The 142,979-nt window shown below is 43.3% G+C and overlaps 7 protein-coding genes and 1 pseudogene across 10 annotated transcripts; 6 read left to right on the top strand and 2 right to left on the bottom strand.

The window, feature by feature from the left end:
* Positions 1–9,227: 9,227 nt before the first annotated feature.
* Positions 9,228–33,352, bottom strand: LOC148130298 (C-type lectin lectoxin-Thr1-like; annotated as a pseudogene). Its single transcript, XR_015750184.1, has 5 exons — positions 33,295–33,352; positions 32,763–32,854; positions 32,127–32,267; positions 10,803–10,917; positions 9,228–9,407 (listed from the first exon to the last, which is right to left on the bottom strand). The product of XR_015750184.1 is annotated as a C-type lectin lectoxin-Thr1-like (transcript).
* Positions 33,353–39,940: 6,588 nt separating this feature from the next.
* LOC148130297 (C-type lectin mannose-binding isoform-like) lies at positions 39,941–47,682 on the bottom strand. The gene is made up of 5 exons (XM_087969167.1): positions 47,625–47,682; positions 45,634–45,725; positions 44,910–45,050; positions 43,353–43,470; positions 39,941–40,038 (listed from the first exon to the last, which is right to left on the bottom strand). The coding sequence occupies exons 1-5, from the start codon at positions 47,680–47,682 to the stop codon at positions 39,941–39,943; spliced, it is 507 nt and encodes a 168-aa protein (XP_087825293.1).
* Positions 47,683–53,729: 6,047 nt separating this feature from the next.
* On the top strand, positions 53,730–54,665 carry LOC148130296 (olfactory receptor 5V1-like). Its single transcript, XM_087969166.1, has one exon. It carries the CDS (start codon positions 53,730–53,732, stop codon positions 54,663–54,665), a length of 936 nt encoding a protein of 311 aa, XP_087825292.1.
* A 14,908-nt stretch (positions 54,666–69,573) lies between these two features.
* Positions 69,574–70,510, top strand: LOC148130295 (olfactory receptor 5V1-like). Its single transcript, XM_087969083.1, is given in 2 exon segments — positions 69,574–69,621; positions 69,623–70,510. Coding segments are annotated over 2 exon segments (936 nt in total).
* Positions 70,511–80,653: 10,143 nt separating this feature from the next.
* Positions 80,654–90,393, top strand: LOC148130294 (C-type lectin mannose-binding isoform-like). Its single transcript, XM_087969151.1, has 6 exons — positions 80,654–80,755; positions 81,960–82,029; positions 83,293–83,387; positions 84,353–84,493; positions 88,937–89,054; positions 90,326–90,393. Exons 2-6 carry the CDS (start codon positions 81,972–81,974, stop codon positions 90,391–90,393), a joined length of 480 nt encoding a protein of 159 aa, XP_087825277.1. The 5' UTR covers positions 80,654–80,755; positions 81,960–81,971.
* Positions 90,394–93,054: 2,661 nt separating this feature from the next.
* Positions 93,055–101,437, top strand: LOC148130293 (C-type lectin mannose-binding isoform-like). The gene is made up of 6 exons (XM_087969012.1): positions 93,055–93,156; positions 94,360–94,429; positions 97,288–97,382; positions 98,350–98,490; positions 99,173–99,296; positions 101,168–101,437. The coding sequence occupies exons 2-6, from the start codon at positions 94,372–94,374 to the stop codon at positions 101,233–101,235; spliced, it is 486 nt and encodes a 161-aa protein (XP_087825138.1). The 5' UTR covers positions 93,055–93,156; positions 94,360–94,371; the 3' UTR covers positions 101,236–101,437.
* Positions 101,438–106,503: 5,066 nt separating this feature from the next.
* On the top strand, positions 106,504–111,429 carry LOC113429642 (C-type lectin mannose-binding isoform-like). Its single transcript, XM_087969165.1, has 6 exons — positions 106,504–106,510; positions 106,929–107,006; positions 107,663–107,757; positions 109,023–109,163; positions 110,557–110,671; positions 111,248–111,429. Exons 1-6 carry the CDS (start codon positions 106,504–106,506, stop codon positions 111,313–111,315), a joined length of 504 nt encoding a protein of 167 aa, XP_087825291.1. The 3' UTR covers positions 111,316–111,429.
* A 16,881-nt stretch (positions 111,430–128,310) lies between these two features.
* On the top strand, positions 128,311–137,411 carry LOC148130292 (C-type lectin mannose-binding isoform-like). 3 transcript variants are annotated; one of them, XM_087969016.1, is made up of 6 exons: positions 128,311–128,460; positions 128,867–128,940; positions 129,360–129,454; positions 134,833–134,973; positions 136,491–136,605; positions 137,173–137,411. In XM_087969016.1, the coding sequence occupies exons 2-6, from the start codon at positions 128,883–128,885 to the stop codon at positions 137,238–137,240; spliced, it is 477 nt and encodes a 158-aa protein (XP_087825142.1). In that variant the 5' UTR covers positions 128,311–128,460; positions 128,867–128,882; the 3' UTR covers positions 137,241–137,411. The 3 variants fall into 3 exon arrangements, with proteins under 3 accessions (XP_087825142.1, XP_087825144.1, XP_087825145.1); XM_087969018.1 differs by having other exon boundaries at positions 128,358–128,496; XM_087969019.1 differs by lacking the exon at positions 128,311–128,460 and adding an exon at positions 128,590–128,698.
* Positions 137,412–142,979: the final 5,568 nt, after the last annotated feature.

Raw genomic sequence — 142,979 nt, 5'->3', positions numbered from 1 at the left:
GCCGTCTTCCAGTATTTGAGGGGCTGCCCCAAAAGAAGAGGGGGTCAAATTATTCTCCAAAGCACCTGAAGGCAGGACAAGAAGCAAAGGATGGCAACTAACCAAAGAGAGAAGCAACCTGGAATTCAGGAGAAACTTCACAACAGTGAGGACAATTAACCAGTGGAACTGCTTGCCACCAGAAGTTGTGGGTGCTCCATCACTGGAGGTTTTGAAGAAGAGACTGGACAACCATCTATCTGAAATTGTATAGGCAGAGGTGGTGAATTCTGAAGAACCGGTAGCGGAGATGTTGAGTAGTTCGGAGAACCGGACCATCCCGCCTCTGACTGGCCTTGCCCCCTCTATCCTCTGCCTCCCATTGAGTCCCAGCTGATGGGCTGGGTCTCCTTTGGTTGCCTTGCACAGGACCTGGAAAGCAGGTCAGTGGGGTGGGGAGGGAAGGGGGATTTTGCAGTAGATCCTTCCCCTGCCACGCCCACCAAGCCACGCCCACCAGAACCGGTAGTAAGCAAAATTTGAAACCCACCCCTGGGTGTGGGGTCTCCTGTCCGAGCAGGGTGTTGGATTGCAAGGCTTCCCAGATCCCTACCAACTGTCTTATTGTAGGTTGTTCTGTTTTGCATTCGAATTAGCCCCTGGCTGGGATGAGTTAGGTTGGAGATGCAGAACCAGGGAAAGCAACTCCGTTCTCCCACGGCCTTCCTGGGGTTTACTGACAGGCTGAGAAACTCTGAGGAAAAAACCCCTTTCCAAGCTGGGTATCTAAATCATTTTCCAGGGCCGAGACAAATATTGAATACTCGGTTTTATTTGTTCCATTTGTAGAGTTGCCTGTTTCCCCTTTTGTGATTCTGGGCAAGTTATACCATTCAAAACCACCATCCAATATAACCAAGAAACAAACTCCAAAAGTCAGTCAAACAAGATAACCTCATTTGAGAAGTGAAAATTACACCTAAGAAAGAGAAAAATAGGAAATGGAAGTCATGAATATAGACATCTAGGAGAGACTGAACCGGAATCAGATTCCAAAGCATTTTGGCATAACCATCTTTATAGAGTCATCAGGGTCAGAGCCAATCTAACCACTTGGGGATGTGGCAGAGGGTTAATGTTATTGTAAAAAGTTACCCCTCTCCAAGAAGAATGAAATATTTTGAGACATATTTAAAAAGGCAGAATATTATATTTCCCCTAAAAGAGAAATAGAAATCTTAAAGGAGGCAGAAACTCAGGGCCACAGTTCCCTGCTCCCAAGCAGATACTAATTTATTTGTTTATTTATTTATTTAACTTTGTCAAGCGATTATAAGATTACAGGTATAAGTCTAAACATAGTTATGAATACATGAAATGGATACATATAAGAAAAATCAAAAGAAACAACAGGACAGGGACGGTAGGCACGTTTGTGCGCTTATGCACGCCCCTTACAGACCTCTTAGGAAAGGGGTGAGGTCAGCTGAGATCAGCTTTTAGAAATGCAGATTTGGTAACCCATTCAAGACAGGATATTTTGAACAAAGGCAGAATTAGGGAGAATGGTAGGATCGGCCCTCATTCAAGATCCAAACCAGGAAAGCCATTAAGACACAATAGGACACAAGCCTCCTCATTCCATCATCTCAGAGAGTCCAGACTTCTATCAAACTTCATTCAGACAACCTAAAAAGTTAGCTATGATCCCTGCATAGCCCCCTGGGAGTCTGACAACCAATAGAATACATGCTCTTGCCCAAGAACAGGAAGCTCAAGGGCCCCAGAGAGGGTATAAATACCCCCCCTCTCTCTCAACTCCATGTGGTCAGCTGCACCAGGACCTCAAACCCAGGTGGTCCTGTCGATCAATAAACCATCTTTCCAATCAGTCTCCATATTCCCAGCGTCCTTCACCCCTCTTGGAACTGAACCAGGTGGATTTTTCTTCCAACTTTTTTAAAGGGTGGGAGCTGAGGCAGGGAAGGGTTCCACCGGAGGACCCTCCCTAAGAGGTGAGAGAGCAAATGGGTTGGGAGACCCCAGAATTAGTGCCATGAATTCTGCAGAGGAAGCAGCAATGCTCCAGCTCTGCCTTCTCTCACCACTGGCATCCTCAGGGGCCACAATGTGATGATGGTCTCACCTGGAACAGCAGGTTTCGGATCACCGTCTTCCGAAGTCATCAGCCCGTTTTTCAACCTTCTACCTTCTAGGAGCCTCTACCCTCTGCTTTGGGAGAAGATCTTCTCTGAAATAACAGAACAAGAGAATAGCAGAGTTGGAAGGGATCTTGGAGGTCTTCTAGTCTGACCCCCTTGCTCAATCCCAGTTCCTCTCTGAGATTGGAGGAGCTGAGAAGGCACAGCCTGGAGGACAGAACGGCATGCTTGAAACTTAAACACCTTAATAAATATATTCAGGGTGTGAATAAGGTCCTAAAATATTAAGCAAAAGCTAAGGACCCGGGGGTGTCACCTCAAACAGACAGGAGGGAAGTTCAAAAGTGATGCTAGAAAGTTGGACATCACAGAAGGAGTAGCGGAAGCTTAGAACCAACTTCCAGGAGACAAGGTGGGTAAGTCCTAAAGAACCGAGTTTAAACATGCTTGGGATAAACATGAGTCCCTCATGCAACAAAAATTAATACAAATAAAATAAAATGAACATAATACATACATTAAAAAGAAAACAAACAACAACTCTCAAAGGACAGATTCGATGGATCGCTATATCTTTTTCTGCCACCTATTTTCTATGTTTCTCTAACCCCAAAGCATTGACGGGAGATGCTACTGAGAAGGTTGTGACTATGCTCCACATTAGATGTGCCTTTGTTTCCCCTTTGGCATATAATTCCTACCCTTGCTTTAGAATTGATGGCTGAAACCAAGGACAGCACGAACCAGGAGACTAAGTTACAACAGACAGCCATCACATTTCTTCAATGAACGAATGAATGAATGAATGAATGAATGAATGAATGAATGAATGAATTCTTTATTGGCCAAGTGTGATTAGACACACAAGGAATTTGTCTTGTGCAAATGCTCTTGGTGTACATAAAAGGAAAAGAGGCATTCATCAAGAATCATCAGGTACAACACTTAATAATAGTCATAGGGTACAAATAGGCAGTCAAATCATACTAGGAAACAGTTGATATAAATTGTAAGGATACAAGTGACAAAGTTACAGTCCAACAGACACAAGTGGGAGGGGATGAGTGATAAGGAGTGAGGAGAAGATTAATAGTAATAGTAGTGCAGACTTTGTAAATAGTTGGACAGTGTGGAGGGAATGATTTGTTTAGCAGAGGGATGGCATTGGGGAAAAAACTGTCCTTGTGTCTAGTTGTTCTGGTGTGCAACAATGCTCTGTATAATGTCATTTTGAGGGAAGGAGTTGAAACAGTTGGTGTCCAGGATGTGAAGGGTCTCTAGATATTTTCACAGCCCTCTTTTTCACTCGTGCCACTCCTCCCACTTCAGAGTTCCCACCTGAAGATGTCAGGGTTGACATTCTGGAAGGACACTCAATTTTCTCAATAATCACAGACCACAAACAAACTACATGATGCTTGGACATCCCTGTCAGTCGGATCTTCAGCATGGGATTTTCCTTTGGTGCATGCTTGCTCTCGGCTGCCATAGTAATGGGGAGTGTGGGGGGTGGCATGGCATTTAGGTTTTGGGAAGTGAGCTGGTGAGATGAAGATTTTGTTCTCAAGAATTACTGCGCTGCTGAGTGGAATTGTTTATGTCCAGTTAAGGCCAACCGTTCTACCACTACAGATGGGCGAGAATACCTGAAGAAAAGGTGCTTCACGGGACATTATGCAGCCCTGGATTGGACATTCAGCCCGGGACCCTGGTGTGGGTGGAGAGGGGAGGGATTTGGGGAAACTTTCAACCTGTAACTTTCGCCCCTTTTGAATCAGATCTTGCCTTGTTTTTGCTGCTACCATTTCAAACTCAGTAAAATTACCTTTTCTCTAATTCAATGGCATCCGGGAATTTTCCTTCTTGGATTTTGACAACTCCATAAATCTCCATAAATCTCCTTTGCTCTTGAGAGCCCTAAAGGTCTTGGAAGGATGCTATCCTAGCTCTGAAGGTAGGTCTATATCAATTTGGAATCAGGTCAATCAATCACTCAATCAGAATAGAGCTGGAAGGGACCTCGGAGGTCTTCTAGTCTAACCCTCTGCTCAAGCAGGTGACCCTATACAAGTGGTCTCCAGTCTCTTCTTGAAAGCCTCCAGTGATGGAGCACCCACAACTTCTGAAGGCAACCTGTTCAGGGGTGGGGTTCAAATTTTTTAACAACCGGTTCTGTGGGCATGGCTTAGTTGGTGAGTGTGGCTTGGTGGTCATGTTATTGGCTGGGCGTGGCCAACTCAATATCACTCACATCGAGACACGCATCTCCTCGCCTGGCCTCTCATGACTGTGGGGATGCTGCAACAGTCGTAAGTGTGAAAAAGGGTCATAACTCACTTTTTTCAGTGCCACTGTAACTTTGAATGGTCCCTCCACACAAGCAAAGTACCAGCAAAGGAGGGGAAAAAAACTCCAGAGAAGTTCCTGAGATAGGAAGTCTAGTCCTGCCAAGAATGTAATAAGGTTTAACGGAGAGGCAGTTTCTGTAAGCAACACCAGAATGTTTCCTTCCTGCCTTCCTTACAGGATTAGCCCTGTAATTTCTTCTGACAACCGGTTCTCCGAACTGCTTTGAATGTTAACAACCGGTTCTAGCGAATAGGTGCAAACTGGTAGAATCCCAGCCCTGAACCTGTTCCACTGGTTAATTGTCTTCCCTGTTAGGAAAGTTTCTCCTTAATCCCAGGTTGCTTCTCTCCTTGATGAGTTTCTCTCCATTGTTTCTTGCCTTGCCAAGACCCCTTTCCAGCTCTATTCTGATCGATTGAGTTGCTCAAGGAAATAAACATAGTCTAATTGAATTTTTGAAGAAGCACCTTTGAGACTTCTGAAAGGGCACCTTGGTCAAAGCTTTTTCCAATCAAAGCTCCAGGAAGGATAAAAAAGGCTGGATTGTTGGGGGCTCTACTTGCTGCCCCCTTAAAGAGAAGAAGGTCTTTGACATTTCTGAGACCCCCCCTAAGTGGAGATTCCTCGGTGGAATTAGATATCCAGGAATTCTTGGTTCCTCCCCTGTTCACTTGCCCTCCCAAGAACAGATCCCTCCAATGCCTCCCCACGATGCTTAGGAGAATCTTGGAAGAGCACAAACTGTCTCACCTTGGCTGGTTATCTCACCTGTTGAAGACCAGCTGTGGTTGAAGCAGAATCATGCCGTCCCAAAGTTCTTTCACAGGTGGGGTTTAGGTGCAACCAGACTGGGAGTGCCACATCCAAGCGTCTGCCCACGGAGCGAGGAGGGAGCTGTTTAGGAGCTCATTCTCACAACAGGTGCAATTCTCATAGTTTGTGCCTTATCCGTGACGGGTGATGGGCCCAGGGGGAAAAAGGTGCCTCGATTAGTTAGGAGGGCAGGGAGAAAAGTCCCTCTGGGGCAAAACTCCCACCTGGGACTTGTTAGCTGGCACAGGGTTCATTTAGTTGTATCAGGGTGGGGGACGCAGCGGAAGGGAGAGAGCAAAACTGACTAGCCTTGTTATGCCTTGAAACATAGCTAGTCAGCAAGAGAAATCAGAATTCAGTTCTCACTGTAGTTTGTAGCTGGTGTTCTAGAAATGAATCCAAGGGTGTTTTATATAATGCAAGATATTTAAATCCTCCCTCCCTCCCTCCCTCTCACCCTGCCACCTTCCTTCCTTTTTCTTCCTTCCTTCCTTCCTTCCCTCCCTACCTCCCTCTCTCCTTCCTTCCTTCCTCCCTCCCTTTCTCTCACCTACGTACCTACCTACCTTCCATTCTTTCCATCTTTCTTTCTTTCTTTCTCCTCTCTTCTTTCTTCCTTCCTTTCCTTTCTCTTTCCTTCTTTTCTTTCTTTCTTTCCTTTCTTTCTTTCTTTCCTTCTTCCTTCCTTCCTTCCTTCCTTCCTTCCTTCCTTCCTTCCTCCCTTCCTCCTTCCTTCCTTCCTTCCTTCCTTCCTTCCTTCCTTCCTTCCTTCCTTCCTTCCTTCCTTCCTTCCTTCCTCCCTCCCTCCTCCCTCCTTCCTTCCTCCCTTTCTCTCACCTACCTACCTACCTACCTACCTACCTACCTTCCTTCCTTCCTTCCTTCCTTCCTTCCTTCCTTCCTTCCTTCCTTCCTTCTTTCTCCCTCCCTCCCTCCCTCCCTCCCTCCCTCCCTCCCTCCCGAGGAAACAATACAATAAAAATTAAAAGCAAGAGATAAGGGGAGTTTATATTGAACTTATATTGAACTTGATGTGTGTCAGGTAGTGCTCCATTCAAAATTCAACAAAGAAATACTTAGACTCCTTAGATTAGAGAAAAGATATCTTTTACTGAAAATGAAGTGGTAGCAACAATAGAATTCTGAATCTAAGGAATTAGGCGCGCAAATCACATATACAAAGTGATGGAAATGTTCCCACCCCCAATAGTTCAAATGATTCTTCCAATTAAAAGTTGTGAATATGATCATGTGGACATCTTCAGGTGGTGATGAGGCCTCTGTCCGTTGACCTTGGCATATTTTGATAAAGGTTTGCAGCTGCGCAGAGAAAAGAAAGCTAAGCGAGAAATAGAAACCTAAGCAAGAATTTATACTCCCCCCTCCTCATTTTATACAACACTAGAATGTAACACCTCCAGCTCACTTCCCAGACTTTACCCCCTCCTCCCCCCGTTACTTATGGCAGCCAAAAGATGCAAAGCAATAGTAGAAGATCTTGAAGGCTGACAATGTGTTAATCTTGATTCTGTCTCTCTGTTAATGCAACCTACGATTGCATTGGCCTTTTTGGCTGCTGCCGCACACGGATGGCTCATATTTAAGGGATTGTCCACTAAGATTCCAAGGTCCCTCTCCCTGTTACTGCTATTAAACCTGGTTTCACCCAGTCAATATGTGTACTTTTGATTTTTCTTTCCTAAGTGCAAGATCTTACTTTCCTCTACACTGAATTTCACTTTGTTGGATAGGGCTCAATGTTCAAATCTGTCGAGATCCATTTGGATCTTGACCCTATCATCTATTCATGCCAGCTTAGTGTTGTCTGCAAAGGTTATGAGGTTTTAGCTAGGGCTAAAAAAAACACCTCATTTTTAAGCTAAAGGTAAGATTTGGGGGAGCTCAAAATTATGGGGTAGAGGTTCTCAAATTCTTCTTTTTCCCCCACTTGTACCCTGTAGACCTGGCAGAAAGAAATGCACACATTCACATATACACACATACCTGAGAACAGTGTGGTTCAGAAAGACAGAAAGACAAAACCCTCCTGCATGTACAGACATATTTGGATAAAGCTCACTCCCACCCAACCCCCTGAAAACCTTGTTGATTTCTTATCTCTTAGAGGGAGGAACAGAGGAAGAGAGTTTCTCCTCGCCCCGGCTTTGCTGGCCAGGCAAATCTAGTGGGATTACTCAACAGAGCTATTTCTGTAGATTTTTCAGAGTTTAAAGAGTTACCACCCTTCCCCACTACAGTGCGACCGGCTGAGAACATGCCTTATCGGTTGTTCGGCGTTTTGCAAAACTCTAAGTAACACGCCTCCCACTCTTCTCAGCCAGGAAAAACTTTGGGATGTCATTTCAGCTGGTCAGCAATCCGCATAGGAGATATCGAACGGATCGGGGTGGAAGAAAGGCACTCGGGGAGGGGGAAGGTGTTGTTTGGGGGTTTGGGTGATAGCACGCGAGATTGCTGTGACTGAATGTTGGGTGTTTTGCTAAGGGCGGATGTTAGTTAATTAATGGGGAGGGTCAACAGGAAATATAAACAGTGCTGAGAGGCAGACGCTCTCAGCGCTGGCTATATTCGGACTTTCTGTTTGTTGCTGCTGATGGAGGAAGCCAAAATAAACACATATTGCTACAGCAAGACTGTGAGTAAAGTGTTTTATTGAACCAGTTTTAGCGACCTCTTGTAGGAGCTGACAATCTTGTTCAGGCAGTTGTTTTGTCCAAATCCAGGAGTCTATTTACTACCTGTACTGAGGTGGGCAGATTCTAGACCTTTTGGACAAATGGCCCAATGCTGGCTTGGGTGAAGAAACCCGGGCAAGATCCGACAGTCAGATTAACCCCAGGGTCCCTTTGTGGTCGCCAATTGTTGACAACAAAATTCTGTTCCTTTCCGCAACTAGATAGACAAGCCCACGACACCTGAGGCAGAGTTTATTCAAAAGCAAAACAAAGACAGAGAAGCCAGATGAATTGGACATGTCTTGTTTAATGAAAAGAAGGACTGGGGGGACATGATAACAGCCTTCCCATATCTCAGGGGCTGCCCCAAAGAAGAGCGGGGTCAAGCTCTTCTCCAAAGCACTCAAAGGCAGGACAAGAAGCAATGACTCATTGAGGAGAGAAGCAACCTGGAACTAAGGAGAAATTTGCGAACAGTTAATTAACCAGTGGAACAGCTTGCCACCAGAAGTTGTGAATGCTCCATCACTGGAGGTTTTTAAGAAGAGACTGGACAATCGTTTGTCTGAAATTTCATAGGGTCTCCTGCCTAAGCAGTGGGTTGGACAAGAAGATCTCACAGGTCTCTTCCAACTCTTGGAAGAGGGTTGTTATTCTGTTAGGTGGAAAGAATCCCTCAGCAGTGGGGCTTCCTTTTACCCAGATAGGGAAGTAAGACAGGTAGAGAGCTGAGGGGATTCCTCCTAAGGCCTTGGACTTATTAGAAGGAGCTGAGGGCTAGAGCCTCTTTGGTGCTATCTGGTGGATGTTCAGAACTTTACAGCTCTGACACAGCAGCTAGTGAAGACAGAACCTTCAGGGATCCACCCCACCATCCCATTCCCATGCCCTTCCTAGCAGGATTCTCCGTACATATCCAGAGTGGGAATTGCAAACAAATCAGTATTGCGGGCAGGGAAAATGGTGCTGAGGCCAAGCAGATTCCCAACCTGCCAATTCAAATGAGACGGATAGGCAAGAAAGCATCGTAGCATCAGAAGACGGTCCTTCTCAAGAGACATCCTTTCCCCCCGCCCTTTCATGCCAAGCCTTGTCATATGCAGAAGATTTGGGGGTCCCGAGCTTTGGATTTCAACAGTCTCCTGGCTCTGCAAAATAAAGGAGACCAGCCATGCGAGAGAGAATTTATTTGACCTTCTGGCCACATCAGGAGGAGCAAGATCCAAGCTAGAGAAAGCATCCATGGAGTGAAGGAGTGCAAAGCAGAGACTTGGGGAGGCAGGAGGGGCTTCGTTACTTCACCAGGTGCTTCACTCCCTCTGGAGCAGAAGAAAGTTGCACTAGGATAAGCACTGGCAGAAGAATGGACGCAAGGATGCACAGTTCTCATTGTTCCACTTCTTGTAACCTGGGCAGCAAAAGAAAAAAATAACATTTGCAGTGACCCTTTCAGTGTCCCAGAAGATCTTCTCAGTGGCTCCTCCCTCAGTTGCAAAGGGACATGAAGATACCACAGGGGGAGAACCACATCTGCTAAAATGGGCTGGGGGTTCACCAGGTTGCTGTAACCGAGATAACTTACGGATCCAAAAATCAGGATACGGCAACCAGGCTTTGCCTGTCAAGCTCTGCTTAGCCACAAGAGGGCAGCAAAGGGCCTGAGATTTTAGTCCATCTCTTTGGCAGGTGAAAACTTGGGTGGAGCTTTGATTTCACTGTCATGATTGTTATATGGATCCCTTTTCTCCCCATGTGCTAAGGACATCCCTGGATGATGAGTGTGAGAACCAGTATACTGGCTTGCAAAGTGGCCCCTCAATTAGACATCGTAGCTTGCACAGAAGAGCATGGACATGCTGTGGTTGCTCTCGTGATACGCTGGCCAAAGTGAGCCATTTTACAAAGAGACATTATGGCCCTTATGTGAGAATAGCCACAACATGCCGCCTTGTGTGTCTAATTATAATTAGCCAATAAAATATTCTGTTCTGTTTTCTATTCTGTTTTCTATTCTATTGTATCCTACTAACTGGATACCCGTGCTTTGCTACAAAACTATGTGATCGGGCTTAGTTTTTTGGGAGGAAAATAAGGGGGAAAAATTCTGCCTCTGCCTACCAGCATCCATCAGTATTCATCTGGCTAGCGTCTTGTCAGTGTGTGAGAGAGTGGAGTGGCTGTTTGGAAACTGAAACAGTATTTGCTGTGTGAGCAAGAAGGGGACAACAAGGAGCCTGGGCGTGGCTTAGCTCAACTGTTCTGTACTAAAGCTGCTTGGGGGTCTGAAACTGAAACTGAAAGTGAAACTCCTCTACTTGTGTTTTGCCTTTGGAAGAGATTTCTTTTCAGGTGGGGAGAAGGAGTGGAACTCTTTAGCATCAGAGCATGTTAATAACAATAATGTATGAAATACTAATGCTCTGATGGTCATTTTGAAAAATCCTTTCTTAGCGAGCGCCTAGAAGCCAAGAGGAACATAGGTGCCAAATGTCAAGTTTGTAGGCTTTACGATTCTGGAGATTTTGTGATGATGCATGAGGGGTATTTTTATTCTGAATCCTATTCTATTCCATTCCATTCCTGTATTCTGTTCTGTTCCATCCCATCCCATTCCAGATTAAGATGTAGCTTTTTTATTGTAAGATGATGGTCCTATAATCTTTGGTACATAAATTTTGGGCTTTTGAAGGAATGATGGCTTTCATTTTTGTTTGCCAAAGGCCACCAGTTGCCAAGCGGCAAGCGTTCCAAGGTGCATCGAATGGGCCCTCAACTCCCCCTCCCTCCCCTCAACTTGGCTTACTTGACTCAGCCCAGAGCTCAACACAGTTCTCGTTCGTCAGCTTGTTGTTGGGTTTTCCTGGTTTCCAGGATGTGTAGCTGACTTTGGAGCCATCACTCCACTCCCAGTTTTCTTTCTGTAATGATAGAGAAGCCACATTAGCTAATTGAGGAGCCCAGGGGCAGATAGAGAAAAGTTGGCGGGTTTCAAGGGTCAGAGCAAAGAGACAACGAGGTCCTCTTTCTTCCCCCCGTCTAGTCAATTTCAGTTGAGCTAGAACAGTTAAAGGCAAAGGTTCCCCTCCTTGCACATCTGTGCTAGTCGTTTCCACCTCTAGGGGGCGCTGCTCATCTCCTTTCCAAAGCCAAAGAAGAGCCAGCGCTGTCCGAAGACGTCTCCGTGGTCATGTGGCCAGCAGGATTAAACGCTGTTCCCTTCCCACCAAAGGGGTCCCTGTTTTTCTACTTGCATATTTTTTTTGGTAAAAAGTTTTTAATTTTTTTTTTAATTTTTACACATCTCTTCACATGAACGACATGTTTCTGGATTATAACACTTGTACATAGTCATACTTTCATTTCCATTAATCTTATATAATATCTCATATCATTATCCATTTTACTCATCTTTAAATAAATTTGCATTTCATATTTCAGTTCATTAATTCGATATCAATATCATTTCATCCACACATAAGTTTTCAATTCTTTATCCCCTATTATTTTCATTTTCAGCTTACCACCGATTTTATTTTACATTACACATCATTATTATCCTTGATTTTCTCTAAGCCGATATATAATAAACAATCTAAAAAGAGTAAAAATAGAATAAAGCCAATATATTTAGGATCCACATGGTATTTTTCATTCCCCTACTTTAATCCTAATAAAATATTCTCATTATACACTTCTAATGTCCATTAAATAATCAACTGTATATTTTAAAATGTATATATATAAATATATATATGTTTTTTGAGGTTTTCGCGGGTATTTGTATGTGGATCTTTGGTTATTTTACGCGGGAGAAAACCCAAATAACCAAAGATCCACACACACACACACATATATATATGTGGTATTCAGCTTTGTTTGGGTATTTTCCCACGTCATTATAGTTGTGCTTTTAAAGTTGTAGCAACGTTTTGGCAGAATCTCATCTGCCACCATCAGGCTTCTGTATTGTGTTCGTCTGTATTGTGTTCTGTATTGTGTTCGTCCAGACGAACACAATACAGAAGCCCGATGATGGCAGATGAGATTCTGCCGAAACGTCGCTACAACTTTAAAAGCACAACTATAATGACGTGGGAAAATACCCGAACAGAGCTGAATACAATAACATACATACATACATACATACAGTTATACATTCCTAAAATATTTCCCAGCACTACTTGTATTTTTTACATGCTTTCGAACTGCTCAGTTGGCAGAAGCTGGGACAAGTAACAGGAGCTCACTCCGTTACACGGTGCTAGGGATTCGAACTGTCGAACTGCCGACCTCTCTGATCAACAAGCTCAGGGTCTTAGCCACTGAGCCACCGCGTCCCTTAACATGAACAATATATGCACAAAATAAAAGAAGAACAGCTCTCCCAGGCCGGGCTCTGCAGTCCCTAAATTAACGGCCCACTAGAGTTTAAACGAGGACACCCTGAAGGATGTTAGCAACAGAAAAGGACCTACATGCGATGGGCGACTCAGTCCGATCCAGATGTTGACCTTGAATTTCTGGGAGATGTGGATGGCCATGTCCTCTAACTCTTCCTTGCTATCGAGGGAGGCAAGATGGCAGCCATGCTGGTATTTCTTGCAGTACTTCTGCAAGAGAGTAGCCACAGAGAAAGGCACTTGAGCAGCAGAAAAGAAACGTGTGTTTGTGTTTGCGTGTGTGGGTTTTTTTATTGTGCATGTGAGGAAAAATAAAAAGAAACCTTTTCTCATGGTCCTAGACACCATCGTGACTTTGTTGAACATCGCAAATGCCCTTGCCGGAGTCTGCAGCTCTCCAACAATTCCCAACTTAGATTCACGAGTTAAACTCAATCAATCAATCAATCAAAACAGAGCTGGAAGGGACCTTGGAGGTCCTCTAGTCCAGCCCCCTGCTCAAGCAGGAGACCCTATACCATTTCAGACCAGTGGCTGTCCAGTTTCTTCTTGAAAACCTCCAGTGATGGAGCCCTCGCAACTTCTGGTGGCAAGTCGTTCCACTGGCTAATTGTTCTCACTGTAAGGAAGTTTCTCTTTAATTCCAGGTTGCTTCCTTGATTAGTTTCCATCTGTTGTTTCTTGTCTTGCCCTTGAGTGCTTGGAATAAGCACCATATAAACTGACCCCCTCCTCTTTGTGGCAGCTTCTCAAATACTGGAACACCGCTATCATGTGTGTCCCCCCCGCCCCACAGCCCTTCTTTTCCCTAGACTAGCCAGACCCAAATCCTCCAACCGTTCTTCAAATGTTTTAGTCTCCAGGCCTTTAATAATCTTAGTTGTTCTTCTCTGCACTTCTTTCCCATCACTTTAGAGGCAAGCTGATTTGAAAATGCCAGCGAAAGATCAAGAAACTTGTTGACTAGAACAGGGGTCTCCAACCTTGGCCACTTTATGACTTGTGGACTTCAACTCCCAGAATTCCCTAGCCAGTGCATGCTGGCTGAGGAATTCTGGGAGTTGAAGTCCACAAGTCATAAAGTGGCCAAGGTTGGAGATCCCTGGACTAGAAGATGGTCACTCAAGCCTGAAGCTCCACAATGACCAACCAACAGATACTGGCCATGAAAGCTTACAACAATATATAGTTTGCAGAATATTTGCCTTTCGGACTGTGTTAAAAATCACGAGCTTTGCTACCTATTCATGCACACAGCCTAGTGCCTCCCCAGTTCAACCCAACCAGAAGTAATGCCTGGATTTAAATGTAGGCTCTGCCTAGACTTCTCCTCTGCCTGGGCTGGGAGATTCACAGACTCACAAGCACTTCTAACCTCTGCCTCTTCCCAGGTCTTTGCTTCTTCGAAGACCTTGTAGCAAAAGGCACTTCTGGAGAACCATTCATGGGGACAACAGCCTTTGGCTCCTGCGTGGGAAGAGAGGAAGAGAAGGAAGAGAAGTCAGCTCGGCCTGCAGAGAATGCTGAATGAATGAATGAATGCACGAATGAATGCATGAATGAATGCATGAATGGATGGAATGAATTCTTTATTGGCCATGAATGAATGGAACAAATTCTTTATTGGCTTAGAAACACAGGGAATTTGTCTTGGTGCAAATGCTCTCAGTGGACATAAAAAGAAAATATGCATTCATCAAGAATCGTAAGGTACAACGCTTAATGATAGTCATAGGGTACAAATAAGCAATCAAATGATGCTAGGAAACAGTCAGCAGTCAATATAAATTGTTAACCTGATGAATTACAAACTTTTTGGATGTTAACTGAAAGTGATTTGGGTTATGGGCACACAGTCTACATTTTGGGTTAAAGGTAAAGGTTTTCCTCTCACAAACGTGTCAGTCATTTCCGGCTCTAGGGGGCGCTGCTCATCTCTGTTACAAAGCAAGCGCTGTCCGAAAACGTCTTCGTGGTCCTGTGGCCGGCATGACTAAACGCCAAAGGCCCACGGAACACTGTTCCCTTCCCACCAAAGGGGGTCCCTATTTTTCTACTTGCATTTTTTTACCTGCTTTCAAACTGCTAGGTTGGCAGAAGCTGGGACAAGGAATGGGAGCTCACTCCATGACGCAGCGCTAGGGATTCGAACTGCCGAACTGCTGACATTTTGGGTTAGCCTTGGTTAATTTCCTGGAAATTGCATGCCTTGTGTTTATTTATCACTTCTGTTGCTCTATCGTTTAGGGAGCCATGCCAAGCCAGAAAACAATGGATTCCCTTCAACAACCAGATTAAGTTTGGGCATCCTTAGAACCCCCACTGCCAACTCTGAACCTTCCTGAGCCAGTCAGACTGAGCTACAATGACCCCCTACTTTGTCTACAACCTAGCTAGACTACTGCCACATGGTTTATGTGGGGCTACCCTTGAAGGTCTCCTGAAATTGCAATTGCTGCAGAAGGCAACTGTCAAGCTATCAATCTGTGCAAAGTGTGGGGATCTCATGGGTCTGTCCAGAAGGATCTCCACTGGTCTCCTGGATGCCCCAAAGATCTGGACTGTAAATGGCTTAACAGCTAATTATTTGTGGGACTGTCGCCCCTGCCACCCACCGCCTAGGAGCTGCCTTTCTTCAGGTGCACCTCTAGGTGCTCTTAGTCCATGAGAGAAGGCCAACTTTTATGGGGCTCCCATAGGGCCTACTTCCCAGGGTAAACATGGAGAAGGCCCTGTATTTTTAATAATAAACGGATGTATCCTTTGCAGGCTTTTGATTTTTCATTAATTGTGTGTTTCAATTGTATTATTTTAGCTTTGTTTTTGCACTGTTGCAAACAGCCCTGAGTCTTGGAGCAGAGAGATAAGGCAGGATCTAAGTTGCACAATAAGCCAAACGGGAATAAAAGCAACTTCAGTGAGAGGACGTTGGGGGAGGAAATCTGGAAGGGGTTCATATGCAAGAGACTTTCCAAGCAGGAGACATCCTTCTGGAACTCACCATTTAGGGAGAGGACCACGACCAGCAAGGCCAGGCTCAGAAAGGAGAATCGCCCCATGGTCTTCCTTCCTTCCCTGCGGAGAGAAGCCAAGAGGGGAGAAGGGGAAAGGAGAGTGAGATGGGTGGGAAGGCCCTCAGAAATGGCCACCCCACATCCAACCTGGGACCAAGATGCCCCATCCCCGACCCCCAGTTTCTTTGGATCCTGTTTCTGGATCCTTGTCCATGCAACATCCTTGGTGGGTCACAGTGGAACCTGCATTGCTGTGTAATGGGGAGGCGGCTTCCCTTAGAAAGGCTCTCTCTTTCTATATCCCCAGTAGATCCCTCCCTCCCTCCTGCAAACCCCCGTGCTGAAACCTGGATGTCATCTCCAGCCATCTGCAAGAGGTCACTTCAGATGGAGAGAAAGAGAGAGAGACAGAGAGAGAGAGATGGAGAGATGGAGAGAGAGAAAGAAAGAGAGAGAAAGACACACACACAGAGAGACAGACAGACAGAGACAGGAAAACAGACAGAAATAGATAGATAGAGATAGACAGATAGACACCGAGAGAGAGAGACACACACACAGAGAGAGAGACAGAGAGAGACAGACAGACAGATAGAGATAGATAGAGAGAGAGACAGACAGACAGACAGAAAGACAGATAGAGATAGATAGATGGATAGATATAGATATATATGAGAGAGAGAGAGAAACAAACACACAGAGAGATGATAGAGACAGAGAGAGAGAATGAGAATGCAAGAGAAAATGAGAGAGATAGAGAATATATATAGATATAGATATATATAGACAGAGACAGAGACAAAGACAGAGACAGAGAGACAGAGAGACACAGAGATGATAGATATGATAGAGAGAGAATGAGAGAGAATGCAAGATAAAATGAGAGATGATAGAGAAGAATGATATATAGATAGATGATAGATAGATAGATAGATAGATAGATAGATAGACACATAGACAGATAGATAGATAGACAGAGATAGAGATAGACACAGGAGCAATCTGCTGCAGGAGACTTACCTGTCAGGTGCCTGTCAGGAGCCTCACCTGTCAGGTGGGAGAGCTGCACTCACCTGTCCCTTTGCCTCCCCAGGTAACAAGTCTGCTCAGTGGCAGCTCCGGGCTTCCCTCCAGCAAAGGGAAGGGAGGCATTTATAGGCGAGGCAGGAGGGTGGATTTCTTTTGGGGTGGTGGTGGAAATTTTTGCCTAACCACCAGGATGTAGCTTTTTTGTAACAACTTGCAGCCACAGGCTAAGCACACATTAGTTGTATCCCTGGGGGTTTAATCAGGTGTATATTATTTACCGTATTTATTTAAAACATTTACATAGCTGCCCATCTTGTACTTTCCTCTGGGTGTCTACCAATCAATGATTAAACTAATATCAATAATAAAGCAATGTCACACACAGGTATCTATTAGGAGCCAAAACCTGGCACCAACATGAAACTTTCTTCTGTTCTGCAGTCCCTCGTTCAGACTTCTTGCCCACCTCATCCTGTCCCAGTGCTAGTGGGAACATCTTACCTGAATTTGGGAAGGCCAGGGGAGCAGACACCTGCAGAAATCCAAGCGGGAAGGAAATTTCCACAGGGCTGCCACCAAAAACCCCAGACTTTCTACATCCCATAATATGTAATATTTAAGGGAAGAGACTAGGAATTTGCCATAGCAGAATGATAGGATGGGTAGAGATCTATAGGAAGACGTATACTAGAACCCTGGGCCTTCTCTAACAAAATGAAATTCAACGTAGAGAAAAGTAAAGCCCTACACTTAGGCAAGGAAAACCAACAGGACACATATAGACTGGGTGAATCCAGGCTCAATAGCAAGAACTGGGAGTGGGATCTTGGAGTCTTAGTGGACAACCAGCTAAATAGGAGCCAGCCGTGTGTAACAGCAGCCAAAAAAGATAATGCAATCCTAAATTGCATTAACAGAGGGATACAATCAAGATCAAGGGAGGGACTAATACCACTCTATAAAGCCTCAGTAAGACCACACCTAGAGTCCTACATCCAGTCTTGGTCACCACATTATAAAAAAGATGTTGAGACTCTAGAAAAAGTACAGAGAAGAGCAACCAGGATGATGAGGGGACTGGAGGCTAAAACATTTCAAGAACAGTTGCAGGAACTGGGCCTGGCTAGTCTAGGGAAGAGAAGGACCAGGGGAGACAGGAGAGCAGCCTTCCAATATTTGAGGGGCTGCCACAGAGAGGAGGAAGGGGGTCAAGCTATTCTTCAAGGCACTGAAAAGTCAGACAATGAATAATGGATGGAAGCTGAACCAGGAGAGATTCAACCTGGAAATAAGGAGAAACTTTCTGACAGTGAGAACAATCAACCCATGGAACAGGAATTGCCCTCGGAAGTTGTGGGATCACCATCACTTGAGACTTTCAAGAAGAGACTGGACTCCCATCTGTCAGAAATGGTGTAGGGTCTCCTGCTTGGGCAGGGGGTTGCACTAGATGACCTCCAAGGTCCCTTCCAACTCTATTAATCTGTTAATCCAGATAGCCTTGCTCAATGCTACAGAAGGCTTTAAAGGTAACAACCAGCACCTTGAGTTGCACCTGGAAGGAAACCAGGAGGCAGTACAACTCATGCCACTGTGGAGTTACCTGGCCCAACCTAGGACCATCCATCACTGTGCATGCTGCTGCATTCTGGACCAGTTGTACCTGCTGGGTGGTCTTCAAGGGCAGCCCCATGGATAGCACATTGCAGTCATCCAAGCAGGAGGTGACCAAGGCCTGAGTGACCGTGAGCAGAGCCTTCCATTCCAGGGATGGCAGCAATTGGTGCACCAGCCAAATGGGTGCAGAATTCCCTGTTATCCATGGTTGCCTCCCAGTCCCAACTCCAGAAGTTGGTCCCAGAAGGATGCTATGGTTGAATGTAGGAGAAGCCACTGAGAAGTCCTGGAGGCCGAGAACAGTTGTTGCACCTCCCATCCCAAGCTCTCCAAAGGCCACTGGCAAATTTGACCAATGCCATTGCGGTGCTGTGTCCAGGCCTGAACTCAAAGACCGAAAAGGTTCCTCAAGTTACAACCCACAGTTGTTATGTGGACCTTCACCTGAGGAATAGAACATAGAATAACAGAGTTGGAAGGGACCTTGGAGGTCTTTTAGCCCAACCCCACCCCATCCCATCCAACATCACTCAAAACTAGGCATTCACGCCCCTAACTACCTCTATTCTAACCACAACTGGCCTTAAATGCAAGCTACTCAATGTAAGAAGCCTTGTAAATAAAATACCTGAATTTCTCCTCTAACAGTTCAAACACAATTAACAAGTCAAAAATCAACAGGGATGGAAACCGTAGGGAAGCAATACAATCATGAGCCAAAATACACCTTACACAGGAACAATAAAACCTCATAAAGATCAACTGGTTACAGTCTTTACTCTTTGATAAGGGGTGTTTTGCTTCTGGGGCAATAAAAAATGTAATTATCAAACATTTTACAAGCCACAAAGTGTTGCCTCCACACACAATCAAAATCCTTGTGTCCCATGGAAAGTTGACTAATGTAAAATGATGGCAAACTTAAATCTAAGAGGAAAAGACTATAGATTCTGTGCACAAGAAATACGTACCAACCAACACACTGTATAATTGAAAGAAGATTTTATTTGTTGTTTTATGTTTATGTGTGTTGTTAAAAATAAAAAAAACTAAAAAAAAATCCTTGTGTCTCTGATTATTAGCATTGAATGGGGAAGAGCATTACATTGAGGCCTGAGGCCACACACACACACACACACACACCTGGTTTATTCCAAATTGAACTGAGAGCATGCTGCCATTGGTAGCTCAATTGCTCAAGAATATAAAACGACGAGGAACGTAAAATAATGAAATAGGGAAAGTCCCCTTTAAATCCTGGAGGAAGCCACAGCAAAGCGCCCTCTAGGAAATCCAGAAAGGGTCAGGTACAGTTCAGAGAGGGCGCCCCCTGCTGGTTTGCGGTTTTGTGGTTTTCCTCTTGGCTAGCTAAGAAAAAAGAAAAAAGGCGAGAAAGGAAAGGACTCGCTTCGGAAGGAAAGAGCTAAAAATATTCTCTACACCGAGTCAGCCAGGAAATAATCAAACCATGTAGAAAGAAGCCACCCAAAGCAAGAACTGTTTAAATTGTTGTGTAAACTTCCCTTTTCTTTGCCAGCTTCTTTGTGAAACTGACAAATGAGCCCCAGGGGCACGGCAAGAAACCTCCGACATGAGGAGTAATTTTGTTAGGAGTAATCTTGTACAACACATGTAATCGTGTGCCAAAAATGAAAAACATAATCCATCTAGTATGGACACGCCTGTTGTGGCCCGCCAGCAGTCAGCGGATCTGGCAGCAGATTCGGACAGTGAGGAGGTTGGGGAGGAACCTGGGCCAGTCCTGGAGTCTGGGGGAGGCTCTGACGAGGGCTCTGTGCTGGAGGCAGAGATGGGTGAACTTAACAAACAAGAGAATATTAGTTTTAGAAGGCCATGACTTACAGAGGGGATGGCATGTTTTTTTATGGGACATCGGGAAAACCACCCAGAAATACTTTCACAGACACCTAATTAGAGATGCATTATTGACCAACTGGAAGAAAATAAGGAAAAAACATTATTTAAAGATACCAATCTGGATTTCAACAATGGAAGCGATGATCCACCCAAATAATTTGGACATGACGAAGATGATTAAATACAAGGATTTATTGGATACGAAAGGAAATTTGAAATTGTGGCAAGATCTTCAGGACCAGGGAGTACAAATTGATAGATGGGCATATCTTCAAATTCAGAGTAGATACAAACAGGATAAGAAAGAATTTGGAATCAATAATAAACTTCAGCAACTAGACAAAATTCTATTAGGCCCAGATTAAAAAATATATAACAAAATTTTATAATTACTTACTAGAGGCAGAATTAGAGGAAGAAATTGTCAAAGGGAATATGATGGCTTGGAGTAGGAATATAGGACGTAGTATCACCTTAATAGAATGGGAGAAGGTCTGGAATAGAAATAATAAAATAACAAAATCAGCAGCCTACAAGGAAAATGCCTATAAAATGGTTTACAGATGGCACTTTCCCCCCTCAAGATTAGCGAAGATGCACCCCAACATGAGTCCGAATTGCTGGAAATGTAAAAAAAAGGAAGGAACATTCTTCCATATGTGGTGGTCTTGTATAGAGGCTCAAAAATATTGGCAGAAAATTAGAAAATGGTTGGAGGAAATGAAAATAGAACAGATCAAATTTAAACCAGAACTCTTTCTATTAGGAATCTTTAATAAACAATTCCCCCCAAAAGTGAAGTATACAATAGTACATATTTTGACAGTGGCCAGACTGGTTTTTGCACAATGTTGGAAACAACCTCATATTCTATCAGAGGAAATGATTATTCAAAAAATAGCAAATTGTGCAGAGATGGACAAATTAACTTTGGCATTAAAAGGAAAAGATACATCAATGTATTATGACAGCTGGAACTGCTGGTATGAATGGATAGATCAAAGATTTGTTAAACAATAAAGGGCAAAAGAAGATATGTTATAATTGTAGTAGTGAATATATATATATATATACCTCAGAAAACAAACAAACAAAATATATATATATATATATATATATATATATATATATATATATATATATATATATATATATATATATATATATATATATATATATATATATATATATATATATATATATATATATATATATATATATATATATATATATATATATATGGTGTTTGGCTTGGTTCGGGTATTTTCCCACGTCATTGTAGTTCTTTTAAAGTTGTAGCAACGTTTCAGCAGAATCTCATCTGCCATCATCAGGCTTCTGTAATGTGTCCGTCTGTGGGTCAGACTTTTACAGTGGTTTCAGATTTAAATTTGGGGCAGCCTATTGCTGTGCCAGAATGGTTTTTTCTTCATCCTGATTGGTTGGGAGTCTTGGTCTGTGTTTATTGGTCTCGGAGTTTGCTGTGTTCTGCTTGATTGGTGTCTCTAATATCTTCTGTCTGTTTTTTTGGCTCTTTTTGTATCTTGATTGGCTGGCAGCATTGTGTTACTTTATTGGAGGTCTTTAGTGCAGCTTGGCTTCGGGTAAATGGACGGCTATCATTAGTTAGGAAGCTGGGTTTCATCATCTCAGAGAAGCCATGGTTGAAAAAGACCAGAGCATGGAACAGAAGAGATGATTCCACCAGGCTGTCAATCATTTGGAATTTTTTTTGTTTGTGAGTGCAAACAAAAAAAAAATGACAGCCTGGCCAGGCAAACACTCTTCTGTTCACAAACAGATCCCCCTGATACCTCCAGCTCAAACACATGGCCAGGATGATGAAACCCAGCTTCCTAACTAATGATAGCCGTCCATTTACCCGAAGCCAAGCTGCACTAAAGGCCTCCAATAAAGTAACACAATGCTGCCAGCCAATCAAGATACAAAAAGAGCCAAAAAACAGACAGAAGATATTAGAAGCAGAACACAGCAAACTCCAAGACCAATAAACACAGACCAAGACTCTCAACCAATCAGGATGAAGAAAAAACCATTCTGGCACAGCAATAGGCTGCCCCAAATTTAAATCTGAAACAACTGTAAAGCCTGACTCACAGACGGACACAATACAGAAGCCTGATGATGGCAGATGAGATTCTGCTGAAACGTTGCTACAACTTTAAAAGCACCACTACAATGACGTGGGAAAATACCGAACAAAGCTGAATGCCATATATATAGAAAATACCGAACAAAGCTGAATGCCATACATGTAAGTACCATGAAAACTTAATAAAACATATATATATTAGATATTAGAGACACCAATCAAGCAGAACACAGCAAACTCCGAGACCAATAAACACAGACCAAGACTCCCAACCAATCAGGATGAAGAAAAAACCATTCTGGCACAGCAATAGGCTGCCCCAAATTTAAATCTGAAACCACTGTAAAAGTCTGACTCACAGACGGACACAATACAGAAGCCTGATGATGGCAGATGAGATTCTGCTGAAACGTTGCTACAACTTTAAAAGCACAACTATAATGACGTGGGAAAATACCCGAACAAAGCTGAAGGCCATATATATATATATTTGTTTTCTTAAGTTTTCGCGGGTACTTACATGTATGGTATTCAGCTTTGTTCGGGTATTTTCCCACATCATTGTAGTTGTGCTTTTAAAGTTGTAGCAACGTTTCAGCAGAATCTCATCTGCCATCATCAGGCTTCTGATGATATATATATATATATTCGCACAAGGATCAATTGTACAGATGGTATAAAATAAGGTTGAAAATAAGGTCCCACAAACTGTCGAGGATGAAACTGTTTTTAATTGTTTTCTGATTTTTCTTTCTACTTTTCTTTCTTTGTTTCCTTTTTCTTTATCACATTTATGTACATGTTATTTTGTCTATTTTAACTGTAAAATTAATAAAGTTTATTTTAAAAAAAGACAAGGGGGTCAAACTATTTTCCAAAGCACCAAAAGGCAAGACGAGAAACAATGTTTGGAAAGTAACCAAAGAGAAAAACAATCTAGAACTAAGGAGAAATTTCCTAATGGTGAAAGCAATCAACCAATGGAACAGGTCCCCTCCAGAAGTTGTGGGGGCTCCATCGCTGGAGGCTTTCCTGAAGAGACTGGCCTTCCATTGGTCTGGAATGATCCAGGGGCCGGACTAGAAGACCTCCAACTCTATTATTCTATGTTCTGTATTTTTTTGTCCTGTGGTATGCATTGATTTTAGATGTACAAATCTCTTCTTTGGTGTGAAATTTTAGAAGGTTCAGACATCAAGAATTATTATTGGAATTATTTTCCCCCTTTTTTAAAAAAAACCCCCTTCCGAAAAAAAATAATAATAAAAAACCCAACCCCAAAAAAACAACCAAAAAAAAAAAAAAAAAAAAAAACCCCCCCCCCCTCTCCTTTAAACAAAAACAGCCACAACCCCCCCCCCCATTGGTTGAATCCCACAGATGTCCTTGCTGGAGTCTGCAAGTTGTAACTTGGATAACTAATCTAGCCAAGTCAGGGCATGGTAACCAGACCTTGTCTGTCGAGTTCTGCTTAGCCACAAGAGGACAGCAGAGAACTTGAGTTCCTGACTTTGATCCAGGGTGGGATTCTACCGGTTTAGACTGGTTCTATAGAACCGGTTGTTATGATTCTGCGCAGTTCGGAGAACCAGCAAATCATACCCTTGCTGGCCCCACCTCTCCCTGCCCACCCCTCCCCTCCCTGCCCACCCTCCCCTCCTCCCAGTCAGTCCTTATCCTGCATGCCCGACATCGCTGACTGCGTTCTCCCCCGTCCAGTCACTCCTTAAGGTATTTCTTTTTTTCCCTCTGATGACCAGCTGTTCGATGACCAGCTGTGCCAGGATCCCCCTCCCTGTCTTACTGCTTTGCTCAGGAGGCTTCCTTTGCCCAGGTGGCAAAGGGGGCTTGCAGAAGCGGCACCCCCTGTGCACCATTCTTTGCCTTCCTTGACCCCAGGAAAGCTTCCTGAGAGCAAAAATGCCCCCCCCAGGAGGCTCCCCTGAGGCCCAGGAAGCAAAAAAATGGGGGGCGGGGGTTGTTATGCAAAAAAAAAAAAAGATAAGAAAAAGGAAGCCATGCCCACTCAGTCACATGGCCTTGCCCAACTAGCCACACCTACCTGGCCATGCCCACACAACCGGTTAAAATTTTTGAATCCCACCCTTGCTTTGATCCATCAGTTAAACTCAAAGGCAAGATGGTCTTAAGGTGCCTGAAGATGACAGCTGGGGGTTCCCAGTGTCAGATCAGGAAATCTGCTGTCTACAAGACAGTCCCTCAACCTTGAAGCTCAACCCTACCCAACTGATATTGGAAGCCTATAGCAGTACAAAGTGAGAACAATTAACCATTGGAACAGCTTGCCTTCAGAAGTTGTGGGTGCTCCATCACTGGAGATTTTTAAGAAGATTCTGGACAATCACTTGTCTAAAATGGTATAAAGTCTCCTGCTAGGGTAGGGGGTTGGACTAGAAGACCTCCAACGTCCCTCCCAGCTCTATTTTGAATCTGAATATGAATTTAATCCACATGATACTTGCATTTTGGATTATTGTAAAATTATGATCTTTGCTACATTTTTATTTCATTTATTTATTATTATTTTTGCTGCCCATCTTGCCACAAGGTGACTCTTCAAGCACCCATCCAGATCTCCCTTGATGGGTCTTCAACCCAGCCAGAGGGTAGTTGGCTTGGATGCTTCCAGGCTTTGCCTACTCTTCTCCACTTGGACTAGAATATTTATGGGCACACACCACTTTTAACCCCTGCTTCATTCCAAGTCTTGAGTTGATCGTTGAGCTTGTAGAAAAAGCCATTCCTGGAGAGCCAATCATGGGGACAACAACAACCTTTGGCACCTGTGTGGGAAGAGAGGAAGCCCAATGAGAAGATGGCCAGGAGAAAGGGGGGAGGAAGAGGAGGAGGAGACTGCTGGGTCTGCAGAACATTCTTAACCTGCTGAGTTGTAAACATCTTTGATGACAATAAATCAACACTCATTTGGGTTAGATACAGGAGCTGCATTTGCAGATTGTCCAAAGCTTGCTTATGGCAAGCCTTGGTTAATTTCCTTGAAACTGCATGTCTTGTGTGCACCTGTCCACTTTGGATGGTTTCTCATTTGGCTTACCATTCAGTTGGTTTATCTTTCATAAATAATTTAGACTAGAGGGTAGAAAGGGAACTCATCAAATTTGCAGATGACACCAAGCTGGCTAGAATAGCAAACACTCCAGAAGATAGGTTCAAGATACAGACTCCCAAAGGTGCATTTTTCAGGAGGCAACTGGACTTTATTGTTTTTTCTTGGAAGACATTTCACTTCTCATCCAAGATGCTTCTTCAGCTCTGACTGGATGGTGGGGAATGGAAGGATGAGTCAGTCAGAGCTGAAGAAGCATCTTGGATGAGAAGTGAAACGTCTTCAAAAGAAAAAACCAGAAAGTCCAGTTGCCTCCTGAAAAAAGCACCTTTGGGATAACCATGACCTGGAGGATGGAGAATCTCCATAGACTTCAAGATACAGAAGGATCTCGTCAGATTTGAACATTATCAGGGTCCTATCTAACAAAATGAAATTCGGTGGTGAGGAAAGTAAGTCTCTACATTTAAGACAGAAAAACCAAATGTACAGATATAGAATAGCTGGTATCCAGCTCAAAGGTGGTAACTACAAGAGGCTCTCGGACTCCTAGTGGACAGTCACTTAAGTATGAGCCTGCACAATAAGCAAAACAGAAATAAAAAGCAACTTCAGCGAGATGGTGCTAGGGGTCAAGTCAAAAGGGGCTTCAGATGCAAGAGACATGACTGTCAGGATTCTGGCAGGTACCCCAATTAAATCGTGAGTCTCGAGCCACACTCCCAAAACTTCAAAGGAATTACTGGAAGTCAACATGTCGGCATGACCTGGGCGTAGCCAACTGAGACACGTAATTCACTGTCACCCTTGACCCTGCTTTCCCCCCCACCCTCTGGGTGTATCATAATTCATATTCTCCAGTGAAACACGTCCATAGCCAAGAATCATAAATCATGCTCTCCAGTTAGATTTTTGCATGGCAGAAGCTTCAATCATCTAATCAGTCTCTGAAGAAAATATGAATGGAAGGTACTTTCGATTCCACACTGCTGCCTGCTCTTTGACACTCCCCCCCTTCTTTCTGTTGGCAACTATAAAACGTATATAGAAAATGTTTTATGAGTTGACACATGGCCTCTTCAGACATGAGAGACTCTGCTCAAACTTATCACTTAGGAAGGGGGCCTCCTGGAAGAGGTCCCCAAACCACAAAACCCACAAACGTGAACATCAGGGTGTGATGTGTTGCCCCCTTTTCCCGTTAACAGCTTAAACCCCCACAGCAGTTAGAAACACAGACACACGTGTACGTATAGGCCATCCAGAAGTGTTCACAATCTAGCTGTCATTTCAGGCAGTTGACATGTCCTACATGCTTTGTTTCGTAATATTTGAGCAATATTTGCGAGCCTGTGGTTTTGCTCCCTCCCGCATGCATTTGTGCCTAAGCGCGGTGGGAGTTACACATAATTCTCCTGCTCAGCCAAACTATCTCATCCATACATTCTCATGCAAAGCTATTTAGTTTGTATAAAATAGCTTTGCAGGGGACGATCAAGACGATTAAGGGCCTGGAGACAAAAAACATATGAAGAATGGTTGCTGGATTTGGGTTTGGGTAGTCTAGAGTAAAGAAGGACTAGGGGTGATGTGATAGGTTCCAGTACGTGAAGGGCTGCCCCAAAGAAGAGGGAGGGACAAATTATTCTCCAAAACATCTGAGGGCAGGACAAGAAGCAACGGATGGAAACTTATCAAGAAGGGAAGCGACCTAGAATTAAGGAGAAACTTCCTGACTATGAGGACAATTTACCAGTGGAACAGCTGGCCACCAGAAGTTGTGGGCACTCCAACACTGGAGGCTTTCAAGAAGAAACTGGACAGCCATTTGTCTGAAATGGTGTACGGTCTCCTGCTTGAACTCTGTTTATACAACAGTCATAAGTGTGGAAAAACAGTCATAAATCACTTTTCCCAATGCTGTTGTAACTTTGAACGGTCACTAAATCAACTGTGGTAAGGACACTCTCCCTCCCCCTTCCCTCCCTTCCTCCCTCCCTCCCTCTCTCTTAATACATGCTTGAAACTTGCTCTTTGATATGGCCTATAAGCTAATCAATAAAGCTAATTTTATCTAAACCTCCTCTTTCTCTCTCTCACACACACAGACAGACAGACAGAATTTGCTATAGATTTTAAAAATCTTCATTTCAATTTTTGAACACTAAAATACAAATGCTTCAGAGTTCTTTCCATGTGTAGTGAAACTGCACCAAGAAAGAGTTTTATCAGAGCACTGAACAATTGTGTTTCTTTGACTAATCTTAATTGTGGTAGAACTATGGGCTCAAGGGGAAGTGGACATGCGCCAGCTGAGGGTCCATTTGAGGGAGGAAGCATCTATGGTCAAACTCTTTGGTTTTTATCAGCAGAATTTTCTACAGATCCTGCAAGGACATCCCTTACCTCACGTTTGTTAAAGGAACTGATGGCCAAGTGGACACTGTCAGTCATAGAGGGCAATGACCCAGTTGTGGACTTCAGAACTTCAAGGGGAGATTCTGAGCATTTTTCAGAGACTCGATGCAAGCAATGACAGCAGTTACAAGATTTGGCAGCTTAAGCAGGGCAGCAAAAGAGTAAGGCTCTACCTAGTTGATTTTAAATGATTGGCGGCAGAGGTTGATTGGATTGACTCAGCTTTGATTGACCGGTTCAAACCAAGATTGCACAGTCACATTCTGAGTGAGCTGGAGAGGCCAACAAAACCTAGAAGAGTAACGGTATTGCAACTTTGCTTGCTCATTGATGCCCATCTGAAACATTTGCAGCAGGAACAGGTTCAATTGTGCAAGCCCAGTCGGAGATCACGGGACTTGCTCCCTTCACAGCTACCACAACTGACCTGGGGAAGGGGAGCTGATGCAACTGGGAGCAGCCAGAGGAGCAGCAGCTGCTGAGGAAAAGTAAAGATGATGGGATTCAGCACTTTGGTTTATCTGCAGCAAGCCGGGGCATATCATCTGAGTTTGCCCAGCCAGCTTCCCATGGAAGGAGAGCAGGATGACCATAAAAGGAGCATTTCCCCCCCTTACTATCCACAGGCTCAGGGAAATGACAACGGGCCCTTTCTCAAGTGCTCACAATGGGGAGGGGAGAATTCAGCTTGTAAGGAGGGCTGAAGTTCATATGGGTATGCCCTTAATTGCTTCAGTCAGCCTGGGACAGAAGGGAAAGATTCTGACCTGCAGAGTCGACGCTTACAAGGACCTCAAAACAAGGTTGCAATAAGGGATCATTACCCACCGCCTCTAAGATCAGATTTGATGGACCAATTACAGGTGGCTCACATATTTAGCAAGCTGGATCTCAGGAACGCTTATGACTTCATTAGAGTCAAAGAAAGACATGAGTGTTTAATATCAGGGATGGTGAGTTTATATATCCAATTATCCTTTTTGGATTGGCTAATTGTAATTAGGCAGCAGTATTTTCTTGATTTATGAATGACTGTTTTTCAGATATCATTGACAAATTTCTGATGATTTACCTAGATGACATCTTGATTTACTCTGAGGATGCAAAGGCTCAGGAGCTGCAAGAGGTGTTGCAAAGGAGACAGGACAATAAGCTGTTTGCCAACCTGGAGAAGTGTGACTTCAACACCTTTGACAATTGGACTATTTGGGCTACTTCCACAACTCCAAGTCCTTATTGCGGTGCTGGTGTTCCCAGACATGTGAGCTAAGGATGGTGAGAGTGAACCCATTCCTACAAGGGAAACAAGCCAAACAAACCAGGTTCCTTTTTGGGACAGCAGTGAGAGAAGGAAGGAGATGATCACTTTAGTGACAACAGGGAGGCAAGAATTCAAAGCTATGGGAGGAGGCAGTGCTAAGGGTAAGGTTTAGGGTTAGGAAAACCACATGGATACTCAATGTAAAATGTTTTAGCGGCAGGGAAGTGGGTTCCCAACCCTCCAATTAAAATGAGATGGACACGCAAGAGAGCAACATAGCATCATGGGTGGTCCTTCAGAAAAAGCACCCCTCCCCCTTAAGGCCAAGCCTTGCCATGCAGAAGATTGTGGGGTCCTGAGCTTTGGCCCTCAACAGTCTCCTGGATCTGCAGAATAAAGGAGACCAGTCATGCTAGACAGAGTTTATTTGATTTTCTGGTCCATCAGGATGAGCAAAATCAGATCCAAGCTACATAAAGCATCCATGAAGCGAAGGGGTACAGAGCAGAGATTTCCGCAGGCGGGGGTGGGCTTCCTTGTTTCTCCAGGTTTCATCACTGTGGAGCAGGAAAAGGAGCTATGGGCACTGGCAGAGAAACAGACTCAAATTCTCACAGTTTGAATCTTTCCATTTGAGATACTCTGGTCAGGAAAAAGAAAGTTTTGGTTCCCCCTTTGAAGTGACTCCCTCAGTCCCCAAATATTATTTCGACCTCACCTGTCAAATTATGAGCTTAGGACTCAGGAACCCAGCTAACGTAGCTAGCCATCAAGTTTATTTTGTCTGGGATTTTTAGGCTGTTCTTGTGTTGGGTTTGGAAGTGTAGGGGGCATGGGTCAACTTTTCTCTTCTCTAGACTTTTAGTGGCTGAGATTTGTCTGACTATGATGGGGGAGAGAGGGGTCCCCAGCACCCAGGCAGCAGCCATGAGAGGTTCAGAACTGGGCCGTGGAAGTGGCAGGCAAGCACAAGCACTCATCCACACTTGCACAAACAGCAGTCGAACCTGTTCTGCACACACTCCATTTGCTCGCCACTTGCACAGAACCATCTCCTCCCTCCCCACTTCCTGCCAGTCCACAAAGCCAGAAAGATTGGGGGACTCTGGGGCAGAAGATTGATGGACATTTAAGTAGGAAAGAGGATTAGGGGGTCAGCTACAGGTACGGGATCCTTTTTATCAAATCATTTAATGCACTAATTGCTTACTTGAGGCCCTGCTCACAGGGACTCATGCCTTGGTCGCCATCTATTTGGACTACTGCAATGTGCTATAGATGGGTCTGCCCTTGAGGTCCACCTGGAAATGTCCACTGGACCAGGATGAAGCAGCGTGCATGGCAACAGGGGCCTCTAGGTTTGCCCACGTAAGATCTCTGTTGTGCAAGCTGCAGCGGCTTCACGTTTCTTTCTGAGAGCAATTCAAAGTGCTGGCCCTTAGCCATAAAATCCTGAGTGGCAGAGGACTGGATTATATTGGAGGGCAGGGTTTTCCCTAAGTGAATCTACCTACGAGGTCAGGTAAGGTGGGTGTTCTCTTAGTACCTTCCTTTCAACATTACCACCTTATGGGAGCTAGGAAGTGGGCCTTCCCTGCGGCATCTCCCTTACCTTTCCCACTGAAGTTCAGCAAAACTCCACCCTTTCAGCCTTTGAGGATGTAGCTTTCCACCACCCCCGCCCAAAGCGATGGGAGAATATTGGCTGATTTCAAATCAGAAATCTGATTCGGTGCCAGTTTTTTGTTGGGTTAGAGTTATATTTTTACAACAGTTTCTAAACCATTTTAACTTTTGATTGGGAGTAGATTATAAGATAGCCCTTGACTTATGACCAAAATTGGGCCCAACATATCTGTTGCTACGTGAAACACTTGTTAAGTGAATTATGCCCCATCTTATGACCATTCTTGCCACAGTTGTTAAGTGAAACATTGCAGTTGTTAACTGGGCTGGTGAAGTGACTCTGGCTTCCCCAATTGTTTGTTAGAAGGTCGCAAAAGGGAATCATATGACCCCAAAAACACTACAACTGTCATATATATGAGTCAGTTGCCAAGCATTTGAAGTTTGATCATGTGACCACGGGGATGTGGCAAAGATTGTAAGTGTGAAAAATGGACATAAGTCACTGTGATGTTGTAACTTTTGAACAGTCATTAAGTGAACAGTTGTAAGTCGGGAACTACCAGTATAACAGTTTTAAATAAACAAATGAGGAGTGGTCCTCAGTTGCCAGGGCTCCAAGATGGATGCTCATTGCTGGAATTGCACCACAGTTGCCTCCCCAATATCTTGGCTTACTTGATGCATACTTGAGGTGAACACAGAACTCGTCATTGGACGCATGATCGGGCTCACTTTTCACCCAGGCTACATAGTTGGTTTTGGATTTGTCTGCCCACTCCCATTTGTCCTTCTGTAATGACAGGGAAGCCATGTTAGTCAGTTGAGGAAGAGCCAATTGAGGATCTTCAGAGTCCAGATCAGAATGGAAAGTTGACAGGTTTTCAGGGTCTCTCTCTCTCTTTCTCTCCACCTGCTCCCTCAATCTTGGTTGATCTGGGGCAGCTAAGGAGAGTTACACATGGTGACTGTTCATGTAGAGAGCTAACATGGATTAAACTTGTACTCGTTTGAGCAACCTTGGTTCCTGATGTATTGTTCTGATGACTTTGTTTTTGAGACACACACACACACACACACACACACACACACACACAAACACACAAACACACACACACACACAAAACACATGTATTCACAAAGTCAGCAGGAACTGAGCTCAATTAAAGGGAAACGTCCCTTCTTTCTCTACAATCAAGCATCTGTCTGGAATTGAAAGTGCAACAGAACACAAAATGTTCTGTTGGTAGCACAAATGAGCAATTTCCGTGCAAAATAAATAAAGGGGAAGAAAAAACAACCCTCCCAGGTTGGGACTTGCAGTCCCAAAATTAATGACCCATTAGAGTTTCAGGAAGCTTTAGAGGTCATTCAATGGGCCAAAAAGAGGAAGGCAGCCTGAAGGAGGAGCTCCGTGTGAGAGATGGCCTTGATCCTGAGATGGGGGTTGGAGTAGGATCGGACCCTTGGGGGGTTTAAAGACAGAAGTCAGTTCTTGGGCAGGAAAGGTTGTTGAGGGGCAGGAGAGACAGCATTGGGATCAATGGTATTTTTTCAGAGGTTTTGCCCAAGGCAAGAGCTTTTGGCAGAGAGATCCCTTCCTCCCATTGGACGATCCTTCAAAAAGCCCCTTAGAAATAGTAAATATAGATTTGTGAACATTAGCAACAGAAAGAGACCTACTTGCTTTGGATCATGCAGTCCAATCCAGACACCTAAATCATTTTTGAGATAGTCGGAGACGTATTTAGCCAAGTCAGTTGACTCTTCATCGCCATGGATGGAGGCGAGGTGGCAGCCTGCCTTGTATTTCCTGCAGAAGGTCTGGGATGGAACCACAAGGGAGAAAGGCTCTTATTAAGCAAATGTGCTTGCGTGATCTGATTGCATGGTCCTAGACACCATCTTGACTGCGTTGACTCCCCTCAGGTGCCCTTTCTAGATTCTGCAGCTCTTGAACAATTCTAGATCCAGGAGATAAACTCTCGGATTCCCATCACTTCAGAGACAAGGAGGCCTGAAGATGCCACCAGAACTGCCAGTGAAACATCAGGAAATCTGTTGTCTAGAACATGGTCACTCCACCCGGAGGCTCAGCACTGCCCAACAGATCCCGGCCATGAAAGCCCAAACCAGTATATAGTCCAGAGAATACTTGCATTTCCCAAAATAATGATCTTTGCTACTTTTTCATGCACACAGCCTAGTGGTTCTCCAGTACAGCCCAGCCAGAGGGGACTTGAGGCGCTGTGCATGGCTCTCCCTAGACTTCTCCCCTGCCTGAACTAGGAGATTCACAGACACACAAGCACTTCTAACCTCTGCATCTTCCCAGGTCTTTAGGTCATTGAAGACCTTGTATCAAACCCCTTTCTTGGAGAGACAATCACTTGGACAACTGCCTTCAGCTCCTGTGTGAAAAGAGGGGAAGCCCAATGAGAAGGTGCCCAAGAAAGGAGGAGGAGGAGGAGGAGGAGGAGGAGGAGGAGGAGGAGGAGGAGGAGGAGGAGGAGGAGGAGGAGGAGGAGGAGGAAGAAGAAGAAGAAGAAGAAGAAGAAGAAGAAGAAGAAGAAGAAGAAGAAGAAGAAGAAGAAGATTCTGCAGAACAACATACTTACAGTCCTTCATTGCAAACATCTTTGATGGCAATGAATTGAAACAGACTTGGGTTACAAACACAGTAGCTGCATTCGATTTAGCCCTGGTTAATTTCCCTGAAAGTAATAAGCCAAATGGGAATGAAAGCAACTTCAGGGAGGCCATTGGGGCAGTGGGGGAGGTCTAATCAGGGAGGGGGTCAAAGGCAAGAGCTTTGGCCTCTCTGGCCAGGAGAGACCCAGTTGGATCTCACCAGGTAGGGAGAAGGCCGTGACCAGCAAGCCCAGGCTCAGAAAGATGAATCTTCCCATGGTCTTCCTTTCCTCCAGAGAAGAGCAAAGAGTAGAGTAGAAGCAGGGGAAGCAAGGACCTTTCTCTTCCTCAGAGATCTCCCTACAGATCCCTTCCTCTCAGCCTCCCGCAGATCCTCTGCTGGAAACTTGAGATCACGCGCAGCCCCCTTCGAAGAGGTCCCTTCAGTTGGAGAGAGAGACACACAGAGTGATCTGGTGTACGGGACTCACCTGTCAGGTCCCCACAGGTGGGAGAGTTGCACTCACCTGTCTCTTTGCCTCCACAGGTAGCAAGTTTGCTCAGTGGCAACTCCAGCCTTTTTCTCCTATAAAGGGAATGGAGGCATTTATAGGCAAGGAAGGGGGTGGATTTCTGTTGGGTGGGGGAAGGGCAGAGGGAGAGAGAAATTGCTTTGCTTCAAGATTTCTGGTCCTGGTTAACAACCTGGAGGAAGGTTGTTTGCATCTTTAGATTGGGAACATGATAAGGGCACACAATGTTCACTCCTGGAGGATCGATCGATTGATAACAGCCTTCCCCAATCTTTCCAGCTTGGTGGACCACAGAGGCGGATGCACCTGCAGGGGTGGGGTGAGGGGGGATGGTTTTGTGCACACTCACCACTTTCAGAAATGCAGCTTTGCATGCGTGCACGTACACCCTCAGCCACCACTTTTGTGGCCCCGAATGGGTTGCGGCCCCACACTGGGCTGTGGACCGAGAGTTGGGATTCCTGATTTGTAACATGTACATTCTGCCCTTCAAGAAGCCAAAGATGTTGCTGTACCTGAAATTCTCACTGTTTTTTGGGGGCCAGGGAGACTGTGTGGTACCACTGTCCACTCTGAAGCCAAGGATGACCCTTAAGTGCTGGTGCCACCTTCCAGTCCCTGCACTCACTCTGGTCATCCATCGGAGCTTGGAGGCCCCAGATTTCATCTCTTTCTGCTGAATGCTAAGTGACTCCCTCATTCATGAGCAGGGAAAGAGCCATCTCATATTGAAAGAAGGGCTGGCTTCCTTGTTCGTTCTCCTCCTCTTCTTCTTCCTTGTTTTCCTTCCAAGGGGAAGAAGATAACTTTTGGCTTGTGGCACAGTGTGTCAATCCTTTGTGGTGCTCTCTCCATCAATTGTTAACCTGACAATGACTAGCTAAACTGCTGCTTTGGGGGATTATTATTACCTATATTGTCAGAGTGCAACCTGTGTACAATGAGGTTGACTGAGCCTCCCTTCGTGCACCTGCCCCCCAACACAACTCACAGGGAGGACAGAAGTCCCTAACCCAGTCCCAATCTTATTACACTAGGTGACCTTGTTGCACAATGCTCCAGCCCCGCAAGTCTATTGTACTATGTCGACATGAAGTGATTTGTCCGTTCAGGAGTCTCAGAGCCCACAGGGTGGAAACTGTTCTTCAGCCTGTTGGTGCAGCTGGCTCTGCTTCTCTATCTCCTTCCCGATGGAAGGAGAGTGAAGAAGGGCTGACTAGGGTGTGAGTCATCCCTGAGGATTTTCCTCGCTCTTCTAAGGCAGTGAGCCCTAGAGAGGTCATCTAGTGGAATCAGGGAACAGCCCATGATGTTTTGTGCTGTCCTCCCAGAATTTGGGGGATCCCTGTTAAGATCCCTGAGATCCTGTAGACGTGTCACCATGGTTGGACCTGATGATTCTTGACTCTTGACGAATGTCTCTTTTCTTTGATGTACACCAATTCCTTGTGTGTCCAATCACACTTGGCCAATAAAGAATATTCTATTCTATTCTATTCTATTCTATTCTATTCTATTCTATTCTATTCTATTCTATTCTATTCTATTCTATTCTATTCTATTCTATTCTATTCTATTCTATTCTATTCTACTTTACTCTACTTTACTCTACTCTATTCTATTCTTATTGTACCCTATGACTATTAGTAAGTGTTGTACCTGATGATTCTTGACTCTTGACGAATGTCTCTTTTGTTTTATGTACACCAAGAGCATTTGCACCAAGACAAATTCCTTGTGTGTCCAATCACACTTGGCCAATTAAGAATTCTAATTCTATGGTTGTCTCTATCCACTCCATGGAGTTTATTTGAGGCCCAGGATGGCCACATTAGGAAAACTGTCTAAGCAAACATGGTCTTCTGGCAACTAAATCCAGAAATCATGGATACAGCTACTTAAATTTAATTGAAATATGAGAAAACCTGCCCTGGGGGGTAAGACCTGTCCAACAGTAGAAGACTTTCCATCTGAAGGTGATGGTCTCTCCATCTTGGAGGCTTCCCAGAAGAGGCTTCCCAGATGGTGAAACTGATTTGCACTCTGCAGAGGATGGACTGCATAAGGTGATCAGCCTGTGATCCTGTGATCCAGGGAGAGGGATCGGGGGCAGCCAGCCCAAAGTCCCTCTGAAGGGAAGTGGTACACTATGCTGGGTTTTAATGCTCCTCTCCCTACATCTTTTCAACATTTCCGAACCAAGTTGATCCCAGTGGAGATAACCACATATGGGGCAAAGTAGCACCTGGCTGAGAGGTCTCCCTGGGCCAAAGACTTGACAGTCACAACATATGTGCCCATGTGAGAAATGTGACACCCGAGCAAGAAATACCTATTGCCTTTCAAAGTGGGTCCTTCTTGAGAGGAAGTGAGTATGCTCCCTCAGAACTTAACAAGATAAGCATTTGAAATGTTAGTCAAAGACGTGATTCTGTGGTTGAGTGGTTATAGCTGCCACATAGGTTGTTCTAACCTTGCTGGAGACAACGTGATGAAGACACAAATCAAATGAGCAAAAGAAGAAAGGCAGAAGAAGAGCGGAGATCTTGTGTGGTGGGTTGTGGTGGGATGTAGTCCAGAGTCAAAGGAGGGAGGGGCTCTTTCCCAGATGGCAAAGAGAAAGCAGGGCTTGGAATGTCTGGTGGGCACAAACAGCAAGTTGGACCCGCCCTTGCAACTCACAGAATATACGTATGATTAGAAAAATAGTTGCTTTAATCTGGCAAGATTCTGTCTGTAGGCAAACAGCAATAAGGGCCTATTCAGCCTTATCCGTCATTCTCAGTTCTTTAGGATGGCACGGGTTCAGGTCAAAGGAAGGAAACGGGTCAAGAAACAATCACTGGGTGGAACTTCAATGGGTCCCATCTCCTGTAGCCAGACAGTAAGTCTAGTTGCATATTCCCTGAAGTAGCTGAAGCTGAACTAACCCCACACATCTCACACTATACAAAGCCTCTTATGGCTGGAGAGGATGACCTGCTTCCCACCATACTTGGACGCTTTAGGAAAAAGCTGGTTCCCCACCACCTACCGGATTCAAATGACCCACCCATCCTAGACTAGGTTTCTATGTTGGGTGAAGGTGGTTACGCAACCTATCTGGCCAATATTTGACTGATTGCAGTCGTGGGAGTCCTGAGGGGGCATTTTCCTTGTTTAAACATTTATACGATGCTTCCCCAAGTGATGTTCAACCAACTCAGTGTCTAATCCAGTGGTGGGATTCATTTTTTTTTTACTACTGGTTCTGTGGGCGTGGATAGGTGGGCCTGGGCAGGTGGTCATGTGACTGGGTGGGCGTGGATATGTGGTCAGGGGACTGGAGGGGGGCAAAAGTCTTTTTTCCCCTTTCACAGTACCCCCATGCCCCGTTTTTGGCCTAGTGCAGGGGTCTCCAACCTTGGGCCCTTGAAGCCTGGTGGACTTCAAGGGCCCAAGGTTGGAGACCTCTGGCCTAGTGGACCTCAGGGAAGCCTCCTGAGTGCTGAAAGAAGAAGCATTTCGAAGCCTTCTGAGGTGAGTACAACAGCGAGGGACATAGATTAGCTAGAAAGCAAGAACAATTTCCTGCTTTCTAGCTAATCTAAACTGCGCAGCACAGCTGATCATCATCTAGCTGATTGTTGGAAATTCTACTTCAGCTGAACCAGTAGCATTTTTTAATACCGAACAGGCAGCATTTCACCTCTGGTCTAATCCATCCACGTCATAAACACCTACTGCAAAGATCGTCACCTCTTCCTCATTTGTTTATTCGTTACCATCTGGTCTGAGGGCCATGTCATCTGCTACCGCAACAGACATTTTGCACTGAGGTTTCTTTGATCAAATACCGGAGATGTTTCTCACTGCCTTCTCCCAAAGATGTAGATCCTTGCCTAGCTGTTGTCACTCAAGTATTCCTCTTCCTCTTGCATCTTCTTTTGCTGATACCCAACAAATGCTTCTGATTGCTTTAGCTGGGCAGCTGGGATGACCTGGGGGGACCCTGGGAAGGAATGTACTCCCAGCCTTCTTTGCTCTTCATTGCCAGGAAACCTGGCACCCCCCACCTCCCAAATGAGTCCACATAGCAGAACCTGGCAGGGAGGAAGTCAGAGTCAAGATGTTGTGGTTTGCCGGCAGCAGGTGCAGACGGCTGATGTCTCAGAGAGCGAGGACTCAGATGAGGGGCCTGTGTGTGATGCAGGGATGGTGCCAGGACCATCAGGGAGTGGAGTGCTGCCTTTGGAGGTTATGGAGGCTGGCAGCAGTGAGGAAGAGGCCCCTCGAGGAGCCTGTGCCCAATGTGCATGCATGCAGGGCTGCTTGAAGGAAAGAGCAGCTGCAGCAGCACGGGCAACTCGGGAGTAAGGCTGCAAGGTGATGGTCTCTCCCTTAAGGGATAAAAGCCAGCTGAGAGACCGGTGTTCTTTGCAGGAAGCAAAGAAGTTTTTGCACTGGAGCCTGGTGGACATTAGGAATATCTGAGTTGGTGTTTGAAGACTCTTTGATTTATGGTTTAGGAACTTTATCTGTTGTTCTTGGCAGCTTTGCAAAAACTTGGCAAGGCTCTGTCTTGTCAGAGCTAATTAGTTGGAAGCAGCCTTTTATCTGTGAAGAAACAGGATTCGTAAATGAAACAGTAAAGGGTTGTGCTGTTACCTTTGTCTCATGTTTGCTCTCTTGGAACCAGGTTTGGGTCAGAACACAAGACAAATTCAGTGGATAATCTTGTCTGTGTCACTTAGGGTGGAAGTTCATCTGGCAGTTAGTGAAAATCCCGTCTAATGGCTGGTGAATTCCAGGGTGATTAGGAGTGGAATCCTCAATGGCCATCTCAGAATTTACCCATAAAAAAAAGAGCTCTGCATTATGGGACCAGGGAGAATTAGAGAGAAGAAATGCATTGGGATGTGTGATCTTCATATGTTGAACCCAGCAGTGGGATCCCACCTGTTCCACTACCGCTTCGGTCGTGCATGCACATGTGCACCTAATGCACGTGTGCAGCTTTCCACACACCAGCTGAGGCTTACAGGGCCAATCAGCTGAGAGGATAAAGAAGAGAATAGTCAAGACCTTGTTGAGGATCCAAACTCTGTCAAGGACCTTGGAGGACTCATCTCAAATGATCTAAGTGCTAGAGCCCACTGTAACTATATAGCCAAAAAGGCATTAAGAGTTGTTAACCTAAACTTACGTAGCTTTTTCTCTGGTAATATCACACTACTTACTAGGCATACAAAACATTTGCTAGACCAATACTCGAATACAGCTCATCAGTCTGGAACCCACATTACGTACCTGATATTAACACAGTTGGGAAAGTCCAGAAATATTTCACAAGAAGAGTTCTCCACTCATTGTAGAATACCTTATGCCACCAGACTTGAAATTCTAGACCTAGAAAACCTAGAACTACACTGCCTTCGGTCCGATCTAAGTATAGTATATAAAATCATACATTGCAATGTCCTACCTGTCAATGAATACTTCAGGTTCAACCATAACAACACAAGAGCACACAATAGATACAAACTCAAGGTTAACCGCACCAAACTTGATTGCAGGAAATACGACTTCAGCAACAGAATGGTCAATGTCTGGAATCCTCTACCTGACTCTGTAGTTTCTTCCCCAAACCCCAAAAACTTTAACCTTAGACTGTCTACTATTGACCTCACCCCTTTCCTAAGAGGTCTTTCCTAAGTTGGTGCATAAGTGCACCAACGTGCCTACTGTCCCTGTCCTATTGTTTCTTTTTATTTTTCTTATATGTACCCATTTCATGTATTCATAACTATGTTTATACTTATACCTATTATCTTATAATCGCTTGAATAAATAAATAAATAAAATAAGAAAAGCACAGGTGTGGGTGTGAGGGCTGATCCTGTGCTTTTCTCTTCTTTCTTCTCTCAGCTGATCATAGGAGGCTTTTTTTACTACCAGTTTGTCTGAACCGGTCTGAACTGGTAGCATACCACCACTGGTTGAACCTATGCATAGAGGGCTTCAGAGTGGATGGTGGTATCAGGCAATCTCTCTGGCCTGAAGAAACTGTGAGAATTTCATGTCTAGCCAAATCTTTCTCTGGCTTCTTAGAGAGGCCAAAACATTATTCTTTTTTGTATGGAGTCAGAAAGTTCAGAATGTATGTTATCAATCAATCAATCAATCAATCAATCAATCAATCAATCAATCAATCAATCAATGTGATTAATTTCCAGGGAGTCAAATTGTGTGTCCTTATTGTGTTCCAAATCCAGTGACCCAAACAAGCTTCTTTCAGGTTGTCAATCACGACCAGAATTTATTTGACCTTTTGGCGCATCAGGATGAGCAAAATCAGATCCAAGCGACCGAATGCATCCATGAAGCGAAGGGGTACAGAGCAGCGATTTCGGCAGGCGGAGGGGCCTTCCTTGTTTCTCCAGGTTCCATCACTGTGGAGCAGGAAAAGGAGCTAATGGCACTGGCAGAGAAAGGGATTCAAGTCCTTGCAGCTCGAATCACTCCATTGGAAGTACTCTGGGTAGGAAAGAGAAAGTTTTGGTTCCCCCTTTGAAGTGACTCACCCAGAGTCCTCAAAGATCATGGCTTCCCCGTCATTCTCACAAGATCATGAGGACACCACAGGTGGAGAACCTCACCTATCAAATTGTGAGCTTGGGACTCGGGAACCCAGCTAACATAGCTAGCCATCAAGTTTGTTTTGTCTGGGGTTTTTAGGCTGTTCTTATGTTGGGTTTGGAAGTGTAGGGGGCATGGGTCAACTTTTCTCTTCTCTAGACTTTTAGTGGCTGAGATTTGTCTGACTATGATGGGGGAGACAGGGGCCCCCAGCACCCAGGCAGCAGCCCACTACTAGGCCATGAGAGGTTCAGAAATGGGCCATGGAAGTGGCAGGCAAGCACAGGCATTCATCCACACTTGCACAAACAGCAGTCAAACCTGTCTGCACACACTCCATTTGCTCACCACTCACACGGAACCATCTCCTCTCCCTGGCCCTCCTGCTAGTCCACAAAGCCAGAAAGATTGGGGGGACTCTGGGGCAGAAGATTGATGGATATTTAAGCAAGAAAAAAAAAACATAAACTGGGTTTCTTGTGAGAGTGACAGGCTTTCAGAAGCAGGTAAAGGTGGAGATGGTGTGTTTTATGATGAGCGGATAGTCCTGTAATTATTTTAATAAATGTCTGCAACAGTGGTGGGATTCAATATTTTTACGACCAGTTCTGTGGGTGTGGCTTGGTGAGTGTGGCAGGGGAAGGATACTGCAAAATCCCCCCTTTCCTCCCCACCCCGCTAACCTGCTTTCCAGCTCCGTTCTCCTGTGCAGGTCAACCAAAGGAGACCCAGTCGATCAGCTGGGACTCAATGGGAGGCAGAGGATAGATGGGGTTGGCGGGGCCTGTTAGAGGTGGGATTTGCCGGTTCTCTGAACTACTCAAAATTTCTGCTACCGGTTCTGCAGAACTGGTCAGAACCGGCTGAATACCCACCTCTGGTCTGCAATTCATGAAGGAATGATGGCTTTCATTTTTAATGGTGTGTCCCATGGACACTTTGTGTTCCTTTGACTGTACAGAATGTACACTGGGACAGCTCAGTGATCCAAGGGATAAACCATGGTTCTCCAAGCAGCTCAGAGGGATGAAACGACATAAGAGAGGGCTAGAACAGAACTGAAGGAAGACAAAGAGTGAGGCAAGCTGGATACAAGTGAGAGCCCATTTGTGGTTCTAATGTTGTGCTGACAAGAACAGCAGCACTAATTATTTATCTACCCTTACTGCATCTTCAGGTAGCACACCAGCAGTCCTCTTTCAGGTAACCAGGTTCTTCCCTGGTAAGCAGGAACCAGGGGAACCCTTGCAAAGTCACTATGAGGAGCATGCTTGACTTCTGTGAGGTAAAATCACATGACTTCAACGGTTGTATGCTACCGGTTTGGACTGGTTCAGCCGAACCGGTAGTAAAAAAAAAGCCTCCAATCAGCCGAGAGGATAAAAGACTGAAAAGCGCATGGGGGTGGATGGGAGGATTGCTCCTAGCTTTTCATTTCTTCATCCCCTCAAGCTGATTGGCTTGTTAGGCATGTGCGCATTAGGGACGCATGCGCACAATCACCCATTGAACCGGTAGTGACTAAGGTAGGATCCCACTACTGCATTACTTCCCTCGGAGTTGAACTCTGGCTGGCAGACCCTTTGGAGGTGAGGGAGACCTGTTTGAGTCACCTGGAAGGAGTTCAGGCTACCTGTGTTTCAGGACGTAGGCAGGATCCTTGTGGCTGTGAGCTCGGGAACCTCTGGGCTGGACTCTTGTCCCTCTTGGTCTCCTGGGAGGTGGCATCCGGTTGGGTCCAAGTTGTGATTAATGACTTTTTGTGAGAGTTGGTGGCACTGCCTTTGTGAGAGGGGTAGTTCCTCTTTTCTTAACTTTCATAACCGCTGTCTACAGTCCCGTTCTGGGCCTGCTTCAAGGATTGTGAACGGGAAGCAATTGTGTTCTCTCCTACCTCATGGTTGGTTCTAGACAGTTATGTAGGAGAGGGAGGTCAACGCTTCAGCCTCTGTTGTGTGGGATGGGAGTAGGAATTGAGTCTCTCACCACTCCTCCAACATCTACATGAAAGGGCTAGGAGAGGTTATTTGTAGGTTTGTGGTTTGATATCACCAGTATGCTGGTGATACCCAGTTATACATGTCCACCCCTAGCTAGACAGGTGGTGCAATGGAGGTGCTGGTTGAGTGTATGGAGGATATAAGGGTCTAGATGGGGAGGAACCAATTGAACCCTACAAAGACAAAATGGCTCTGGATTTCTGCCTCTTGCCCCAGACCTGGTTGATACTTCATCTTTGACATTGAGCACAGTGAACTAATCCACAATTTGGGGGTCATGGCTTCTTCTTGAGGATTAGGGGGTCAGCTAATCCTTTTTACCAAATCATTTAATGTACTAATTGCTCACTTGAGGCCTTGCTCACAGGGACTCATGCCTTGGTCGCCGTCTATTTGGACTACTGCAATGTGCTATAGATGGGGCTGCCCTTGAGGTCCACCTGGAAATGTCCACTGGACCAGGATGAAGCAGCGTGCATGGCAATGGGGGCCTGGAGGCTTGCCCATGTAAGATCTCTGTTGTTTAGTTTAGTTTAGTTTAGTTTATTGTCATTGCACCTCGTACAACGAAATCAAACAGGTGCAGTGGCTTCACATTTCTTTCCGAGTGCAATTCAAAGTGCTGGCCCTTAGCCATAAAATCCTGAGTGGCAGAGGACTGGATTATATTGGGGGGGCAGGGTTTTCCCTAAGCGAATCTACCTACGAGGTCAGGTAAGGTGGGTGTTCTCTTAGTACCTTCCTTTCAACATTACCATCTTATGGGAGCCAGGAAGTGCACCTTCCCTGCGGCATCTCCCTTACCTTTCCCACTGAAGTTCAGCAAAACTCCCTCCTTTCAGCCTTTGAGGATGTAGCTTTCCCCACCTCCCTCCCAAGCTCTGGGAGAATATTGGCTGATTTCAAATCAGAAATCTGATTTGGTGTCAGGTTTTGGTTTGTGTTCGATGTATACTATAGTTTCTGTACCATTTTAACTTTTGATTGGGAGTAGGCTATAAGATAGGTTTGCTATATAAGTGTTTTAAATAAATAAATAAAAGTGGCGGGCATCAGTTGCCAGGAGTGCAAGATCCTCATCCTTGCTGCAATTGCACCACAGCTGCTTTCCCAACACCTTGGCTTACTTGTTTCTTTCTCGAGCTTAGCACAGAACTTCTTCTCCTTCTTTGAGTGATCAGGGTAGCCATCTGCCCAGCGAATGTAGTTGGTTTCGTGTCCGTTTATCCATACCCATTCATCATTCTGTAATGACAGGGAAACCATGTGAGCCAACTGAGGAAGAGCCAATTGAAGCTCTTCAGGGTCCAGATCAGAATGGAAAGTTGTCAGGTTTTAAGGGTCTCTCTCTCTCCATCTGCTCCCTCAATCTCAGTTGATCTGGAGCAGCTAAGGAGAATTACACATGGTGACTGTTCAGATTCTTGTAGAGGGCTAGCATGGATTAAACTTGTACTCAATTGAGCAACCTTGGTTCCTGATTTCCTGTCCTGACAAATATGTTGTTGCCCCAAAAATAACACTTGTATTCACAAAGTCACCAGGAACTGAGGTCAATGAAAGGGAAATGTCCCTTCTTTCTCTACGATCAAGTGTCTTTCTGGAATTGAAAATGCAACAGAGCACAAGACTGTTGTGGTTTGCCGGCAGCCGGTGCTGACAGCAGCGGAGTCGGACAGTGAGGACAAAAGGGAAACAGTCAGGGAGTCTGGAGAGGACATGGACGAGGGTCATGCATACAATGCAGGGGTGGGGCCAGGACCATCTGGGAGTGGGATGCTGCCTTTGGAGCCTTCAGAGTCTGGCAGCAGCAAAGCAGAGGACCCAGGGGAACCTGTTCCCAGTGCCCGTGTGCACAGAGCTGCGAGAAGGCAAGAGCAGCTGAAGCAGAAGGGGCAACTCGGGAGTCAGGTTGGGAGGTGATTGCCCCTCCCATAAGGGATAAAAGTCAGACCTCAATGACGAAAGCTTTGCAGGAAGCAAAGTAGTTCGATAGATTCCAAGTCCTCTTTGAAGCTCCGGTTGGTTTTTTCTGCTACTTTGGTTGGTTTCTGTTATAAGTGGAGACTTCTGTTTTTTTGCAGCATTCCACAGCACTGAAAGGCATGTGCTTATCATGGGGAACTGTTTATAATTAGTTCTGGGTGGGAATGAAAGTAATTCCCAGCATTGCAATAAAATAGGTTTTGCTTTTAAAACAAGTTTGTGTTTAAGTACGTTTGATGAAGCCTGGGTCAGGGCACAAGACGTTCTGTTGGTAGCACAAATGAGCAATTTCCGTGCAAAATAAATAAAGGGGAAGAAAAAACAACCCTCCCAGGTTGGGACTCGCAGTCCCAAAATTAATGACCCATTAGAGTTTCAGGAAGCTTTAGAGGTCATTCAATGGGCCAAAAAGAGGAAGGCAGCCTGAAGGAGGAGCTCCGTGTGAGAGATGGCCTTGATCCTGAGATGGGGGTCGGAGTAGGATCGGACCCTTGGGGGGTTTAAAGACAGAAGTCAGTTCTTGGGCAGGAAAGGTTGTTGAGGGGCAGGAGAGACAGCATTGGGATAAATGGTATTTTTTCAGAGGTTTTGCCCAAGACAAAAGAGAGATCCCTCCCTCTCATTGGACGATCCTTCAAAAAGCCCCATAGAAATAGTAAATATAGATTTGTGAACATTAGCAACAGAAAGAGACCTACTTGTTTTGGATCATGCAGTCCAATCCAGACACATTGGCCACTTTTGAGATTCTCTGCAACATAGTCGGCCACGTCCGCTGTCTGTATTGTGGTATGGATGGAGGCGAGGTGGCAGCCCGCCTTCTGTTTCGCACAGAACGCCTAGGAGAGAGCGACAAGGGAGAAGGGCAAATGTGCTTGAGCGTGTTAGTTTGTGAAAGTGAGAAAAGAGCCAGGGAATCTGATTGCATGGTCCAAGTCTTGACTTCATTGACTCCCCTCAGATGCTCTTAATAAAATAACAGAGTTGGAAGAGACCTTGTAGGTCATCTAGTCCAACCCTGTGCCCAAGCAGGAGACTCTACACCATTACTGACAGAGGTCAGTCTAGTCTCTTCTTGAAGGCCTCCAATGATGAAGCTCCCACAACTTCTGAAGGCAACTTCTTTTTCGTAGGTTGATGGTTCTCCCCGTCAGAAAATTTCTCCTTATTTCCAGGTTGAATCTCTCCTAGATCCTGCTCAGCACTGCCCAACAGATACCAGCCATGGAAGCCCATACCAGAACAGTCCAGAGAATACTTGCATTTCCTAAAACAATGGTCTTTGCTACCTTTTCATGCGCACAGCCTACTGGTTCTCCAGTACAGCCCAGCCAGAGGGGGCTTGAGGGGCTGTGCATGGCTCTCCCTAGACTTCTCCTCCACCTGAGCTAGGAGATTCACAGACACACAAGCACTTCCAACCTCTGCATCATCCCAGGTCTTTTGTTCCTTGAAGACCTTGTAGCAACGTTGATTTCTGGAGTACCATTCTTTGAGACAAGGGTTTTTGGCTCCTGTGTGGGAAGAGAGGAACAATGAGAAGATGGCCAAGAGAGCAAGGGAGGAGGGGAGGAGGAGGTGGAAGAAGAGGAGGAGGAGGAGAAGCAGGTTCTGCAGAACAACATGCTTACAGTCCTTCATTGCAAGCATCTTTGATGGCAATGAATTGAAACTGATGGGTTACAAACAGAGTTCAACCCTGGTTAATTTCCCTGAAAGTACCTGGTTTCTGTTCATCCGTCCTTTTGGGTTGCTTTGTCATTCAGTGAACCATGCCAAGCCCAAAAAATGGATTCCAGGTTAGGCCTGTTTAACCTTTGCCCACTTGGAACTCTGGTGTGATGCTGCATCAGCCAGTCAGACTTAGCAACAAATATCCCCACTTTGGCAACAACCTAGCTAGACTACTGCAATCTGGTTTATGTGGAGCTACCCTTGAAGGTCTCCTGAAATTGCAATTGCTGCAGAAGGCATCAGCCGAGTAATCGACTAGTGCAAAGTGTGGGGATCCCCACTTTCCAGAAGGATCCCCACTGGCCTCCTGGATGCCTCCAAACAGGTGAATAGCACTAGCCCTTAGACTTATATACCGCTTCACAGTGCTTTACAACCCTCTCTAAGCAGAGAGTCAGCCTATTGCCCCCAACCATCTAGGTCCTCATTTTACTGACCTCGGAAGGACGGAAGGCTGAGTCAACCTTGAGCCTGGTGTGAGATTCGAACTGCCAAATTGCAGGCAGCCGGCAGGCAGCAGAAGGAGCCTGCAGTACTGCACTCTGACCACTGCACCACAGTGGTTATTATTTGTGGGACTGTCCCTCTGCCACAGTTCCCCAGAGGAAAGGCCCTTCTGAAGTTGCCCCATGCCAGAGGCTCACCTCTTAGATCCACAGGAAAGGGCCCAAGGTCTTGTGTGGATCCCCATGGAGAGAAATCCCTTGGATGGGGTGGGGCACTCTGCTCCTAATGATTAATGCAGGGGAATGGCCATGGTGGCGCAGTGGTCAGAGAGCAGTACTGCAGGCTCCTTCTGCTGACTGCCGGCTGCCTGCAATTTGGTAGTTCGACTCATATGAGGCTCAAGGTTGACTCAGCCTTCCATCCTTCCGAGATGGGTAAAATGAGGACCCAAATTGTTGGGGACAAAAGGCTGACTCTGTAAATCACTTAGAGAGGGCTGTAAAGCATTGTAAAGCGGTATATAAGTCTAAGTGCTATTGCTATTCTACCTTTATTTTTTTAAAAAATTTTTATTGATTTATTTAATAAATGCGTATGCCGCCCATCTCACGATTGAAACGACTTGTGAATGATAAAAGCCCCTTAAATGGACTCTAGAATGCCAAAAAGCTTTTGAATTGTTAAAAAGACATTTCGCACAGGAACCCATTCTAAAACACCCTGACCCAGCTTGGCCTTTTATTGTGCAAGCAGATGCTAGCGACGTAGCAGTGGCAGCTATTCTACTCCAGAAAAACGATAATGGAGACCTGCAACCCTGCGCGCATACGTCCAAAAAACTCACAGACACTGAAAGAAGGTGGGCTGTACGGGGAAAAGAAGCTTATGCGGTTCTGTTAATTAAGTTCAAGAGTCTGAATTTCGATCGATACAGATACAGATTAACAGAGTTGGAAGGGAACTTGTCGATCACCAACCCGCTGCCCAACCAGACCCTACAGTACGTTGTATTAATTTTGCTTTGCTTTTGCATTGTGGCCAACAGCCCTCGGTCTTGTAGCAAAGAAATAAGTTGGGGTCTATATTCCACAATAAGCCAAACAAGAATGAAAGCAACTTCAGCGACAGGATGCTGTGTGTGTGTGTGTGTGTGTGTGTGTGTCTGATCAGGAAGGGAATCAGAGGCAAGAGAATTGGCTTCTCTGGACAGGAGTGGCCCAGTTGGAACTCACCCCTTATGGAGAGGGCCATGACCAGCAAGCCCAGGCTCACAAGGATGAATCGCCCCATGGTCTTCCTTTCCTGCAGAGAAGAGCAAAGAGCAGGGTAGAAGCAGGGGGAAGCAAGGACCTTGGAAGGGAGATCCAACATCCAACCTGTGACCGAGCTGGGAGTCCCACACTTTGGTTTCCACTTTCTCACTTGCCCAGCTGGACATAATTTCTCCCTCCTTGGTCATCCAGCAGCCTTGGCGGGTCACAGTGGATCCTGCATTGCTCTGTAAAGGGCAGAAGGGGCTTCCCTGGAAATCTCTTTCTCCTGTACGTCTCTTTCTCTTCCCCAGAGATCTCTCTAGACCCTTTGCTTCCTGCCTCCCCCAGATCTCCTGCTGCAACTGGACATCATGCACAACCCCTGCAAGAATTCCCTTCTGTTGGAGAAAGAGACACAGAGTGATCTGATGTAGGGGGTCTCATCTGTCAGGTGCCCCCAAATGGGAGAGTCGCACTCACCTGTCCCTTTGCCTCCCCAGGTATCAAGTCTGCTCAGTGGCAACTCCAGGCTTCCCTCCTATAAAGGGAATGGAGGCATTTATAGGCAGGGCAGGGGGTGGATTTCTGTTGCTGGGGGAAGGGCAGAGGGAGAGAGAAATTGCTCTTTTTCAGGATTTCTGGTCCTGGTTAACAACCTGGAAGAAGGCTGTTTGCATCATTAGATTGGGAACACAACGAAGGCACACAACGTTCACTCCTGGAGGATAACCAGATCGACTGATTGATTGATAATCCAGATCTTTCTGGCTTGGTGAAGTAGAGGAGGTGGGGGTGGCTTCAGAGGTTGCGGGGGGGAGAGGGGATGATTTCACATGCACATCACTCTCATAAATGTAGCTTTGTGCACATGCACACTCCTCCATAGCCCGGTTCTGAATGGGTTGCGGCCCATTTCAAACTTTCTTGTAAAGTTCTTTAGAAGCACATTCCCTTCCTATCTGCTTTGAAAGCAGAAGGTGCTTCTTGCTTGGGTGACCATGTCCTATTTCTCACTTGGGTGCATATATTGTGACCGTTTAGCCCTCTCACCCACTCCTGAGCTTTTCTCTTCTTTCCCCTCTCAGCTGGTTGTCATGGCAGAGCCTCTGCTGGTCTTTGGAAAGCGGCACATGTGCACGCGTGAAGTGCACGATCACCGAACTGGTAGGGAAACTGGTAGAATCCCACCACTGGTTCAGTGTTAACAATGGATTGAGAGAGCCCCACAAAGGATTGACACACCTTGCCACAAGCCAAAAGTTGCCTTCTTCCATTTGGAAGGAAAACAAGGAAGAAGAAGAAGAAGAAGAAGAAGAAGAAGAAGAAGAAGAAGAAGAAGAAGAAGAAGAAGAAGAAGAAGAAGAAGAAGAAGAAGAAGAAGAAGAAGAAGAAGAAGAAGAAGAAGAAGAAGAAGAAGAAGAAGAAGAAGAAGAAGAAGAAGAAGAAGAAGAAGAGAAGGAACAAGGAAGCAAGCCCTTCTTACAACATGAGATATCTCTCTCTCCTCTCACGGATGAAGCAGTTTTATTGCAGAATCAATAAATCTGATTAACCCCCAGGGAGGAAAGTTGTGTGATCTTGTCGTGTTCCAAATCTAGTGATGCCAACAAGCTTCTTCCAGGTTGTCAATCAGGAGCAGAAATACTGTAGGAAAGCAAATTCTCTCTCCCCCTCCAAAAGAAATCCAACAGAAATCCATCCCCTTCCTTGCCTCTAAATGCCTCCATTCCCTTTGCTGGAGGGAACCCTGGTGTTGCCACTGAGCCAACTTGCTATCCCAGGAGGCACAGGGACAGGGGAGTGTGGCTCTCCCCCCCTTTGAGACCCTGACAATTTTAAGTAAGGAGATCGCTCCTGCCTGCCTCCCTCCACCTGAAGGGACCTCTTTCGGGTAGCTGGAGGGAATGCCCTAGTTCCAGTAGAGGTCTTTGGGAAGGCCCTTAAGGCAGGGATCTATTGGGGATCTCTGGGTGGGAGAGAAAGAGATCTATAGGACTTACCTTCGGATAGCTGTAGCCAGGCCTCACACACCCCGACGCCTGCCTCGTCGGCCCATTTCTCCTGCAGCCAGCAAGGCTGGCAAGGCTTTCCTGAAGGCCTCTGGAGCTGAGAACAAAGCTCAGGATTGATCCAGAGCTCTGTTATCCACTGCAGAGGCCTCCAGGAAAGCCTTGCCGGCCGCAGAAAAAGTTCCCGAAGGCCTCTGACAGCGAAAAGGGGGCTGGGGTGTGACATGCACAAGTGAGGTTAGTCAGGGGATGACATCCCCCCAAAATAAGACCTGGTACCTTTTTTGTGGCAAATATATATATGTTGTGCCTCCGAGGTTTGAACCAGGTCAGTCAGCAGGTGTAGGCTCGAGTGAGGAGGAAGATCTGGCATTGAGATTCGAGCCTGCATTGCTGAGCGACGTTGAGAGGAGTCTGGGGGAGAAGGAAGAGTTGAATCTGAGGGATGAGCCTGATTTATTAGAAGTTTCAGAGGCGTCTTCCTCTTCTGGAACTCCCTCCCTGATTGCACCTCAGGTGTTAACTGTTAATCAGGAAAGTGTGCCAGAGGCTTCAAGAGATGATGAAACTGCTGGATGCTGGCTTGATGCTAGGAGTAGGAGAAGATTGAGACGTCAATCTCAATTAGAAAAGAGATGTCCAGCCAAGGATTAATTAATGAGACTGACACACCCCTTCAGGGGATATATAAGGAACGTGCTAACGCCTCTCCCCCTCTCGAAGCAAAGTGGATTTTGCTTTGGAAAGAAGTGCGTCTGACTACAGCATTGTGATTTATGGACTATACAGAATTGCCAGACAGATTCTAGGAAGATTGCCAAAGGACTGTGCAAACAGAGAATTAACTCTTCTGTCTCTGGTTTTGTTTGCGTAAAGTATTTGAACTCTGGAACTTGAGATTCTCACCTGTGGATACAGGTGGGACATAACATATATATATATATATATAAGATAGGGTTTTATTTTCGGGGAAACATGGTATATATAGGAGCCTCCGTGGCGCAGTGGTTAGAGTGCAGTACTGCAAGCTACTTCTGCCGCCAGCTGCCTACAATTTGGCAGTTCAAATCCCACCAGGCTCAAGGTTGACTCAGCCTTCCATCCTTCTGAGGTGGGTAAAATGAGGACCCAAATTGTAGGGGGAAATATGCTGACTCTGTAAACCACTTAGAGAGGGCTGGAAAGCACTGGAAAGCGGTATATAAGTCTAAGTGCTATTGCTATTGCTATATAAAACAAATCAAAATTATACATTATACATTAGAGGCACTAAACTGTGTGCCTTAGCAAGAAGTCAATGGCCCTGACTAGTTTTTCTGGGGAGGGAAGGAGGGAGGATTTAAACCTTACATTTTATAACATGTGCTTGGATTCATTTCTGGAACACCAGCTACAAAGTACAGTGAGAAATGAATTCTAGAATGAAGCTAGTCAGGTTTACTCTCTTCCTTCCGCCATGTCCCCCAGCCCTCGTACAACTAAATGAACCCCGAGCCAGCTAACAAGTCCCAGTGGTGAGTTTTCCCCTGGAGTGTTGCTCTGCGTCTCCTCTCAGCTCTACTCCCAGCAGGAATATTCTCAAGGCCAGCACCCCAAGGCACATTCCCCCACAAGAGTTACCACCTGTCACACAGATTATGCAGAAACCAGGAGTGCGGCTTCTGTTGTGGGAATGAGATTCTAAACATCTCCCTGGCTGTGGGCAGAGCTTTGGCTGAGCCACCTCTCCCCTCTTGGTGTCCCAATCCAACTGCGGGAGAACTGGGGGAGAAGGTAGGTGACTCTTCTTCTACCCCAGCTGAGGTCTTCTGAGGGTGGGTTAACCAGCACAGGTTAATTTCAACTTGGAAGGGAACAGAGGTACCAAGAGGACGTCTAGGATTTTGAAGATCAAGAAGGGTAGGCGTCTTCTGTGCTAAAGCTGAGCGTAAGACAAGCATTCATCTCCCGTGGAGATTAGAATAAGTCCCAAGGTCATAATTTGGGCTAGGTTGAGCCCCACATTTATTGAGAGAATTTAAAGAACTTCCTGAGATTAGAAGGAACCCTAAAATGGAGAAAATGGGACCAAAGCCGAATGGGCCTTACCCTTCAATCAATCAGAATGAATCCGGAAGGGACCTTGGAGGTCTTCTAGTCCAACCCACTGCTCAAGTAGGAGGCTCTAGATCACCCCAGACAAATGGCTGTCCGGTCTCTTCTTAAAATCTCCAGGGCTGGAGCATCCACAGCTTCATTGTCCTCCCTGATAGGAAGTTTCTCTTAATTCCTGGTTGCTTCTCTCCTTGATTAGTTTCCTTCCATCGTTTCTCATCCTGCCCTCGGGTGCTTTGGAAAACAGGTTGACCTCCCTCTTCTTTGTAGCAGACTCTCAAATACTGGAATATTGGTATCCTGTCATCCCCCTCCCCAGTCCTTCTATTTATAAAATGAAGCATTGCAGTAGCTTTTTTGGCTGCTACCCTAGGCTGCTGCCTCATATTTAAGTGATCGTCCACTAGGACTACAAGGCGCATCTCACAGTTACTGTTCTTGAGCCAGGTTTTGCACTTGTACCTTTGGTTGTTCCTGCCTAAGTGCAAAACCTTGTTTTTCTCCACATTACATTTCATGTTGTTGGATAGGGCCCATCATTCAAGATTGTTTTGGATCTTGAGCGTGTCTTCTTGGGCGTTGGCTATTCCTGCCAACTTGGTGCCATCTGCAAACTTGATAAGTTCCCCTTCTATTCCCTCATCTATGTTATTTATTAAGATATTGGAGAATACTGGGTCTAAGACGGAACCCTGTGGTACCCCACTGCTTACTTCCCTCTATGTAGAGGTAGACCCATTAAGGACTACTCACTATGGTATGTCAGCCAGTTACAGTTCCATCTGGTGGAGATGCTGTCTATCCCACATTTTGATAGTTTACCGAGAAGAAGGTTGTGGTCTACTTTGTCCAATGCCTTGCTGAAGGCTAATTATACTATGTCCACAGCATTTTCCTGCTCTTCGAATTTATCACTCTGTATAAGAATGAAATAAGATTGGTCTGGCAATTTTAACAAACCCATGCTGGCTACTAGTTACGACTTCATTTGTTTCTAGATGTTCATAGATCTGTTTTTTGATTATTTTTTCAGTATCTTCCCAGGTATTAATGTCAGGCTGACTGGTCTCTAGTTTCCTGGTTCTGTTAACCCCCGCTCCTATTTTTTTGAAGACGGGAACCACATCATCTCTTTTCCAATCCTCTGATACTACCCCAGTGCTCCAAGTTTTTTTAATATATGATACAATGATATATTGATATAACATCTGCCAGCTCCTTCAGAACTCTGGGGTGTAATTGATCAGGACCCAGTGATTTATATTCATCAAGATCAGACAGGTGTTCTCTTACCCTTTTCTTGCTTTTTACATTTTTATTTCTAGTCTGCCTTTTACAGTTATGGCCTATAGTTTCTTTTTGTGTGAAGACTGATGCAAAGGATGAGTTGAGCAGCTCTGCTTTCTCTCTACTGCCTGTCACTTCCTCACCATCTTCTTTCTTTAGTGGACTGACTGTTTCCTTGACATCACCCTGCTGCTAATCTCACTCTGGTGCTAATTCTAATTCAAAATAACAGAATAATAGAGTTGGAAAGGACATTGGCTGTGCAAAATGGCTCTGATTCCAAGCTTGGAAAGGATGCTCCTTGGAATTTCTCAGCATAACAAAAATCCCAAGAATCAAGAGGGAAGGGAAGGGCAGGAAGGAAAGGGCAGGAAGGAAGGAAGGATGGATGGAAGGAAGGAAGGAAGGAAGGAAGGAAGGAAGGAAGGAAGGAAGGAAGGAAGGCAAGGAAGGAAGGAAGGAAGGAAGGAAGGAAGGAAGGAAGGAAGGAAGGGAAGGAAGGAAGGCAATGAAGGAAGGAAGGTAGGTCCCAAAATATCCACCTGTATATGTTTGACCTTTAATACAGACTATCTTCAGGTATAAGAGATCCCTCAAATTTCATTCTGCACAGATTGAAAGCTCAACTAATCACTTTCTCATTGTGCTTCTTCCATGCGTTTCTCTCTCTTCCCAGCTGTCCCCTTTCTTCCTCATGGATTCACAGAACAAAACCGAAGGGACAGAATTCATCCTCCTGGGCTTTTCCAGCCTTTTGAGCCACCAGGTTCACCTTTTCTTGGTGTTCCTGGCTGCCTATTTGGCCATGCTAATGGGCAACTTCATGATCATAACCCTGGTTCTCCTGGATTCCTGCCTTCACACCCCCATGTACTTCTTCCTCAGCCAGCTCTCCTGCTTGGATATTTGCCTTTCTTCTGTGGTTGTACCAAAGATCCTGGTGAACCTCCTACGCCAACATCACACCACTTCCTACAACCAATGCCTGGCACAAGCCTTCTTCCTGATCGGCTTTGCAGGATGTGAGCCAGCATTGCTGGCCGTCATGGCTTATGACCGTTATGCTGCCATCTGCCAACCTTTGCACTACGCCCACCTGATGAGGGGAGAGTTGTGCATCCAGCTATCTCTGGCCATCTGGCTCTGGGGCTTCCTGGACTCAACGATTTACATTGCTCTGGCCTCCAGGTTGGAGTTTTGTGGAAACCACCAGATTCCTCATATCTTTTGTGATGGTCCTCCATTACTGAAGATTGCTTGCAGTGATACGTCCATCAATGAGTTGGTCACTCACATCATTGGCACCTTTGTGGGTCTTGTCCCTCTTGTGCTCATTATCCTGTCCTATTTCTACATTTTGTCTTCCATTTTGCAGATCCGCTCCAAGATCGGCAGGCGCAAAGCCTTCTCCACCTGCGCTTCACACCTTGCCGTAGTAACACTCTTTGTTGGAAACGGCTTTGTGAACTACAACCAGCCCAGTGCTGGCTACTCTCTAGAAGTGGACACTTTGATCTCCACCATGTTTTGCATCGTCACCCCCATGCTGAACCCCTTGATCTACAGCCTTCGCAACAAGGAGGTGAAGGGGGCCCTGGGGAAAGTTCTCAGCTGCTGGAGAATAGCATAGTTTTCATTCATTTATTGACAATAAACATTTCTTGTGCTGTCTGGAATGAGCCCATGGGAAAAAGTTATCCTTTGCTGTTGGCATGTTCTGCTATGAGGATATGAAGAGGGTTTGTTAAGAAATGCTTATCTTCTCTGGAAATGTCTTTACTTTATCTTCTTTTCTGTTTTACCTCATCCAAAATAGCCTGCATTTTATCTTCTTTTTTTGAATTCACTATTATATTGTATAAAATAAGTTCCTACGTTGGTGAGATGCAATTGTGGGATTCAATTTTCTTTACTACCGGTTCTGTGGGCGTGGCTTGGTGAGCGTGGCTGGGGGAGGAGACTGTAAAATCTGTAGCCAGAGGTGGTATTTGCCGCTTCTCTGAACTACTCAACATTTCCGCTACCGGTTCTCCAGAACTGGTCAGAAGCTGCTGAATACCACCACTGGTGAGATGTTACTCCCACATTGACCCTGAATTCTTCATTGTTCCTTCCTTTTGGCAGTTCTGGGCATGCACAGGCTGGGAACCGGTTCCAGAAGCTCCCCCACCTCACTGCTGTCTGAGCCCAAAGGCAGCTGATGGCCCCATCCCTGCCTCTGATGCAGAGCCCTCCTCCGGGCCTTTCTCAGCCTCCAAGACTGGGCCAGGTTCCTCCCCAACCTTTTCACTACTGTCCAACTCTGCTGCCAGCTCCGTCAGCTGCTGGCAGGTCACAACAACAGCCTCCCCTTTTCTCAAAGACCCCTAGGTCTATTGATCTCCTCCCCCCACTCCTGGGCATCAGGCATGAGGCATAACCTGATGCCAAATAGCATTATATTTCACCAAGGTTTCAATTTTCATATCCTGCTACAGAAGCACTTTGACATGAGCATTTTGCCCTAGGACTCATCTTTTTGTTCTTGGTAGCCCTGAGCCGGGAGCTCCTGGCCCAACAGGGCCAAGCCACAGCCTCTTTCACTTGTTGGCAACCAAAAGGGAGAGCTGCTGTCACGACTCATCAATGTGCAGACTCAAAAGCAAGTTAATTACTGCCCTGTGCAAAGGATATCCTGATGCTGCATGAGGTGGTGGTAGATTTTTTCCATCTTATGACACACAAGGCCTGTTGAAGTCAGGGCTATCATCACAACTCAGCCAAGAAGCAACAGATTAAACAAATCGAGGAGAGAAGCGACCTAGAACTAAGGAGAAATTGCCTGACAGTGAGAACAATTAATCAGTAGAACAGCTAGCCTCCAGAAGTTGTGAATGCTCCAACACTGGAAGTTTTTTTTTTTACAAGTTTTATTGGTTTTTAAAGACAAACAAAAACAAACAAAACATAAAAACATTCAGCTTTCTTTCATAAGTGTACAAGCAGTGTGTCGGTTGGTTTAAAAAATTTTTGTGCATCCAATTCATAGTCTAAATTACAGTTACATTGCATAATAACTCATATTATCAATCAAAAATTGAATACCCTAGTATCACTATTAAACAACCTTGTGACTCTAATTTTGTTCATTCATACTTTGCGAGATAACTATAATTTACTTAGTTTATTTTATAACAATTTGCTAAAAATCTACAAATTCTATTATTGTATTTTATTATCTAACCATTGATAGAAATGGTCCCAAATTTTATAAAAAATTTTATCCTCTTATTCTCTAATTTCAAATGTCAATCTACTCATTTCAGCACATTCCAATATTTTCTTAATAGTTTCCTCCTGTGATGGCATTTTCTCATTTTTCCAATTTTTAGCAAATACAATCCTAGCCGCTGTTAATACATATACAATCAAATATTTTAAATCTTTACTGTATGTATCAGGTAAAATTCCCAATAAAAATATGTCTGGTTTCAAGTCTATGTGTTTCTTTATCATTTTTTCCAACCACGTGTGGATTTTAGTCCAGTATTTTCTAGCGTCGGCACAAGTCCACCACATATGGTAATATGAGTCAGGTATCTGATGACATTTCCAACATATTTCTGATTTATTCTTGAACATTCTTGCTATTCTTGTCGGGGGGAAATGCCACCTGTAAAACATCTTATACAAATTTTCTTTAAATGCTGTTGACATTGTCATTTTATAATTTTGAGTCCACAGTTTTTGCCATTTCTTTAAATCAATCCCATATCCAAAATTCTTCCCCCAAGCAATCATAGTTTCTTTAACTTGTTCTTCTTCTAGTTTAATTTCTAATAAATATCCATACAATTTTTTAATCACCTTTACATCAGTACCTATCAACATCGTATCTAAGTCAGTCAGTTTATCATAGAAATCTTCTGTTTTAGAATCTTTATCATACCTTGAATGTATTTGCGCATATGAAAACCAATTCCTCTTTATACTTTGTTCCTCTAGTTTTTGTATAGATTTAAGTTCACCCTTTTCATTCAATATTTCACCATATCTAACTGTTTGTTCCTTCTTATATATTATAGGATAGGAAAATGCTTCAATAGTTTATAACCAGACTGGAATTTTCAAATAGCATTGTCTTTTAATCTTCTCCCAGTTTAACCACAGAGACTCCCATCTTCTAAATGATGATGATGATGATGTCTTCTAAAATAGCCCTGTGTTCTAGTTCCCTTATACCATAGAAAAGCATGCCACGCCAACAACAGATCATGTCCTTCTAATGTCAACAATCTAGTATTTCTTAATGTTATCCGTTCCTTAGCCCACATCAAGTTTGTAGCTTGGTAGTACAACTCCCAATTAGGCAAACCAAATCCTCCTCTAATTCTTGCGTCTTGCAAGAGTTTTAACTTTATTCTCGCTTTCTTACCTTGCCATATATATTTCAATACAATTTTATTTAAATCTTCAAAATAGTCCTTTCCAAGCCTAATTGGTATTGTTTGAAACAAATATAAAATTCTGGGTAAAATATTCATTTTAATTGTTGAAATTCTCCCTATTAATGACAATTGTAGATTTTCCCATTTTGTCAAGTCTAACACTATCTGTTGTTTAAGTTTAATGTAATTGTTCTCTTTTAATGTACTACATCTTGCTGTCAAATATATCCCCAAATACTTAACTTTGTTCATGACTTGAATTTTCAATAGATCTGCCAATTCTTCTTTTTGTCTTAATAGCATATTCTTTGTCAAGATCTTTGTCTTATCTTTGTTTATTTTCAAACCAGCCACCCTGCCATATGCTTCTATCTTTTCGAATAGTTTTGGTGCTGTTTCTAAAGGGTCTTCTAAAATGAAAGCCAAATCATCCACAAAAGCTTGCAGCTTAAATTCTTCCTTTTAAATTTTCATTCCTTTTATACTCTTTTCATCTCTAATATTTCTGTTTAACACTTCCAAGGTTAATACAAATAGCAAAGGTGATAGTGGGCATCCTTGTCTTGTACCTTTTCTTATATTGATGGAATCTGTCAATTCTCCCTCTATCATTACCTTTGCCGTTTGCTTATGATATATGGCTTCTATTGCTTGAATAAATTTTCTGGTGAAACCCATCTGTTCCAATAATAATAATAACATGAATCGCCAATTCACATTATCAAATGCCTTTTGTGCATCTAAAAATATCAAAGCCATTTGTTTTTCGGGGTGTGCCTCATAATATTCCAAAGTGTCCAAAATTACTCTCGTGTTATCTTTGATTTGTCTCTTTGGCAGAAATCCATTTTGGTCAGGATGAATAAAATTATTTAAGTATTTTTTGAGTCTTTCTGCCAGTATTGAAGCAAAAATTTTATAATCTGCATTTAATAAAGAAATAGGTCTATAATTCTTAATTTGCAATGGGTCAGCCTCTTATTTTGGAATAAGAGACCATGTTTTAGGTATCTTCTTCTTTAACATAACTTCATTCATGACTTCTAGCAATGGAAAGCTCAGCGATTCTTGTAATGTTTTATAAAATTCTGCCGGAAGTCCATCTGGGCCTTTTCATTATTTTGTTTCTTAAGTGCTTCAGTTAACTCCATCATTGTTATATTGCTTTCTAACATTTTTTCAGTCTCTTTAGGTATCTTAGGTAGGTTAGCATTCTGTAAATACTGTTTGACTCTTTCCTCATCAATATTCTCTTGCTTATATAATTTCCCTTAAAAGTCTCAAATAATTTCCTTCTTCTCTTTATTACCATGGCAAACTTGACCTTAGTCATCTATTAACTGTAATATTTTCCTTGATTCTTTCTCCTTTCATAATTTATATGCTAACCATCTACCTGGTCTATTTGCATCTTCAAAATAATTCTGTTTAGCACCTCTAATTTTCTGTGCTAATTCTTCTTTCTCTATTTGACCCAGTTTGTGTTTAATTATGTCCAATTTTAGCTTAAACAATTGAAGATCTTCAGGTTTTTCTGAACCTTAATCCAATTATGAAGTAGCTAATTATAATCCAAGATGAAAAATAAAAATGGTACAGAGAAAAAAGCCCAATAGTAATAAAAAGAAAAGGAGAAAAGATTTCTTCAGGTTCTTCTGAACCTTAATCCAATGATGAAGTAGCCAATTATAATCCAAGATGAAAAATAAAAATGGTAGAAGGAAAAAAGCCCAATAGTAATTTTAAAAAAAAGGAGAGAAAATTTCTTCAGGTTCTTCTGAGCCTTAATCCAATCAATAGTTAAGTAAAAAGGAAGGGAAGAGACAAGAGATTTTTTAAAAAGAACAAAAAAAGAAAAAGAAAAAAAATCTTCAGGTTCTTCACCACCTTAATCCAATTAAAAAGTCTCAAAAATAAAAAAATAAAAACATAAAAATGAACCAAAAGTATGGATGGAAAAAGCAAAAAATCCCAGAGAAGAAAGGGGAAAAAAATGAAAAAAAATTAGGCTTTCCCTTTAAAATAAAAAGCAAAAATGGAAATATTACAAAAATAAAGGTTTTTGTTTTTGTTTTAAAGTACAGTAAAGCTGGTAAGGAGGGGTAGCACAATTTAAAAAAATAAAAAGGACACACTGCACTTTATTTAATCATCCAAGGCTCTTATTATAACTCTCTTCTCCACAGACTTCAAAACCAAGCTTCAATTGTTGATAGAAATCCAGAAGAACACCTGCAATAACACTCTCCTGTGCTCTTCCCTCTATCTTATCACGTTGCAATGTCATTGAAAGGGAGTCTCTGATCTTTCTTTCTCAGCTTTCTCAGCTTCGTCTAAGATATTTTCAAGCCTCTAGTTGGCAGTGTTACAAAGTTTCTTTACTCTCACTTTCCCCCTCCTTTCCCAGGCAAAACGTAATAGAAGTTAAAAAGAAAAAAGAAAAAGTATATATATAAAAAAGAAAAGTAACTAAAGGGAGCCTCTAACCTAAAATGTTGCAAAGTCAGAAAAGAGAAGAAAAAATAGATGTAAATAAGAAAGAAGCCAGTCCAGTTAGCAAATGCTAAATCGCGATAGAAGTCCAGTAATAAGAAAAAATAAATGAATAGGGCGGAGCTGACATTGTGATGATATGGCATGCAATCTCGGAGGTCTGGGATTGCAGCCAATATCTTTGCCTCTGGACGGTCCCAACGGACCTAAACCATCCCGTAGAGACAGTGATAGTGAAGGACGCATCCTGTAGATCCCGGGATACCACAAAGTCCCTGGTCGATCCAGGAGAAGCCCTTCTTGCCAGCGGCAGAGAGGCAGCCATTAAAGCTGCTGAAGTTGGGACAGCTCCGGAACGGAAGAGACTGGAAAGAGAAAGTGTGTCGGTTTGGTGACAACTTTTTTTTAATCATAATTTTAAGACTTAAAGGGACACCCTAAGGAAAAGAAAAAATCTGTAAAAGTTTTGACAGAACAGAATAAGTGGCGGTTTTTAAACGGAAACGTCAAAGTAAGGCTTGGCTTTTTATTTTATTTTTCTTATTACAACACTGGAAGTTTTTAAGAAGAGTTTGGACAACCATTTGTCTGCAATATTATAGGGTCTTCTGCTTGAACGGGGATTTTTCTCATATGTCAATTAAATTTAGTTGCCATCATAGGACAATGTTTGCTGGGGCCCAAATAAATTCCCTGAATACACACAACCCAGGTGCCATGTCTTCAGGATCTCGGGGCTCTTATCAGGGATCCCCCAAAATTCCCAGATCAGCAGTTTAGCTGGTCATGGGCAGGTTCAGTGCAGTGGTGAAATGCTAATGGTTTGGCCCGGTTCAACCGAACCGGTAGCAATTTGCTCATGGTTCGACCCAACCAGTAGTCAAAGAAAGCTCCGAGAATCAGCTGAAAGGAGAAGGAAGAGATAAGTGCAGGATTGGCCCTGTCACCCACCCCTGAGCTTTTCTCTTCTTTCTCCTCTCAGCTGGTTGTCATGGCAGAGCCTCAGCTGGTCTTTGGAAAGTGGCACATGTGCACGCGTGAAGTGCACGATCACCGAACTGGTAGGGAAACTGGTAGAATCCCACCACTGGTTCAGTGTTAACAATGGATTGAGAGAGCCCCACAAAGGATCGACACACCTTGCCACAAGCCAAAAGTTGCCTTCTTCCATTTGGAAGGAAAACAAGGAAGAAGAAGAAGAAGAAGAAGAAGAAGAAGAAGAAGAAGAAGAAGAAGAAGAAGAAGAAGAAGAAGAAGAAGAAGAAGAAGAAGAAGAAGAAGAAGAAGAAGAAGAAGAAGAAGAAGAAGAAGAAGAAGAAGAAGAAGAAGAAGAAGAGAAGGAACAAGGAAGCAAGCCCTTCTTACAACATGAGATGTCTCTCTCTCCTCTCACAGATGAAGCAGTTTTATTGCAGAATCAATAAATCTGATTAACCCCCAGGGAGGAAAGTTGTGTGATCTTGTCGTCTTCCAAATCTAGTGATGCCAACAAGCTTCTTCCAGGTTGTCAATCAGGAGCAGAAATACTGTAGGAAAGCAAATTCTCTCTCCCCCTCCAAAAGAAATCCAACAGAAATCCATCCCCTTCCTTGCCTCTAAATGCCTCCATTCCCTTTGCTGGAGGGAACCCTGGTGTTGCCACTGAGCCAACTTGCTATCCCAGGAGGCACAGGGACAGGGGAGTGTGGCTCTCCCCTTTGAGACCCTGACAATTTTAAGTAAGGAGATCGCTCCTGCCTGCCTCCCTCCACCTGAAGGGACCTCTTTCGGGTAGCTGGAGGGAATGCCCTAGTTCCAGTAGAGGTCTTTGGGAAGGCCCTTAAGGCAGGGATCTATTGGGGATCTCTGGGTGGGAGAGAAAGAGATCTATAGGACTTACCTTCGGATAGCTGTAGCCAGGCCTCACACACCCCGACGCCTGCCTCGTCGGCCCATTTCTCCTGCAGCCAGCAAGGCTGGCAAGGCTTTCCTGAAGGCCTCTGGAGCTGAGAACAAAGCTCAGGATTGATCCAGAGCTCTGTTATCCACTGCAGAGGCCTCCAGGAAAGCCTTGCCGGCCGCAGAAAAAGTTCCCAAGGCCTCTGACAGCGAAAAGGGGCTGGGGTGTGACATGCACAAGTGAGGTTAGTCAGGGGATGACATCCCCCCAAAATAAGACCTGGTACCTTTTTTATTTTTATTTATTTATTTATTTGATTTGTCAATTGTTTACAAGATAATAAGTACAAGTGTATACATAGTTTTGAATATATGAAATGGGTACATATAAGAAAAATAAGAGAATAAGAGAAACAATAGGACAGGGACGGTAGGTACGTTGGTGCGCTTATGCACGCCCCCTACAGACCTCTTAGGAAAGGGGTGAGGTCAATAGTAGACAGTCTAAGGTTAAAGTTTTTGGGGTTTGGGAAGAGACTACAGAGTCGGGTAGAGTATTCCAGACATTGACCACTCTATTGCTGAAGTCGTATTTCCTGCAATCAAGTTTGGTGCGGTTTACTTTGAGTTTGTATCTGTTGTGTGCTCTTGTGTTGTTATGGTTAAAGCTGAAGTATTCATTGACAGGTAGGACATTGTAATGTATGATTTTATATACCATGCTTAAGTCGGACCGAAGGCACGGCGTAATTCAAGGTTTTCTAGTTTTAGAATTTTGAGTCTGGTGGCATAAGGTATTCTACAAACGAGTAGAAGAGTGGAGAACTCTTCTTGTGAAATACTTCTGGACTTTCTCAATTGTGCTAATATCACATACGTAATAAGGATTCCAGACTGATGAACTGTATTCTAGTATTGGTCTAGCAAATGTTTTGTATGCTCTGGTTAGTAGTGAGATATTACCAGAGAAAAAGCAACGTAGGATTAGGTTAACAACTCTTAATGCCTTTTTGGCTATGTAGTTGCAGTGGGCTCTAGCACTTAGATCATTAGAGGTGAGTATTCCCAGGTCCTTTACAGAGCTTGGGTCATCAACAAGATCTTGACTATTCAGCTTGTATTTTATTTTCTGATTTTTTTACCAATATGTAAGACAGAGCATTTATTTGTTGAGATTTGAAGTTGCCATATGTTAGACCATTCAGATACATAGTCAAGATCTTTTTGTAGGGTAGCAGTATTGTCTGTGGTATTGAACAGCTTTACATCATCAGCGAAGAGAATGCAATTGCTCTTGATATGATCACAAAGGTCGTTTATGTAGATTATGAAGAGAGTTGGTCCTAGAACACTGCCTTGGGGAACACCACTATTGACAGGTACTGGATTTGATAGGACGCTCCCGATTTTGACCATTTGTTGTCTGTTTGACAGGAATGCTTCTATCCAGTTATTCAGTTGTCCAGAGATACCATAGGATTTTATTTTTAGGAGTAGTTTGTCGTGTACCACTGAATCAAAGGCTTTACAGAAGTCTATGTAGATTGCGTCTATTGCTTTGCCCTGGTCGAGTTGTGTAGTCCATATGTTTTTGCAGTGTAAGAGTTGCAGATTACAGGATAGTTTTTTTGAAACCGAATTGTTTATTGGAGAGTAGGTTGTTTGTCTCTAAATGGAGGATGATGGATTGGTTAATAATTGATTCCATGACTTTACAGGTGACGCAGCATAAGGAGATTGGTCTGTAATTTTCAACTAGGCTTGGGTCTCCCTTTTTGAAGATAGGGATGACTGTGGCTTGTAACCATAGGTTAGGCAAGGAGCTGGTCCTGAAAGATTTTTCAAAGATTATGCTTAGAGGTTTGGCTATGGCAGTGGATAGCTTTCTTAAGAAGTAGGCACATATTCCATCCGGTCCAATAGATAGAGATGGTTTTAGATTGCGTAGTGCTTTTTCAACGTTGTCTACTGTAAAATCGATATGTATTAGATCATTGTTGTTATCTGTGGTACGGCTAGGAAACATTGGGCATGATCCATTACTGTTTACAAACACTGAGCCGAAGAATGTGTTAAAGATGTTGGCTTTAATGGTGTCGTCATGCAGTCTTTACCATCAGGTCCTATCAAGGGAGGGATGGACCTTGAGTCTTTAGTTTGTTGTTTACAAAATTGTAAAAAGCACGGGTGGAATTGGTGCTTAGAAGGTTTTCCTCTTGTTTAATGTGATAATTGGTGCATTCGGTCTTTATCTGGTGGCATAAATTTTTGTATCGGTTTTTGAAATTAGCAACGTGACCATTTGTTTTTCCGCCAGAGTGATCTCTTTTTGGATTGAAGTTTCCTTATTGATATGGGTAATCTGCTTTTTTGTTTTGTTTTGGAGTTGTTGTTGGAACATATAGTTTGATGACTCTTTTGACTTCAAGTAAAAAAATGTTGTAATGGTCTTCAACAGTATTGCATCCAGTGAATAGAGATTGCCAATCGAGGATGAGAGATCGTTATCTATAAGATCATAGTTGCCTTTTTGAAGTTACAATTAGGGATGACATCATTGTGGTGATTTTTGTGTGGACGTATGTTGAGGCAAAAGTCAATCATATTGTGGTCACTACTGGAAAAAGGGTTCTTTGGTTTGTATTCCGTAAATTAAATTCAAACTATTGCAGAAGATGAGATCGAGGCAGTTGTTTAGTCTAGTGTTGTTGGTTACTAGTTGTTCAAGACCTAGATTTGTAATAGCATTGTAGAAAGTTGTGTGTATGATTTCAGTTGTACAATTATTTAGGGTCCAGTCGATATGAGGTAGATTGAAATCTCCAAGAAAGATAAAAGGGTATGGGCAGGATGTAGCCCATGTTAGTAGTGTATTTAGCTTGTTTACATGTTCGATGTCATAATCAGGTGCTCTGTAACATAGTAAGAATCGAATTGTGATATTTAAGGATAGTTCACAGATGATGGTTTCAGGAAGGGCAAGCTCCTGGGTAACTTGGATATTTTTTAGATGTAAGGATTTTTTATAGAATATAGCAACACCACCTCCTCGACGATTTTCACGATCTGATCGGTAAACATGATAGTCTCTTACTGTGGTAATGGAGTCGGGAGAGATGCATTGAGCCATGTTTCACAGACAAATATAATGTCAAGTTAGCCATATTTAAGAGGATGAGAAATTCAGGTATTTTATTCACGAGGCTTCTTGCATTGAGTAGTTTGCATTTAAGTCCGGCAGCAGTTGGGATTGAGGTAGTTGGGGCGTGCGTGCCTAGTCTTGGGTGATGGTGGGTGGTGGGTAGTTTTGGGTGATGGTGGGTGGTGGTAGGTGGTTGAGGTAGGGTGGTGGTTGAGGGTAAAAGTTGGGTATTGGGTTGCGTGTCTTACTTTTGATACAGTCAGCATGGTAGTCAATGTACAGGTCCTTCTCTCCATTGTCTAGATGGGTTTTGAGTTCGATGCGGAGTGCACGGGAGCGGGCACGTTGCTGTATGGTTAAGTCAGGGCGCAACGGAGGTTTTTGTGGTTGGTGTTGGTTTTGGCGAGTGAGTTTATAGTATAATGAGTTTACGTTTGCTTGATTCATTTTTGCAAATGATCCTGCACAAGCGTGAAGCCACAGAGCCGTCTCTATTTTTGAGCTCTCGGTCAATGCGGGAAATGTCAACTATTTCATCACCGGAGATGGTTGATGCTTGGTAATCTCTGATGATGTTTCTCGGACAGTTGTGATGTCATCATTGACAATGCTGTCTTCTAGTCCAAATAAGATGGCGTTTGGACGTTTCCGTTCACGCTCAACAGCTTCTCTGATGAGGATTGGGATATCAATATTTGTCTGGGTTGTGTTTATTTGTGGATTGGGTTTTGGATTGGATTGTGGTTGTTGGGTGGAGATGTGGTTTGTAGCTATTTGATGTTCAGGTTTTTGTGGCAAATATATATATGTTGTGCCTCCGAGGTTTGAACCAGGTCAGTCAGCAGGTGTAGGCTCGAGTGAGGAGGAGGATCTGGCATTGAGATTCGAGCCTGCATTGCTGGTTACGCTGAGAGGAGTCTGGGGAGGAGGAGGAGTTGAATCTGAGGGATGAGCCTGATTTATTAGAAGTTTCAGAGGCGTCTTCCTCTTCTGAACTCCTCCCTGATTGCACATCAGGTGTTAACTGTTAATCAGGAAAGTGTGCCAGAGGCTTCAAGAGATGATGAAACTGCCGGATGCTGGCTTGATGCTAGGAGTAGGAGAAGATTGAGACGTCAATCTCAATTAGAAAAGAGATGTCCAGCCAAGGATTAATTAATGAGACTGACACACCCCTTCAGGGGATATATATGAACGTGCTAACGCCTCTCCCCTCTCGAAGCAAAGTGGATTTTGCTTTGGAAAGAAGTGCGTCTGACTACAGCGTTGTGATTTATGGACTATACAGAATTGCCAGACAGATTCTAGGAAGATTGCCAAAGGACTGTGCAAACAGAGAATTAACTCTTCTGTCTCTGGTTTTGTTTAGCGTAAAGTATTTGAACTCTGGAACTTGAGATTCTCACCTGTGGATACAGGTGGGACATATATATATATATATATATATATATATATATATATATATATATATATATATATATATATATATATATATATATATATATATATATATATATATATGTGATAGGGTTTTATTTTCGGGGAAACATGGTATATATAGGAGCCTCCGTGGCGCAGTGGTTAGAGTGCAGTACTGCAAGCTACTTCTGCCGCCAGCTGCCTAAATTTGGCAGTTCAAATCCCACCAGGCTCAAGGTTGACTCAGCCTTCCATCCTTCTGAGGTGGGTAAAATGAGGACCCAAATTGTAGGGGGAAATATGCTGACTCTGTAAACCACTTAGAGAGGGCTGGAAAGCACTGGAAAGCGGTATATAAGTCTAAGTGCTATTGCTATTGCTATATAACACAAATCAAAATTATACATTATACATTCAGGCACTAAACTGTGTGCCTTAGCAAGAAGTCAATGGCCCTGACTAGTTTTGCTGGGAAGGGAAGGAGGGAGGATTTAAACCTTACATTTTATAACACGTGCTTGGATTCATTTCTGGAACACCAGCTACAAAGTACAGTGAGAAATGAATTCTAGAATGAAGCTTGTCAGGTTTACTCTCTTCCTTCCGCCATGTCCCCCAGCCCTCGTACAACTAAATGAACCCTGAGCCAGCTAACAAGTCCCAGTGGTGAGTTTTCCCCTGGAGTGTTGCTCTGAGTCTCCTCTCAGCTCTACTCCCAGCAGGAATATTCTCAAGGCCTGCACACCAAGGCACGTTCCCCCACAAGAGTTACCACCTGTCACACAGATTATGCAGGAACCAGGAGTGCGGCTTTTGTTGTGGGAATGAGATCCTAAACATCTCCCTGGCTGTGGGCAGAGCTTTGGCTGAGCCACCTCCCTCCCTCTTGGTGTCCCAATCCAATCTGGGAGAACTGGGGGAGAAGGTAGGTGACTCTTCTTCTACCCCAGCTGAGGTCTTCTGAGGGTGGGTTAACCAGCACAGGTTAATTTCAGCTTGGAAGGAACAGAGGTACCAAGAGGACGTCTAGGATTTTGAAGATCAAGAAGGGTAGGCGTCTTCTGCGTAAAGCTGAGCGTAAGACAAGCATTCATCTCCGTGGAGATTAGAATAAGTTCCAAGGTCATAATTTGGGCTAGGTTGAGCCCCACATTTATTGAGAGAATTTAAAGAACTTCCTGAGATTAGAAGAAACCCTAAAATGGAGAAAATGTGACCACAGCCGAATGGGCCTTACCCTTCAATCAATCAGAATGAACCGGAAGGGACCTTGGAGGTCTTCTAGTCCAACCCACTGCTCAAGCAGGGGCTCTAGATCACCCCAGACAAATGGCTGTCCAGTCTCTTCTTAAAATCTCCAGGGCTGGAGCATCCACAGCTTCATTGTCCTCCCTGATAGGAAGTTTCTCTTAATTCCTGGTTGCTTCCTCCTTGATTAGTTTCCATCCATTGTTTCTCATCCTGCCCTCGGGTGCTTTGGAAAACAGGTTGACCTCCCTCTTCTTTGTAGCAGACCCTCAAATACTGGAATATTGCTATCCTGTCATCCCCCTCCCCAGTCCTTCTATTTATAAAATGAAGCATTGCAGTAGCTTTTTTGGCTGCTACCCTAGCTGCTGCCTCATGTTTAAGTGATCGTCCACTAGGACTACAAGGCGCATCTCACAGTTACTGTTCTTGAGCCAGGTTTTGCATAATCTGCACTTGTACCTGTGGTTGTTCCTGCCTAAGTGCAAAACCTTGTTTTTCTCCACATTACATTTCATGTTGTTGGATAGGCCCATCATTCAAGATTGTTTTGGATCTTGAGCGTGTCTTCTAGGGTGTTGGCTATTCCTGCCAATTTGAGTGCCATCTGCAAACTTGACAAGTTCCCCTTCTATTCCTCATGTATGTTATTTATTAAGATATTGAAGAATACTGGGTCTAAGATGGAACCTTGTGGTACCCCACTGCTTACTTCCCTCTATGTAGAGGTAGACCCATTAAGGACTACTCACTATGGTATGTCAGCCAGTTACAGTTCCATCTGGTGGAGATGCTGTCTATCCCACATTTTCATAGTTTACCAAGAAGAAGGTTGTGGTCTACTTTGTCAAATGCCTTGCTGAAGGCTAATTATACTATGTCCACAGCATTTTCCTGCTCTTTGAATTTTTCACTCTGTATAAGAATGAAATAAGATTGGTCTGGCAATTTTAACAAACCCATGCTGGCTACTAGTTACGACTTCATTTGTTTCTAGATGTTCATAGATCTGTTTTTTGATTATTTTTTCAGTATCTTCCCAGGTATTAATGTCAGGCTGACTGGTCTCTAGTTTCCTGGTTCTGTTAACCCCCGCTCCTATCTTTTTGAAGATGGGAACCACATCATCTCTTTTCCAATCCTCTGATACTACCCCAGTGCTCCAAGTTTTTTTAATATATGATACAATGATATATTGATATAACATCTGCCAGCTCCTTCAGAACTCTGGGGTGTAATCCATCAGGACCCAGTGATTGATATTCATCAAGATCAGACAGGTGTTCTTACCATTTTCTTGCTTTTTACATTTTTATTTCTAGTCTGCCTTTTACAGTTATGGCCTATAGTTTCTTTTTGTGTGAAGACTGATGCAAAGGATGAGTTGAGCAGCTCTGCTTTCTCTCTACTGCCTGTCACTTCCTCGCCATCTTCTTTCTTTAGTGGACTGACTGTTTCCTTGACATCACCCTGCTGCTAATCTCACTCTGGTGCTAATTCTAATTCAAAATAACAGAATAATAGAGTTGGAAAGGACATTGGCTGTGCAAAATGGTTCTGATTCCAAGCTTGGAAAGGATGTTCCTTGGAATTTCTCAGCATAACAAAAATCCCAAGAATCAAGAGGGAAGGGAAGGGCAGGAAGGAAAGGGCAGGAAGGAAGGAAGGAAGGATGGAAGGAAGGAAGGAAGGAAGGAAGGAAGGAAGGAAGGAAAGGGAAGGAAGGAAGGAAGGAAGGAAGGAAGGAAGGAAGGAAGGTAGGTCCCAAAATACCCACCTGTATATGTTTGACCTTTCATACAGACTAACTTCAGGTATAAGAGATCCCTCAAATTTCATTCTGCACAGATTGAAAGCTCAACTAATCACTTTCTCATTGTGCTTCTTCCATGCGTTTTTCTCTCTCTTCCCAGCTGTCCCCTTTCTTCCTCATGGATTCACAGAACAAAACCGAAGGGACAGAATTCATCCTCCTGGGCTTTTTCCAGCCTTTTGAGCCACCAGGCTCACCTTTTCTTGGTGTTCCTGGCTGCCTATTTGGCCACGCTGATGGGCAACTTCATGATCATAACCCTGGTTCTCCTGGATTCCTGCCTTCACACCCCCATGTACTTCTTCCTCAGCCAGCTCTCCTGCTTGGATATTTGCCTTTCTTCTGTGGTTGTACCAAAGATCCTGGTGAACCTCCTACGCCAACATCACACCACTTCCTACAACCAATGCCTGGCACAAGCCTTCTTCCTGATCGGCTTTGCAGGATGTGAGCCAGCATTGCTGGCCATCATGGCTTATGACCGTTATGCTGCCATCTGCCAACCTTTGCACTACGCCCACCTGATGAGGGGAGAGTTGTGCATCCAGCTATCTCTGGCCATCTGGCTCTGGGGCTTCCTGGACTCAACGATTTACATTGCTCTGGCCTCTAGGTTGGAGTTTTGTGGAAACCACCAGATTCCTCATATCTTTTGTGATGGTCCCCCATTACTGAAGATTGCTTGCAGTGATACGTCCATCAATGAGTTGGTCACTCACATCATTGGCACCTTTGTGGGTCTTGTCCCTCTTGTGCTCATCATCCTGTCCTATTTCTACATTTTGTCCTCCATTTTGCAGATCCGCTCCAAGATCGGCAGGCGCAAAGCTTTCTCCACCTGCGCTTCACACCTTGCCGTAGTAACACTCTTTGTTGGAAACGCCTTTGTGAACTACAACCAGCCCAGTGCTGGCTACTCTCTAGAAGTGGACACTTTGATCTCCACCATGTTTTGCATCGTCACCCCCATGCTGAACCCCTTGATCTACAGCCTTCGCAACAAGGAGGTGAAGGGGGCCCTGGGGAAAGTTCTCAGCTGCTGGAGAATAGCATAATTTTCATTCATTTATTGACAATAAACATTTCTTGTGCTGTCTGGAAAGAGCCCATGGGAAAAAGTTATCCTTTGCTGTTGGCATGTTCTGCTATGAGGATATGAAGAGGGTTTGTTAAGAAATGCTTATCTTCTCTGGAAATGTCTTTACTTTATCTTTTTTTCTGTTTTACCTCATCCAAAATAGCCTGCATTTTATCTTCTTTTTTTGAATTCACTATTATATTGTATAAAATAAGTTCCTACGTTGGTGAGATGCAATTGTGGGATTCAATTTTCTTTACTACCGGTTCTGTGGGCGTGGCTTGGTGAGCGTGGCTGGGGGAGGAGACTGTAAAATCTGTAGCCAGAGGTGGTATTTGCCGCTTCTCTGAACTACTCAACATTTCCGCTACCGGTTCTCCAGAACTGGTCAGAAGCTGCTGAATACCACCACTGGTGAGATGTTACTCCCACATTGACCCTGAATTCTTCATTGTTCCTTCCTTTTGGCAGTTCTGTGCATGCACAGGCTGGGAACCGGTTCCAGAAGCTCCCCCACCTCACTGCTGTCTGAGCCCAAAGGCAGCTGATGGCCCCATCCCTGCCTCTGATGCAGAGCCCTCCTCCGGGCTTTTCTCAGCCTCCAAGATTGGCCCAGGTTCCTCCCCAACCTCTTCACTACTGTCCAAATCTGCTGCCAGCTCCGTCAGCTGCTGGCGGGTCACAACAACACTCTCCCCTTTTCTCAAAGACCCCTAAGTCTATTGATCTCCTCCCCCCACTCTGGGGCATCAGGCATGAGGCATAACCTGATGCCAAATAGCATTATATTTCACCAAGGTTTCAATTTTCATATCCTGCTACAGAAGCACTTTGACATGAGCATTTTGCCCTAGGACTCATCTTTTTGTTCTTGGTAGCCCTGAGCCGGGACCTCTTGGCCCAACAGGGCCAAGCCACAGTCTCTTTCACTTGTTGGCAACCCAAAGGGAGAGCTGTTGTCGCAACTCATCAATGTGCAGACTCAAAAGCAAGTTAATTACTGCCCTGTGCAAAGGATATCCTGATGCTGCATGAGGTGGTGGTAGATTTTTTCCATCTTATGACACACAAGGTCTGTTGAAGTCAGGGCTATCGTCACAACTCAGCCAAGAAGCAACAGATTAAACAAATCGAGGAGAGAAGCAACCTAGAACTAAGGAGAAATTGCCTGACAGTGAGAACAATTAATCAGTGGAACAGCTAGCCTCCAGAAGTTGTGAATGCTCCAACACTGTAAGTTTTTTTTTTACAAGTTGTATTGGTTTTTAAAGAGAAACAAAAACAAACAAAACATAAAAACATCCAGCTTTCTTTCATAAGTGTACAAGCAATGTGTCGATTGGTTTACAATTTTTTTGTGCATCCAATTCATAGTCTAAATTACAGTTACATTGCATAATAACTCATATTATCAATCAAAAATTGAATACCCTAGTATCACTATTAAACAATCATTTGACTGTAATTTTGTTCATTCATACTTTGCGAGATAACTATAATTTACTTAGGGGAATCCCGGCACAGTTGCTGATTGTTGGGAGGTAAAAAGAAAAGAGAAATACCTTAAGGAGTGACTGGGCAGCGAGCAACGGGTGGACGGGGTGAGCGAGCATAGGGTTTTGGACAGGTGGGGCAAGCAAGAGAGCCATGACCAGGTGACCGGGTTGGGGGTGTGGCCATCCAGAAGTTACTACCAGTTCAGTGACCCACGCCAAATCCTTACTACCGGTTCACCCAAACCGGTGAGGACTGGCTGAATACCACCACTGGTAATCGCCAATGCTTGTAATGCAGCAAGGGAAGCAACCTTTGTGGACCCTGCTGTCCCCTCCTCCCGCTGCTGCTCTCCTGGCTATCTTCTCGTTGAGCTTTCTTCTCACCTAGGAGCCAAAGGCACTTGTCCCCAAGGCTGGGTGAAGATCGATGCGTTATGCTACAAGGTCTTCCCAGAAAAAAAAGGACGTGGGAGACTGTAGAGGTTAGAAAGTATTGTGATCCTGGGAGTATCCTGGCTCAAGCAGAAGTGAAATCTAGGCAGAGCTCCCAAATCCACTCTGGATGTCCTGAGTGAGAGCCTTTAACTATAGAAAAGAAAACGGCCATATCCAGGTCAGCTTCAGGGTTGACATCAGTGGTGGGATTCAAATGTCACTTTGCAAGTCATATTAGCACCAGAAGCTTCCATGCTGCCACATTCTTGAGCGTGGGAAGTTGGGAGGGGGGATTTCATGGAGCGTATGTGGTTAGACATAATAGCATTCTTCTTTAAAGTCAAGGTCATGTTTTTCCTGCACCTTGCTGAGAAGTAGTAGAGGGGAATGTCTCAAGTTGGAATGGATGGTGGTTGGGGCATGTGATGGAATGATGGGTGCAGTGGGTGGATTTGTATTTTTTTACTTATTGGAGGGAAACCCAGAACTTTCAGATTTTACCAGATGTGCCAGTATACCTTCTCTAATAAAAGGAAACATTGAGAAAATGCTTGTCTTGGAGTTTGTAATTGGAGTTGGTTTTTTCTGGAACATTGACATCAAAACATTTTACTACCATTTCTATGGGCATCGCTTGGTGGGTGTGGCAGGGGAAGGATACTATAAAATCCCCCTTCCCTCCCCTCCCCACTAACCTGCTTTCTAGCTCCGTTCTCCTGTGCAGGGCAACCAAAAGAGACCCAGCCGATCAGCTGGGACTCAATGGGAGGCAGAGAAGAGATATGGGGTTGGCAGGGCCAGTCAGAGGTGGGATTGGCTGTTCTCCAAACTACTCAAAAGTTCTGCTACCGGTGCTCCAGAACTGGTCAGAACCGGCTAATACCCACCTCTGGTGGACATCATCCTTCCCATCACCACTGATGAGTCAGCCCAGCAGGACTTCGCAGGGTTGAAGTTGGAGTCGAGCTGGTCATATCATTTAAGGGTTGTTAGGAGTGGACTCTTCAATGACCATCTCAGAATTCATCCATGTTAAAAAAAAAAAGTCATGTCAGCTGGTGCTCCATTCAAAATCCAAGAAAGAAATACTTAGACTCTTTTAATCAGAGAAAAGATATCTTTTAATGGAAATCAAGTGGTAGCAACAAAAGAATTCTGAATCTGAGAAAATGGGCGCGTAAATCACACATACAAAGTAATGGCAACGTTCCCACCCCCAATAGTTCAATTGGCTCATCCAATTAAAAGTTGTGTATATCATCATGTGGGTATCTCCAGGTGGTGACGAGGCTTCTGTCCGTTGACCTTGACATAGTTTGATAAAGGGTTGCAGCTGCGCATAGCATAGGATAGAAACCTAAGCAAGAATGTACACCCCCAGCATATACAGTTCTGGATTGTAACACCTCCAGCTCACTTCCCATAATCATTCCCCCCTCCTCGCCCCCGTTACTTATGACAGCTGAAAGAAGCAAAGCAAAGGGAGAAAAATCTTGAAGGCTGACATTTGGCCCTCCTAGAAAAGAGACATTAGTCCTAAAAAAGATAAAAATAGAAGGTAATAGAAAATATACATGTAACAGCAACATACTAATTTTTAGGGTTTATCAGGATATTTAACACGAAATGCCTTGATAAGTGTAGGAGCTCTAACGTCCTTCTCATTCACCCACTCAGCCCGGGAAGGAGGAAAATGTTTCCAAGCAAACAAATACTGGAGTCGACCCCTTCGTTTTTGAGAATCCAAAATTTCTTTAACTTCAAAATGTTGTTCACCTTCAATTAGCAATGGTACAGGGGGATCAACCTGAGTTGGTCTTGTTAAGCCTGGATTCCCCAACTGGTGTTAAGGAAAACAAACTAAACAGAATGTGCAGCGAAGTCAGATAGGAAGACAGGTAAATGGGTGAGATAAGTTTTCTAGTTAACACGCAGTAAAAATACAGATACGCTTGTGCTATCAAAAATATTGTTTATTCCATTTAAGAATTATAGCATAGTCAAATAAACGGTCCATTAGTCATATATCAATTTCAGTCAAGTCTTGTCGGGGATACTCTATTTGCAAAGTCCGTGTTGAATAGCCAATGTCAGTTCACTTACAATAAATCAGTCCAATCTTTATATTCTCTCCGTTGAGAAAAATCAACACTCCTTCTTCTCTCTCCGTTTCAGCAAGAACGCAGTCATCAATCCATCCAGTAATTAGGGATCAGTAAGCTAGAGAGAGCGAGCTGCAATTGCCTCGCTTCTGATATAGTGCTTTTACAACCACACCCTTAATTACATTCTTGCAGTTAAAGTTACACACACTTTAACTAACAAACCATGATACCTTATTTATTATTTTTACCCAAACCAGTTAGGGTAAACAATGTTATCCCTAACAGGTCTCAAGTCAGAGGTATGTTCAGGTTTTAACAAACTAACATGGAAAACAGGGTGGATCCGTCGAAGAGTTTTTGGTAATTTCAGTTGGACAGCCACAGGGTTCACAATTCGTTCAATTGAGAAAGGTCCAACATACTTAGGTCCAAGCTTTTTTGACTTTTGTGTAGTCTGAAAATATCTGGTGGATAAAAAGACCCTGTCACCCACTTGATATGGTTTTTGTGGAGTTCTCTTTTTATCTGCAAATTTTTTATGAGCTTGATGAGCATCATCTAATGCTTTAGAGGTAACCAGTCAGGTAAGCTGGAGCTGTGTTATCCATTCATCTAATGACTGAATGTTAGGTTTCTCCCGTGAAAGCTCGGGTATGGGTACAAAGTCTTGTCCCGAAGCTACTTTAAACGGAGTAAACCCAGTACTACTATGTACCAAATTATTATATGCCACCTCAGCGAATGGCAATAGGTCACCCCAATGATCTTGCTGATAATTTATATAACATCAAAGATATTGTTCCAATACCGAGTTAGTCTTCTCACAAGCCCCATTGGTTTGTGGGTGGTGGGTGGAGCTTAAGCCCTGGGCGGAGCCCAATAACTTCAGGAACACCTTCCAAAAGTTTGAGGTAAACTGGACACCCCTGTCTGAGATTATGCATTCAGGGACCCCATGTAACCTGTAGATTTGTAAAATAAACAGTTTAGCCAACAGTTTTCGCAGATGGGATTTTCAGACAAGGTATGAAATATACCTGTTTGGAAAACAAATTGGTTACTACTCAAAGAACTGTATTCCCCCCACTTTCAGGTAATTCCACTATAAAATCCATAGAGATTTCCTTCCATGGAGCTGTTGGTCTAACCACATTTTGTAGTAAGCCTGCTGGTTTACCAGGAGGCCGTTTGGCTGAGGCACAAATAGGACAACTAGCTACATAAGTCTCAATGTCCCTTTTCAAGGTAGGCCACCAAAATTGCCTTTCAACTAAGTGTAAAGTTTTCACAAAGCCAAAATGACCAGTGGCTTTAGAGTCATGAGCTTACTGTAATATTTGGTTTCTCAGCTTCGCTGGCACATATAATTTGGCCCCCACCCATGCCAATCCATCTCTAACCGTACAGTTATTTGAGCGAGCAAGGAACCAATCATCAAGTTTTAGAGCATCTCTTAACTGTGCAGTCAAATCATTTGATAAATCAACCTCCTTCTTTTTCTGGGCTCTGGTAACCACTGGAACTGCCAACTGTTTGGTTGGGACAATCGGCCGTACCACTTCTTGTCGAGCACTATTATATTGAGGTAATCTAGATAAAGCATCCATCATGAAGTTCTCCGCCCCCCCTGGAATGTACTTCAATGAAAAATTAAAGCGCTTAAAGTACTGCGCCCAGCGAACTTGCTTGGGAGACAGTTTCCGAGGCATTTTCAAAGCCTCCAAATTTTTATGATCTGTCCACACCTCAAATGGGTGTTTCGCCCCTTCTAAGAAATGCCTCCAGGTTAACAGAGCCCAATGAACTGCAAAAGCTTCTTTTTCCCAGATGGCCCATCTTCTTTCGGTTTCCGTTAGTTTACAGGAAGTATATGCACACAGTTGCAGAGTCCCCGTCCCGTTTGCTTGTAGTAACACCGCCCCGACTGCTACGTCACTCTCATCGGCTTGGATTACAAAAGGAGCATCCATGTCCGGGTGCTTGAGTACTGGTTCAGCAGCAAACAGTTGTTTCAGCTTCTCAAAAGTGGCTTGACATTCCATGGACCAATCCAGTGGTTTACTAGGCTTTGGTTTCACCTCCCCTTTGGTTTTTAGGAGATTTGTGATAGGCATTGCAATCTTTGCAAAAGCAGGGATAAATTGACGGTAAAAATTAGTGAATCCCAAGAAACTTTGAAGTTGTTTCCTGGTGCGGGAAGGGGCCCATTCCAAAATGGCACGAAGCTTCTCTGGATCCATTTCTATGCCATCATGTGAGATGCGATAACCTAAATAGTCAATTTTTTCCTGGTGGAATTCACACTTGGACAACTTTGCATACAGCTCAGCAGCTCGAAGTTTTTCCAGAACTGACTGCACTAGTTTCACATGTTCATCACAAGTCTCCATATAGATAAGAACATCATCAAGATAAACCAACACCCCTTTGTATAGGTGTTCATGTAATACCTGATTGATCATTTGCATGAATACTGCAGGGGCCCCCTGTAGGCCAAATGGAAGAACGTTGAATTGGAAACAACCCATTGGGCAGTTAAAAGCAGTTTTCCATTCATCCCCTTCCTTAATTCGAACCCGGTAGTATGCTTCTCTCAAGTCGAGTTTTGTAAAAGTTTTCCCTTTGGCCAAGTGGGCCAACATCACGTTCATCACGTTCATCACGTTCTCCACTGAAATAGCGTTCAGGTTTCTATAGTCAACACATAAACGAAGGGAGCCATCTTTCTTTTCACGGAACAATACTGGTGCTGCTACCTGGGGTCTAGCGGGTTGGATGAAACCACATTCCAAATTGTTATCAATAAATGACCGCAGCTCTTCTAGCTCCCGCGGTGTCATCGAGTACAGTTTCGGTTTTGGGAGTTTAACCCCTGGTAAAATTTCAATGCTGCAATCTGTTGAGCGATGGTGGGGGGAAGCTCATCTGAGTCCTTTTCACTGAATACTTCCTTTAAGTCCCAATATTCCTCCGGAATTTTCTCCCCCCCCTTCAGGCTCTCGGAGCCAGTGGAGGCCAGTTCAGTGGGATTCTTGAGTTTCAGTTGAGATCGCCCCTCCCCTTCTGGGCGCTGGTCAGTACATATACGCAATGACCCCCTCCTCCAATCGACATGGGGGTTCCATTTCCAGAGCCAGGGCAACCCCAGTATTAGGGGCCGCTCCATCCCAGGAGCCACAATAAAACACAAAGTCTCTCTATGCTTCCCCATCGTCATTTCTATTGGTTCCGTTATGAAATGTGCAGGGCCACCCCCAGCTACTGATCCATCCAATTGGAAAAAGGCTATGGGTATTTTTAAAGTCTTCATCCTTAAGCCCATTTTCTCCATACCTTGTGCACCCAGAGTCTAACAAGGCCATCATTTCCCCTTTGGCTCCCAACGTGGGTACCCTTAATCTCACTGGAATGGTCATAGGGCCCTTGTTTGGACTTACCAGTGAGTCATCTTCCGATTCGGATTCACTCTCTTCAGAAGAGGTTGGAGCTCCCAGCTCCTCTCCTTTCAGAGGAGCGATCTCTACAACCTCCTCTGCTTTAAGCACCGTTTCACGAGGCTTTGCTGGGTTTTTTTCAGGTTTTCTTCCTCCTCCAGGCACCCCCTTTGGTTCTAGCTTGGCACGGCAATCTGCAGCCCGGTGACCTTCCTTCCCACATCGGAAGCAAGTAGTGGTCTTGGGTTTTGCCGCCATTCCTCCCTTTTGAGGTTTTAAGGCTTCTCGAGGGCTGGTGGGGGAGGATTTGCTCCAACCAACCCCCCCGGCATCTGTTTTGGGTCAGATCAATTTCCACCTCTGCTGCCAGCACATACCACAGCTGCAGCTCACTGGGGTCTCTTCTGGCAATACAGCTTTGATGTACATCTTCATTCAACTCATCTTTAAAAGCTTCTATCAGGGCTCCCTGGGACCAGCCTCGAATATGACACACCAGCTCTCTAAATTCCTGGGTGTAGTCGGCCACTGATCTCCACCCCTGATTTATGGTCTTCATCCTAATTCTGGCCTTACGTTCAGCAAGTGGGTCTTCAAACCTGGCCCGCAGCGCAGTCATGAACAGGTCATAATTCAGCAGCTGGGGGGCATTATCATTATGCAAAGTCACCATCCACTTTGTAGCTGTTCCCTCCAGAGCCCTGGTAACACATCTAACTTTGGCTGCTTCTGAGGAAAAAATCCTCTCCGTATTCCTCCACATGGCTCCAGACTTGTGCCAGGAAGAATCCTAACTCCTTGGGATACCCCCCATATTTTACTTCCAACGGAGGCACCTTTGGAGTTCTATGTCTATGGCAATTACTCCTCTCGCTGGAAGCCCCTGGGCTGCTGCTGCCTGTTGCTCTAGCCCAGGTTGACTTATGGGGGTGGCTGCTCTGATTCTTCTGGCTGGGGCTGCCTCCCCCTCCTCTCCCTCATACCTTTGATCAGTTTGAGGTTCTCTGATAGCTTCATTTAGAAGATGCATGGCTTGAGTTAGTAAAAAATTCTTTCTTTCCTTCTCCTGCCATGGCTCCTCTCTTCCATGCCAATGGGTAGTGGTCACTCCTGGAGGAGGCTTTTCCTCAGGATCCTTCCAGCTGACTCCCAGGAACCATTTGGGTTTTACAGCTGGTTTTTCCCCAAGATTTAGTTCTGCTAACAAGTCGGCTTCCCCTGCTTCCTCTAGCAGCAGAGAATCTTGTCCTCCAGTTGCTCCCAGGTCTTCTTGGTCGCTGGCTGGATTTGACATTGTGTTCAGATCCCCTCAGAAGAAAATTTATTATTTCTCTGGGTGGGCTGGTAATGGGGAGATTCAGAATAATGTCAGCTGGTACTCCATTCAAAATCCAAGAAAGAAATACTTAGACTCCTTTAATCAGAGAAAAGATATCTTTTACTGGAAATCAAGTGGTAGCAACAAAAGAATTCTGAATCTGAGAAAATGGGTGCGTAAATCACCTATACAAAGTAATGGCAACGTTCCCACCCCCAATAGTTCAATTGGCTCATCCAATTAAAAGTTGTGTAGATCATCATGTGGGCATCTCCAGGTGGTGATAAGGCTTCTGTCCGTTGACCTTGACATAGTTTGATAAAGGGTTGAGCTGCGCATAGCATAGGATAGAAACCTAAGCAAGAATGTACACCCCCAGCATATACAGTTCTGGATTGTAACACCTCCAGCTCACTTCCCATAATCATTCCCCCCTCCTCCCCCCATTACTTATGACAGCTGAAATAAGCAAAGCAAAGGGAGAAAAGTCTTGAAGGCTGACAAGTCCACTCTGTTTTGAGAGCAGAGCCCAGCAGAGAGAAGCCCTGTGTTGGGTGACGTGATCCTCTTAAATTTAATATCTCAAGTCTGATCCAGTGGGTGGGCTTACTGTCAAGGAGTTACACAGCAGCTGTGCTTCCTGAGGGGAGATCCTATACCATTTGGACAAATGGCATCCAATCTCTTCTTCAAAGCCTCCACTGATGGAGCACCCGCAACTTCTGGAGACTACTTGTTCCACTGATTAATTGATCTCACGGTGAGGAAATTTTCTCCTTGAAATTTCTCCTTGAGTTAAAAAATTGCATTGCTTCAGGATTTCTGGTCCTGATTAACAACCCGAAAACAGCTAGTTTGCATCATTAGATTTGGAACACCATAAATTCCGAGGTGGTCATCGAAGTGTCCACTTCTCATTATCCCAGAATTCAGCAGCCATTTCCCCATCCCAGGGATGGGATATCCGTTGAGTCCAGGTGAACGTCAACCCTGTATTGAACAATCCTAAATGGCACAATGATGGTCACCAATTGAACTGAGAGAAGGTGGGCAGGAAAAATCAAACCACAACCTTGCAAATATTGCTAAAAGATGACTAAATTAAGTTTGTAGAACGTATCAACTCGCTGAAATGGCAGTTGTATTATGAAAGCTTTTGGCCAACTTATGTACACACACCTCTCTCTACTGTTTAACTGCTATAAAAGTTTAAGCCAAATATGGGGAAAGAGGGCAACAGCTGACACCCTGATATTCAGTTTGTGGGTTTTGTGGTTTGGGGGTATAAAAGACTTGACTGGGGGACATCTTTGTATGTTCTCCTTCTGCACAGAGCAACATCATCCTACTTCAATCTCCACCTCGGGGAGTTTATTGGGGCTTCAACCCCCCCAAACAAGGACCCAGAGTAGGACTGAAGCCTCCTAGGGACAGGTGAGTAATGCTCTCCCACCCGTGGGGACATGGCAGGTGAGGTCCTTGCAGAAGATCATTCCTGTGTGTCTTTCTCTGCCTGAAGGGACCTCTTCCCCAGGTTCCAGCAGGAAATCTGGAGGAGGGTCTCTATGGCAGGGAGCAAGGGATCTCTTGGGAATCTCTGGGAGAGCATAACAGAATAAGTGTGTCGGAGGGACCTTGGAGGTCTTTTAGTCCAGCCCCCTGGTCAAGCAGAGACCCTCTACCATTTCAGACAAACGCTTGTCCAATCTCTTCTTAAAACCCTCCCGTCTTGGAGCATCCACCACTTCTGGAGGCAACTTCTGTTCCACTGGTTAACTGTCCTCCCTGTCCGGAAGTTCCTCCTTAGTTCCAGGCTCCTTCCCTCCTTGGTTAGTTTCCACCCGTTGCTTCTTGTCCTGCTGCCTTCTGGCTCTTTAGAGAGTGGATGGACCTCTTTGCAAGGATCTGCCTCTCCTCCTAACTCAAGAAGGTGAAAACTCTTGAAACTGGGTATCTCAAAAGGAACCTTTTATTGGGCAGAAGTGAAAGCAGGACAAGCAAAGCAGAGTCTGAATTCCCTCAGGCAATGCAGTTAACCTTTAGGGACCTGACACTCTTCTTCTATGACAGAGGTCTTCCTGTTCCTGGTGAAGCCATTGATAGCTTTGGAAGCATATTCCACATTGCCACATAGCCTGAGAAAGTGGTGTGTGTGTGTGTGTGTGTGTGTGTGTGTGTGTGTGTGTGTGATTTTAATTGAGTAGTTCTAAGTAGACAAAATAAAATTCTTTTCTTAGTTCAAGGTTATTAAGTGTGGCGCAGCAGAGAAAAAGGATCTTACACTGGAACAGATCGTGATTGGTCCATGTGATGTGAGGATGGGGGAAAAGGGGATGGAGTGTAGATTGGGACATTGTGGGATGTCTGAGAAACTTTTACTTTCGAGATTCCACAGATGTGCCAGGTGCTATTCTGATAAAGGTACTTTTGAGATTATGCTTGTCTCGGAGTCACTGATCGGAATGGAGGTTTGCTGGAATGCTGACAGCCATTGGGTGAGAGCCATTGGGCTCCCATCAAAGCTGTTGCATGACCATGAGCGACAGACTGAAAGTGGGGGCTCCCCTTTCTGATGGGGACCTTGATCCGCTTTCGCTTCCCCTTCCAATTGGCCCCTCTCTGCTCCCCCCCCCTGCAGGAAAAGGAGACCATGGGGCGATTTGTCCTTGTGAGCCTTGGCTTGCTGGTCGTGGCTTTCTCCCTGCCTGGTGAGTTCCAGCTGGGTCCCTCCTGTCCAGAGAGGCCAACCCTCTTGCTTCTGAATCTCCTCCTGATTAGACTCCCAGCATCAGAATAGAATATAGAATAGAATATAGAATAGAATATAGAATAGAATATAGAATGGAATGGAATAGAATATAGAATAGAATAGAAAATAGAACAAAATAGAATAGAATAGAATATAGAATAGAATAGAAAATTGAATAGAACATAGAATTGAATAGAGTAGAATAGAATAGAACAGAACAGAACAGAACAGAACAGAATAGAATAGAATAGAATAGAATAAGGAAAGTATAAGGATAGAATAGAAAATAGAAAGAATAGAAAGAATAGAATAGAATAGAATATGGAATGGAAAAAGAATGAGAATGAGATTAGAATAGAATAGAACATAGAATAAAATAGAAAATTGAATAGAATATAGAATAGAATAGAATAGAATAGAATAGAATAGAATATGGAATGGAGAAAATAATGAGAATGAGAATAGAATAGAATAGAATATAGAATAGAATAGAAAATTGAATAGAACATAGAATTGAATAGAGTAGAATAGAATAGAACAGAACAGAACAGAACAGAACAGAACAGAATAGAATAGAATAGAATAGAATAGAATAGAATAGAATAGAATAAGGAAAGTATAAGGATAGAATAGAAAATAGAAAGAATAGAAAGAATAGAATAGAATAGAATATGGAATGGAAAAAGAATGAGAATGAGAATAGAATAGAATAGAACATAGAATAAAATAGAAAAATGAATAGAATATAGAATAGAATAGAGTAGAGTAGAATAGAATAGAATAGAGTAGAGTAGAGTAGAATAGAATAGAATAGAATAGAATAGAATAGAATAGAATAGAATAGAATAGAATAGAATAGAATAGAATATGGAATGGAAAAAGAATGAGAATGAGAATAGAATAGAATAGAACATAGAATAAAATAGAAAATTGAATAGAATATAGAATAGAATAGAGTAGAGTAGAGTAGAATAGAATAGAATAGAATAGAATAGAATAGAATAGAATAGAATAGAATAGAATAGAATAGAATATGGAATGGAGAAAATAATGAGAATGAGAATAGAATAGAATAGAATATAGAATAGAATAGAAAATTGAACAGAACATAGAATAGAATATAGAATAGAATAGAAAATTGAATAGAATACATAATAGAATGGAATGTAGAATAGAAAAGAGAAGGGAATCTACTCATTGGGCTTCGTCTCTTCCCACACAGGAGCCAACGGCTGTTGTTGTCCTCGTGATTGGTTCCCCATGAACAGGTTATGCTACAAGGTCTTTGAGGAAAAAAAGAACTGGAACGATGCCGAGGTTAGAAGTGTTTGTGAGCTTGTGAATCTCCTAGTTCGGGCAGAGGAGACGTCTAGTCAGAGCCTTGAGGAACTCCCAAGCCCCCTCTGGCTGGGCTGGAAACCCACCAAGGGAGACTGGGATGGGTGGGTGTAAAAAACCAGTAAGGATCGTGGTTTTAGGAGAGCCTGAAATGCAAGTATCTGTGGAAAATATGGGCTTTCGTATAGATATGAAGTCTTTTGTGGCCAGTATGAAGTGTTGAGTGAACTATTCCCTGAAAATAGACTTCCTGAGGTTTTGCCACCAACTCTGGCTGGCCTCTTCAGACATCTTGGGACCCCCTTGAGTTTGAAGTGATAAGGACCTGAAATTTTAATCAATGAATACATTCACGATTTATTTACAGGTGCCCATGTAAGGAACTGTTCAAGAGCTGTGGACTCTAGCAAGGACAACCTCAGGGATCAAACAGAAACAAGATGGGTGGATAGTGTCAACTCGTAAAACATTCCTATGCCTGTTTTTGAGTTGCCATAAACAAGGGGGGGGGGAGGATCTGAAGGAGCAGTACGGCAGTTTAAAACCAGAAGTTCACCCCACTCTTATCTTGCAAAGATTGTAGCTAGGCTACCGAGTCATCTGCCCATGAAAATCCTTCATTGGAGAATGTGATTGATGACACCCAGCCCGTGAACATGCTCAATTGGAGAATCTGATTTATGACACACCCAGGGGGAGGGGGGAAACAGGGTCACAGGGGACTGTAAATTATGTATCCCAGAGTTGGATTCATTTTGGTTAATGCCGGCATGTTGCTCCTAATAAATCTTTTGAGGTTCTTTGAAGCTTGGCCCATGGCTCAAGATTTAAATAGGGCAATCGCCGGAACCCTGACATCTGGGACCTTTCAGGCAGCCCTCTGCTCTTTGCCATCTGCCCATAAGTCTGCTTCTGTGCTAAAGAAGGGTCTGTTCTTGTCCCAGATGTTCTGCAGGAAACACAAGCCAGGCTGCCACCTCGCCTCCATCCACAGCATGGCAGAATCAGCTGACTTGGCCGAGTACATCGCTGACTATCTCACAAAGAAAGACAATGTTTGGATTGGACTGAATGATCCACGGAAAGTAAGTCTCTTTCTGCTGATAATGTTCCCAAATCTACATTTACCATTTCCAAGGGGCTTTTGGAAGGATCGTCCAATGGGAGGTGGGGACCTCTCTCGGATAAAAGCTCCTGCCTTGGAGAAAACCTCCAAGAGAGAGAGAGAAGAGGAACTAGGAAGATTAAAGACCTAGAGACTAAAACACATGAAGAACAGTTGCAGGATTTCGGTTTGGCCAGTCTAGAGCAAAGAAGGGCTTGGGGTCACAGGATAGTGGTCTTCCAATATTTGAGGGGCTGCCCCAAAGAGGAGGGAGTGGGTCAACCTATTCTCCAGAGCACCAGAAGGCAGGACAAGAAGGAATGGATGGAAACTAATGACAGAGAGAACCAACCTGGAATGAAAGAGAAACTTCACAATGATGAGGACACTGAATTAGTGGAATGGCTTCCCTCCAGAAGTAGAAGTATTATACACGGATGTTGTAGGGAGAACACTAATATTAGAAGTAGTATGGGAACAGAAGAAAATTCTATTAGTTGTAATTTACGCACCCAACAAACAACAAGAAACATGCTACAAAAAATTACATGAAAAAATTCTTGATTTAGGCAAAGAAGAAATTTGCATAATAGGGGATTTCAGTGCAGTCTCAGATATAAAAAAATATTATCAAAGTACCAGTAAAAATAAGAAAAAGAAAAATACATTCCCAAAAACATTTTTAACATGATAGGAGAACAGAACCTAAGTGATATATGAAGAATATACAGTCCAAAAGAAAAGCAGTTCACCTTTTACTCAGTTCCCCACAAATCATGGTCAAGAATTAACATGACATGGATAAGAAAAACCCTAATGAAAGACATAGTACGAATAGAAATAGCACTAAATATGTGGGCAGATCACAACCCCATTATAGTAATATGGAAAGGTTAATCAACACAAAGAGGAAGAATATATAGACTCTATATAGACTCTGAGAGATAAAGAATATATAGTAAAATTAAAGAAAGAATTAGAAATGTTTTTTGATGTAAATAAAAAAGAACACCCTTCTTTACAGAATCTGTGGGATACAATGAAAGCCTTTCTAAGAGGAATAACAATTGCTTATAATGCTAGAAAGAAAAAAGAAAGAGAAAATAAAAGCAACGAGTTACAGAATGACATTAGAAAGTTGGAAAGACAAGCACAATTAGTACCAGAAAATGAGCAAATTATAAATAAATGGAAATTAGCTAAACATAAATTGAATATATTAGAACAGGAAAGAAATTTAAGAGCATTGAAAGCAGTAAAGCAAAATTATTCCGAAAATGCAAATAAGCCGGGAAGATGGCTTGCATATAGGTAAAGAGAGGAAAAGGAGAAGAGATGGATACAGCAGTTGCAAGATAAGGAGGGAAAGATACAAAACAATATGGAAAAGAAAAAAGAAATAGTATTGGAGTATTTTCGTGAACTCTATAAACAAGAAAATATGAGTAAAGAGAGAATTAAACAGTATTTAGAGGAATAAAATATTCCAATACTATCAGAAGAAGAAAGAGAAAGATTAAATAAAGAGATTACTATAGAGGAAATAAAAGAAGCAATTAGCAAACAAAAAAAACAAAAAAACTCCGGGAACAGATGATTTACCTGCAGAGTTATATAAAAACTTAGGTGAAATTCTTGACCCAATTCTTTTGGAAATCTATAATGAAATACTTAAAGTTGCAGAGTTACCAAGGTCATGGAGAGAAGCGTATATCACATCAATTCCAAAGGAGGGCGCAGATATCACCCACATAAACAACTATAGACCAATTTCTTTGTTGAACGCCGACTACAAAATATTTATGAATTTAATGGCTGAGAGACTAAAAAAAATACTAAGTAGATATATACATACTGATCAAAACAGTTTTCTTCCAACAAGACAAGTTAAAAACAATACAAGAACAGTACTAGATATCCTAGAATACTATGAGGCTCATCCAGAAAAACAGGCTACACTTGTTTTTCTGGATGCTCAAAAAGCCTTTGACAAAGTAAATTGGGAATTTAAGAGACAACAAGTAAAGGAAATGAAATTCAGGGATAAATTTGCAAAAATGTTAGAATCAATATATTCAAGCCAAGAAGCCCGGGTTATAATTAATGGAGAAATGACTAATTCATTTGAAATAGAAAAGGGAGTCAGGCAGGGATGCCCACTTTCACCTCTGCTCTTTATCACGACTTTGGAAACTTTGTTGAGAAAAATTAAACAGAATATGGAGATAAAAGGATTAAGAATTAAAAATGAAGAATACAAGGCCCAAGCATTTGCAGATGACCTTGTGTTCTTCATAGAAGAACCAATAAAATTGGGACCAAAATTAATTAAAGAGATAGAGAGATATGGAGAGGTGGCAGGGTTAACAATCAATAAGGATAAAACTAAAATGATAACAAAAAATCTAACAGAGAAACATGAAAAGAAATTAGAAGAGGTAATGGCCTTACAAATTGTAAAAAGAATTAAATGTTTAGGAATTTGGCTCATGGCAAGATGCTCAACAATAAATGAAGATAATTATGTAAAATTGGTACAAGAAATAAAAAAAGACTTAGAAAAATGGGGAAAATTACAATTATCAGTGCTAGGAAGAATAGCAACTATTAAGATGAACATCTTGCCAAGAATATTTTTCCTCTTTCAAAATATTCAAATTAAATTAGATAAAAATTTTTAACGAATTAAATAAAATTACTATGAAATGTATTTGGTTAGGGAAAAAGCCTAGAATAAAATTAAGCTACTTACACGATGATAGATGCAGAGGTGGATTTGGGCTCCCTGCCTGGGAACTATACTATAAAGCGGCAACTTTAACATGGATTAAGGATTGGGCCAATTTGAGAAATAAAAGAGTCTTGATTCTAGAAGGGCATGATTTGGAAGCAGGGTGGCATGCCTTCATGTGGAACCCAGGAAATAAAAGCTACACACACTTCAATAGGCATATAATTAGATGTTCACTATTAAAGGTGTGGAAAGAAATTAAACACAAACATTATATGAAGATCCCAGGATGGGTTTCCGTCATGGAAGCATCGATCCACCCCAACGCACTAGAAACTGGAAGAAAAATTATGTATTATGATGTACTAAACTCCCAAGGAAGATTAATGACTAATTAAGAAATTAGAGAGCAAGGGATGAAAATAGAGTGGTGGCCATATTTACAACTCAAGGCAAGATATAAAAAAGACATGGAAGAGTTTGGAATTGAGATAAAACTGAATCAATTAGATAAAATACTAGAGGGAACAGATGAAAAATTAATCTCAAAAATGTATAACTACCTGTTAGAATATGAAATGGCGGAAGGAATAGTTTATGATTGCATGGGCAAGGAATGTAGGACACAATATTAATTTGGAAGATTGGGAAAAAATCTGGAATCAAAATTACAAAATAACAAAATCGGTGATCTATAAAGAAAATCAATATAAAATGTGTTACCAGTGGTATCTGTCACCCTCAAGGTTAGCTAACATTTATCCAAACATAAGTCTGATGTGTTGGAAATGTAAGCAAACGAGGGGCACTTTCTTCCACACTTGGTGGCTCTGCCCAAAAAGTAAAAAAATATTGGAAAAAAAAATAGACTGTGGATAAAAGAAATTACAAATATTCAATTAGAAATTAAACCTGAATTTTTTGTTGTTGGGAATGTTAAAAGGGGACTATGCAAATGAAATAAAATATTTAATTCTCCATATAATCACAGCGGCAAGAATTGCGTTGGCACAATGTTGGAAGGGCGAACAAATGCCAACAGATAATTTGATTACTCAGAAAATACTTGACTGCTCTGAAATGGACCTACTCTCACAAAAACTTAGGAATAAGGGAGACTCAAGATATATTACAGCTTGGGATAAATGGTATAAGTGGATTAAAGAGAAAAAAACAGGAAATTAAAAGATATGTTTTTGATGAATGGAGTAGTTAAATTAAGAATGTTTACCAAATAAGAAATGAATAGTAGTAAAATCATTACCAAGAAACAAGCACACCGTCTTAGTTGATTAGAAACGTATGTTTTATATGTTTATTTATTTTGTCTTTGTATATATAGATCATGTCTACAATGTTAAGATGTACTGTATATAGTGTTTTTCTTTTTTAATTATTAATAACGTTTTTCTAAAACAAAAAAAAAGAGGAGACTGGACAGCCACGTCTGAAATGGAATAAGGTCTCCTGCTTGAGCAGGGGGTTGGACTAGAAGACCTCCAAGGTCCCTTCCAACTCTATTCTCTGAGAGAGAGAGAGAGAGAGAGAGAGAGAGAGAGAGAGAGAGAGAGAGAGAGAGAGAGAGAGAGAGAGAGATGATATATTTGCTCTGAGTTGAAAATGTTGTACTCCAATCTGGGCCCTGCAGAATCAGATCCTCCATTGACTAATGTGGCTTCCGTGTCATTCCAGACACGCTCCTGGGAGTGGTCAGACAGATCCTGCGTTGACTACCTATCCTGGTATCCAGGAGAGCCCAACAACGAAAATAACAATGAGTACTGTGTCCACCTGTTTTACCAGAAAGGTAGTGATAGTATTCAAATTATTTTACTGCCGGTTCTGTTGTCGTGGCTTCTGGTAGTGTGGCTTGGTGGGCATGGCTATGTGGCCATGTGATTGGGTGGGTGTAGCTAGGTGACCATGTGACTGGGTGGACGTGGCCAGGTGGTCATGTGACTGGGTGGGTGTGGCCAGGTGGTCATGTGACTGGGTGGGTGTGGCCAATTTAGCAGTCCATTTTGCCAGTTTAGCAGTCCATTAAACAATGCCCCCTTTTCTATTCTTTTTAATACGGCATGAAGCTTTTGCTCTAGCGGGGAGAGGTTGGCAATGCCTGGGGGAGGAAAGGAACTCTTTCCACAGATCTCCTGGCTCTATTTCAAGGGCCAGATAATGCCATTGGTGTTGGGGGATTCATTGGTGAGGTGATGGTGACTGGATGTGCGATGCTCACTGGTGCAGTAAGTGGAGTTGATAAATTGACAGGTGTGGTGAGGTGGGGTGGGGTGGGGCGGGGCAAGCCGGGCAAGTGAGCCAGCCAGAGGTGGCATTTGCTGATTCTACGAACCAGTTAAAATTTCCGCTACTGGTTCTCCCAAACTGGTTCGAACCGGCTGAATACCACCTCTGGATTGGACACATTATAGGACCATCATTGCATAAGCTCCATCATAACCTTCTTCCTAATGGCCATTATTTAGCTTTTTGGACATTTACCTTTTGGTTGTTTCTTTTCTTGCTTAAATATATATCAAACCTCCACCCCCCTGCAGCCAGAAGAATCTCAGACAGTTTTAGTGCTTAGTATCCACATCGAGGGCTCAGTGTGTAGCAAAAGCTGTTAGACTAATATACTGCTTTATCGTGCTTTTACAGCCCTCTCTAAGCGGTTTACAGAGTCAGCCTCTTGCTCCCCCTAACAACCTGGGTCCTTCTTTTACCAATATCAGAAGGACGGAAGGCTGAGTCAACCTTGAGCCTGGTGGGATTCGATCTGCCAAATTGCAGGCAGCCAGTAGTCAGCAGAAGTGGCCTGCAGTACTGCACCCTAACCACTGTGCCACCACCATAAGCTTTCCTGATGTGCTTTGCAGGGCAGGAGAGAAGGTGCAGGTGAGGTTCCCAGCCTCACTTGCATCATCCATGCTACAAGCAGAGTCCCATGCTGAGAGTCAGGACAATCCCAGCCAGCAACGATACAATTTGGCCAGGGTATCACAAGAGCAACCACAGCATGCCCATGCTCCTCTGTGCAAGCTGCAATGTCTAACTGAGGGCCCTTTTTCTTTTGCTGTCTAGATTCCAAGATGTGGAATGACGCTTCCTGTGACAAGGCCTATCCTTTCATCTGCCAGTGCAAATTCTAGTGCAAATGGCTCCTTTTCCTGCTCCGCAGTGAGCGAAGTGCCTGGTGAAGTCTGGAGAAGCAATGAAGTTCTGCCAAAATCTCTGCTCTGCACCCTTCCCTTAAGGCAGGGGGTCCCAAACTTTTCTATACCCCGCACCCCTACAACGCTTCTGATACACTCTCACACCACTTAAAAAATAAATAACTATATGCATAGAATTATACACATACACAATAATTTTTAAACTTCTAAACCCAAGTTTTTGCACCCTCTGGAATATCGTCTTGCACCCCCGGTTGGAAACGGACCCTCACCAAATTAAAAATTACAGACCTATCTCACTCCTGAATGTTGATTATAAGATTTTAGATACAATAATGCCTGAAAGACTTTAAAAAATATTAAACGATATCATCCATCCAGATCAGAACGGGTTTCTCCCAAAGAGAGATATATATAAAAAATACAAGAATAATAATGGATATTTTAGAATATTATGAGATTTACTCTAATAAGCAGAAGGCACTAATGCTTCTGGACACCCAGAAGGTGTTCGATAATTTAAATTGGCAATTTTTCATTGAACTGCTATCTAGGATGAAATTTGGCAAAAAAATATATAGGACTAATTAAAACAATATATACCACACAAAATGCAACAGGAGTGATTAACGGAGAAACCACAGACATTCTAAAAATAAATAGTGAGACGGGGATATCCTCTTGCCCTATTACTATATATACTATCAGCAGAGGTATTGTTGACTCAAATAAGGAAAAATCAAGATATTCAAGGATTGACCATTGTTGAGGTAATTCCCCGTTAGGAGAATGAGCACATACAGGGAGACGTATTTGAGAGTAGTGTTTGAATAATACACATACAGCACACAGATACACTGTACAGTAAATGTAGGTTTTTACTTCCAGAAACGTTAAGCAAAGTCTAAACAAGCAATCCAAAGTCATTCACAGGTAAATCAGTCAGTTTTTTCAATCCAGGGATAATTCAGTAACAAAGTCCAGTGTCAAAAACAGCTCAGTAACAGACTTACATTAAATCCAGGAATATCAGTCAATTAGGAAAAATGGAGGAACAGCAATACTTTCCAACAGAAGGAAACAGAGATATACTCACACTCTCTTCTGAGACTCGGACTAAAACAACCCAGGTTTCTGGCTCCATCTTATGGCTGTTTGAGAAACCACACCCAATTACACTTTTGCATTTTCTTAAAGATACAGTTTTAAAATGTTTATCCCGGTTTATATATTTCTAACCCAAATACCTGTTAGGTGACTTATATTCCTAACAACCATCAAACAAGAAACATACAAATTACAAACTTTACAGATGGTCATAACAGGACCATAACAGGAAGAAGAAGCCATGAGAACAAGGGAGGTTTCCAAGGACAAGGAAACAAGTGTTACACAACAACAATAATATCATATATATAAAAATAATAATAACAAATGTACTACCAAAACTATTGTACCTATTCCAAACTGTGCCAGTCAAGCTAGGAAATAAATTCTTCAAAGACCTTAATAAAAGAATTGCCAAATTTATCTGGCAAAAGAAAAAAGCCAGAATAAATTTAATTATTGCAGGATAGTAGAAGCAAGGGAGGCTTGGCCCCCAGATTTTGAGTTATATTACCAGGCTGCATTTCGTACCTGGATTAAAGATTGGGTTAATCTGGCAGACAAAAGAATACTGATGATAGAAGGCTTCGATTTACAGCTTGGCTGGTACGTGTATCTTTGGGATGGAAAAAACATGTCATATTTATTTTCAAAGACACTGGGTAAGAAAAGCCTTGTTATACATATGGGAAAAAATCAAAAGAAACCACTATGTGAAAATACCTCTCTGGCTATCTCCAATGGAGGCTCTAATATATCCCAATGCTATGGATTTGAACAAAACAATAAAATATAAAGAACTTATAACTGATGAAGGTGAACTAAAAACACAGATTCAATAAAAGGAGATCCTATACCATTTGGCCAAATGGCATCCAATCTCTTCTTCAAAGCCTCCATGGATGGAGCACCCGCAACTTCTGGAGACTACTTGTTCCACTGATTAATTGATCTCACGGTTAGGAAATTTTCTCCTTGAAATTTCTCCTTGAGTTAAAAAATTGCATTGCTTCAGGATTTCTGGTCCTGATCAACAACCCGAAAACAGCTTGTTTGCATCATTAGATTTGGAACACCATAAATTCTGAGGTGGTCATCAAAGTGTCCACTTCTCATTATCCCAGAATTCAGCAGCCATTTCCCCATCCCAGGGATGGGATATCCATTGAGTCCAGGTGAACGTCAACCCTGTATTGAACAATCCTAAATGGCACAATGATGGTCACCAATTGAACTGAGAGAAGGTGGGAAGGAAAAATCAAACCACAACCTTGCAAATATTGCTAAAACATGACTAAATTAAGTTTGTAGAACGTATCAACTCGCTGAAATGGCAGTTGTATTATGAAAGCTTTTGGCCAACTTATGTACACACACCTCTCTCTGCTGTTTAACTGCTATAAAAGTTTAAGCCAAATATGGGGAAAGAGGGCAACAGCTGACACCCTGATATTCAGTTTGTGGGTTTTGTGGTTTGGGGGTATAAAAGACTTGACTGCGGGACATCTTTGTATGTTCTCCTTCTGCACAGAGCAACATCATCCTACTTCAATCTCCACCTCGGGGAGTTTATTGGGGCTTCAACCCCACCAGACAAGGACCCAGAGTAGGACTGAAGCCTCCTAGGGACAGGTGAGTAATGCTCTCCCACCCATGGGGACATGGCAGGTGGGGTCCTTGCAGAAGATCATTCCTGAGTGTCTTTCTCTGCCTGAAGGGACCTCTTCCCCAGGTTCCAGCAGGAAATCTGGAGGAGGGTCTCTATGGCAGGGAGCAAGGGATCTCTTGGGAATCTCTGGGAGAGCATAACAGAATAAGTGTGTCGGAGGGACCTTGGAGGTCTTTTAGTCCAGCCCCCTGGTCAAGCAGAGACCCTCTACCATTTCAGACAAACGCTTGTCCAATCTCTTCTTAAAACCCTCCCGTCTTGGAGCATCTACCACTTCTGGAGGCAACTTCTGTTCCACTGGTTAACTGTCCTCCCTGTCCGGAAGTTCCTCCTTAGTTCCAGGCTGCTTCCCTCCTTGGTTAGTTTCCACCCGTTGCTTCTTGTCCTGCTGCCTTCTGGCTCTTTAGAGAGTGGATGGACCTCTTTGCAAGGATCTGCCTCTCCTCCTGACTCAAGAAGGTGAAAACTCTTGAAACTGGGTATCTCAAAAGGAACCTTTTATTGGGCAGAAGTGAAAGCAGGACAAGCAAAGCAGAGTCTGAATCCCCTCAGACAATGCAGTTAAACTTGAGGGACCTGACACTCTTCTTCTATGACAGAGGTCTTCCTGTTCCTGGTGCAGCCATTGATAGCTTTGGAAGCATATTCCACATTGCCACATAGCCTGAGAAAGTGGTGTGTGTGTGTGTGTGTGTGTGTGTGTGTGTGTGTGTGTGTGATTTCAATTGAGTAGTTCTAAGTAGACAAAATAAAATTCTTTTCTTAGTTCAAGGTTATTAAGTGTGGCGCAGCAGAGAAAAAGGATCTTACACTGGAACAGATCGTGATTGGTCCATGTGATGTGAGGATGGGGGAAAAGGGGATGGATTGTAGTTTGGGACATTGTGGGATGTCTGAGAAACTTTTACTTTCGAGATTCCACAGATGTGCCAGGTGCTATTCTGATAAAGGTACTTTTGAGATTATGCTTTTTCTCGGAGTCACTGATCGGAATGGAGGTTTGCTGGAATGCTGACAGCCATTGGGTGAGAGCCATTGGGCTCCCATCAAAGCTGTTGCATGACCATGAGCGACAGACTGAAAGTGGGGGCTCCCCTTTCTGATGGGGACCTTGATCCGCTTTCACTTCCCCTTCCAATTGGCCCCTCTCTGCTCCCCCCCTGCAGGAAAAGGAGACCATGGGGCGATTTGTCCTTGTAAGCCTTGGCTTGCTGGTCGTGGCTTTCTCCCTGCCTGGTGAGTTCCAGCTGGGTCCCTCCTGTCCAGAGAGGCCAACCCTCTTGCTTCTGAATCTCCCCCTGATTAGACTCCCAGCATCAGAATAGAATATAGAATAGAATAGAATATAGAATGGAATAGAATATAGAATGGAATGGAATGGAATATAGAATAGAATGGAATGGAATGGAATGGAATGGAATAGAATAGAATAGAATAGAATAGAATAGAATAGAATAGAATAGAATAGAATAGGATAGAATAGAATAGAATAGAATAGAATAGAATAGAATAGAATAGAATAGAATAGAATAGAATAAGGAAAGTATAAGGATAGAATAGAAAATAGAAAGAATGGAATGGAATGGAATGGAATAGAATAGAATAGAATAGAATAGAATAGAATAGAATAGAATAGAATAGAATATGGAATGGAAAAAAGAATGAGAATGAGAATAGAATAGAACATAGAATAGAATAAGGAATAGAATAGAATAGAATAGAATAGAATAGAATAGAATAGAATAGAATAAGGAATAGAATAGAATAAGGAATAGAATAGAATAGAATAGAAAATAGAAAGAATGGAATGGAATAGAATAGAATAGAATAGAATAGAATAGAATAGAATAGAATAGAATAGAATAGAATAGAATAGAATATGGAATGGAAAAAAGAATGAGAATGAGAATAGAATAAAATAGAACATAGAATAGAATAAGGAATAGAATAGAATAAGGAATAGAATAGAATAGAATAAGGAATAGAATAGAATAAGGAATAGAATAGAATAGAATAGAATAGAATAGAATGGAATGGAATGGAATGGAATGGAATATAGAATAGAATGGAATGGAATGGAATGGAATAGAATAGAATAGAATAGAATAGAATAGAATAGAATAGAATAGAATAGAATAGAATAGAATAGAATATAGAATAGGATAGAATAGAATAGAATAGAATAGAATAGAATAGAATAGAATAGAATAAGGAAAGTATAAGGATAGAATAGAAAATAGAAAGAATGGAATGGAATGGAATAGAATAGAATAGAATAGAATAGAATAGAATAGAATAGAATAGAATAGAATAGAATAGAATAAGGAATGAGTATAAGGATAGAATAGAAAATAGAAAGAATGGAATGGAATGGAATAGAATAGAATAGAATAGAATAGAATAGAATAGAATAGAATAGAATAGAATATGGAATGGAAAAAGAATGAGAATGAGAATAGAATAGAACATAGAATAGAATAAGGAATAGAATAGAATAGAATAGAATAGAATAGAATAGAATAAGGAATAGAATAGAATAAGGAATAGAATAGAATAGAATAGAAAATAGAAAGAATGGAATGGAATAGAATAGAATAGAATAGAATAGAATAGAATAGAATAGAATAGAATAGAATAGAATAGAATAGAATATGGAATGGAAAAAGAATGAGAATGAGAATAGAATAAAATAGAACATAGAATAGAATAAGGAATAGAATAGAATAAGGAATAGAATAGAATAAGGAATAGAATAGAATAAGGAATAGAATAGAATAGAATAGAATAGAATAGAATAGAATGGAATGGAATAGAATATAGAATAGAATGGAATGGAATGGAATAGAATAGAATAGAATAGAATAGAATAGAATAGAATAGAATAGAATAGAATAGAATAGAATATAGAATAGAATAGAATAGAATAGAATAGAATAAGGAAAGTATAAGGATAGAATAGAAAATAGAAAGAAGAATGGAATAGAATAGAATAGAATAGAATAGAATAGAATATGGAATGGAAAAAAGAATGAGAATGAGAATAGAATAGAATAGAACATAGAATAGAAAAAGGAATAGAATAGAATAGAATAAGGAATAGAATAGAATAAGGAATAGAATAGAATAGAATAGAATGAGGAAAGTATAAGGATAGAATAGAAAATAGAAAGAATGGAATGGAATAGAATAGAATAGAATAGAATAGAATATGGAATGGAAAAAAGAATGAGAATGAGAATAGAATAAAATAGAACATAGAATAGAATAAGGAATAGAATAGAATAAGGAATAAAATAGAATAGAATAGAATAGAATAGAATAGAATAAGGAAAGTATAAGGATAGAATAGAAAATAGAAAGAATAAAAAGAATGGAATGGAATAGAATATAGAATAGAATAGAAAATAGAACAAAATAGAATAGAATTGAATATAGAATAGAATAGAAAATAGAACAAAATAGAATAGAATAGAATTGAATATAGAATAGAATAGAAAATAGAATAGAATATAGAATGGAATGGAATGGAATTGAATGGAATGGAATAGAATAGAAAATAGAATAGAAAATAGAACAAAATAGAATAGAATAGAATATAGAATAGAATAGAAAATTGAATAGAACATAGAATTGAATATAGAATAGAATAGAAAATAGAATAGAACATAGAATAGAATAGAATAGAATAGAATAGAATAGAATAGAATAGAATAAGGAAAGTATAAGGATAGAATAGAAAATAGAAAGAATAGAAAGAATAGAATAGAATAGAATATGGAATGGAAAAAAGAATGAGAATGAGAATAGAATAGAATAGAACATAGAATAAAATAGAAAATTGAATAGAATATAGAATAGAATAGAGTAGAGTAGAATAGAATAGAATAGAATAGAATAGAATAGAATAGAATAGAATAGAATAGAATAGAATAGAATAGAATAGAATATGGAATGGAGAAAATAATGAGAATGAGAATAGAATAGAATAGAACATAGAACGGAATAGAAAATTGAATAGAATACAGAATAGAATAGAATATAGAATAGAAAAGAGAAGGGAATCTTCTCATTGGGCTTCGTCTCTTCCCACACAGGAGCCAACGGCTGTTGTTGTCCTCGTGATTGGTTCCCCATGAACAGGTTATGCTACAAGGTCTTTGAGGAAAAAAAGAACTGGAACGATGCCGAGGTTAGAAGTGTTTGTGAGCTTGTGAATCTCCTAGTTCGGGCAAAGGAGACGTCTAGTCAGAGCCTTGAGGAGCTCCCAATCCCCCTCTGGCTGGGCCGGAAACCCACCAAGGGAGACTGGGATGGGTGGGTGTGAAAAACCAGTAAGGATCGTGGTTTTAGGAGAGCCTGAAATGCAAGTATCTGTGGAAAATATGGGCTTTCGTATAGATATGAAGTCTTTTGTGGCCAGTATGAAGTGTTGAGTGAACAATTCCCTGAAAATAGACTTCCTGAGGTTTTGCCACCAACTCTGGCTGGCCTCTTCAGACATCTTGGGACCCCCTTGAGTTTGAAGTGATAAGGACCTGAGATTTTAATCAATGAATACATTCACGATTTATTTACAGGTGCCCATGTAAGGAACTGTTCAAGAGCTGTGGACTCTAGCAAGGACAACCTCAGGGATCAAACAGAAACAAGATGGGTGGATAGTGTCAACTCGTAAAACATTCCTATGCCTGTTTTTGAGTTGCCATAAACAAGGGGGGGGGAGGATCTGAAGGAGCAGTACGGCAGTTTAAAACCGGAAGTGCACCCCACTCTTATCTTGCAAAGATTGTAGCTAGGCTACCGAGTCATCTGCCCATGAAAATCCTTCATTGGAGAATGTGATTGATGACACCCAGCCCATGAACACGCTCAATTGGAGAATCTGATTTATGACACACCCAGGGGAGGGGGAAACAGGGTCACAGGGGACTGTAAATTATGTATCCCAGAGTTGGATTCATTTTGGTTAATGCCGGCATGTTGCTCCTAATAAATCTTTTGAGGTTCTTTGAAGCTTGGCCCATGGCTCAAGATTTAAATAGGGCAATTGCCGGAACCCTGACATCTGGGACCTTTCAGGCAGCCCTCTGCTCTTTGCCATCTGCCCATAAGTCTGCTTCTGTGCTAAAGAAGGGTCTTTTCTGTTCTTGTCCCAGATGTTCTGCAGGAAACACAAGCCAGGCTGCCACCTCGCCTCCATCCACAGCATGGCAGAATCAGCTGACTTGGCCGAGTACATCGCTGACTATATCACAAAGAAAGACATTGTTTGGATTGGACTGAATGATCCACGGAAAGTAAGTCTCTTTCTGCTGATAATGTTCCCAAATCTATATTTACCATTTCCAAGGGCTTTTGGAAGGATCGTCCAATGGGAGGTGGGGACCTCTCTCGGATAAAGCTCCTGCCTTGGAGAAAACCTCCAAGAGAGAGAGAGAAGAGGAACTAGGAAGATTAAAGACCTAGAGACTAAAACACATGAAGAACAGTTGCAGGATTTGGGTTTGGCCAGTCTAGAGCAAAGAAGGGCTTGGGGTCACAGGATAGTGGTCTTCCAATATTTGAGGGGCTGCCCCAAAGAGGAGGGAGGGGGGTCAACCTATTCTCCAGAGCACCAGAAGGCAGGACAAGAAGGAATGGATGGAAACTAATGACAGAGAGAACCAACCTGGAATGAAAGAGAAACTTCATAATGATGAGGACACCGAATTAGTGGAATGGCTTCCCCCCAGAAGTTGTGGGTGCTTCATTACCAGAGGTTAAGAAGAGACTGGACAGCCTCTTGTCTGAAATGGGATAAGGTCTCCTGCTTGAGCAGGGGGTTGGGCTAGAAGACCTCCAAGGTCCCTTCCAGCTCTATTCTGACTGAGAGATTGAGAGAGATGATATATTTGCTCTGACTTGAAAACGTTCCACTCCAGTCTGGGCCCTGCAGAACCAGATCCTCCGTTGACTAATGTGGCTTCCCTTTCATTCCAGACGCGCTCCTGGGAATGGTCAGACAGATCCTGCGTTGACTACCTGTCCTGGCATCCAGGAGAACCCAGCAATAGCGGTAACAACGAGTATTGTGTCCACATCTATCCCCAAGCAGGTAGTGATGGTATGCAAATTTTTTCTCTACTGGTTCTGTTGGCATGGCTTGTGCTGGTATAGCTTGGAGGGCATGGCTATGTGGCCATGTGACTGGGTGGGTGTGGCTAGGTGACCATGTGACTGGGTGGGGGTGGCCAGGTGGTCATGTGACTGGGTGGGGGTGGCTAGGTGACCATGTGACTGGGTGGGGGTGGCCAGGTGGTCATGTGACTGGGTGGGGGTGGCTAGGTGACCATGTGACTGGGTGGGTGTGGCTAGGTAACCATGTGACTGGGTGGGGGTGGCTATGTGGGCATGTGACTGGGTGGGTGTGGCTAGGTGACCATGTGACTGGGTGGGGGTGGCTAGGTGACCATGTGACTGGGTGGGGGGTGGCCAGGTGGTCATGTGACTGGGTGGGTGTGGCCAATTTAGCAGTCCATTTTGCCAGTTTAGCAGTCCATTAAACAATGCCCCCTTTTCTATTCTTTTTAATACGGCATGAAGATTTTGCTCTAGCGGGGAGAGGTTGGCAATGCCTGGGGGAGGAAAGGAACTCTTTCCACAGGTCTCCTGGCTCTATTTCAAGGGCCAGATAATGCCATTGGTGTTGGGGGATTCATTGGTGAGGTGATGGTGACTGGATGTGTGATGTTCACTGGTGCAGTAAGTGGAGTTGGCAAATTGACAGGTGTGGTGAGGTGGGGCAGGGCAGGTGGGGTAAGCAGGCGGGGCAAGCAGGCAGGCAGGGTGAGTGGAGACAGGGCAGGTGAGCCAGCCAGAGGTGGCATTTGCTGATTCTACGAACCACTTAAAATTTCCGCTACTGGTTCTCCCAAACTGGTTCGAACCGGCTGAATACCACCTCTGGATTGGACACATTACAGGAACATCATTGCATAAGCTCCATCTTAACCTTCTTCCTAATGGCCATTATTTAGCTTTTTGGACATTTACCTTTTGGTTGTTTCTTTTCTTGCTTAAATATATATCAAACCTCTACCCCACTGCAGCCAGAAGAATCTCAGACAGTTTTAGTGCTTAGTGTCCACATCGAGGACTCAGTGTGTAGCAAAAGCTGTTATGCTTTATCGTGCTTTTACAGCCCCCTCTAAGCGGTTTACAGAGTCAGCCTCTTGCTCCCCCTAACAATCTGGCTCCTTCTTTTACCAATATCAGAAGGATGGAAGGCTGAGTCAACCTTGAGCCTGGTGGGATTTGATCTGCCAAATTGCAGGCAGCCAGTAGTCAGCAGAAGTGGCCTGCAGTACTGCACCCTAACCACTGTGCCACCACCGTAAGCTTTCCTGATGTGCTTTGCAGGGCAGGAGAGAAGGTGCAGGTGAGGTTCCCAGCCTCACTTGCATCATCCATGCTACAAGCAGAGTCCCATGCTGAGAGTCAGGACAATCCCAGCCAGCAACGATACAATTTGGCCAGGGTATCACAAGAGCAACCACAGCATGCCCATGCTCCTCTGTGCAAGCTGCAATGTCGTGCCTCTTTGCAAGCCAGTATACTGGTTCCCACACCCATCATCCAAGGATGTCCTTAGCACATGATAAAAAAAAGGTTTTTGTTTTTTTTCCATATAACAGCCATATAAAGCTCCATCCGGTTTTCACCTATAAAAGAGGTGGACTAAAAACTCAAACTCTTTACTGCCCTCTTGTGGCTGAGCGGAGCTTGACAGGCAAAGCCTGGTTGCCGTATCCTGATTTGTTGGATAGGTAAGCTATCTTGGTTACAGCAACCAGCTGAACCCAAAGCCCACGTTCGCGCATGAAGTTATCCACCTGTGGTATCTTCGTGTCCCCCTGCAGATGAGGAAGGAGCCTCTGAAATGATCTTCTCAGACTCTGAGGGAGTCACTGCAACACTTTTTCTTTTGCTGTCCAGATTACAAGAAGTGGAACGACAGACCCTGTGACACCGCCTCTTCTTTCGTCTGCCAGTGCAAATTCTAGTGCAAATGGCTCCTTTTCCTGCTCCGCGTTGAGCGAAGTGCCTGGTGAAGTCTGGAGAAGCAATGAAGTTCTGCCAAAATCTCTGCTCTGCACCCCTTCCCTTAAGGCCGGGGGGTCCCAAACGTTTCTATATCCCACACCCCTACAACGCTTCTGATACATTCTCACACCACTTAAAAAATAAATAATCATATGCATAGAATTATACACATACACAATAATTTTTAATAGAATAGAATAGAATAGAATAGAATAGAATAGAATAGAATAGAATAGAATAGAATAGAATAGAATAGTGGAATGAAGAATAGAGTAGAGTAGAGTAGAGTAGAGTAGAGTAGAGTAGAGTAGAGTAGAGTAGAACAGAACAGAACAGAACAGAATAGAATAGAATAGAATAGAATAGAATAATGGAATGAAGAATAGAATAGAATAGAGTAGAGTAGAATAGAATAGAATAGAATAGAATAGAATAGAATAGAATAGAATAGAATAGAATAGAATAGAATAGAATAGAATAGAATAGAATAGAATAGAATAGATTTATTGGCCAAGTGTGATTTGACACACAAGGACTTTGTCTTGGTGTAAATACTCTCAGTATACATAAAGAAAAGATACATTCGTTAAGAATGAAGAATCATAATGTGCAACACTTAAATATAGTCATAGGGTACAATCAACAATCAAATCATACTAGGAAACAGTCAATATAAACGTCTAAACCCAAGTTTTTGCACCCCCTGGAATATCGTCTCGCACCCCTGGTTGGGAACCTCTGCCTAATGGATGCTTTCGGTAGCTTGGATCTGATTTTGCTCATCCTGAAGGGCCAGAAAGTCAAATAAAATCTATCTAACATGGCCGCCTTCCTTTATTCTGCAGAACCAGGAGACTGTTGAGGTCCCAAACTCAAGACCCCCAAATCTTCTGCATCAGTAGTGGTATTAAATTTTTTTTTACTACTGGTTCTGTGGGCCTTGTGGGCATGGCAGGGGAAGGATACACTGCAAAATCCCCATTTCCCTCCCCACCCCACTAACCTGTTTTCCAGCTCTGTTCTCCTGTGCAGGGCAACCAAAGTAGACCCAGACAATCAACTGGGACTCAATGGGAGGCTGAGAAGAGACGGGGTTGGCGGGGCCAGTCAGAGGTGGAATTGGCTGGTTCTCTGAACTACTCAAGATTTCTGCTACCAGTTCTCCAGAACCAGTCAGAACCAGCTGAATACCACCTCTGTTCTGCTTGACAAACCTTGGCATTAAAGGTGTTTCTTTAGGAGGCCCATCCATTGAGGCTACAATGTTTTCTGGCATGTCCACCTCATTTTAATTGGAGGGATGTGTATCTGATGGGCCTCAGCACCACTTTCCTGTAGTGCATGAGTGTGGGGAAAACCTCAGAGTTTCCCCACTGCATGAGCAAATCCAGACTGCAGACAATGGAATCATAAAACATCAACACCTGGTAGCCAAACTGAAAGTGGCCAAGGACACCACAGAAGCAGCTGAGCTGCGCTCTTTCAAGATTGCACAATAGGCTTAACTGGCAGAAACATTCCTGTAGATTTGGGTTGACGAAAACATACGTTGTGCCTGAAAATACTCAGGCTTGCAATATAGTCTCAAGTCATCACTTGAGACTTTCAAGAAGAGATTGGACTGCCATTTGTCAAAAATGGTGTAAGGTCTCCTGCTTGGGTGGGTGGGGGGGTTGGACTAGATGACCTACAGGGTCCCTTCCAACTCTGATTATCTGTTATCTGTTATAGAGCATTCAGCAACAAATTACACAACCCAGAAACATAGGTTAAAAAAAAGTCAAAGTAAAACTGGCTTTATCTCACTTGCCTTGTGGAAGGCAGTTGAGTTTTCTGCAATATCTGCAAATGTTGTGCTCTGTACAAACATCTACTGGGAAAGAAGCATCTTACAACCCGTCCTGCTGTTGCTTAAAAGCTGCTTCTACAGCTAACAACTCCTTCATTAACAATGTCACAATTGCTTTCTGGAAGTGTTAATGCTTTTGAGTATAAGCACAGGGGAGTAGCTGCCCCCTTCTTCTTCTTGTAAGAAAACCACTCCTAACACAATGTCTGACTTGCTAGTCTGAATGCTAAATTGCTTTTGATGAATTAGGGTGGGGGAGAAATGATTTGTAACTTTCCAAATGCAGATTGTTCCTTCTTCATCCAAGCAAACTTTGTTTTTGTTTTTTTCAACAATTAGGTGAGAGGCTTAACTTTGAGTGAAAAGTTAGCAATGGACTTCTTGTTAAAATTAGCAAAGCCCAGGAAACTCTGACAATCTCTTATGTTGTAATGAGGGGTGTGTGCCAGGATAGTACCATTCACACCTTGGTAGGATCCATCAGTTGGAATCCTGCTGCCCAAATGGTCCAATTGTCAAAGGTGTCGAAGTCACACTTCTCCAGCTTGGCAAACAGCTTATTGTCCTGTCTCCTTTGCAACACCTCTTGCAGCTCCTGAGCCTTTGCATCCTCAGAGTAAATCAAGATGTCATCTAGGTAAATCATCAGAAATTTGTCAATGATATCTGAAAAACAGTCATTCATAAATCAAGAAAATACTGCTGCCCAGTTACAATTAGCCAATCCAAAAAGCATAATTAGATATTTAAACTCACCATCCCTGACATCAAACACTCATGTCTTTCTTTGACTCTAATGAGGTCATAAGTGTTCCTGAGATCCAGCTTGCTAAATATGTGAGCCACCTGTAATCGGTCCATCAGATCTGATCTTAGAGGCGGTGGGTAATGATCCCTTATTGCAACCTTGTTTTGAGGTCCTTGTAAGCGTGGACTCTGCAGGTCATAACCTGTCCCTTCTGTCCCAGGCTGACTGAAGCAATTAAGGGCATACCCATATGAACTTCAGCCCTCCTTACAAGCTGAATTCTCCCCTCCCCATTGTGGGCACTTGAGAAAGGGTCCGTTGTCATTTCCCTGAGCCTGTGGATAGTAAGTGGGGGGGGGATGCTCCTTTTAAGGTCATCCCGCTCCCCTTCCATGGGAAGCTGGCTGGGCAAACTCAGATGATATGCCCCGGCTTGCTGCAGATAAACCAAAGTGCTGAATCCCATCACCTTTACCTTTCCTCAGCAGCTGCTGCTCCTCTGGATGCTCCCAGTTGCATCAGCTCCCCTTCCCCAGATCGGTTGTGGTAGCTGTGAAGGGAGCAAGTCCCGTGATCTCCGACTGGGCTTGCACAATTGAACCTGTTCCTGCTGCAAATGTTTCAAATGGGCATCTAAGAGCAAACAAAGTTGCAATACTGTTACTCCTCTAGGTTTTGTGGAATTCCTTCAAAGAACTCCAATTCTATTAAGGAAGGGACCGCGTGCAAAAGCTTCACTTTGGTGCCAGGTTTTTAATATTTACTATTTTAATAGATGTATGTCATGGGTTGTTTTATGATTAATGTCGATTTCAACACAAAATAGAATAAGAGAGTTGGAAGGTGATAAAAAGGTTGTAGGTCATCTAATCCAGGGGTCTCCAACCTTGGCAACTTTATGACTTCTAGACTTCAACTCCCAGAATTGAAGATTCTGGGAGTTGAAGTCCACAAGTCTTAAAGTTGCCAAGTTTAGAGGCCCCTGATCTAGTCCAAAGCAGGAGCAGCATACTGTCTGGGTCAATTTGTTTACTTATTAAGTTCCTAATTTCTACCTCTATTATCCAACCATTGATAAAACAAGTCCCAAGTTCGAAAATATTCTGTGTCTTTTTTTTCCTTTTATCTTCACTGTTAATCTGTCCATTTTTGCACAGTCCAGTTTTTTTTAAATTATATCTTCTTCCGTGGAAAAATTTCTCCTTATTTCTAGGTTGAAACATTGTTTGGGAGACGCCCAAAGTTCAATATAATATGGGCAGCTATATAAATGTTTTAAATAAATGAATAAATAAACAGAGTCCAATTCACCTCCAAGGAGTTGTATGCCATTGGCATGTTGATGTGCCAAAAAAATTTACTTCCTGGTTTTTAAACCAAAACTCCCTTCTGAAATAAAATAATATCCCTTCACCCACCCACCCCAACAGAAATTCACCCCTTTATAAGTAATAGAATATCCATTTCTTTCCTGAATTGCACATGAGGCATTTCTTGCTGAAAAGTAAAGAGGATGAATTTCTACGTCCTTACAAGGCTGCGATAGATTCCATTCAAGAGGTGTTTTCGTTGTAGTGTCAATATTAAGCTACGAATGAGTTTTGTTGTGTTTATTTGTTTGTTTGTAAGTATTTATCTGTATAAAGCTTGGAAGGAGTAGGGGATGGAGCTTCACCTGAATTTCACCTGTGTGGACACTAAGCACCTGTTGTTTGTTATTCATGTTGTTTAATTGTTGATTGGGTGCCACCTGGAGTTCAATATAAAATTGACAGCTATATAAATGCTTTAAATGAATAGAATCTAATTCAACTCCAGGGTGTCAAGTTTTGTGCCTTTGGACTGTTGATAGATCTTTTGTACAAATAATCTACTTCCTGATGTTTAGACCAAAACTCTCTTCTGAAATATAATACTTCCTCTCTCCCTTCACCCAACCCCAAAAGAAACCTATCCCCTTGCCTTGTGTTGCCTTTGGGTCCACCCTCTTCTGAGTCTGATTTGCTATCCAAGGAGCCAAGTGTGATCAGGGAAAACTAAGAATGCAACCTAAAGAATTAATCAGCTTTGTTAAACATATAAATTACATAACTTTGCCTGGGAATGCATGGATGAGATAGTTTGGCTAAGCAGGAGAGTTATAACATCATAAAAACCCAGGGCCAAAGGCATTGTTTGCATTGTGTAACTCTCACCGTGCTCTAGGAAGAAATGCATGCGGGAGGGAGCAAAACCACAGGCTCACAAATATTGCTCAAATATTACTAAACAAAGCACGTAGGACATGCCAACTGGCTGAAATGACCGTTACATTATGAAAGCTTCTGGATGGCCTATATGTACACGTGTGTCTGTGTTTCTCACTGCTGTGGGGGTTTAAGCTGTTAACGGGAAAAGGGGGCAACACATGACACCCTGATGTTCATGTTTGCGGGTTTTGTGGTTTGGGGGTATAAAAGACCTGGCTGAAGACAACCTCCTTGTGTCCTCCTTCTGCACAGAGCAACATCATCCTGTTTCAGTCTCCACCTCGGGGTGTTTAGTTGGCCTTCAACACCCCAGGCAAGGACCCAGAGTTGGACTGAAGCTTCCTAAGGGACAGGTGAGTGCTGCTCTCCCACCTGGGTGGACATGGCAGGTGAGGCCTCTGCAGAAGATCATTCCCGTGTCTGTCTCTCTCCATCTAAAGGGACCTCTTCCAGGAGGCTGCAGGCGACGTCCAGGTTGTAGTAGGGAATCTGCTGGTGGGGGTCTCAGGCAGGGAGGAACTGATCTATTGGGGATCTCTATGGAAGAGAAAGACACTTATAGGAGACCCTTTCTAAGGAAGCCCCCCGACCATTATACAGCACTGCAGAATCTACTGTGACCCATCAATGCTGCTGCATGACCAAGGAAGGGGAAATGGGGTCCAGTTGAGCCAATGCAAAATTGTGAGACAAACCGTGGGATTCCCAGCTTGGTCCTGGATTAGATATTGGGTCCCCCTTCCTGATGGAGCCTTACCATGAGCCTAGTCCTCCTCCCACTTCTTCCTTCTTTGTTCTTCTCTGCAGGGAAGGAAGGAAGGAAGACCACGGGGCAATTCATCATTGTGAATCTCAGCTTGCTGGTCATGGCCCTCTCCTTAAGAGGTGAGTTCCACAGGGTCTCTGGGATCCCGAGAGGACAAGTGTCTTGCCTCTGAGCCCCCTCCTGACCTGACCCCTTGGAATCATCTCCCTGAAGTTGCTTTTATTTCTGTTTGGCTTATTATGCAATTTAGATCTCACCCTCTCTCTCTTCGCTGCAAGACTCAGTGCTGATTTCCAAGAATACAAACAAAAATTAATACCACACTTGAAAGCTTGGTAAAAGATCCACGCTTTTATCACGAAACTTTGAGTGCCTCCCACCCCTGAAGCCCATTGAGTAGTTATGGGTCATCCAAGAGGCAATTGCAGATCCTCCAGAACTGACTCATGGAATCCCTATACTTTGTCCCACTCAAAAACCTGTTTCTTGAAAGAATCCATTTTCTGACTTAACATAGTTCACCAAATGATAAATTGACGAAAAGGGACAGGTTCACACAAGACATGAAGCTTCAAGGAACTAAACCAAAGCTAAACCTAGTCAGTTGTTGAACATTCTGCAAATACAGCTGTTCTGATTAAAATTTTCAGTTTCAATTTATTGTCATCAAAGATGTTTGCAACCCAACAGGTTAAGAATGTTCTGCAGACCCAGCTGTCTCCTCCTCCTCTTCTCCTGGCCATCCTCTCATTGGACTTTCTCTCTTCCCACTTAGGAGTGAAAGGCTGTTGTTGTCCCAATGATTGGCTGTCCATGAATGGGTTTTGCTACAAGGTCAATGATGACCTCAAGACCTGGAATGACGCAGAGGTTAGAAGTGTTGTGTGTGTCTGTGAATTTCCTCACCCAGGCATGGGAGAAGTCTAGCCAGAGCCTTGCATAGCTCCCAAGTACACTCTGGCTGGGACGAAGTGGAAGGCCACTAGGGTAGGTGCATGAAAAGGTAGCAAAGAACATGATTCTAGAACAATCTGAAATGCAAGTATTCTAGATGATATACCGGTTTAGGATTTAGAAGCATTGTGTTTTCTGTGAACCCCCTAGCCCAGATACAGGAGAAGTCTAGGGGGAGCCTTGCATTGTCCCCAAGCCCAGTCTGGCTGGAATAAAGTAGAGGTGTCAGGATTATGGCAGTGACCCCCATTTAAATCATGAGCCTTGAGCCAAACTTCCAGAACTTCAAAAGGATTTATTGGGAGTTAACATGTCCGGCACTGCCTGGGTGTAGCCGACTCTGAGGCACATCATTCATTGTCACCCTTGACTCTGGTTTCCCCCCCCCTCCCGGGTGTATCGTAATTCATATCCTCCAATGGTACACATCCATAGCCCAGAGTCATCAATCATGCTCTCCAGTTAGAATTTTGCGCATCAGAAACTTCAGTCACCTAGTTACTATTTCTGAAAACGATTTATGGAATCACTTTCAGTTTGCAAGCTGCCGCACTTGTCCCACCTCCCTTTCTGTTGGCAACTCTAAAAAGACCATAGAAATATTTTACGGGTTGACAGAGGATGCATTAAAAGGTAACAAAGGCCACATTTTTAGGATAGTCTGAAATAAAAGTATTCTCTGGACTATATACTGGTTTAGATTTCCACGACCCATACCTGTTAAGCAGTGTTGAGCTTCAAGGTTGAGTGACCATCTTCTAAACCAGGGGTCTCCAACCTTGGCAACTTTAAGCCTGGAGGACTTCAACTCCCAGAATTGAATTGAAGTCCTCCAGGCTTAAAGTTGCCAAGGTTGGAGACCCCTGTTCTATGCAACAGATTTCCTGATGGTTCACTGGCAATTCTAGCAACATCTCCAGAAACCTCCTTGCTTCTTAAATGATGGAGATTGCAGATTATAAACAAATCATGAATTTAAGTAAAGAATGGTTCAAGAGCTGCAGACTCCAACAAAGACATCTGTAGTGTTCAATAGAGCGAAGATGGTGGCGAGAACCACCTAGAACCAATCAGATCCTTGCTCTTTTCTCAAAGGGGGACACACACACACACACACACATACACAGAAACATTTCTTCTCTGCTGCACTAATGATTTTTTTTTCCTGTTGCCTCTCCCAGATGTTCTGCAGAAAGTTGAAGCCAGGCTGCCACCTCGCCTCCATCCATAGCGTGGCAGAATCAGCTGACTTGGCCGAATACGTCTCCGACTATCTGAAAGGTAGCGGAAATGTCTGGATTGGACTGAACGATCCACGGAAAGTAGGTCCCTTCCTATTGGCAATATTTTGCAATTCATTTGTTATTGTTCCTAAAGGGGATTGTTGAAGGATCTTCCAATGGGAGGAGCCTCTGTGGCGCAGTGGTTAGAGTGCAGTACTGCAAGCTACTTCTGCTGCAGCCAGCTGCTTACAATTTGGCAGTTCAACTCCCACCGGGCTCCAGGTTGACTCCGCCTTCCATCCTTCTGAGGTGGGTAAAATGAGGACCGCTTAGAGAGGGCTGTAAAATCACTATAAAGTGGTATATAAGTCTAAGTGCTATTGCTATTGCTAAGGATTTCTCTGCTAAAAACTTTTGCCTTGGACAGGAACCGTTGAGAGGCTCCAACACTGTTTCCCCTGCCCCCTCACCAACCCTTCCTGCCCAGTTGAAGAACTGACTGCTGTCTTTAAAGTCCCAAAGGGACGGATTTTATCGCAAATTCATCTCGGGATTAGGGCGTCCTCATGCACTCAGGGCTTCCTTCAGCCTGACTCCCTCTTTTCAGAGCATTGAATGGCCTCTGATATTTGTTGAAACTCTGATGGACCAGAAACTCAGGGACTACAGGCCCTGGTGTAGGAGGGCTGTTCTTTCCTCCCCCCCCCCATTTTCATTTTATGCAGAAATTGCTCATTTCTGTTACCGGCAGGTTTCCATCTTGTGCTCTCTTGCATTTTCAATTCCTGAAAAATGCTTGATGATGTATAAAAGAAGAGATGTTTTCCTGGAATTGAGCTCAGTTCCTGGTGACTTTGCAAATAGAAATGTTAATTTATGGCAACAATACAGAAGTAGGTCCCCCACCCCTACAAATTCCCAGGATGCCTTTCAGTCTCCCCTATCTCTCTGGGGTTCTGTTGATGGTCTCCCACCCAAGGACTCATTGACTTTGACCCTGTTGATCTTACTGAGATCAATCAGTGTCAACTGAGTTGGTGATTTTATGGGTACCTCCTAGTAGTTTTCTCTGGATCTCCTGATTGTCACCTATCCAAACATTCACCAAATATAACTCTGGTTTTTAATTAATTAATTAATTTTTTAATTTATATGTGTGTGTGTATATATCTATATCTATCTATTATCTATCTATCTATCTATCTATCTATCTATCTATCTATCTATCTATCTATCTATCTATCTATCTATCTATTTATCTCTATCTATCTATCTATCTATCTATCTATCTATCTATCTATCTATCTATCTATCTATCTATCTATCTATCCTATCCTATCTATCCATATCTATCTATCTATCTATCTATCTATCTATCTATCTATCTATCTATCTATCTATCTATCTATCTATCTATCTATCTATCTATCTATCCCATGCAGAGAGAGATCCCCCTCCTCCGTTGATTAACATGGTTTCCCTCTCATTACAGAAACGCACCTGGGAGTGGTCAGACAGATCCCTCACTAACTACTTCTCCTGGAATTCAGGAGAGCCCAACAACCAACACAACAAAGAGTATTGTGTTGAGCTCTTGACCAAGACAGGTACGCCAAGGTGAAGGGTAGGGCGTCGAAGATGCACTTTTAACAATGGGGACCCATTTCATCCAATTTGGAATGCTCACCCCTTGACAACTGATGACCTTTGTTGACCCCCTTAAATTCTAAACTCTCACAGCCCGACACTCTATACAGCCAAGGGAACGCAAAACACCCATGGGATAAACAAAAATGGAATTCACCATTTCTTCAAAAACCCAAACTTAATTATTACAGCACCATAATTAAACCAACCATCTCCATCTTAACCTACTTTTTGACAGCCATTATTGTTACAGACAGGAACCTTCACTCCCTCTTACCGTCCTCTTTTCCTGGACAGGAAGTCTTCTTCTCAACTAAGAATTCTCTTCTTCCATTTGAAGAAGACCCTCAAAAAGACCCTTGCTGAAGGAAACCCCTGAACACCCCAGAGGCAAATCCTCTTTGCCTTAAAAACTGGGAAACAAAGCATAAGAGTTCACTCCCAACACACATTGTGAGGACCTGTTGGGTGTGTGGGGCAAACAAATGGGAAGGTTGGTCCAAATTGAAAATGAAACCTTCTGTTTTGCTGTCCAGGATATCTCAAATGGAACGATGTACCCTGCGAATCCTTGCATCCCTTCATCTGCCAGTGCAAATTCTAGTGCAAATCGCTCCTTTTCCTGCTCCAGAGTGAGCGAAGCACCTGGTGAAGTCTGGAGAAGCCACCATCTCTGCTCTGCACCCCTCCCCTTAAAGGATGCTTTATGTAGCTTGGATCAGGCCTCGCTCATCCTGATGGGCCAGAAGGTCAAATAAAATCTATCTAGCATGACTGCCCTCCTTTATTCTGCAGAACCAGGACACTGGCTTTATCTCACTTGCCTTGTGGAAAGCAGTTGAGTTTTCTGCAATATCTGCAAATTTTGTGTTGTGTACAAACGTCTACTGGGAAAGAAGCATCTTACAACCCGTTCTGCTGTTGCTTAAAAGCTGCTTCTACAGCTAACAACTCTTTCATTAACAATGTCACAATTGCTTTCTGGAAATGTTAATGCTTTTGAGTATAAGCACAGGGGAGTAACTGCCCCCTTCTTCCTCTTGTAAGAAAACCACTCCTAACACAATGTCTGACTTGCAAATTTAACCCTGGTTAGCTGTTCCAGATCAACTGAGATTGAAGATAGATAGAAGATAGATGATAGATAGATAGATAGATAGATAGATAGATAGATAGATAGATAGATGATAGATGATAGATGATAGATGATAGATGATAGATGATACATGGATGGATGGATGGATGGATGGATGGATGGATAGATAGATGATAGATAGATAGATGATAGATGATAGATGATAGATGATAGATGATAGATAGATAGATAGATAGATAGATAGATGATAGATAGATAGATAGATAGATGATAGATGATAGATGATGATAGATAGATAGATAGATAGATAGATAGATAGATAGATAGATAGATAGATAGATAGACAGATACATAGATGATAGATGATAGATGATAGATAGATAGATAGATGATAGATAGATAGATAGATAGATAGATAGATAGATAGATAGATAGATAGATAGATAGATAGATAGATAGATAGATAGATAGATAGATAGATAGATGATAGATGATAGATGATAGATGATAGATGATAGATAGATAGATAGATAGATAGATAGATAGATGATAGATGATAGATGATAGATGATAGATGATAGATGATAGATGATAGATAGATAGATAGATAATAGATAGATATGGACAGATTGAGATAGAGATAAGAGAGAGAGAGAGAGAGAGTTGCCCTTTGCCAATTTTTCATCTCTGCTCCTGGGACATGCAGAGAGAGGTCCCCCTTCTCCATTGGCTAACGTGGTTTCCCTGTTGGCTCTTGACCATGATCAGAGGAAATTTGGAAGATGACCCCTCTCCCTCACTGTAAACCTCAATCTTCCAAGTAAAAGCCAGATCTTCTAAAACATCTCTATAACTGAGGCGACCTTCTCCCAACATATTTTCAGACATCACTTATCTTCTGGGGTCCTGAAAGACAGTAGAAGGTTATTATCTCCCTTAAAACTGTATTAATCCCAGGTAGTATCAAATGTTGACCTAGTTCTCAATGAAGTTGGACCTTCATATGAGTGAGGTGGGACAACGTTGTACAAATACCTTTAGGGTTCTCCAGAGCAAGGATGGACAGGCCTTTTCTGGGTTGAAGCTCAGAGCAAGTCAAGAATTTTCTTAGGTCTCTGATGAAGGTTCACAAGATGTCCAAAGGGATAATACAGCTGGATTGTGCTCCACATTGACTGAGATAATCGATGGTCCTTCCTGAACGTAAGAAGGCAAAGAACTCAAGTAAAGGAAACATGGCAGCCTTTGATTCAACTGTCCCTTGTTCATGTAAGAGGTCTGTAAGGGGCGTGCATAAGTGCACCATCATGCCTCCCGTCCCTGACCTATTGTCCTCATTTATTTATTTCCTGTATTCTTACTCATGTTTATACTGTACTTATACCTATTATATTGTAAGCGATTGACAAATCAAATAAATAAATAAAATAAAAGAATGAAGGAAAGAAAAAAGGAAGGGGGGAAGGAAGGAAAACAGGGAAGGGGAAGGAAGGAAGGAAAGAAGGAAGGAAGAAGAATAGGGAAGGGGAAGGAGGGAAGGAAAGAAGGGAGGAGAGAAAAGGAAGGGAGGGAGTGGGAGGGAGGAAGGGAGGAAGGAAAGAAGGAAGGGAGGAAGGGGGAAGGAAGGAGAACAGGGAAGGGGAAGGAAGGAACGAAGGAAAGAAAAGAAGGGAGGGAGGGGGAGGAAGGACGGAAGGAAGGAAAGGAAGGGAGAGAATACCCATTCCTAAGAGGTCTGTAAGGGGCCTGCATAAGCGCACGATCGTGCCTACCGTCCCTGTCCTATTGTCCCCATTTATTCATACCTATTTCCTGTATTCTTACTCATGTTTATACTTATATACCTGTTATCCTGCAAGCAATTGACAAATCAAATAAATAAAAATAAATGTGGGGAGTTCCAGGGGGCTGGAGCAATGCTAGGCTAATCCTTCAAGGCTGCCAACCTCTTCTGGATGGCAGCAAAGAGTCTCTGTGTGGGAGATCACTTCTTGGGTGAAAAAAGGGCAGATCTTCTTCTCTGCTTTCCTTCTAAAATGGGTTTTTCCAAGATGCATCCCTCAGTTTTGATAAGTTCATCAAACATTTGAGAAACAAATTTGAGTAGGGATTGCAGGGTCTATCCTTTTATCTCTCCCCCTCCCAGTGTCAGCCTCCTCCTCCTCCTCCTCCTCCTCCTCCTCCTCCTCCTCCTCCTCCTCCTCCTCCTCCTCCTCCTCTCTGTAACCTGATCCCATTATTCAGAGAAGCCGATCCATGGCACAAGGAACTATCCATAGACACACAGAGAGAATAGTTCTTGGTTGTTTTGATCAGAATTAGTAAGATCTAAATTCCCTACGATGAACATTCCATAAACTATAGTCGGATAGAGATAGTTTCTCCATCCAAAAACTACGTTTGTTATGTTTCCATAAATAAATGGGTGAAAGCTACCCAATAAAATGAAGAAAACAGAAAGAAGTCCAGCAAGTGGTTGAAATAAATCAGGCATTCCACCAGTCGATTCACATTTCAAAATAGAAAGTGGAAATTCTGAAAGGGAAAGGGGAAAACACACTTTCACAAAGGTGTGGCTGTTTCCATCCTAGACTGAAGCTGAGGGAGGTGGCTGGTGTTGTGAATCAATAAAAATGAATAACCTAAATGCAAATTAGGGGTTGAAAACCTGCACACTTGATTGGTCCTGATACAACAACTTGGGATTGGGCCAGAACCAGTCCCTGATTGGTCATTTTTGGGACTGTCCTTATTGGTCAGTAGTTGGAACCTGTTGCACATTTTCATTGGTTAATAAGGCAGCAGCTAACCCTATAAAAGGGTTACTGCTGCCCATAGCATTGCTCTGTTATGTCTATCACTTTATTAAAGAGTTGAAGTCACTGGTCAGATGTCTGGTCTCCCTTATTCTCCGTACCTAACACTGGCGACGAAGGTGGGATACGGAGACCGAAGAGCTGACTAATCTACAGAGCAACTAACAGAGCATGTGGTCGAACACGCACCATCAACGGCAACATGGCCAGCGGTGCCGTACCACCCGCTCCATTCAATCCAGAGACTGAAGACTGGGAGGCCTACATGGATCGGTTCCAGATGTTTCTGGAAACCAACTATTTGAAAGATGCAACAACCGGCAAAAAAAGAGCTATCTTTCTAACGCATTGTGGACCAACCGTGTTTAAAATGGCAAAGTCACTTGCCAAGCCAGCAGAGGTAAAAGAGATGGACTGGGACGTCCTCGAGCCTTTACTACGGGCTCACTATGCACCCGCCGTTGCCAACCTTAGTCCGAAGACACGAATATTACCGGAGGGACCAACAGAAAGGTGAAAGCCTTGCTGATTATATCGCGGACCTCCGAAACCTTGGAGGCCTCTGCGGATTCGCAGACTTAGAAGAAGCTCTCCGGGATCATTTGGTTCTGGGCCTAGAAGACGGCACGATCCAGAGTAAAATTATGGCTAAGGGGGACATCAGTCTCACCGATGCCCTTAAAGAAGCCTCGGCAGCAGAGGCAACCAAGAAGTCGGCAGCCCGAATGCGCCGCACCAACGCACCGCTACGTAAACTCGCCACTGATACCTCGCCTCGCACAGAGAGACACCCGGTATCAACTCACCACGAAGACCTAGAGTCCCCATCTGACAGCGATGAGGAAGAGGTCAACCGACTTCGAACGGAGAGAGACCAGTCCTCACAACACTCATTTCAACCGTGTGCCGGCTGTGGAGCAAATCACCCACGATCCGGCTGCAAATTCCTTGACGCACTTTGCCGCCATTGCGGGAGACGCAGTCACATCGCAAAGGTTTGCAGGAGCAAACAGAACTCCAAACCCCGACAGGCCGAATTCCAGTCTTCAGGATTCTTCGGCACACACCGAGAAAAATTGAACCACTCCTACAGAAACAAGCCGTCTGTTAGTGTTTGGGGATTAACCCCTAGCAGAGTATTGCAGCAGTAGTCAAGCCAGGCAGCCAAACGAGAGTGGAAGGGCCCCAGAGTATACACACACTGAACACAAACACTTCTTTGTAGTTTAAATAGTTTTTAATCCATTTAGAGTTTAAAGCATTGTCATTCAGTCCATTAAGTCATTCACAGTATTTCCATCCAGTAAGACTCACTAGTATAGTCCAAGTTAAGAGTCCTTGCAATATCTTTATCAGCCGATAAAGATATCTTCTCCTCCTCCGGTTTCACTCTCCAGAGAAACAAACGCTGGATATTCAACAAGACGTTCAAACAGTAGAACAGTAGAATTACGCAGTAAATCAGCAAACAGTAGCAAACAAGAACAGTTCAGTCACAGGCACTCACAGTCAGTAATCACAGTTAGTCACAGTAAGACACAGTTAGTCGCAGAGGCAGTCGCAGACACAGTTAGTCGCAGTAAGCTTTCCAGCTTCTAATGCTTCCTTATATTGTAACTTCTAACCGCACCCTTAATCGGCTAATTGCCTGCAGCATTGTGCTTAAAGTGATAAGCACTTAAACCATGATATCTAAGTTTTATATATTTATTCACCCAAACCATATTTGGTATCAATGTTATACCTAACACCGTCCACCACTTCCACCAGGTGTGAAGAAACCAGGCGGGAAGAGACCCACCAAACAATCACCATAGGCCACGCTACATCCCTTGATGCTGGGAAAATCCGAGTAAAGGTCGCCATCGAAAACAAACCTTGCGTGATGGAGGTAGACTCGGGATCTTCCCTCTCAATGGTGTCGTGGAAAACGCTCCAACAGCTCCTTCCAACGATTCGCCGCCAAGACCTTAACCCTCAGAGGGTTATACTCAAAGACTATCAGGGCAACCGAATTCCCGCCGCCGGGTCCCGTAGATTCCAGGTCTCATTCAAGGACCGCACCGTCGCACTACCACTGACTGTCGTGGATCGAGACAGGCCTAGTCTTCTAGGCCTGCAATGGTTCAGGCCGCTCGGAATCACTGTAGCCGGAGTCCACAAGGCCAAAAGCGTCGATTGGGAAGAAGCACTCGTGCAAGAATTCCAAGACGTTTTCGCGAACGGACTAGGCAAGTATAAGGGGACCCCAATCTTGTTTAACTTGAACCCTGAAATAGCACCCATCCGCCTTAAGCCGCGTCGGGTGCCGTTCGCCTTAAAACCTAAAATCGACGAACAACTCGATAAGCTGATAGCGCAGGGCGTACTGGAACCCACCGACCACGCCCGTTGGGAAACCCCGATAGTGACGCCTATCAAGCCTGATGGGTCCCTAAGAATTTGCGGAGACTACCGGGCCACATTAAACCACGCACTGCAGCAGAGTGCTTATCCAGTACCGGTAGTACAACATTTACTCCATTCTCTGGGCGGCGGGAAAGTTTTCGCCAAACTAGATTTAGCCCAGGCGTATCAACAACTGCCTGTAGACCCAACCACAGCCGAGGCGCAAACGGTCGTAACACATAGGGGCACATTTAAATGCAACCGGCTCCAATTCGGGGTAAGCGTTGCCCCTGGAATCTTCCAGAGTTTAATGGAAAGGTTGTTACAAGGGATAAAAGGCGTTGTCCCATATTTCGACGATGTACTCATCGCCGCACCTAACAAAGACATCCTAGAAAAATGACTCAAAGAGGTTTTATGAAGATTCCAAAATGCAGGCCTCAGAGTAAAAAAAGATAAATGCCAGTTATGTACCAAAAAAGTAGAATTTTTGGGATACCTCCTGGACAGCCAAGGAATTCATCCCACCGAAGACAAATTACGAGCAATTAAAAAGGCACCCACTCCAAGGAACAAGGCAGACCTACAGGCGTTCCTTGGACTTATTAATTTCTATAATGTGTTTTTACCCCACAAAGCAACAGTGGCTGAACCATTGCATAGACTATTAGACAAAAAAGCAACGTGGGTTTGGGGACAACGGGAACAACATGCTTTCCAACAAGTAAAGAAATTGCTAACGTCTGATTCAGTACTTATGCAGTACAACGAGACCCTGCCACTCACTATCACATGTGATGCATCACCTTTTGGGGTTGGGGCAATTCTGGCCCACGTGTTACCAAACGGAGCGGAAGCCCCCATCGCGTTTTTTTCGCGAACCTTAGCTAAAGCTGAACGAAATTATAGTCAGCTGGACAAAGAAGCTTTAGCTATTGTTGCTGCAGTTAAAAGATTTCACGAATATGTTTATGGCCGTGCATTTACAATAATCACTGATCATAAACCGCTACTGGGGATCATTGCGGGTAATAAACCAACCCCGTATATATTGTCCCCCAGAATGACCCGTTGGTCTGAATTCCTGGCGGCCTACAACTACACCTTGCAGCACCGCCCGGGGAAATCGATTCTCCACGCCGATGCATTGAGCAGAACACCGCTCCCAGACGCTGTTGTGGATCCAGCCCCAACCCTCTCAACACTACAGATTGAAACTCTACAGGCACCACCCTTGACGGCTAGAGACATTGCTTTTGAAACAAAACGTGACCCAGTTCTGCAACACATACTACGCTGGGTTGAACGGGGGTGGCCGACGGACCAAATTGCACCTGAATGGGCGCCTTTCAAAGCCCGCCAAACCGAGATGTTTTCCCAAAAGGGCTGTATCTTGTGGGGCGATCGAGTCGTAATCCCTAGCAAATTGCAACAGACTGTGTTGGCGGTATTGCATGAGGGACATCCGGGCATTGTGCGGATGAAATCACTCACACGCAGCTATGCTTGGTGGCCGGGAATCGACAAAAGAATCGAGGCCTGGGTCGCTACGTGCCAACGTTGCCAGGACGTCAGCAACGCCCCACCTAAAGCAAGCCCAACCGAGTGGGAAACGCCGAGGGGACCATGGTCCCGTATTCATATTGACTTTGCGGGGCCTACCAAAGGTCACACTTTCCTGATTACTGTCGACGCCTATTCTAACTGGCTCGAGATTCATCGAATGCACACAACTACAACCGACTCAGTTATTAATAAATTAAACAGACTATTTGCCACGCACAGGTTTCCGGACGTGTTGGTCTCGGACAACGGCCCACAGTTCACTGCATTGCCCTTTGAACAATATCTGGCTGATCGGGGCATCCGCCATGCGCTGACCTCGCCAGCGCACCCTGCGGCGAATGGACGTGCAGAACGCATGGTACAATTTGTGAAAAAGACCCTTCACAAAATGGAATTTGGCAACATCGACGAGAAAATCAATCGAATCCTCTTATTGCAGCACATCACGCCCCACAGCGTGACCAACAAAACACCCGCTGAACTTCTTATGGGGCGGAAAATACGATCGCACCTTGACCAGCTCCACCCCACTTTCGCACTGGAAAAACCTTTCAGCTCCAGCAGCAAATGCCGGGAATTTAAGGTAGGCGATTTAATCTTTGCCAAAAACTTTTCCAGCGACCCGTTATGGATACCCGCAACCGTTACCCACCTCACCGGGCCTAGATCTTACCGCCTGCTAACAGACGATGGGAGGGTGTGGAAACGCCACATAGACCAACTCCGATCGAGATTACCACCCAGCGGCCATGACTCCCCCGGTTCACCAACTCAAGGGGGAGGGAGTATCGAGGAAATTGACTTTGATACAACTAATAGCAGGTCAACGGGAGCCCTACAGCCCAGCGAAACACCGGAACGTGAAGCGGGGAGGGAGTTGATGTCTTCAGGGAACTTTGATATGGGGGAAAACGAACTGCAAAACCCCGAAGAAACGCGCAGTAGCAGAGACAACCACAGTGAATGCAGCACGGAATTGCCGTGCAGCGAAATAGAACTTAACAATGGTCATCCAAACGCTCCACCGGAACCGGACATTAGACAAAACCCGGTGGAGCCTCAGAAATCATCCAGGCAGACCAAACGGCCTGCCTATCTTGAGGATTTTATCACAGCTCCCCTCAAACGGAACCCAAGGGGGAGGGGTGTTGTGAATCAATAAAAATGAATAACCTAAATGCAAATTAGGGGTTGAAAACCTGCACACTTGATTGGTCCTGATACAACAACTTGGGATTGGGCCAGAACCAGTCCCTGATTGGCCATTTTTGGGACTGTCCTTATTGGTCAGTAGTTTAAACCTGTTGCACATTTTCATTGGTTAATAAGGCAGCGGCTAACCCTATAAAAGGGTTACTGCTGCCCATAGCATTGCTCTGTTATGTCTATCACTTTATTAAAGAGTTGAAGTCACTGGTCAGATGTCTGGTCTCCCTTATTCTCCATACCTAACAGCTGTTTTGTTTGTGTTTCAACTGTGCCTGTGTTTGCAGTTGGCTTAGGAGTGTTTAATCTGCACTTATTTTTGACCTTTTCCTTAATCTTTATTTGTACAGCAAATATATATCAATATTAACTTCTGATTCTCAGGAACAATAAAGAATTGCCCAATCAATCAGCCAGCATTTCCACCATTAACCCAAATAAAAAATAAGGTTAACTCTGACCTTTATTTCCTGATTTTTCAACCTCAGATGCTTTGTGTGACACAGCTGAGCTTGAAAAAGCAGTGAAAAAGTGGCTTTTCAAATGCTGTGCACCCGTGTGCAGTGCTTCTCAGCTGTCCGGGCGGCACAGCTTAAGGTTTTTTACACACGTGCGCAGCAAAATATAATTACCGAACTGGTAGTAATGCCGGTTGAATCCCACCCCAGCCTCCCCCCATTATTTCTTGTCCTGCCCTCAGGTCCTTTGGAGAGTAAGTCAACTGCCTCTTCTCCTTGACAGCCCCTGAGGCACTAATACCACTCTGTAGAGCCTTAGTAAGGCTACACCTACAATATTGGATCCAGTTTTGTAAAAAAGATATTGAGATTCTAGAAAGAGTGCAGAGAAGAGCAAGAAAGGAGATTAGGGCAGGGGTGGGATTCGACAGGGTTAGCTACCGGTTCAGTGATATACGAGGTTCGGTGATTTACGATGTGCTTCCCTGTGCGCCTGTAAATCATCATCAGCCTGGTGTCTGGACAGCTGAGCAGCGCTGCGTGCAGAGAAGCAGCCTTTTTTCCTGCTTTTTTTAACTGCAGCTGTGCCTCGCACGGCAGCTGAAGTTGAAAAAGCAGGAAATAAAGGTCAGGTAAGAGCCCAGGTGGGCGAGTGGGCAAAAATCAGCTGACATAGAACCGGTTCTATGTCTGCTGCTCTTCAGAGCTACCAGTTCTACAGAGGTGGACAGAACCGGTAGAAACCCACCTCTGCATTAAGGGATTGGGGCTCAAATATACGATTAACAGCTGCAGGAACTGGACCTGGCTAGTCTACGGAAGAGAAGGATCAGGGGAGACAGGAGAGCATCTTCCAATAGTTGAGGGGCTGCCCCAGAGAGGAGGAGGGGGTCAAGCTATTTTCCAAGGCACCCAAAGGCCAGACAAGGAACAATGGATGGAAACTGAACAAGGAGAGATTCAACCTGGAAATAAGAAGAAATTTTCTGACAGTGAGAACAATCAACCCGTTGAACAGAAGTTGCCTTCGGAAGTTGTGGGAGCTTCATCACTGGAGGCTTTCAAGAAGAGAACTGGACTGCCATCTGTCAGAAATGATGTAGGGTCTCTTGCTTGGGCAGGGGGTTGGACTAGATGACCTACAAGGTCCCACTCCAACTCTCTAGACCAATCTCATTTACTGTGTCATAGAAATCTAACTTCTGCAAACACCCTTCCCCTTGGCCTCTTGCCCTCCTAACCACCAGAAAAGCACTTAAGGCCTGTTTTTTGGCCAAGTGGTGAGCTAGGATAGGGTGGGCTAGGATAGGGTGGGCAAGAGGATTTAAGGAGGGGCTGCATGAGGAAGTTCACTTCGGTGCCCGGTTGTTAATGTTTATTGTGTTTAAAGATGTGTGTCTGACGTTGTCTTACTTTGGACCGAGAATTAATCATGAGGTGGGCAGCTCTATGACAGCTTTAAATAAAATAAATAAACTTATAAGGCCAAGTCATTGCCAGGAAATCAATTCTGATGTTTTTATCTGTTGCTAAATCTTTAGTGCAAACAAGCTACTTCCTATCTATCTATCTATCTATCTATCTATCTATCTATCTATCTATCTATCTATCTATCTATCTATCTATCTAATTATATATCCTATATCTATCCATATCTATCTATCCATATCTATCTATCTATCTATCTATCTATCTATCTATTTATCTATCTATCTATCTATCTATCTATCTATCTATCTATCTATCTATCTATCTCTATCTAATTATATATCCTATATCTATCTATCTATCTATCTATCTATCTATCTATCTATCTATCTATCTATCTATCTATCTATCTATCTATCTATCTATCTATCTATCTATCTATCTATCTATCTATCTATCTATCTATCTAATTATATATCCTATATCTATCCATATCTATCTATCTATCTATCTATCTATCTATCTATCTATCTATCTATCTATCTATCTATCTATCTATCTATCTATCTATCTATCTATCTATCCCATGCAGAGAGAGATCCCCCTCCTCCGTTGATTAACATGGTTTCCCTCTCATTACAGAAACGCACCTGGGAGTGGTCAGACAGATCCCTCACTAACTACTTCTCCTGGAATTCAGGAGAGCCCAACAACCAACACAACAAAGAGTATTGTGTTGAGCTCTTGACCAAGACAGGTACGCCAAGGTGAAGGGTAGGGCGTTGAAGATGCACTTTTAACAATGGGGACCCATTTCATCCAATTTGGAATGCTCACCCCTTGACAACTGATGACCTTTGTTGACCCCCTTAAATTCTAAACTCTCACAGCCTGACACTCTATACAGCCAAGGGAACGCAAAACACCCATGGGATAAACAAAAATGGAATTCACCATTTCTTCAAAAACCCAAACTTAATTATTACAGCACCATAATTAAACCAACCATCTCCATCTTAACCTACTTTTTGACAGCCATTATTGTTACAGACAGGAACCTTCACTCCCTCTTACTGTCCTCTTTTCTTTTCTTTTTTTTTAAACAAGTTTTATTTTCAAGACAAACAATACATAGATACACATAAAACAAAACATAAAAGCATAAAAAATCTCTTATCTGAAAGTTGCTTAGTCCCGGGTTAAAACTCTTGGTACAGACACAAATTCAAATTCATATTCATTTTACATACCATTTCATATCTTATTAACATTTTCAGTTTTCTATATGCCTTCTCCTCTCCTTTAAATTTTCTCAATTTTATTTTATTTTATTTATCTCCTCTCAATTCATATCATAATATTTATTATTCTTTGTCTGTTCTATTCCAGCCAGCCCTTTATTTTCCTTCTTTAAAAAAAAGAAAAAACTTATCCTGTACACTATATGGAGTATGATGCCTTTATCTCTTTCCCCTACATTTATAATACTTAATATAAAACACATGACATATATTGGGATTCTGTCTGGTACATTCTAAAATTATACTATATTATCAAAAATAATACAAATCTATTCATTAGTATTAATATTCATTCATATCTTAAACATTTAAATCATTACTTTTCAATTAAATCACATACTTTTGTGGGAGCCCTATTTTCCATAGTTATATATTATATCCCTCATCATATATTATAGCTCATTATTTCATTAAAAAGTACCTCCTTCTTCTACTTCAATTCTCATTTCACAAGAAATTTCGCTAGTATACCATATTCTAATCATTAATATTAACAATCATTTATATCTTAAACATTTTATCCATTTCAATTAAATATCATGCCTTTGTGGGAACACTTATGCTTTCAAAGATTATTACCCCCCCACATCACAATCTTGAATCATGTTTCGTTACAGTACTCCCTTTTCTTAATCAAAAATTTCACTAATTTATGTTAAATATTTTATCACATTTTAAGTTACATATTGTTTCTAATTTTCTATGTTTACTTCTAAATACAAGTGTAAAAATGCAGTCTTATGTACCTTTCTAGAATCCCTTTAACCATAAAGCTTATCCATTATCTCTAAAAAAAAAATGCTTCTTAACATCTTGCTCCCCACCATTAGGACTTCTCATCCCTTCCTTTCTTTCTTGTTTCTTCTTCTCCTTATCCTCTTTAACCCCTTGTCTCTCCACCTCCCTTTTATTCTGCTTTCCCCCTTTCTGTTGTTTCTTAACATAATGTCCCCTTTTCACCTTATTCTTCTCTTTTTGGGCTATTTTTCCAGATCTTAAAGACCTTTTCCCCTTTTTCTCTTGCTTTTTCTCTTCTCCAGTCAAAGTAATTTGTTCATCAAAGATGGCTTCTCCTTCTTCTTTGTCCCCATCATCCTCATTCTGCTTCACATAAGTATAAACCGCCATTTCCAAGTATTGAAAAATAGTGTCAAGACCATCTTCCCCTCCTTGTTTTTCTCTTTCAAATTTTTGATATATAAGTTCCAATTCATCCATAGATGATGCCATTGTGTAGAGAAAAAGTTTTTCCAAACAACCACCCAGCTGATTTAATCAGAAGTAATTTCCAAAGGTTCCAAAGTCACCAAACAATCCAAACAGACTATTTCTTTTAGATACCTTCTTCTTCTTCTTCACTTTCTCTTTCTGGGGTTAAAGTAATCACAAATCCTTTTCAAATATATTTTTGGAAGTTTTTAAACTCTTTGTAATTCTAGGCAATCTTCTCCTTATTTTCAAATTTTGCTCTAATTCTTTTTCACTCTCCTTCCCACTCACAGCCAAAAAGGTTTTTTTTTTTTCCGCTGTCACTTTAGGAAGGAGAGTAGAACAAAGAAAAACTTTCCCTTTAGAATATTCGCAGCTTAAAACTCTCACAGGGAACAATATATACTTAGCAGCCTTCAAGATTCCAGGTCATTTTCTCCCGTCTTGTCCCGGTTAGAATCAACTTTTACTTTTCTTTCAGCTTCCTCCCTCCTGCACCTGCTTGTCCGGCTGCAGCTTTCTTCGTGGCGGCCATTGCTGACCGCCGTTCCTCCGCCTCAGGAAACGGGGGTTTAGCCGGCTGGGGAGGGGGTTTGCGACACCCCCAAACCCCTTGCCGGATCCCCCCTGTCTTCAGCTGCCTCTGCGGGGCAGCTATATCCCCCAGATCCAAATGGATCGGGGGAACCTTGATGGTGAACGCAGCAGGGATCGCGCGGTCACGAATCCCTGCCGCCACCGAAAGGTTGCAAACCAGAAGTCCTTACTGTCCTCTTTTCCTGGGTAGGAAGTCTTCTTCTCAACTAAGAATTCTCTTCTTCCATTTGAAGAAGACCCTCAAAAAGACCCTTGCTAAAGGAAACCCCTGGATAGCTCAGAGGCAAATCCTCTTTGCCTTAAAAATTGGGAAACAAAGCATAAGAGTTCACTCCCAACACACATTGTGAGGACCTGTTGGGTGTGTGGGGCAAACAAATGGAAAGGTTGGTCCAAATTGAAAATGAAACCTTCTGTTTTGCTGTCCAGGATATCTCAAATGGAACGATGTACCCTGCGAATCCTTGCATCCCTTCATCTGCCAGTGCAAATTCTAGTGCAAATCGCTCCTTTTCCAGCCCCAGAGTGAGCGAAGCACCTGGTGAAGTCTGGAGAAGCCACCATCTCTGCTCTGCACCCCTCCCCTTAAAGGATGCTTTATGTAGCTTGGATCAGGCCTCGCTCATCCTGATGGGCCAGAAGATCAAATAAAATCTATCTAGCATGACTGCCCTCCTTTATTCTGCAGAACCAGGACACTGGTTTATTTAACCCTGGTTAGCTGTTCCAGATCAACTGAGATTGAAGATAGATAGATAGATAGATAGATAGATAGATAGATAGATAGATAGATAGATAGATAGATGATAGATAGATAGATATAGGATAGATAGATATAGGATAGATAAGATAGATAGATAGATAGATAGATAGATGATAGATGATAGATAGATAGATAGATAGATAGATAGATAGATAGATAGATAGATAGATAGATAGATATAGATAGATAGATGATAGATGATAGATGATAGATACCGTAGATAGATAGATAGATAGATGATAGATGATAGATAGATAGATAGATAGATAGATAGATAGATAGATAGATAGATAGATAGATATAGCATAGATAATGTAAGATAGATAGACAGACAGACAGACAGACAGACAGACAGACAGACAGACAGATAGATAGATAGATAGATAGATAGATAGATATGGACAGATTGAGATAGAGATAAGAGAGAAAGAGAGAGAGTTGCCCTTTGCCAATTTTTCATCTCTGCTCCTGGGACATGCAGAGAGAGGTCCCCCTTCTCCATTGGCTCACGTGGTTTCCCTGTTGGCTCTTGACCATGATCAGAGGAAATTTGGAAGATGACCCCTCTCCCTCACTGTAAACCTCAATCTTCCAAGTAAAAGCCAGATCTTCTAAAACATCTCTATAACTGAGGTGACCTTCTCCCAACATATTTTCAGACATCACTTATCTTCTTTGGTCCTGAAAGACAGTAGAAGGTTATTATCTCCCTTAAAACTGTATTAATCCCAGGTAGTATCAAATGTTGACCTAGTTCTCAATGAAGCTGGACCTTCATATGAGTGAGGTGGGACAACGTTGTACAAATACCTTTAGGGTTCTCCAGAGCAAGGATGGACAGGCCTGTTCTGGGTTGAAGCTCAGAGCAAGTCAAGAATTTTCTTAGGTCTCTGATGAAGGTTCACAAGATGTCCAAAGGGATAATACAGCTGGATTGTGCTCCACATTGACTGAGATAATCGATGGTCCTTCCTGAACGTAAGAAGGCAAAGAACTCAAGTAAAGGAAACATGGCAGCCTTTGATTCAACTGTCCCTTGTTCATGCAAGGGATTGCAGGGTCTACCCTTTTCTCTCTCCCCCTCCCAGTGTCAGCCTCCTCCTCCTCCTCCTCCTCCTCCTCCTCCTCCTCCTCCTCCTCCTCCTCCTCCTCCTCCTCCTCCTCCTCCTCCTCTCTGTAACCTGATCCCATTATTCAGAGAAGCCGATCCATGGCACAAGGAACTATCCATAGACACACAGAGAGAATAGTTCTTGGTTGTTTTGATCAGAATTAGTAAGATCTAAATTCCCTACGATGAACATTCCATAAACTATAGTCGGATAGAGATAGTTTCTCCATCCAAAAACTACGTTTCTTATGTTTCCATAAATAAATGGGTGAAAGCTACCTGTTAGGGATAACATTGTTTACCCTAACTGGTTTGGGTAAAAATAATAAATAAGTTATCATGGTTTGTTGGTTAAAGTGTGTGTAACTTTAACTACAAGAATGTAATTAAGGGTGTGGTTGTAAAAGCACCATAAAAGAAGCAAGTCAATTGCAGCTCTCTCTCTCTGGCTTAATGATCCCTAATTACTGGATGGATTGATGACTGCGTTTTTCCTTACTGGAACGGAGGAGAGAAAGGAGTGTTGATTTCTCAACGGAGAGAAGAGATAATACGGACTGATTTATTGTAAGTGAACTGACATTGGCTATTCAACACGGACTTTGCAAATTGAGTATCCCCGACTGGACTGACTGAAATGATACATGACTAATGGACCATTTATTTTGACTATGCTATAATTCCTAATGGAATAAACTATATTTTTGATAGCACAAGCGTATCTGTTATTTACTGCGTGTTAACTAAAATACAAACTTATCTCACACATTTACCTGTCTGCCTATCTGACTACGCTACAAATTCTGTTTAGTTTGTTTTCCTTAACACTCGTTGGGGAATTCAGGCTTAACACTACCCAATAAAATGAATAAAACAGAAAGGAGTCCAGCAAGTGGTTGAAATAAATCAGGCATTCCACCAGTCGATTCACATTTCAAAATAGAAAGTGGAAATTCCGAAAGGGAAAGGGGAAAACACACTTTCACAAAGGTGTGGCTGTTTCCATCCTAGACTGAAGCTGAGGGAGGTGGCTGTTTTGTGTGTGTTTCAACTGTGCCTGTGTTTGCAGTTGGCTTAGGAGTGTTTAAACTGCACTTATTTTTGACCTTTTCCTTAATCTTTATTTGTACAGCAAATATATATCAATATTAACTTCTGATTCTCAGGAACAATAAAGAATTGCCCAATCAATCAGCCAGCATTTCCACCATTAACCCAAATAAAAAATAAGGTTAACTCTGACCTTTATTTCCTGATTTTTCAACCTCAGATGCTTTGCGTGGCACAGCTGAGCTTGAAAAAGCAGTGAAAAAGTGGCTTTTCAAATGCTGTGCACCCGTGCGCAGTGCTTCTCAGCTGTCCGGGCGGCACAGCTTAAGGTTTTTTACACACGTGCACAGCAAAATATAATTACTGAACTGGTAGTAATGCCGGTTGAATCCCACCCCAGCCTCCCCCCATTATTTCTTGTCCTGCCCTCAGGTGCTTTGGAGCTGTCTTACTTTGGACCGAGAATTAATCATGAGGTGGGCAGCTCTATGACAGCTTTAAATAAAATAAATAAACTTATAAGGCCAAGTCATTACCAGGAAATCAATTCTGGTGTTTTTATCTGCTAAATCTTTAGTGCAAACAAGTTATTTCCTGGGGGAGTCCCTTTTGCAGCAAAGCCATTTCCCTTCTCCTTTGACCCCCTGAAAAGACCCACCCTGTTTCTTCTCTTGCCTATAAATGCCTTCATTCCCTTTGCTGGAGGGAAGCCTGGAGTAGCCACTGAGCAGACTTGCTACACGTAGAGGCAAAAGGACAGGTGAGTGAGGCTCTCCCACCTGTGCACACCGGACAGGTGAGGCCCCTGCAGCTGATCCCTCCTGCGCCTCTCTCCCTCTCTCTCCCTCTCTCTCTCTCTCTCTCTCTCTCCTCTCTCTCTCTCTCCCACCTGAATGGACCTCTTGCAGGGGGGCTGCAGGGGATGTCCTGGTTGCAGCAGGAGGGTCTCCAGGAGGCAGGGAGTCAGGGGTCTCTGGGGCAGAGAAAGAGATGCCCAGGTGAGCCTTTCCAGGCAAGGCAGGATCGACTGTGAGCCCCCAAGGCTGCTGGATGACTGAGGAGGGAGAAACGGGGTCCAGTGTCCCCCCCCCAGCTTGGTTACAGGCTGGACTTCCCACCCACCTCACTCTCTTTTCCTCTTCCCCCCTCCACGATTCTCTCTGCAGGGAAGGAAGGAAGACCATGGGGCAATTCCTCTTGGTGACCCTCAGCTTGCTGGTCATGGCTTTCTCCCTAAATGGTGAGTTTGAAGAGGGTCTCTAATGTGTCCAGAGAGGCCAATTCTTCCCCTCTGACCCCCTTCCTGATTTGACCCTCCTGGCATCCTCTCCCCGAAGTTGCTTTTATCCCTGTTTGGCGTCTTGTGAAATTTAGACCCCACCTGCTCTCTCTCTCTCTCTGCTCCAAGACTTGGGACCAACCCAAGTGGATTGATTCACACCAGGCAGGGAGCTTCCAGGAAACTAACCAAGGCTAACCCCAACCAAGATTTGGACATTCTGCAAGTGCAGCTGCAAGTCAGTTTCAATTTATCGTCCTCAAAGATGTTTGCAACTCAGCAGGTTCAGAATGTTCTGCGGACCCAGCTGTGTCTCCTCGTCCTCCTCCTCCTCTTCCTCCTGGCCACCTTCTCACTGAGCTTCTTCTCTTCACACACAGGAGCCAACAGCAGCTGTTGTCCCCAAGATTGGCTTCCCAAGAATGGGTTTTGCTACAAGGTCTTCAATGATCTCAAGAACTGGAACGATGCTGAGGTTAGAAGTGCTGTGTGAATCTCCTAGTTCAGGCAGAGGAGAAGTCTAGGCAGAGCCTTGAAGACCTCACCCCACAAGTTCCTCTGGGTGGGCTGAAGTGGAGGGCCACTAGGCTGGGTGCATGAAAAAGTAGCAAAGATCATTATTTGAGGACAGTCTGAAATGCAAGTGTTCTCTGGACTGTATATTGGTTTGGGCTTTCATGGCCGGGATCTGTTGGGCAGTGCTGAGCCTCCGGGTGGAGTGACCATGATCTAGACAACAGATTTCCTGATTACCAAGCATCAACCATCTCCGGTGATGAAATACTTGACATCTCCCGCATTGACCGAGAGCTCAAAAATAGAGACGGCTCTGTGGCCCCACGCTTGTGCAGGATCATTTGCAAAAATGAATCAAGCAAACGTAAACTCATTTATACTATAAACTCACTCGCCAAAACCAACACCAACCACAAAAACCTCCGTTGCCGCCCTGACTTAACCATACAGCAACGTGCCCGCTCCCGTGCACTCCGCATTGAACTCAAAACCCGTCTAGACAATGGAGAGAAGGACCTGTACATTGACTACCATGCTGACTGTATCAAAAGTAAGACACGCAACCCAATACCCAACTTTTACCCTCAACCACCACCCTACCTCAACCACCTACCACCACCCACCATCACCCAAAACTACCCACCACCCACCATCACCCAAGACTAGGCACGCACGCCCCCAACTACCTCAATCCCAACTGCTGCCGGACTTAAATGCAAACTACTCAATGCAAGAAGCCTCGTGAATAAAATACCTGAATTTCTCATCCTCTTAAATATGGCTAACTTCGACATTATATTTGTCTGTGAAACATGGCTCAATGCATCTCTCCCCGACTCCATTACCACAGTAAGAGACTATCATGTTTACCGATCAGATCGTGAAAATCGTCGAGGAGGTGGTGTTGCTATATTCTATAAAAATCCTTACATCTAAAAAATATCCAAGTTACCCAGGAGCTTGCCCTTCCTGAAACCATCATCTGTGAACTATCCTTAAATATCACAATTCGATTCTTACTATGTTACAGAGCACCTGATTATGACATCGAACATGTAAACAAGCTAAATACACTACTAACATGGGCTACATCCTGCCCATACCCTTTTATCTTTCTTGGAGATTTCAATCTACCTCATATCGACTGGACCCTAAATAATTGTACAACTGAAATCATACACACAACCTTCTACAATGCTATTACAAATCTAGGTCTTGAACAACTAGTAACCAACAACACTAGACTAAACAACTGCCTCGATCTCATCTTCTGCAATAGTTTGAATTTAATTTACGGAATACAAACCAAAGAACCCTTTTCCAGTAGTGACCACAATATGATTGACTTTTGCCTCAACATACGTCCACACAAAAATCACCACAATGATGTAATCCCCAATTGTAACTTCAAAAAAGGCAACTATGATCTTATAGACAACGATCTCTCATCCCTTGATTGGCAATCTCTATTCACTGGATGCAATACTGTTGAAGACCATTACAACATATTTTTACTCGAAGTCAAAAGAGTCATCAAACTATATGTACCAACAACAACTCCCAAAACAAAACAAAAAAGCAGATTACCCATATCAATAAGGAAACTTCAATCCAAAAAGAGATCACTCTGGCGGAAAAACAAATCTGGTCACGTTGCCAATTTCAAAAACCGATACAAAAATTTATGCCACCAGATAAAGACCGAATGCACCAATTATCACATTAAACAAGAGGAAAACCTTCTAAGCACCAATTCCACCCGTGTTTTTTACAATTTTGTAAACAACAAACTAAAAGACTCAAGGTCCATCCCTCCCTTGATAGGACCTGATGGTAAAGACTGCAGCGACGACACCATTAAAGCCAACATCTTTAACACATTCTTCGGCTCAGTGTTTGTAAACAGTAATGGATCATGCCCAATGTTTCCTAGCCGTACCACAGATAACAACAATGATCTAATACATATCGATTTTACAGTAGACAACATTGAAAAAGCACTACGCAATCTAAAACCATCTCTATCTATTGGACCGGATGGAATATGTGCCTACTTCTTAAGAAAGCTATCCACTGCCATAGCCAAACCTCTAAGCATAATCTTTGAAAAATCTTTCAGGACCAGCTCCTTGCCTAACCTATGGTTACAAGCCACAGTCATCCCCATCTTCAAAAAGGGAGACCCAAGCCTAGTTGAAAATTACAGACCAATCTCCTTATGCTGCGTCACCTGTAAAGTCATGGAATCAATTATTAACCAATCCATCATCCTCCATTTAGAGACAAACAACCTACTCTCCAATAAACAATTCGGTTTCAGAAAAAACTATCCTGTAATCTGCAACTCTTACACTGCAAAAACATATGGACTACACAACTCGACCAGGGCAAAGCAATAGACGCAATCTACATAGACTTCTGTAAAGCCTTTGATTCAGTGGTACACGACAAACTACTCCTAAAAATAAAATCTTATGGTATCTCTGGACAACTGAATAACTGGATAGAAGCATTCCTGTCAAACAGACAACAAATGGTCAAAATCGGGAACGCCCTATCAAATCCAGTACCTGTCAATAGTGGTGTTCCCCAAGGCAGTGTTCTAGGACCAACTCTCTTCATAATCTACATAAACGACCTTTGTGATCATATCAAGAGCAATTGCGTTCTCTTCGCTGATGATGTAAAGCTGTTCAATACCACAGACAATACTACTACCCTACAAAAAGACCTAGACTATGTATCTGAATGGTCTAACATATGGCAACTTCAAATCTCAACAAATAAATGCTCTGTCTTACATATTGGTAAAAAAATCAGAAAATAAAATACAAGCTGAATAGTCAAGATCTTGTTGATGACCCAAGCTCTGTAAAGGACCTGGGAATACTCACCTCTAATGATCTAAGTGCTAGAGCCCACTGCAACTACATAGCCAAAAAGGCATTAAGAGTTGTTAACCTAATCCTACGTTGCTTTTTCTCTGGTAATATCTCACTACTAACCAGAGCATACAAAACATTTGCTAGACCAATACTCGAATACAGTTCATCAGTCTGGAATCCTTATTACGTATGTGATATTAGCACAATTGAGAAAGTCCAGAAGTATTTCACAAGAAGAGTTCTCCACTCTTCTACTCGTTGTAGAATACCTTATGCCACCAGACTCGAAATTCTAAAACTAGAAAACCTTGAATTACGCCGTCTTCGGTCCGACTTAAGCATGGTATACAAAATCATACATTGCAATGTCCTACCTGTCAATGAATACTTCAGCTTTAACCATAACAACACAAGAGCACAGAACAGATACAAACTCAAAGTAAACCGCACCAAACTTGATTGCAGGAAATACGACTTCAGCAATAGAGTGGTCAATGTCTGGAATACTCTACCCGACTCTGTAGTCTCTTCCCCAAACCCCAAAAACTTTAACCTTAGACTGTCTACTATTGACCTCACCCCTTTCCTAAGAGGTCTGTAGGGGGCGTGCATAAGCGCACCAACGTGCCTACCGTCCCTGTCCTATTGTTTCTCTTATTCTATTATTTTTCTTATATGTACCCATTTCATATATTCACAACTATGTATACACTTGTACTTATTATCTTGTAAACAATTGACAAATCAAATAAATAAATAAAAATAAATAAATAAATGTTTCACTGGCAGCTCTGGTGGCATCTTCAGGCCTCCTTGTCTCTGAAGTGATGGGAATCCAAGAGTATCTCCTGGATCTAGAATTGTTCAAGAGCTAGAAAGGCACCTGAGGGGAGTCAACGCAGTCAGGATGGTGTCTAGGACATGAAATCAGATTCCCTGGCTCTTTTCCCACTTTCACAAAGTGACACACGCAAGCACATTTGCTTGTCTCCTTAACAAGTGCCTTTCTCCCTTGTGGCTCCATCCCAGATGTTCTGCAGGAAACACAAGCCAGGCTGCCACCTCGCCTTCCATGGCGGTGAAGAGTCAACTGACTTGGCTGAATACGTCTCCAACTATCTCAGGAATGGCTGTTATCTTGGCCCAGGGAGAGGAAATATCTAGGCAGACCCTTGAACAGCCCCCAGGTCCCCTCTGGTTGGGCTGAAGTAAAGGGTTACACCGTAGGCTGGGTGCATGGAAAGGTAGCCAAGATCATGATTTTAGGACAGTCTGAAATGCAAGTATTGTATAGTGACTGTATAATGGTTTGGCCAGTATCTGCTGGGCAGTGTAAGGGCCTGGAGGCTAAAACATATGAAGAACGGTGGCAGGAATTGGGTATGACTAGTGTGGTGAATAGAAGGACCAGGGCAGACATGATAGCAACCGACCAATATCTAAGGGGCTGCCACAAAGAAGAGGGGTAGCAATAGCACTTAGACTTATATACCACTTCAAGGGGCTTTCCAGCTCTCTCTAAGCGGTTTACAGAGTCGGCTTCTTGCCCCTAACAGTTTGGGTCCTCATTTTACTGACCTCAGAAGGATGGAAGGCTGAGTCAACCTGGAGCCTGGTGAGATTCGAACTGCCAAATTGCAGTCAACCGGCAGTCAGCAGAAGGAGCCTGCAGGGTTGCACTCTAAGCACTGCGCCACCATGGCTCAAATGTGTGTGTCTGTGTGTCAAATTATTCTCCAAAGCACACAAAAGCACACCAAAAGCAATCGATGGAAACAAACCAAGAGGACCAACCTAGAAATAAGGAGAAATTTCCGGACACTGAGACCGATGAACCAGTGGAATAGCTCCCCTCCAGAAGCTGTGGGTGCTCTATCACTGGAGGCTTTCAAGAAGAGATTGGACAGCCATTGGTCTGGAATGGTATGTAGGGCCTCCTGCTTGAGCCGACTAGAAAGCCAGGTGGGGGAGTCTGCAGGGAAGAAGCTTTTCTGGCTGGGGAATTCTGGGAGTTGAAGTCCTCCATGCTTAAAGTTGCCAAGGTTGAAGAGGCCTGGACTAGAAGACCTCCAAGGTCCCACCCAACCCTCTTCATCTTTATTCAGCATTGAGCGTTAGGGTTGAGTGACCGTCTTGTAGACAAGAGTTTTCCAGATGTTTCACGGGTGACTCCAGCTGGCATCTTCCGACTGCCTTGCCTCTGAAGCGATGGGGATGTTGGATTGTAATGGATGAGAAGGGGATTTAAGCAGGGAACTGATGAAGAGCTGCAGACCTCAGCGAGGAAATCTGTGGGGTTCAACAAAGTTGGGATTCTGGGTAGGACCTTGCAATCTGATCCCTGCTCTTTTCTTTTACACACACAAACACACACACACACACACACACACACACACACGTGTTTCTTCTCTGTTGAACCCATGCCCTTTCTTGGGGTTGCTCTCTCTCCAAGATGTTCTGTAGGAAATTCAAGCCAGGTTGCCACCTCGCCTCCATCCATAGCGTGGCAGAATCAGCTGACTTGGCCGAATACGTCTCCGACTACCTGAAAAGTGATGGACATGTCTGGATTGGACTGAACGATCCACGCAAAGTAGGTCCCTTCCTATTGGCAATATTTTGCAATTCATTTGTTATTGTTCCGAAAGGGGAGTTTTTTGGAAGAATCTTCCAGTGGGAGGTAAGGATCTCTCTGTTAAAAACTTTTGCCTTGGACAGGAACCATTGAGAGGCTCCAACCCTGTTCCTCCTGCCCCCTCACCAACCCTTCCTGCCCACTTGAAGAACTGACTGCTGTCTTTAAAGTCCCAAAGGGGTGGATTTTATCCCAAATTCATCTCAGAATTAGGGCGTCCTCATGCACTCAGGGCCTCCTTCAGCCTGACTTCCTCTTTTTAAAGCAGGGGTCCCCAAACCTGGCCACTTTAAGACTTGTGGACTTCAACTCCCAGAATTCTCCAGCCAGCTATGCTATGCTGGCTGGAGAATTCTGGGAGTTGAAGTCCACAAGTCTTAAAGTGGCCAATTTGGAGACATCTGTTTTAAAGCATTGAATGGCCTCTGATCCTTGTTGAAACTCTGATGGATCAGAAACTCAGGGACTGCAGGGCCCAGCCTGGGAGGGTCATGCAGCTTTAATGCTGTCTTAACATTTTTTTTTCTAACCACATATGCATTTTCACTCAAAATATTTTTGCTTTTGGGCATGTCCACCACAGGTGATAGTATGTGCCTGGTTTCTGATTACATTTGCAACATTTGGTGGACATATTTTTCAGCATTTTTGCTAGTCTTGCTGGTGGTAGGAGCCACCTATAAAACATTAAGCACATATGGAATGTAAAGAGAAACCAATAATTAAGAAAAACATTCACCAAATTTAACCTTGGTTAGCTAGTTCCAGATCATCTGAGACCGATGAGGGAGGGAGGGAGGGAGGGAGGGGGGAGAGAGAGAGAGAGAGAGAGAGAGAGAGAGAGAGAGAGAGAGAGAGAGAGAGAGAGAGAGAGAGAGATAGATATATAAATAGTTGATAAATGATAGATGGATAAGATAGATAACCATCATCAAATCTGCGATGAAGGTGATTGTCGGAGGAGCGAGACCGCGTGGTAGACCTAAGCAACGCTGGATGGACACGATCAAGGCCGATCTAGAGATCGCGAAGGCAGACCCGACATACGTGGCAGACAGAGAGGCGTGGAAGCAGTACTCAAGGACATTAGCGGACCTCGCCAGAGCGCGAGACAAACGCTGAAGAAGAAGAAGAAGAAGAAGAAGGATAAGATAGATAACAGAGATATATAAAGAGTTGATAGATGCTAGATGGATAGAGATAGATAAATAGATAACAGAGATATAAATAGATGATATAGATAGATAGAAGATTAGATAGATAGATAGATAGATAGATAGATAGATAGATAGATAGATAGATAGATAGATAGATAGATAGATTGATTGATTGATTGATTGATTGATTGATTGATTGATTGATTGACAGATATAGAGAGAGATTTGCCCATTGCCAAGTTTTAATTTCTACTCCTGGGCTATGCAAAGAGAGGTCCCCCTTCTCCATTGGCTAATGTGGTTTCCCTGTCATTCCAGCAACGCACCTGGGTGTGGTCAGACAGATCCTCCACCAACTACCTCGCCTGGAATCAAGGAGAACCCAACAACTCAAAGAACATTGAGTACTGTGTCCATCTCTGGGCCCTGACAGGTATGGCAAGATGGTGGGGATGTAACTGAGGGTGTGCTTCCAACAATGAGGATCCATTTGATCCATCTTGGAATGCTCACCCCTTGACAGCTAATGAGCCTTATTGGGTTCTAAGTTCTCACAGCTCGACACACTATACAGCCAAGGGAACACAAAACGCCCATGGGATAAATAAAAATGGAATTCACCATTTCTTCAAAAACCCAAATTTGATTATTACAGCACCATAATTAAACCAACCATCTCCCTCTTAACCTACTTCTCGAAGGTCATTATTGCAACAGACAGGAACCTTCACTCCCTCTTACCGTCCTCTTTTCCTGGACAGGAAGCCTTCTTCTCAACTAAGAACTTTCTTCTTTCATTTGAAGAAGACCCTCAAAAAGATCCTTGCTAAAGGAAACCCCTGAATACCCCAGAGGCAAATCCTCTTTGCCTTAAAAACTGGGAAACAAAGCATAAGAGTTCACTCCCAACACACATTGTGAGGACCTGTTGGGTGTGTGGGGCAAACAAATGGGAAGGTTGGTCCAAATTGAAAATGAAACCTTCTGTTTTGCTGTCCAGGATATCTCAAATGGAACGATACACCCTGTGAAGCCTTGTATCCCTTCATCTGCCAGTGCAAATTCTAGTGCAAATCGCTCCTTTTCCTGCTCCAGAGTGAGCGAAGCAGCTGGTGAAGTCTGGAGAAGCCAACATCTCTGCTCTGCACCCCTCCCCTTAAAGGATGCTTTATGTAGCTTGGATCAGGCCTCGCTCATCCTGATGGGCCAGAAGGTCAAATAAATTCTGCCTTAGCATGACTGGCCTTGTTTATTTTGGAGACCCAGGACATGGTTGAGATCCAAAGCTCAAGACCCCCGAGTCTTCTTCATGGCGAGGTTTGGATTTAAGTGGGGGAGGGCATCTCTGAGAATCTGTAGAGATTCTCAGTCATCCAGATCAGTCGTCGCCAACCAGTGGGCTGGGGACCCCTGGCGGTTCGTGAGAAAATGTTGGTGGTCCACAGAGAAATGTCCCTCCAAAGCAATTAATCCAAGCTGCGCCGCCCACATGGCCCAGGAACACAAGGCTTGTGTTGCTTGCATTGAGAACAACACAAGGTAGTGAGGGGAGGGGGAAGGGGGAACTTGCCCCACTCGTCCCATGAGCCTCCCCTGGCCACCAGGCTGCTTCTTTCCGCTTCTTTCTGCTTTTGGCTGCACACAAGGAAAGCAGCCAAAGTCTTTCTTTCTCTCCCCAAACTCCGCCAGAAATGAGCCATTGGGACCCTGCAAGGCCTCCTGCTCCAAGAGGCTGCGCCAGCAAGACTCATATCTGGCAGAGTTTGGGAAGAGAAAGAAAGACTTCTGCTGCTTCTGCTGCTTTCCTTGCATGAAGTCAGAAGTCTCTCTCTCTCCCCTCCCTCTGAGAACGGAGCTGGAGACGGTATCCTGCATTCCCAAATAAAGAATGATTGATTGGTAGGAAACCGGGGTGGGGATTTTTACTGCAGACTGTTTTGGGATTTTCCCAGGGTCTCTGGTCCAATGGGAGTTTAAATTATGACTTTGGGGGGTCCCTGAGGTCCAAAAGGTTGGCAACCTCTGATCCAGATCATGGTTGTCCCAAAGGTGCTTTTTCAGGAGGAAACTGGACTATTGTTTTTCTTTGAAGAAGTTTCGCTTCTCATCCAAGAAGCTTCTTCAGCTCTGACTGGGGAATGGAAGGATGTATACTCCTTGCAGACAGCTGGTCATTGCATCCTTTTAGAGGTTCGTTGAGGCCACTTGGAGGTTTTATCTGTGTCCTCAGGGTCACACCTGAGTTGTCTTCTGGTTCCTGTAGTCTGCATTTTTTTCTCTGGGAATTCATTCCTACTCCCATAGCATTCAAAGGGCGTCCATCCCAAATTGTATAGCTAAAAGTCTGTAGAGATTCTCAGTATCTCTTAAGAAGGACCATCCATTGATGCTCATTTTCATTGGAGGGTTGAGAATTGGTTGGGCCTCAGCACCATTTTACTGCCACCAAAGGTGACTGGCACGTGATCCCCACTCTTCTGGAAAAGGCATAGGGGTGGGGTGGTGGAGTGGGTCCCTGAAGGCCTGGGCTGTGCTGATCTACTCTGTCAGGGTTGCAATGATCTGAACCCCCTCTAGATGGCATCAAAGAGCCTGTGATGCCTCTAGTCCTCAGCGCCTCTCTGGCAGTCCAAGTGGAAAACCCCTCAGCTGGGTTGCTTCCATATCTGGGGAGCAGAGCCCCACTGCTGAGGGATTCTCTTCACTGGGCCTTCTCTCTCTCAGCTGGGTTCTTTCCTTGTAGCTATGACCCAACTCGGAAACACCATCAGGGTTAGAAGGAAGGGAGTTTGCAGAGAGGAGGAGGAAGAGGACTGTGGGGTCCTGGGTGGTCTCTGAGCTTTGTTCTTTTCTTGCACACATTTCATGGCCCAACTAGAGTGGTACGGTGGCTTAGAAGTGGAGCTCTCACCTCATAACCAGGAGGCTGTGAGTTCAATCTTAGGTAGAGGCAGATATTTCTTTCTCTGGGAGCAATGAGAATCTCTCTGCTGAAGAAAACTCCGCATTGGTGACAGGAAGGGCATCTGGCCAGTGAAACACTGGCTCCATTCAGTTGCCCTGACTCCAACACACAAGGGATTACAGGGAGGGGAGGGGATTCTACTGGTTCAGACCGGTTCTACAGAACCGGTTGTTATGATTCTGCACAGTTCGGAGAACCGCAAATCGTGCCCCTGGCTGGCCCGCCTCTCTCCACCCACCCCTGTCGCGCCCAGTCAGTCCTTATCGTGCATGCAGGACATCGCTGACTGCATTCTCCCTGCCCAGTCCCACCATTTTTCCTCCCCACGATCAGCTGTTCCGATGATCAGCTGTGCTGGGACCTCCCTCGGTGTCTTACTCCTTCACCCAGGGGGCTTGGCCTTCCTGGGCCTCAGGAAAGCCCCGGAGAGGAAAATGTCCCCCTGAGGCCCAGGGGCAAAAAAAATGGAGTGCCTGGGGGGCTGAAAAAAAACCACACCCATCCAGTCACATGACCACTCCCACCTAGCCACTCCCACCTAGCCACAGAACCTGTAGTAAAGCTATTTGCATCCCACCCCTGATTACAGGGTCATTAAAAGACAAAAACTATTATGACCCAACTAGGTAACACCATCAGGGTTAGAAGGGAGTGGGATTTGGAGGGGAAAAAAAGTGTGAAACTTGGACTTCCTTTCTTTCCTCGTTTCTTTCTACATCAACTCCAAACGTAGGACAATAAATCCTGTTTTTTGCAGACTGAAGGTTCTTTTTTTCAACATTTAAAAGAATGAAGGGAACCAAATATTACTGAATTGGAAGGATTGTTTTTAAAAAGGGAAACAGGAAAAAAGGAGGGAAAAGACTCTGCCTTGGAACTATTGGGAGCAATTGCGTGAAGAACTTATATTTACTGACAAAGAAATTAAAGAGAGACTAGCATAAGTCTATTTCAAGCTATTTAGCTCTCGTCAGCTAACCATGCTCTACTGGGATTTGAACCCAGGCTACTTATATATTAGATGGATGTATTAACCTCTAAGCCACAGGTTCACCTTGCTTTGTTAGCTCTACCAGGGGAGAGATGAATAAAATAGAATTCTTTATAGGTAATATAGATAATATATTCTTTATAGATAATATTTACAGATAATATAGAATTAAGAGGTTTTTTGGTGAGACCGGTCTATCAGGGCAACCTGGTCTACCCAAATATGGGACGGAGCATAATGCTTCTGATTGCATGAAGTATAACATAGTTGTGGAAAAACACACGAGCACCAAAGGTGGGATTCAGCCGGTTCTGACTAGTTCTGGAGACCCGGTAGTGGAATTTTTTTTTTTAAGTAAAAGTTTTATTGATTTTAACAACAAACAAAAACACATAAAACATAAAACATAACATAAAAACATCATCATCCTTCATAAATTTACAGACAGTGTATCGGTTGGTTTACCACTCCTTTTTGTGCATCCATTTCATAGTCATCATAATAATTATATTACATAATAACTCATATTATCAATCAACAATTATATATCCTAATATATGATTAAATATATGATTAAACAATCATTTGACTATAATTTTACTAATTCATACTTAAGCGAGATAACTGTAATTTAGTTACTTTATTTTATAACAAATCATAAAATCATACCAAGTTTATCTTAATAAAATATTCTAAAAGTGTTATCAAGACCAAAAAAAAAGTATATTCATTATTTCCTAGGTTTCTAAATATTTTATTATTATATTGTATTATCTAACCATTGATAAAAAAGATCCCAAACTTCATAAAATTGTTTATCTTCTTGTTCTCTAATTTCAAATGTCAATCTACTCATTTCAGCACATTCCAATATTTTCTTAATAACTTCTTCTAATGGTATTTTCTCATTCTTCCAATTTTTAGCAAATACAATCCTAGCCGCTGTTAATACATTTACAATCAAATACTTTAAGTTTTTATTATATGTATCAGGTAAGATTCCCAATAAAAAAATCTCTGGTTTCAAATCTATATGTTTCTTTGTCATTTTTTCCAACCATATGCGAATTCTAGTCCAATATTTTCTAGCGTCCTCACAAGTCCACCACATATGGTAATATGAACCAGGAATCTGATGACATTTCCAGCACTTTTCAGATTTATTCTTGAACATTCTTGCTATTCTTGTCGGGGAAAATGCCACCTGTAAAACATCTTATACAAATTTCCTTTATATGCTGTTGACATTGTCATTTTATAATTTTGAGACCACAACTTTTGCCATTTCTCTAAGTCAATCCCATATCCAAAATTCTTCCCCCAAGCAATCATTGTTTCTTTAACTTGTTCTTCCTCTAATTTAATTTCCAACAAATAATTATATAATTTTTGATCACTTTTTCATCAGTACCTGTCAAAATCCTATCTAAATCAGTCATTTTGTCATAAAATCCTTCCATTTTAGAATCTTTAAGATACCTTGAATGTATTTGCATATGAAAACCAATTCATCTTTATGCCTTGTTCTTCTAAATTTTGCATCATTTTAAGTTCACCCTTTTCATCTAGTAATTCCCCATATCTAACTGTTTGTTCCTTCTTATAAATTATAGGATAAGAAAAGGCTTCAATAGTTGATAACCAAACTGGAATTTTCAAATAACACTGTTTCTTAATTTTCTCCCAATTCAACCATAACGATTCCAGTATATAATGCCTTCTAAAGTAACCCTGTGATTTAGTTCCCTTATACCATAAAAAAGCATGCCAACCCAATAATAAATCATGTCCTTCTAATGCCAACAATCTAGTCTTTCTTAACGTTATCCATTCTTTAGCCCACATTAAATTTGCAGCTTGATAATACAACTCCCAATTAGGAAGGCCAAATCCTCCTCTAATTCTAGCATCCTGTAAAAGTTTTAATTTTATTCTCGCTTTCTTACCTTGCTTCAACACAATTTTATTTAATTCTTCAAAATAGTCCAATTCAGTAATATTTGGTTCCCTTCATTCTTTTAAATATTGAAAAAAGAACCTTCGGTCTGCAAAAAACAGGATTTATTGTCCTACGTTTGGAGTTGATGTAGAAAGAAACGAGGAAAGAAAGGAAGTCCAAGTTTCACACTTTTTTCCCCTCCAAATCCCACTCCCTTCTAACCCTGATGGTGTTACCTAGTTCGGTCATAATAGTTTTTGTCTTTTAATGACCCTGTAATCAGGGGTGGGATGCAAATAGCTTTACTACAGGTTCTGTGGCTAGGTGGGAGTGGCTAGGTGGGTGTGGTCATGTGACTGGATGGGTGTGGCTTTTTTTTCAGCCCCCCCCCCCCCCGGCACTCCATTTTTTTTGCCTCCTGGGCCTCAGGGGGGGGACATTTTTCCTCTCCGGGGGCTTTCCTGAGGCCCAGGAAGGCCAAGCCCCCTGGGTGAAGGAGTAAGACACCGAGGGGAGGTCCCAGCACAGCTGATCATCGGAACAGCTGATCGTGGGGAGGAAAAATGGTGGGACTGGGCAGGGAGAATGCAGTCAGCGATGTCCTGCGTGCACGATAAGGACTGACTGGGCGGCGACAGGGGTGGGTGGAGAGAGGCGGGGCCAGCCAGGGGCACGATTTGCCGGTTCTCCGAACTGTGCAGAATCATAACAACCGGTTCTGTAGAACCGGTCTGAACCAGTAGAATCCCCTCCCCTCCCTGTAATCCCTTGTGTGTTGGAGTCAGGGCAACTGAATGGAGCCGAGTGTTTCACTGGCCAGATGCCCTTCCTGTCACCAATGCGGAGTTTTCTTCAGCAGAGAGATTCTCATTGCTCCCAGAGAAAGAAATATCTGCCTCTACCTAAGATTGA

This window comes from Notechis scutatus, chromosome 6 (genome assembly GCF_049901735.1).
Source record: "Notechis scutatus isolate UNSWTSFEM ecotype Mainland chromosome 6, rNotScu1.2, whole genome shotgun sequence".
NCBI classification, from domain to species: Eukaryota; Metazoa; Chordata; class Lepidosauria; order Squamata; family Elapidae; genus Notechis; species Notechis scutatus.
Note: the sequence above shows the minus strand (reverse complement) of the source record. Positions and strands in the feature narration are given on the sequence as shown.

Bases quoted from the DNA above. Each gene is read 5' to 3' on its own strand.
- LOC148130297 (XM_087969167.1), bottom strand. From the start codon at position 47,682: ATGGGGCGATTCATCCTTGTGAGCCTGGGCTTGCTGGTCATGGCCCTC. The intron at 43,471-44,909 runs GTAGGTCTCTTT...CTGTCATTACAG, and splicing joins GACTGCATGATCCAAAACAA to AATGATGAATGGGTATGGAT. The intron at 40,039-43,352 runs GTAAGCCAAGGT...CCTGCTCCACAG, and splicing joins TAAGCTCGAGAAAGAAACAA to TGATGGAACCTGGAGAAACA.
- LOC148130296 (XM_087969166.1), top strand. From the start codon at position 53,730: ATGGATTCACAGAACAAAACCGAAGGGACAGAATTCATCCTCCTGGGC.
- LOC148130294 (XM_087969151.1), top strand. From the start codon at position 81,972: ATGGGGCGATTTGTCCTTGTGAGCCTTGGCTTGCTGGTCGTGGCTTTC. The intron at 82,030-83,292 runs GTGAGTTCCAGC...CTTCCCACACAG, and splicing joins CGTGGCTTTCTCCCTGCCTG to GAGCCAACGGCTGTTGTTGT. The intron at 84,494-88,936 runs GTAAGTCTCTTT...GTGTCATTCCAG, and splicing joins GACTGAATGATCCACGGAAA to ACACGCTCCTGGGAGTGGTC.
- LOC148130293 (XM_087969012.1), top strand. From the start codon at position 94,372: ATGGGGCGATTTGTCCTTGTAAGCCTTGGCTTGCTGGTCGTGGCTTTC. The intron at 97,383-98,349 runs GTTAGAAGTGTT...TTCTTGTCCCAG, and splicing joins AGAACTGGAACGATGCCGAG to ATGTTCTGCAGGAAACACAA. The intron at 98,491-99,172 runs GTAAGTCTCTTT...CTTTCATTCCAG, and splicing joins GACTGAATGATCCACGGAAA to ACGCGCTCCTGGGAATGGTC.
- LOC113429642 (XM_087969165.1), top strand. The intron at 107,758-109,022 runs GTTAGAAGTGTT...TGCCTCTCCCAG, and splicing joins AGACCTGGAATGACGCAGAG to ATGTTCTGCAGAAAGTTGAA. The intron at 110,672-111,247 runs GTACGCCAAGGT...TTTGCTGTCCAG, and splicing joins TGAGCTCTTGACCAAGACAG to GATATCTCAAATGGAACGAT.
- LOC148130292 (XM_087969019.1), top strand. The intron at 129,455-134,832 runs GTTAGAAGTGCT...TCTCTCTCCAAG, and splicing joins AGAACTGGAACGATGCTGAG to ATGTTCTGTAGGAAATTCAA. The intron at 136,606-137,172 runs GTATGGCAAGAT...TTTGCTGTCCAG, and splicing joins CCATCTCTGGGCCCTGACAG to GATATCTCAAATGGAACGAT.